This window comes from Cryptomeria japonica, chromosome 1 (assembly GCF_030272615.1).
Source record: "Cryptomeria japonica chromosome 1, Sugi_1.0, whole genome shotgun sequence".
Taxonomy (NCBI): Eukaryota; Viridiplantae; Streptophyta; class Pinopsida; order Cupressales; family Cupressaceae; genus Cryptomeria; species Cryptomeria japonica.
Window position 1 is genome coordinate 597256271 of NC_081405.1, and position 144179 is coordinate 597400449.

The 144179-nt window shown below is 37.0% G+C and overlaps 2 protein-coding genes across 5 annotated transcripts; both read right to left on the reverse strand.

Annotated features, from left to right (window-relative positions):
- Window positions 1-6502: 6502 nt before the first annotated feature.
- On the reverse strand, window positions 6503-111851 carry LOC131027842 (ATP-dependent Clp protease proteolytic subunit 6, chloroplastic). Its single transcript, XM_057957944.2, has 7 exons — window positions 111436-111851; window positions 98096-98291; window positions 97662-97727; window positions 47727-47867; window positions 47529-47582; window positions 22135-22227; window positions 6503-6914 (listed from the first exon to the last, which is right to left on the reverse strand). The coding sequence occupies exons 1-7, from the start codon at window positions 111714-111716 to the stop codon at window positions 6867-6869; spliced, it is 879 nt and encodes a 292-aa protein (XP_057813927.2). The 5' UTR covers window positions 111717-111851; the 3' UTR covers window positions 6503-6866.
- Window positions 111852-121215: 9364 nt separating this feature from the next.
- LOC131027821 (pentatricopeptide repeat-containing protein At2g13600) lies at window positions 121216-125456 on the reverse strand. Of its 4 annotated transcripts, XR_009102543.2 has the most exons (4): window positions 124471-125456; window positions 122637-124144; window positions 122469-122532; window positions 121216-122366 (listed from the first exon to the last, which is right to left on the reverse strand). XR_009102543.2 is itself a non-coding variant. In XM_057957923.2 (2 exons), exons 1-2 carry the CDS (start codon window positions 125222-125224, stop codon window positions 122979-122981), a joined length of 1920 nt encoding a protein of 639 aa, XP_057813906.2. In that variant the 5' UTR covers window positions 125225-125456; the 3' UTR covers window positions 121218-122978. The 4 variants fall into 4 exon arrangements, 1 of the variants encoding a protein (XP_057813906.2); XR_009102542.2 differs by having other exon boundaries at window positions 122469-124144; XR_009102541.2 differs by having other exon boundaries at window positions 121217-122532.
- Between the last annotated feature and the right edge of the window lie 18723 nt (window positions 125457-144179).

Consider the following 144179-nt stretch of genomic DNA (forward strand, 5'->3'; position numbering starts at 1 on the left):
TTTGGGATAAGGATTATCCTCCCAAATTTGTTCAGTGATATATGTGCATCTTATACACCTCTATACATATTTAACTATATTTCTTATTTCTATTTTGTACCTTTGCTTATTGTTTTGCACTCTAGCCTTTTATTATCTTTTTGTTTGTTGTATTTTACACTTTGATTCCACCTTCTCTATCTCGTTTTGTGCTTTCCCTACTTGACTTGCATGCATTTTACTTTGTTGACTTGTTGATTCTATATATTTTTCTTTTGACCCATTGCCTTTGCATGTAATGTTTGGTTATGTAAATTCTTAGGAATTAGGGACTGTCAACTCACAAAATCAATTGCAAGAAACGTCTTTCTAATAAAAAACTCTAAAAATCCTTTATAACTTATATTGATGATAATTGATACTGCCCAACTTATAAAAATGACATATTATGTTCTTCTTATAAATGTTTATCCTTAAGATATACAATCAATACCACTTATAATATGATGATCTCGATCACTATATGATATACCACTTGTAAATGAATATCTTTTGATAATCTTAATCACTGTATGTTAATCAAGAATTCAGATTTGCAATAAAGTGGATAATCATTGCTATCTTTAATATAGACTGGGGGGATTATGCAATGATGATCTCTTGCTAAACTGCAATCTACACTTATGGAGTTAACTCTGCTATTTATGATATACCAATGTGATTCGTGCTATAAGTCTCCTTCCAAATGCTTGTCATTGTTTCTAATATATTTATGTGAGATATGTTATAAGCCTTTTCAATATTGCTTATAGCCGTTCTTGATATGGCAATATGAAATATGCTTTTAAGTCTACTTTCTATCGCTTATAGTGATGATATAACTTATTGTTTCTGATCTAGACTTTATAAGTACACAAAGGTTTTCAATATCGCTTATAGCAATAAGGTAATTGTTGTTTTTGATTTGGCCTTAGAAGCCTGCAATGTATGGTGTTGTTCATGATGATATCGATATTGATAGCCTTAAATGTATGCCACTGATTTTGTGCCAATAAGACAATTGCTCTAAGAGAGCGATCCAAATATGAATAAAACGAAGTAAATGAGAATGATTCGATGACGATGATGATGATTGGAAGGTATCAATCCCCTTTAAGTATCTTATGATACCGAATGGTTGCATCTCTTACTAGGGAAGGGACACAACCTTTTTTCTTAATTCCATCTTTCCATTACTTATACAAATCATGCTATTGTTCTTAATCACAACCTTTTGTTAAGGATTTATCAATCATCTAGAGATCGTACCTTTCTAACTAATCGCTGCCTTAGTGTATTTTTGGTAAAGATAGTATGTTAGTTTTGCTTGCTGAGTGCTACTTTATGGTTTGATATAACCATTCATTGCAGAGTGATTTGTTGATCAAGTCTAATTAATCCTTCCAAATTGATAATAATTGATAAATACTATCGCTCTATCATGTTACTTCTGCATGATGATATCGATATTGATTGCCTTCATATATGGTCGATACAATAGATGTCTATTGTATTGACTATAGAGATCGCTCTGAATATAGAGGTTCTCCTTGCTTAAAGTAATCATGAATATTTGCTATGATATGTATGTATCTACATGGTATCAATATTATGATCTCTGATTATTGCTAGGTCAATGTCATATCTTCAGTATGCATCATGCTTTCTTCTATATTATTTTGTCTTGAATTCTTCAACCCCTACTTATATGAAAACGTGGATAGCAATTGAGCATATCAAATTTCTTGGTCTCAAAACCATCTTAATATTGCATCTCATTGTCAGCTACACTTGATGCTAGATAGGAAAGTTGTTAAATCTTATAAATAAGATATTTTCCTCGATAGGGTATATTTATTGGAATATGCAAAACTATCTACTTGCTTATGTACAAATTGTCTATTTATATTTACTAACTACTAGAAAGTGTTAAAGGTTTGCCTCACATATATGTTTTTTTTTTCTAACTTGTTGGTAGGTAAAGGATGGGAACATCACATTGCATGCCTTCTAATGTTTATCACTTCAATTTTATCTTTTTCTTTGTTTTCTAAATTTATGATTCTTATGCATGCTTATGCTTGTTTTTAACCATGAAAACGTGCTTAAAATCGCATCCCTTGTGATTTCTACCTTATACATGTGATCTTTATCATGCATGGATTACATACTTATGGTACATTGAGACTCATGAGCCTCCTCATGCCACTTTCATATGCTTTGCCTGCTCTTATGGGCCTGTTCTTATCGACCTTACATCTTTGTCTTGTTGTTTTGCAACTTAACTACTATATCATCCGATTGTATTGGGGCACATCATGCTTCACCCATAGCCATATCATGCTTCTAGAGGTATTTTTTTAGATTAGGGTCACCCTACCTTATCATTAGTTATCAGATTACAATAGAGGGAATTATACAATCCATATTCCATCTTATCATTACATGCTTGATCATGCACCTAGATCTATCTCACTATTGAGACCTATTAACTTACCTTGACCATCATGCTATTGTGGTCATATACTTTTTATATTGCTATATGTTCTTCCGCAAGTGTCTCTAGCCATCATCAAATGCATCACCATTTTTATTTGCCCATGCTAGTTGCAACCTTATACCTTGATGTGTATCTCCATTCCATATGATTTCATGTTTATCATCCTATGTGTCTTGCTTGTTAAATGATATATTCATGACGTGTAGTTATATGCTTAAATGCTTATCTTAAATTTACTTTGCATGTCATGTTTTTCCCCTCCGCCAATTTAAAGGAGAGATATCCTATCACTAGTGCTCATTTATTTGTAGATAATTATAGGTATCAATACAAAGACACATTACTATATCCAAACAAAGCTTGATTACATGACATGGTAGTGGCTAATATGCTATATTTTCATTACAAAACATGGCAATATTTGGTATGCCACACCACTTTTCACAAGGGGATTTTCTTAACCCTATTATTTGTTCAATTTTCTAGACATTGAAGCAATATTGTAAAATGTGATTATTTCATAGGCAACTCATTGTACACTTTTTCTTTGCTTTGCAAGTTCCAATGGAGCACAAATGCCTTGTTATTTCACATTATCATCTTATGTTTTACTTGTCGCACGATATATTCACGACTAATTACTTTACACGAGTTGTCCTTACATGCTTAGCTTATATTCACTGCATGTGAGTGAAAACTTTAAGAAAATCCCTATTAAAAAATTGTATAAGATCTTGGCAAACATTTAACTTTTTCAAAAAATAATAATAATTTTTACTAGCGAATCTTTCCTTTTTCTAAAGAAAAAAATTAATTTTATTGACGAATTTTTTTATATCAATTTTTTTAAAGAAATTATTGGTGACTTGGAAAATAATAAGAGTATGCATTAATTACTATTGTAAATCCTTTCATTTAAAAAAATATTTTTTTATAAAAATTTAAAGGCTCGAAGGTGGAAATCATTAATGAGTTGAAGGGGTAGGCTCTACTCTATTTAATTTCTACCATTAACTTAAAATAATGTAATAGTCGTCTTTGTATTTTGTGCTAAAAAATATGTACCAAAAATTTCTTTTAGACCATTGATTCTTATTGAGGTCAATAATTCAAAAGCAATTTCAAACCCCATGAGCAGTACAACTTGTAGGTACAATTTACCTCATGGAATACAATGAAGGTCATTAGATTATATTTTAAATAAATGGTGGCAACTAAATATTGTTGATATAACACTTAAGTGACTAATAATTATGATATATTATTGGTGAATTAATTTAGATTTCTACAATAAATTATAGAATTTTGGCGAATTTGATCCAATCATATATCAAATATTGTGGCAAATCTTTCAGTTAAAAAAATTAGTAAAATAAATTCACTGGCAATTTAAATAACACTAAAATAAAAATTTGTAAAAATGTGGCGATTCGGGTCAACTTAAAAGTTGAATTTATTAGCCAAATTTGATTCCTGAATTTCATAAAATAGCCAATTGGCGAATATTAGCCACTAAAAATTTCACTACTGCATGTGCTATTTTCCCCCTCCACCAATTTAAAGGGACACATTCTATGGCTAACACTCACAAATTGAGCTTTTAGACAAATATATGTACTAATATAAAGACTCATTATTGTTTCTAAACAAAGCTTGATTACATGACCTAGCATATTTGATCACATGGCATGTCAATGCTCAATATGCCACACTACTATTCACAGAAGGGGGTTTTCCTAACCCTATTATTTTTTCACAAGCTATTCATTGCACACTTCTCCTTTGCTTTGTAGGTTCCTATGAAGCACATAGGACATAAATGAAGACACAACAAGATATCTAATTAAGTGCATTATTTTACAAAACCCAATATTCTTTTCATGTGTAAATATTTATTTACATGCATGATTGTGAGTGCTCATTTACTTTGAAAAACATGTTCATGGTAGAGTTCACATGTGCCTTAGAGTAGAGGCAAAATGTGAGTAAAATTTGCATATAAATACTATTCCCATTTAGTTTTGGGCCCGTTTTGAGAAAATGTCTTAGTATAATTATATAGCAACATGACACTTTTTTCTTAGTTTGGCTCCTTCCCCAACCACTATACATATTTATTCAGCATCACTAACACACATTTCTATACAATTGTCCTTATCCCAAACTTATTTGTACTTATTTATATCATTCATTTGCCATGATTTTTGCACATCCATTCCTGATTTTGAGTTTCCTTAGCTTGGGTTATTTCCATGTGTGGGAGTGACATTGCATGACATAGATTTAATCCAAATTTAAAGGTTTCGAAATGGTTGACTCCCACCCTTTCCTCATAGTTGTTGGAAGCCAACTCGATACATGTTTATGTACCAATTCATTATGTCTTGACATTTAACGACATTTATTTGAGCATTTAAACATATCTTATTACCATTCAAAATACTAGAATATACAAAGTGCATTCAATTGGAACATTTTAATTCAAAGCTTCATAAGGAACAATACTTTGCACCTAAATCACTTTGCATACTTAACTCTTGTTCATCAATCTTTAGCACAATTTTAAAGACGATCCAATCAAGAGGGTCCACCTAAAAAGAATTGACCTTTGCAATGTAGTGATTTCCCCAAGATATTTGTAACACTAATAATCCTTGTAAACAACTAATGAGCACAGCTTATAGTCAATCAGATGTCAAGAGTTTGCACCATGCCAAAGTAGGATTGCATATCAAGGAATAGATCATAGATCCACGTAGTGTGGAACTTATCCATATATATGTGTAATCACCCACCTAAGAGGTGAAATTCTACACAAAAAGATCCCAAACAACGAACATACTAGATTACCTAATTTTCAGCACCTAGCTGAATAAAATCTACATTGCATAAGTCTATCTCCGTCAATTTTCCACAAGCTACGTACCTGATTAACATTTCAATTTACACTCTTTATCATTCCCAACTATCATTTAATTTAATCTAAGTTGTACGCATTTGCTGAATTAGCCTAAGTTAAACCCATGAAAAGTGCGTTTTACTCTACGCCATGACAATAACAGATCTATAGTTAAAATTTAAAATTTTTCCCTTAACTTCCAAAGACAATTTGTGGAAATTAAAATGTCTATTTGGCTTTTAATTGAATTTTTTACAATTGTCAATAATTGATTTAGTTCTTTAGATTTAACTACAAGTTAATTCCAAAAAGCAAATTTATATATGATCATCGCTCACTATTAACGGAGTTCCTAAAGGCCGGCTGGCACTCAATCGACTGGCCTATCAATGCCAATCTCAGATATGGATGCTCGAAGAGAAATCCCTCTCCTCGACCACTAAAGATGCAGGTGTGATTGGAGGTCATGAATGGAAGAACTTTTGAAGTCGAGTGGCCACAGCAGAAAGAAAGACAATATTAATTCCGGGGTTTCTAGCCATTTATCTTCCAGGGGTCTGGCCGAACCCCAGCGAATGGTTATTGTGGCGGGTTCCATTCCGCTCACCAGGAACTTTTATAAAAATAAAAGAAAACAACTAAAAGTGTATTAAGTTTACAAAATGGAATCATGGTTATTATAACTAAAAATTGAAAACAACAGATACTAGTGGATTACAAAATAACTTTAGTTAAAAAATACAATGAAGAACAGCACCTACAGGAGCAATAGCACAGTGAATGTATCTGTAAAAACTGAAGGAGAAAACAAATCAATGCAATGTCTCTGCCAATACATCCAGGGATAATAGGACAGTAAATGCATAATTGGAGTCTTACAGTACAAATCACCACCAATAAACATTCCACTGCTTTGGAAGCAACTTGGAGGGAGGGATGACAAAATACGGTAATATCATACAGTATGGTTTAAGAAAAAGTGTAGTCAATGCAATATCTGCTAAGAGCTTTATATGCAAGGATAACGTTACAAAATATACTACATTAAAATTTTAAATCCAGACTATTTCGAGACAAACATCCCATCATTAAAAGCACCTTGTAACGTTCAATAAATTCCGTATGCATTTATATCCCATTTACGTTTTATTTCGGAACATCAAATTTTACAGGCTGGTACATATCAAATAATGCAAACCAATGAACTGCTCGTGGGTTAAAATCAGTAAAAAGATTTAGAATACTGTTGCCTAGTGCTCTAAAATAACTGAATTGCATTAACTGTACAGATTACTGAGGAATCTATAAAAATTTAGGATTACACTCGAATTACAAAAATAAAAGATCATTGCAAGCTACCAAGATGAAGAGCCACAATAGCTTGTGTAGCGAGAATCTTATTTGTCGATGAAATTTCCATTTCCCAAAATTACGAAGGCTAGGAAGATATTAGTACTCTGTCTCCACTAACCCGTCAATCAATCCAAAATCCATTGCCTGTTAAATCATAACATAGAAATATGAAGATCTTCAAACACATTTAAATTAACATGAAAAATCAACTGAAATGCATACAAATCAAATTTTGAATTGCCAGAGAATCTGATGCAGCGAAAGCTTAAACTCTTCTTTCTCTTATCTCAGATCAAACAGATCAATAGCTTAAATTCATTAAAAGGAAACCAGAAATGATCATGCCTCTGGAATTAAAAACAGTCATCCATATGATACGTCCTTCACAAACCAAAAATAATCTTTTGCCAACTGGAACATAGTCCAGATTTGTAAAAACAGACATTGAAGATTTGATAACAAGCTATCAAGATTTGTAAAAACGGACATTGAAGATTTGATAACAAGCTATCAACAATAATATGGAATCATGCATATAAAAATAAGACAGCAAACTGTATCCTATATCATCACACCAAAAATCAGAAAATGCTTACAACCCCAACTCAGAGCGGCGCTCTCTCCTCAAAACCAAAAACTTCCACCAAAAACCATCACTAAAAAATCTGCCTCCACTCCCACAAAAGGGAAAGAAAAACCCAAAATTAAAATCTGTCCAAAATTGACAGTTACAAACCAAAAATAGTCAGAGCCAACAAGGAAATAAAAACACAAGTAGACAGAAAGTGGGCCCAATAATTAATCTACGGTTACATTATCTTCCTTGCCTTTTTGAAAAGCTGAACCTCCTGGTTCAAAAGTGCATGACAACATGCCACCAATATGTGGGAACAGACCTATCAGTAGACCTGTGACCCAGGTAGTCTCTTGGGATTCCTTGACACAAATTTGAACCATTACCAAAATTCTTGTGGAGAGGAATCCAGTGTTGATTCCACCATTCAGTTGGAGCAACAAGACTATGCAAATTTCTTAAAGTAGAATGCTAAGACAAATCACTAATAGACCTGAACTCTTTTCCTTCATTCAAATCACACTTCACATCGCTGCTGTCATACAGACTTAAATAGTCACTCTTCACCAATTTTTTTCACATCCAAGGCAGATTTTTTATGATCATGCTCATATCTCTACAATTCATTATTGCCTTTAATTACATCGTAATCAACTGAAATTTCATCATCTGCCTTTTGAGGTTCACCAATAATTGTATTAGTTGAATTTCATTGCAGCTCTGCCTTAAATTTTGGTTGAAATTCACTCTCGAAATAACTTGTGTTTATTGCTCTGAATTTTTCCTTTGATTCCCTTCCTGGCTGGTTTTCACTTCTCTTCAAGCTCAAATCTAGCTTCTATTAGTAGAGACAAAGATACCACTTCAGATGCTCCTTCCTCTTTCCACAGTTTTAAGATAGTTTTCCTCCCTTCATGCTGAACCTCATATGTATTCTCCTTTCGTGGATTACATTCCAATCATATTGCCATGTGTAAATGTATATTCAATTTACAATTTAAAGAACATGTTATATATATATATGCAATGTAATGTATTATTATTTCTTTGTTGATTCACAATATAATATTTCTGATTTTGCTTTGCTGCAGATGGAGAGAGAACATTAATGAATTTCTATGCATCTCCCACAATGTTCCATTGGTGTATATATACCAATGAAGGGGGACCGATCAAGAGATACCTTGATCGGTCATGTCCTTTGGACATGATCGACCAAGATATCCCTTGGTCGGTGCCTCTTCTTAACCGATCCTAATCGGTTTCATTTGCAAGATATCATTCGGTTGGTAATATAAACAATGTGCAATCACCGATGGTTAATAACCGATAATGAATCAGTGGCAATGCATGATGCAACCGATTGTAATCGGTAATAAACAAGTTTGTTATGACAGATAAACAAATGCATTAACCCGATTATAATCGATGATAAACAATTGTGTTAAGTCCGATAACTAAATGTGTTAATCCGATTATAATCGGTGGCAATCAAAATATGTTATAGCCCGATAATCATTTCTTTATGAAGCCCGATAATCATATGCAAATCTGGACTATCAAATGATAGCCCGATAATGGATCGGGGTTAGAACAAAAAACCCCGATTCATTATCGGTACTATCAGATGATAGTAAGTACATAAATTAGTTTCATAAATGAAGGAAGTTATAACAGAATTAAGGAGAGCATTTATAAATATCAGATAAAGGAATAGTAAGAGATGTCTTATCTTGCCGAAGCTATTATGCATCAACACTCGCTCTTAGCTTGGGAAGATAAATATTAGATAAAGCATCCAGCATCACATTTCTCTTGATAACCAGAATTCCTTACATAGTTTATAATCTCAATCTCCAAGGGTTCACATCACCTAAACATATGACATGAAGTATCATCAAAGCATATGATACAAGAAACCATATCACCTAAGCACGTAACATGGAATATCACCTAAACATGTGATACAAGAGATTCATCACCTTGTGATGACAAGATATCACCTAAACACGTGATATCAGTATTGCCTAAACATGCAATACTTAAGGATAAACACATGAGAATAGTTAAATTCTCAACTTATCCAAGTTGTGGTATGTGCACTAACATTTTATCCAAATGTTTTACCACAACACAATCATGGCACATCCATGGCATACCAGAGATCCAACATGATAACTGGTTTGAACATCATAAGATCGTCACCTTATAATGTCTACATACAAGTATTCATTATCTGAGAGATTGTCACCTCTTAGACATGAACACAGGGGGTTAAACCCATAAAAGTCCTAACATGACAAAGAAGTTTACACATTAAACATCTTATTGATATGCAAGTACAGATTACAAAGCAAATTACCTTTCTATCATACCTAAACCTTTTCTGAAGTGATCAACCTTCACTCTGGAAAGTGGTTTGGTTAGAATATCTGCAGTATGATCTCCTGTACAAACATATTCCAATTGGATCAGATTTTTGTCTACCATATCTCGCACATAATGGTATGGAATCTCATTGGATCTGTCATGGAACACTGGATTTATTGAAAGTTTTGTGCAGCTTTGGTTGTCACAATGGATAACAGTAGGTTTCATAGGTTCACCAAACAATCCCACAAGCATCTTCCTGAGCCACACTGCCTCTCAGGCAGCCATGGAAGCTACAATGTATTCAGCCTCAGTGGAACTCTGAGCTACAGAAGACCGCTTTCTGCTGATCCAAGATATCATGGCAAAACCTAAACTGAAGCAGCATCCTGAGGTGCTTTTCCTATCAGTCACACTTCCAGCCCAATCTGAATTTGTGAATCCGTGTAGATTTAGATCAACTTTCTCATATTTGAGGCCAAGGTTTAAGGTGCCTTGTAAATATCTCATAATGTGTTTTACTGCAACTAGGTGTATCTCCTTTGGCTCACACATAAACTGACTCAAAGCATTAACTGCATAACAGATATCTGGTCTTGTGTTTACCAGATACATCAGGAACCCAATCATTTGCCTGTATTGAGCAAGATCAGTGGGTTGTGACTCTGCTGCTGCTTCCTTAAGTTTATGAAGATTGGTTTCCATTGGAGAGGTCATGGGTCTGCAGTTTAGCATTCCAAATCTCTTCAAAATGTCCAAGGTATACTTGCCTTGGTTTAGTATAATGTTATCAGAATTCTGCCATACTTCCAAGCCTAGGAAGTAATGAAAGAGTCCCAAGTCCTTCATATCAAATTCTTTAGATAGATCTTTCTTGCATTGATCTATAAGGTGATCTTCTCCAGGCCCTGGGAGCCTGTTTAAGCCCATAGAGAGCTTTCTTGAGTCTACACACATGAGACTCTACATCATGAATTTCAAACCCTTCAAGTTGCTCTAGGTATACTTCTTCTGAGATCTCACCATTAAGGAATGTTGTCTTAACATCCATTTGATGTGCTTTCCATCCCTTTGCTGCTGCAATGGTTAGTACAGCTCTTACTGAGGTATATCTGGCTACAGGTGCAAATGTCTCTTCATAATCTATTCCTTCCTTTTGAGAGAGCCCTCTAGCTACAAATCTGGCCTTATGCTATTAAATATTGCCATTTGCAGCATGTTTGATCTTAAAAAGCCATTTAGAAGAAACAACAGATTTTCTAGTTGGCCTAGGAACAATCTCCCAAACATCATTCTTCATTATGGATTGATACTCCTCAGACATAGCATCCTTCCATACTTGATGCTTAAGTGCATCTGATACATTGTTGGGTTCAGTTTTAGAAAGATCATTCATAAGTGCAACATAGCTAGTGAATTTGTTAGGCCTTTTGCTTTCTCTAAAGGTTCCTGAAGGAGCAGCAAACCTCTGAGCTTCTTCTACAGTTTTGGTGGCCCATAGTGGTCTTTTCTTGAGATTTTCTCTAAGTGGGTTTTGAGTCTCATCTTCAGTTTCCTCAAGATTCTCCCTCTGAAGCTCAGGAGCAGGATCTTCATCTATGTTAGGGGTAGGGATATAGGCTTCAGGTTCTATTGAGCTTTGGGCTCTTTTGAAAGCTAAGTCTTCTTCAAAGATTACATCCCTACTCAGTTCAATATTCCTTGGACCAAATATATAGATTTTGTAGGCCTCGGAAGTTTCACTATATCCTACAAGTATTCCCCTTTTTCCAGAAGGCTCTAGTTTTAGTCTTTTCTCTTTAGGTATATGAATATAGACATGACACCCAAATATCCTAAGGTGGCTGATATCTGGCTTTATTTTAGTAAAGACTTCCTCAGGAGTTTTGTCTTCAAGGTGGGAGTGAGGACATCTATTTTGTATATATACAACAGTGCTTGTTGCTTCTGCCCAAAGATTGGTATTTAGATTCTGATCAAGAATCATGGCTTTGGCAGCTTCTACAATTGTCCTATTTTTCCTTTCAGCTACCCCATTTTGTTGAGGGTTATAAGGTATTGTAAGCTCCCTCTTAATCCCAGTGTTTTTACAAAAATCTTTAAACAAATCTGAGGTGTATTCCCCCCATTGTCAATTCTTAAGGTTTTAATTTTGTTTCCTGAGTAGTTTTCTGTTAGTGATTTAAATTCTTTAAACCTATTGAGGATCTCTTCTAATTCTTTACACTTCAGAAAGTAGATCCAAGTTTTCCTAGAGTAGTCATCAACAAATATTACATAATACAAAAATCCCCCTAGAGAGGGTACGAACATAGGTCCACATACATCAGAATGAACTAACTCTAAAACTTTGCTTGTTTTCCTAGTACTATTTTGGAAGGCAACCTTAGTATTTTTACCTAGGGCACATCCCTTGCATGCCCCTGAATGATATTGCTTTAACTTGGGTAGACCTGTGACAAGGTTCCCCATTGATGATAAAGCTCTAAAATTCAGGTGGCCTAGTCTTCTATGCCAAACTTCATTAGCATCTGTGGCTTCATGGATCAGGGCTAAGTTGGGCTTTGTGCATACCTCGTACAAATAGCCTTGTCTTTGACCAATGGTTTTAGCTTTCTTGATAGAAAAATTCCTTGGCCAAACCAACACTCTGTTGTCCATGAAGGTCACTCTGTATCCATTATCCTCTAGTGCTGATATAGAGACTAGATTTCTCTTGATGCCAGGTACATATAGTACTCCTTTGAGTTGAAATGATATGCCTGTCTTCAGTTTGATGGTGCAGGTTCCAATTCCTCTGACTGGATGTGTGGAGTCATCTCCGATGGTCACTTCCTCATCATTCTCCTCTATCATGGAGTCTAGCACTTCTCTAAACCCTGTAATGTGTTTGGATGAGCCACTGTCGATCACCCATGAGTTAACCTTGTTTGAAGCTTGGTTTGTCAGTGCTGAGTAGAGTACATAATTCTCAAAATCATCTTCTCCTTTAGTTTTTCCTGCCTTGGCAAATGTAGCTTGTTGTTTGGCTCTTTCCAAACACTTAGCAACATAGTGTCCGAACTTGTCACACCTATAACATTGAATATGTGACAGATCCTTCTTTGAAGTGTTCTTGCCTTGACGACCTTTCCTCTTCCTAAACTACTTCTTGTTTTTCTTGTTAGAGTTTGTGTTTAGGACTTGCTGGTCTTCATCTATATTCTTTTGTTTTATTCCTTTCTTATTCAACCTTGATTCCTCTTGGAGACAGTCATCTCTTAATCTTTCAAACTTTGGATATTAGGACCTTGCACTGATGCCTTGGACGAATGTGTCCCACACACTAGGTAACACATCTAGAGCAATGAGTGTTAACTCTTTGCTTTGGATCTCATATCCAAGGGTTGCTAGTTCATCCCTTAGAGTTGATATCCGCATGAAGTAAGCATTGACTGACTCCCCTTTGTTCATGGCTATATGATTGATCTCTCGTTTTAAGGCCAGAGTTCGACTTGCATTTGATATCTCAAATGTGTTTTCAAGTGCTTTGAAAATTCTATAGGCCGTTTCATGTTTCTTTATGATGGGCATTATGTTATTTCTCACCCCATCAACTATTATCTTAATAGCCTTTTCATTTCCCTCTATCCATGCTGCTTTGTCAGGTTCATTCTCAGGTTGTGCATTTTCAGTTTGAACAAATGAATCCACTTTATTTTCTCTTAGGATCATTTTGATTCTGAATTTCCATGCTGAGAAGTTATCTCCTCCTTCAAGTCTATCCTCAAATTTGATAGCGCTTGCCATTAGAGAAATGTGATGTTGGGTATAAGCTAGTTCTTAAATTTTCCACAAAATTGAACAGCCTCAGGTTCGATTAACTATAGCTCTGATACCATGTAAATGTATATTCAATTTGCAATTTAAAGAACATGTTTTATATATATGCAATGTAATGTATTATTATTTCTTTGTTGATTCACGATATAATATTTCTGATTTTGCTTTGCTGCAGATGGAGAGAGAACATTAATGAATTTCTATGCATCTCCCACAATGTTCCATCGGTGTATATATACCAATGAAGGGGGACCGATCAAGAGATACCTTGATCGGTCATGTTCTTTGGACATGATCGACCAAGATATCCTTTGGTCGGTGCCTCTTCTTAACTGATCCTAATCGGTTTCATTTGCAAGATATCATTCGGTCGGTAATATTAACAATGTGCAATCACCGATGGTTAATAACCGATAATGAATCGGTGGCAATGCATGATGCAACCGATTGTAATCGGTAACAAACAAGTTTGTTATGACAGATAAACAAATGCATTAACCCGAGTATAATCGATGATAAACAATTGTGTTAAGTCCGATAACTAAATGTGTTAATCCGATTCGGTGGCAATCAAAATATGTTATAGCCCGATAATCATTTCTTTATGAAGCCCGATAATCATATGCAAATCTGGACTATCAAATGATAGCCTGATAATATATCGGGGTTAGAACAAAAAACCCCAATTCATTATCGGTACTATCAGATGATAGTAAGTACATAAATTAGTTTCATAAATGAAGGAAGTTATAACAGAATTAAGGAGAGCATTTATAAATATCAGATAAAGGAATAGTAAGAGATGTCTTATCTTGCCGAAGCTATTATGCATCAACACCATGGCCTACCCAATAACAAATGACACACACCCATGGGTACTACATCACAGAGCACTTCATCCACATATGGACCAATTTTGAAAGCAACAAGACAAGACTTACCAACAAGCACACTATGACTCTTCTTTTACCAAGAAATCTTGTAGGGGTAAGCCTTTGGAATGCAAGAAAGCTGTAATTTATCAACAATTTCTGTACTTACTAGATTGTTAGTAGATCCACCATCTATGATCACCTTGCACACTTTGTCCTTACATTTGCATTTTGTTCGGAAAACACTCTTCCTCTTCCAATCAACTTCAGGGGTTTCTTTATCTTCAAATATTAAGGTTCTTCTCAACAACAAGTTCTAAACTGACTCAGCTTCGACTTCACCTAACCAGGGTTTTTCTTCTTCTTGGGCTACCATCACCATTTTGGGGTTTAGAAGGCAATCTATAGCCTTGTGGGCTTCATCACAAATAAAACACTTCAAGGGCCTTTGCATTGTCTACCTCTAAAGCTTTGCCTTCCTCTAAAGTCAACCTTCACGTTCTTGCCTTCTTTTAGCTCCTCGCTCATTATGGGTTCTAAGGTAGTATCTTTCCCTTTGCTTTCATAGCTTTCACCTCTTTTACTCATCATTTTGGTTTTCAATTTAGTTTCTCCTCAGCTTTCAAGGCATATTCATATGCCTCATCTACAGTAGGAACTTTCACCAATGCAAGTTCATCTTGAAGTTGAAATTTGAATCTATTCACATACCAGGCTGCCGCTTGTCCTTCACTCTCTTGGATGTCTATTTGAATTTGAAGCCTCATAAACTGTTTAGTATAAGTCTGCATTGATTGATCCATTTGCTTTAAATTCTGAAATTCTTTAAACAATTTTTGTTGGTAATCTGAGGGCAAAAATTGGCCTTTCAGATGTTTTAGCATCTTAGGCCAAAGTCGAATTTTATCTTTCTGTTGTCTTCTTCTCGAACTTTGCACATTTTCCTACCATAGGGCTGCATTCATCTTCGTCTTTGTCTTCCATCTCAAAGTACTTTTCCAATTCTTGGACCCAATCTAAAAATGCATCTGGGTTGAGATCACCTTTAAAATCAGAAACATCAACTTAGAACTCTGTTTTGCCAATGCCTCAATAAGCCTCTCCATAGGATCTGATATCCTAGTAGCATTCACCAAGTTTCTTCTAGGGCCGGCATTCCTCCTGCCTCTTCACCCCCAATTGATGTGGACTCCCCTCTGCGCCATCCCAGATTGCTCTAATACAAAAACCGATGCAGCAAAAGCTTAAACTCTTCTCTTTATCTTGTCTCAGATCAAACAGATCATAACTTAAATTCATAGAAAGGAAACCAGAAATGATCATGCCTTTGGAATTAAAAATTGTCATCCATAAAATACATCCTTCACAAACCAAAAATAATCTTTTGCTAACTGGAACATAGTCCAGATTTGTAAAAACAGACATTGAAGATTTGATAACAAGCTATCAACAATAATATGAAATCATACATATAAAAATAAGAGAGAAAACAGAATCCTGTATCATCACACCAGAAATCAGAAATGCTTACAACCTCAACTCAGAGCAGTGCTCTCTCCTCGAAAACAAAAACTTCCACCGAAAACAACCACTCAAAAATCTGCCTCCACTCCCACAAAAGGGAAAGCAAAACCCAAATTAGAATCAGTCCAAAACGGACAGTGACAAGCCAAAAATAGGCAGAGCCAACAAGGAAATAAAAAGTAGACAGGAAGTGGGTCCAATAATTAATCTACGGTTACATTAGTATCAAAATCATGGCAGTTACCATATTGTCACAAAGTAAATTCATAATAATAATTAAAAGATTATTAATAATAAAGATTTTAATAATCAAGAACAATAATAGTAAGGAAAATCCACATATAAATGAGGCCTTTCACGGTGGCTATAAGATAGGAAATATGGTCGCAAAGCATATATGTTGTAATCTTGCATCTAAAACTGCAAAAATTCATACAATTTTTATGATGGGAAAATACATAGCTATTCTAAGAAAAGCAGTCTTTTGTTTATCAAGAGTTCAATACATCATTATAAACTCAGGCTTGAATGCCATAAAATCAAAACAATAGGTCTTGGTCTTTGTAAAAAAATATCGCAATGCCTACACTTGTTTTGCATGTGTCATTATGAATGGCTCCCTCAAAAGGAGATTGTGAGATGTAATGAATTTGATTTTATGTCATGTTACCATTCTACAAAAAAAATCCATTATATTGTGGTTCATACTATCTTAAAATATGTCCTTAGTTTCTAGTACAAGGATACAGCATATATTCTACATAATAACCTCATATTTAAGACATCTTTCCGGATAGGACATTGAAAAAAATGTGTTGTAGCCCAAACCACGCCTTCATTTGGCTATAGAACCATTGAGTGCAATTTCATAATATTGGAAGACAATCTCAGGATGGATACAACAAAGGATCTCCATATCAGAACGCAAAGGAAGACGATGAAATTGTTTGATGTCATAACCATGATATCATAATTTTGATGGTACCCAAGGTGATTGTCAATTTGACTGAAGTTTGGAAAGTAAGACATAGCCTGACCCAAAGTAAGAAACAAGTACCCAAACGCTGGAGGTGGGGTGTTAAAAAAGGTGGCTGATGTGGCAATCTAGCTGACTAGAGTGGAAGTCAGCATGCACAGTGAATGTTGTTGGGATGCATCATGCAACAGATGTGCAACACAAGTTGATATGACCAGGTGGGGGTTCACTTGTCTCCACAATTTGCAGGATCAATTTCTTTGCTTTCAGCTGCAATGCTGTGGAAAGACTGAACACTTCTAAGGTTTCTAGACCACATAAATGTTTTTGCTACATATTTAGAAAGATGAAAAACAGTTGACTCTCATTGCATCCATCATTTTTACATTCATTCTATTATTGGAAGTACAAGAATAGAGGCCTTTTGAGTTGTACAGGCATGCCGTAAGTGCGAGGAGTGAATTTGTGACTTTTTCAAGACACTGAAATGTGACATTCAAGATACTCACCATGAATATGTATGCCCATATTGCCTTGCTACCATGACCCACCACATTTCACTAAGCTATGCTAGATGGACCTGTTGAGACATGGACCAACTAGGACTTGAACCTAGGACCTTCCATACGCTGCTGGAGTGCTCTACCACTGAGCTACTAGCCCCTCTTGGACTAGTCCATCGTCGGTCCGGGTGTGGCTTAGTTCCAACACCAACACCCCCCCTTAAGCCACACTTCTCGTGTGCTTGGGGATCCTAGCCTGGACCTGGCTCTGATACCATGTTGAGACATGGACCAACTAGGACTCGAACCTAGGACCTTCCATACGCTGCTGGAGTGCTCTACCACTGAGCTACTGACCCCTCTTGGACCAGTCCATCGTTGGTCCGGGTGTGGCTTAGTTCCAACACCAACAGGACCAACTAGTCTAGATGCCTAAGGTCACCTGGGCTAAGGTATTGTAAAGGGGGTTTATCTACTATCTAAGCTGGTACAAGAAAATAAAGTTAACTAATCATACAAAGAAATCCATTGTTAGTGTGCCCCAAGCAAAAGGCTTATCTATACAAGTGGAAAATTTATTTTTCTTGTTGCTATGTCAAAAGGGAGAGCAAGAAGGGGCTGACATATAGACATTACATGGGCTGCAATGTGCATACTCATCAAGATCAGCAAGAAATAGGTAAGATTGTTGAACAATTTTTTGAGTTGTTTTCTGGGTCTAAAGGGCTGCCCCCTAGGCAAGCCATTGAGCATGAATTGTGGTTATTGCCCAATTGCCCTTTGCCAGCCATAGAGCTGTACCGTCAGAGTACATTAGATGCTAATGAAGTCAAATTGCAGCTTAAGGCATCAATTGAACAAGGTGTTAAGGCCAAGCACATCATCTTGAGGTTCTCCGATTGTTGTAGTACCAAAGAAATAGGGTACATGGCATATGTGTGTTAATACTGGGCACTAGGGAAAAATTACAATAAAAAATAGGTAACTGTTGCCCCAGACAGCTGACTTGATGCACTACAACATCAAGTTTTATTTAAAATCAAGCTATCAACAAATGCGTACCAAGGATGACATTTGGTAAAAAGTGTTTAAAACCAAGCAAGGTCTCAATGTGTGGCTTGGTCTACCATTTGGTTTGAGCAATGCTCCAGTAACTTTCACGCAGTTCATGAATAAGGTATCAAGGTCACTTTAGAGTTTAGACTCTTGCATTAATGGGCACTTAGATGATATCTTGCTTTTAGATGACACAAGAAGAAAATGCTAACCATCTCAACCAAGTGCTTCAATTTTTTGAAGGAAAACAAATTGTTTTTGATTGTTAAGAAGTGTGAATTTGCAAGGGTATTACTCATCTACCTCAGACGTGGTAGAAAATGGCAAGATTGAGATTGATAAAAGGTTGAAGCTATAGCGAATCAGTCAAAGCCCACTTCTATTTTGGAGACTAGGAACTTCATTGGGGCATTCCAAGACCTTCATAAGTTTCTAAAATATTTCTCATATGTTGCTGCTCCTTGGCATGATATCACAGGGGCTGGCAAGACCTTTCATTGGGGTTCAAAACAGCAGCATGCATTTAATGACTTAATCACAAAATCAGCAATGCACTCATGCTTTCCTATCATCCATCTACCATTTGAGGTTGAAACTGATGCTGGTGACTATGCCATGGTATTTGTTGTGCTGAAAGGAGGAAGACCAGTATGTTATCATTCTGAATTGTTCAAAGGGATTATCTTTAACTATAGCACATATGAGAAGGAGTTGTGTGCTTTGGTGTCCAAAGAGAAAAAGTGGAAGCACTATCTAATGGGTAAAAAAACAGTGTCTCTCATGGATTATCAACCATTGCAATAGTTGCATGCTCAAATAAACCTCCAACAATCTCATCAATTCAACTGGATGGGATTCTTGCAACAATTTCATCTTTTGATGTACAAGCAGATTTATATTCTTCAATATGATGAAAAATGCAGATTTATATTCTTCAGCCTTAGTCATAAGTTTTATCAATTGACAAACTCATTTTGAATCTTTTCCTTGGCCAACTCTATTGAAAACACAAACCTAGGGACTTAGCTTATCACCAACGCTGTTGGGCTATTTCACTAACTAATATTTGGACTTCAACCAACATCCTCTTGTTTAGTCCAAAAACTATTCAGTGTCTTAACTCACCCAAATCAAACAAGAAAAAAACCCCAGTGTAACACTTGAAAACCCTGATCTCCTCATTTTGGGCAGATTTTTCATAAAAGACAATGGAAAAGAACAAGCCAGGTAAGTAGGGGAAAGTGAACTTTTAACAGAAAGAATGATTGTCGAGAGGTTACAGCAACCTTACACTTTTCAGGAGCATGTGAAATTAAATTTTAATTTTTTAGTTTTTGATTTTTTTAATATGGCTTTAAATGTTTGTTCCATTTTTACCCTATATTCTTTAGGGAGTCTTCTATGTGTATACACCTAAAAATAGTCTGAGGATAATTAATTAAATAAGCAATTATTTAATTAATCCCCCTTCCTAATTTAATTGAATTCATTAGCAATTTGATTAAATCCCTTTCATCTACTTATTAATAAATTTAAGGATTTATTTAATAGGTTCATTTCAATATTCCCCTTTGATTAATTAATCCAAATTAATTAATCCCCCCCCCATTTAATTCATTTCTTCTAATCTCCTAATTAATTAAAACAAATCAATTTATGAGTTGTTGAAAATTAATAAGTCTTTTTCCTATTATTTGAATTTTTAAATTCAAATTACCCACATGCTTCTAACCACCTAACCTAACCATCCCTTAACCTAACCCATTCCACCTAACCTTGGGTTTAACTAACCCTATCCTATCTTGCACATCCTAACCTCCTTATCCTAACCTCCTATGGTGTGGATATTCTCTCCTTGAGACACATGGCACTTAGGCCACATGTCTCCTCTCTTAGACACTTGCCCTCTTATGAGCAAGGCTCCTTGACACTTGTCACGACAGAGATGACAAGTGTCCCTCCCTCCAACCTCTTCTCCAACCTCCTCCAAGTTCACCCTTGATATCTTCAGACTCAATCTTGACCGTTGATTCCTGCCACCTCACCCCTGGCCTTGGAAATCCTATAAATATCCCCCATTTTGGAGCACAAAGGATCCCATCTCACATCAATTTAGGCATTGTTACTATAGGCATATCCATTCTAGCATATCATTTGAGCATTGTTATTATAGGCAATTATATCTTAGATCTAGTTTAATTTGATCATTTTCTAGCATAATTGTTGCATCATGTAGCTTAATCAATCTCTTTTCTAGCTTAATTGCATCATCATCATAGCTTAATCATGCATATCATTAGCTTAATTAGACTCTTGGATCAATCTAGCATAATCAATCTCATCTAGCTTGCATATCATCATCATTTCAAATCCTCTGTCTAGGTGTAGTCAAGTCACTGGGATTGCTTATCTAGATTTGAGAGCAAATCCATACTCGCATCTCTTAGGAGGCGATAGGTAGTTTTGTCACGGTTTATCTTTCATTTGCTTTTAATTTCCTAACCATGCTTGTAATGATCTATTGAGTGTTTGTGTTGCAGCTGCAGGTACCCTACTTCACACACACAACACTATGCATTAGCCCTTCCATTCCTATCTAAGTCATTTCTCTTTGATCATCCTTGTAGCTTTCCTTGCCATTCACATCTATGTCATTCCTCTTCCACCATCCTCTTAGCTTTCCCTGCCCTTCCCTGTTGTTCCCATCCCTTGGAAGTTTGGTAAGATAGGTTATTAATGGCTTTGATCTCAAGCACACTAAAGCCTCATCTCTATTATTTGTAATCAAACAAGCAATATTGAAACTTTACTCATTCATTCTATGGAATGCCATTTGCCTCTAATGCTTTCACATTACTGTTGCAACACATAATGCAAAATGCAAATAATTAGTTTTGCAGCCACTAAATCTTACTCACCTTATCAAATAATTGCTCATCCAATTTTGCAGTCCCAAATATAGAATGATTGACGATTTCAATATGAAAATATTCAGTTTCTAATATCTATCATCAATTTTTTTCTTGGTGACCCCACACACCTGTATAGGAAAAAGGTCATACTCTCATCATGTCATCTAATGCTCCCAATTAATTAATTTGATATTTTTAAAATCCCTGTCAGTAACTCAAGATTATTAAAGGTTATTTTCAGATTGGCTTGCATGTGTTCTCCAAATACTTATTACTGTTTGCCTTCAATTCTGCCCTCGAATTTTGATGAGCAACCCAGTTTTGAAGGGAAATTTCTTTCCTAGACATGCCACAGTCTGAGATGAAGCTTTTGTGTGTATAAATAATGAATTTTTAGAGCTGTTTGGCACTAAAGCTTTTCACTCTGGCTGTGAGAACATGCTTGCCTTCAATAAAAATGAAGTCTGACAGAAGAAAATACTATTTTTGGAGCATTTCAACAAACAAAATCCTTATAATCTCTCTAGTGATAAATCTGTTCGAAGCTTCAATATATATACTGATGAAGCTTCTAATACTTCTAAAATTTTGAAGAACAAAAAGAATATTAAGTTAATAGCAGCCTTTCAAAAAATGGAATAAACATAAGAAAGAGTCCCTTTTATCTTTACAACAATTGCCATCTGAATCAATGCTTTCCTGTAGAAGTTCAAATATGTTAAAGCCGATAATTTTTAGTTGAATGCAAATCTCACCTCAGCTGCTGAGAAGAAACGGTCACGATCAGTGTGATATTTTACTATTTCCAAAGGTTGACCAGTAAAAGCAGCATACATCTTGTCGATTTTCTGCACTCAACAATGTAGATAGAGAAATGAGAAAATGGAAAGCAGAAACACCTTATGTTTGAAAACATGCAACAGTTTCTATATTCAAAGTTTCAGAGTAACATGGATACATACAAACTTCAATAAGATGGTGAAATGGCAGTAATAAAGACATACATTGACCACTGTGCACAGCGAGAACCTGAACTTAAAAAGGTAAAGCAGACTATGTTTCCTAAAGCTACAATGGAATATCTTGAATAAATATGCCACAGTGCAGGTCCTTAGCAATTTTTCTCTACCATTAAGTATGCATAAGATCCCACTCATATCTATATAGTAAATCCTTAAGAATTTTATCAAATGGACTAGAGGATTTGGATAAGAAGGTGGTCAAAAACATCATGTCCCAAGACTACATGTCCAGAAAAGGAAATACGGATTTCTACATATCTTTGTTTGACCTTCTAGCTAATATGATTCAAAAATAAAACTTCAAACTGCAAAATATATGTGTCTACAAGGCATCCTTTCTCTTATGTCCTGCACGTTTAAATATGTCTAGGTTTGTTTAGTGACTAGTCACATTTTTGTTAAATTGTGGTCCTTGCAGTCAAATTTAACTAATATGGGATTTATTCTCTAATCAATATGATACCGAGATTCCTTTATACAGCACAACATCATATAAGAAAGCATATGCTTCTCAGCCTATTCTGCAGTTTTAGATATCTGATACCGTTTAGTCTTCAAGAATTACATCTTGGTGACTTCTACAAACCCATGCATTGCTACAAACTACTGAGTTGATGGAGATGCCAAATTTTCTGACTACTGTGGATATTAACACAGACTGCAGCACACCATTTAGACATTTTACCAATTATAGGGCTGGTCCAAGACCATGGCAGACTCAGTATGCTGCCTCATGACCAAGTTTATATGACCCTCAAGCTTGTCACCAAGTTGGATGGCAGGAGACTGTTTTCTTTTCTTCTACGTTATTAAGAAGCACCCTTGTGGCTCCAAGTTAAAGCCCATGACCAAAGGCAATCCTCAAAACCATCAATGATGATTACAAAGTTATGGACAATTCTTGGTCAGATGGAAAATTCAAAATACAATTAGGTTTCCTAAGTTGAGCATCTACTGATATATTTCTTTGTGCATTTTCATGCTGGAATTGTAATTATACACACTTTTACTGCTGGTTATTTGCATGTTGTTGGATATTTTTGCTAAGTGCTGTTTTCTCAGGTGCAACATTCTATTTAAGACTCATCATAATAAATAAATTCTTTTAAAGGATGGACTGAATGAGTATAATTTGATTATATAAGTCAGAAAAAGAGAGAGAAGTCAAAAGAGTGGAGAAGTTATTAGAATGTACACATCACGTCAACCAGCCAAGGAGATAAATCAAGGCTCCAGCTGTACCAACACCTCCATATAAAGAGAGATGTAAGAACCACATAAAAAAATCAAACTGATAATGATGCTAATCCAAAGCCTGCCAAACCTGAACAAAAACATTATTTACTCTCCAGTTGGCTCTTGCAGGATTCTTTCCTCATTCAATGTGCACTCCTCTCATCTTTCATCAAAGCCCAACCACTTCAACACATCTCATCAAGCGCTCATTCTTTCCTCATCCAATGTGCACTCCTCTCATCTTTCATCAAAGCCCAGCCACTTCAACATTGTTAATGCATTAGTAGCTTCTGCAAGATAAGATTTTCCTAACTCGTTAATCTCCTCTATTCTGTTTTGGTTTACTCTTCTATGCTATTAGATTATCTGATTTATGCTTTCCAAACTGAATATGTTTATCAGACTGTAACTTTGATCTTGATTATGATATTGATATTGGATAAAGATGGATTAGATCGACGACCTGCTTAACATAGTTAAGCATCGATCTAAATGCTATCAGGCTGGTAACCCGATAGCATATTAATGTCGATTCATTATGAATCCGGGTATTAACCCGATAGCATATAATGCTATTAGTTATTGTTAATGTTTATATCGATCCATTATAATCTGCTTTAACACCGATTCATTATCGGGTATGTTTATATCGATCTGTTAACATATACAAATGGCACCGATTAGTTATATCGATAGACAGTCACGACCAAGTGACATCTTGGTCGGACATGTCTAAAAGACATGTCCGATCAAGGTGCCACTTGATCGTGACTGCCTTGCTATATATACATCATTCAAAAGAAAAGGAATGACATTGAAATCGATACATGTTCATCCTTCAGACCTGCAGAAAAGAAAGACGATATTATTATTGTCATAGTAATAATACAAAAAAAAATAAATCGAAAATACACTATCTAACATATAACTTGTTCATTAAATTGGAAATTGCAATAACATTTACATGGTATCAGAGCCAAGTTGATCGAACTTGAGGCTATTCAATTTTGTGAATAATTTAAGAACAAGGTTATATACTACATCACATTTCTCCAATGGCCAGTGCTATCAGATTCGAAGACATACTTGGAGGTGGCGATGATTTTTCAGCCTGGAAGTTAAGAATCCAGATGATCTTAAAGGAGAACAAAGTGGATTCATTTGTTCAAACAAAAAAATGATCAACCTGAAAATAAACCTGACAAAACCACATGGATTGAAGGAAATGAAAAACCATCAAAATAATAGTTGATGGGGTTAGAAACAACATAATGCCCATCATAAGAAAACATCAGACAACCTATAAAATGTTCAAAGCACTTGAAAGCACATTTGAGATATCGAATGCAAGTTGAACTCTGGCATTAAAACAAGAAATAAATCATATCACCATGAACAAGGGGGAGACAATCAACGCCTACTTTATGCGGATATCAACTCTAAGAGATGAACTAGAAACTCTGGTGTTGGCATTATGAGAACCGGCATGAGCCTTATGTAAACTGGCATGAAGACATAATGATATTGTATGTTGTCATTGATGTCAATATGAGACATAGTGTGAACCAGCACATGAGATAAGAGAAGAAAGAGATACCGGCATATGTGTGAACCGGTATATGCCTAAGTGAAGCGGCACATTTGTTCAAAGTGAACCGGCATGCAGTTATGGGAACCGACACATGGAAGCACTGTATGACTACCGGTTGGTAAGGCAGCTTCCACTTCGGGGTTTCCGGTTGGAGTATCTCAAGTCTGAGTGACTCAATCGGTGATCTTTGTGTGATAAGTCAGTAGTATGATGGAGGACAGATCGTGTTGCCACGTAAGCTCTGTGCGCGTGAAGGATCTTGCATGAAGAAGACTATTCCTATCTACCTCGGGAATGTGCGAAGTCTGTCAAATAGTGATAACGCGTGATGGGTTATCAACCGCCATGAAAACGGTGGATAATGGACGATGGAGAATGTCTTGAGATCGACTCAAGACTGGTGCATTCAATGCAGTATGTTTCAACGGTCAAGATCGAACCGTTTGAATTGCTCAACCTAACAGGTTTAGGGTTTAGGGTTTTTGCTACCGACCTGTATGTTCCCTATAAGGTCGATGTTAGGTTTCTATCTAAAGTTGTTGGCAAAAAGTAGTGAGTGTGTATCCAACGAAAGTGATACAAGATTCTTGCCAGACCATAGGAGAAAAGAGATACCTGCAAAGTGTATGTGCAGAAGGAGTAGAGGAGCCTAAACGGATCTGTATTAGTATTAAGTACTGTTAACAGATCATTGTAATACCTGTTGATCTCTAACCACTTCAACAGTTGCAAAATCCCCTAACAGGGTAGCCTTAACTGGCTTGATTCAAAATCCCTTAAATCGGGTGGTCTTAACCGGCTTGCTGTAAATCCCTTAACCGGGTAACTCGAAGCTAATGAGTTCTGAGAAGCTAGAAAAGCTTAGGAGATCCTTTCAGCTATTGAGTTCTTAAAATCCTCTAACAAGGTGACCCTACCGGGTTTAACCCTTAACCGGGTGATCCCTAACAGGATCTGTTCCTACCAGAACCTATTGTAATGTTCTTAACCGGACAAGGCTCCTAATAGAGCCGACTTCTAAAGAGTTCAAAAAGCAGCTTGTGGGTATTCATCCCCACCGTGGTTTTTCCCAATTGGGTTTCCACGTGAAAAATATGTGTGTAATGTGAAATGCTTTTGTCTTGTGATGCTTTGTTTTATCTGTTATGCACATGAAGTTTCTATGTTTTATGCCTGTGTATAAAACATATTGAACTCACTGTTGTGAAGATTTGATGGTTAGGTCTACTAGTTCATGCATGAGAATATTATGATAATGTGGTATTGAGCTAAGAGAAAAGCTTAGTAAGTGACCGGTTCATGATTGATTGAGTTATTCTGGATGCTACCGGTTGCACTCTCTTTTACCGGTATCTCTGTTTATCAGTCATTGAGAGTGGTTGTTGTCAAACCGGTTTTGAACTGTATTTGTGTCTGTACTGATTCACACCCCCTCCCCCCCCCCCCCGTCTCAGTACCGGTTTGGTACTAATGGTTCATCATTGAGTTATCATCTGGATTATGAGATCCAAAGCAAAGAGTTAACACTCATTGCTCTAGATGGGTTGCCTAGTGGATGGAGTACATTCGTCCAAGGCATCAGTGCAAGGTCCAAATATCCTAAGTTTGAAAGATTAAGGGACGATTGTCTCCAAGAAGAATCAAGATTGAACAAGATGGGAATAAAAAAAAAGAACATAGATGAAGACTTTCAAGTCCTAAATACTAACACAAATAAGACAACCAAGAAGAAGCAATTTAGGAAGAGGAAGGGTCATCAAGGCAAGAACACTTCAAAGAGAGACCTATCACATATTCAATGCTATAGGTGCGATAAGTTCGAGCACTTTGTTGCAAAATGTCCAGAGAGAGCCAAACAAGCCACATTTGCCAGAGCAGGAAAATCTAAAAGAGAAGATACCTCCCAGAACTATGTCCTCTACTCAGCACTTACAAGCCATGCATCAAATAAGTCTAACTCCTGGGTGATCAACAACAGTTCATCCAGACACATTACAAGGTTTAGAGAAGTGTTAGACTCCATGACAGAGGATAATGAAGAGGAAGTAACCATCGGAGATGATTCCTCACATCCAGTTAGAAGAATTGGTTCCTGCACCATCAAACTGAAGACAGACATATCATTGCAACTCGAAGGAGTACTGTATGTCCTCGGCATCAAGAGAAATCTAGTCTCCATATCAGCCCTAGAAGAAAACGGATACAGAGTAACCTTCATGGAGAACAAGGTGTTGGCTTGGTCGAAAAATTCTTCCATCAAGAAAGCTAAAGTCATTGGTCAAAGACGAGGCTATTTGTATGAGCTGTGCACAGAGCCCAACATAGCCCTAATTCACGAAGCAACAAATGCAAATGAGGTCTGGCATAGAAGACTAGGCCACCTGAATTATAGAGCTTTGTCATCTATGGGAAACCTTGTCACAGGTTTACCTAAGTTGCAACAATATCATTCAGAAGCATGCAAGGGATGTGCCCTAGGTAAAAATATCAAGGATGCCTTCCATAACAGTACTAGGAAAACAAGCAAAGTATTAGAATTAGTTCATTCTGATGTATGTGGACCTATGTCCGCTCCCTCTCTAGGAGGATGTTTGTATTATGTAATATTTGTTGATGACTACTCTAGGAAAACTTGGATCTACTTTCTGAAGTGTAAAGAATTAGAAGAGATCCTTAGTAGGTTTATAGAGTTTAAATCACTGACAGAGAACTACTCAGGTAATAAAATCAAAACCCTAAGGACTGATAATGGGGGGGAATACACATCAGAATTATTTAGAGATTTTTGTAAAAACTCAGGGATTAAGAGGGAGCTAACAATACCTTATAATCTTCAACAAAATGGGGTAGCTGAGAGGAAAAATAGGACAATTGTAGAAGCTGCCAAAGCCATGATTCTTGATCAGAATCTAAATATCAATCTTTGGGCAGAAGCAACTAACACTGCTGTGTATATCCAAAACAAATGTCCTCACTCACATCTTGAAGATAAAACTCCTGAGGAAGTATTTACCAAACTAAAGCTAGATATCAACCACCTTAGGATATTTGGGTGTCCTATCTATATACATGTACCTAAAGAGAAAAGACTAAAACTAGAACCTTCTGGAAAAAAGGGGGATACTTGTAGGATATAGCGAAACATCCAAAGCCTATAGAATATATATACACGGTCAAAGAAATATTGAACTTAGTAGGGATGTAATCTTTGAAGAAGACTTAGCCTTCAAAAGAGCCCTAAATACAATAGAGCCTGAAATCTATATCCCCACTCCTAACATAGAAGAAGACCCCACTCCTGAGCTTCAGAGGGAGAATCTTGAGGAAACCATAGGTGAAACTTCAAACACACCTAGAGAAAACCTCAAGAAAAAACCTCTATGGGCCACCAAGACTGTAGCAGAAGCTCAGATGTTTGCTGCTCCTTCAGGAACCTTCAGGGAAAGCAAAAGACCTAATAAATTCACTAGCTATGTTGCTCTTATGAATGATCTCTCTAAAACTGAACCAAACAATGTATCAGATGCACTTAAACATCAAGTATGGAAGGATGCCATGTCTGAAGAGTATCAATCCATTATGAAAAATGATGTTTGGGAGATTATTCCTAGGCCAACCAAGAAATTTGTGGTTTCATCTAAATGGTTATTCAAAATCAAACATGCTGCAGACGGCAATATTGAGAAACACAAGGCCAGATTTGTAGCCAGAGGATTCTCACAAAGGGAGGGAATAGACTATGAAGAAACCTTTGCACCCGTTGCCAGATATACATCAGTGAGAGCTGTATTAGCCATTGCAGTAGCAAAAGGATGGAAGGTACACAAAATGGATGTTAAGACAACATTTCTAAATGGTGAGATCTCAAAAGAAGTCTACCTAGAGCAGCTTGAAGGGTTTCAAATTTATGATGCAGAGTCTCATGTGTGCAGACTCAAGAAAGCTCTCTATGGGCTTAAACAGGCCCCCAGGGCCTGGTATGAAAGAATTGACACCTATCTCTCAGGACCAGGCTTCTATAAAAATGATGCAGATCCTAATCTCCACTACAAAAGAAATAAAGATGATATGCTAATGTTGATTTTATATGTTGATGACTTATTAATCACAGGAAATGATCATCTTATAGATCAATGCAAAAAATGATCTATCCAAAGAATTTGATATGAAGGACTTAGGACTCTTTCATTACTTCTTAGGATTGGAAGTATGACAGAATTCTGACAATATTATACTAAACCAAAGAAAGTATACCTTGGACATTTTGAAGAGATTCGGAATGCATAACTGCAGACCTATGACGTCTCCCATGGAAACAAATTTACATAAACTTAGGGAAGCAGCAGCAAAGTCACAATCCACTGATCCTACACTCTACAGACAGATGATTGGGTCCCTGATGTATTTGGTGAATACAAGGCCAGATATCTGTTATGCTGTCAATGCCTTAAGTCAGTTTATGTGTGAGCCTAAGGAAATTCACTTGATTGCAGTGAAACACATTATGAGATACTTACAAGGTACTCTAAACCTTGGTCTCAAATATGAGAAAGTCAATCTAGACCTACACGGATTTACAGACTCAGATTGGGTTGGGAGTGTGACTGACAGGAAAAACACTTCAGGGTGTTGCTTCAGTTTAGGATCAGCCATGATATCTTGGATCAGCAGAAAACAATCTTCTATAGCTTAGAGTTCCATCGAGGCCGAGTACATTGCAGCTTCCATGGCTGCTCGAGAAGCAATATGGCTTAGGAAGTTGCTTGTGGGACTATTTGGTGAACCTATGAAACCCACTGTCATCCATTGTGACAACTAGAGCTCCATAAAGCTTTCTATAAATCCAGTATTTCATGACAGATCCAAGCATATTGAGATTCCATACCATTATGTGTGAGACATGCTAGACAAAAATGTGATCAAATTGGAATATGTTAGCATAGGAGATCAGACTGCAGATATTCTGACCAAACCACTTTCCAGAGTGAAGGTTGATCACTTCAAAAAAGGTTTAGGTATGATAGAAAGGTAATCTGCTTTGTAAATAAGATGTTTAATGTGTAAACTTCTTTTGCCATGTTGGGACATTCTAGGTTTCATCCCCTGTGTTCATATCTAAGAGGTGACAATCTCTCAGATTATGAACACTTGTATGTAGACATCATAAGGTGACAATCTTATGATTCTCTAAACCAGTTATCATGTTGGATCTCTGGTATGTCATGGATGTGCCTTGATGATGTTGTGATAAAATATTTATAAGAAATGTTTGTGCACATATCACAACCTGGATAAGATGAGAATCTAACCATCCTCATATGTTTATCCTTAGTATTGTGTGTTTAGGCAATACTGATATCACGTGTTTAGGTGATATCTTGTCATAATGAAATGATGAATCTTTTATATCACATGGTTAGGTGATACTCTATGTCACATGCTTAGAGTGATACTTTATATTTGTATATTATGTCCTGATGATACTTCATATCATATGTATAGATGATATATATTCTTGGAGACTGACGTTATGAAAAAAAAAGAAAAAAAAGAAATGTGATGTAGGTTACTTTATCTATCTTCCAAAGCTAAGAGGGAGTGTTAATGCATTAGTAGCTTCAACAAGATAAGATTTTCCTAACTCGTTAATCTCCTCTATTCTGTTTTGGTTTACTCATCTATGCTATTAGATTATCTGATTTATGCTTTCCAAACTGAATATGTTTATCAGACTGTAACTTTGATCTTGATTATGATATTGATATTGGATAAAGATGGATTCAACCTGCTTAACATAGTTAAGTGTCGATCTAAATGCTATCGGGCTAGTAACCCGATAGCATATTAATGTCGATTCATTTATAAATCGGCATTAATATACTATCGGGGTATTAACCCGATAGCATATAATGCTATTAGTTATTGTTATTGTTTATATCGATCCATTATAATCTGCTTTAACACCGATTCATTATCGGGTATGTTTATATCGATCCATTATAATCTGTTTTAACACCGATTCATTATCAGGTATGTTTATATCGATCTGTTAACATATACAAATGGCACCGATTAGTTATATCGATAGACAGTCACGACCAAGTGACATCTTGGTCGGACATGTCTAAAAGACATGTCCGATCAAGGTGCCACTTGATCGTGACTGCCTTGCTATATATACATCATTCAAAAGAAAAGGAATGATATTGAAATCGATACATGTTCATCCTTCAGACCTGCAGAAAAGAAAGACAATATTATTATTGTCATAGTAATAATACAAAAAAAAAAAATCGAAAATACACTATCTAACATATAACTTGTTCATTAAATTGGAAATTGCAATAACATTTACAAATATAACTCATTAAGCACTCAATTTAGTTTTCCTGATTCTTCCCTATCTTAGAGATTTCTATAATATGCTGAAATTAGTTTCATATTAATCCTGCAAATGTAATCCAGCAAGGAAATCAAACCATTATCCTATTCAATTGTGTATTGGCATTTATGAAACCAAAATTCAGATTTAGAGAGCCAAACAACAGGTCCATTAATGTGTCCATAAAGGAAAACCTGCAATTTCAGTCTACAGGGGATTGCCATTATTGAAAAACAAGATCATAATGAGCTTTTTAAACCTTTGGTATCCAAGTGATTATTGACCACTCTAAGATGTTAATATTGCTAGTCCTGAATCTTCCGCTTGTATTTTTCATGTTTACTATTTAGAGCCATTTTGTATGTTGGTATTGTTCGACATATAATCTATTTCCGTAAAAATATTATTCTGATATCTCACCAGCCTTCATGTATGTACTTCATCTATCTTATCTTGGTTTTTCCAGCCACCAATATAATTTTCTTTATGCCTAGCTTAACTATAATGCTAATTATGCTACAAGCATAACAATGATAACTACATCATACCTTTATAGCCATTAGTATATGAGTGCTTGATTTTTTTACACACTGCATTAGTATATGAGCTCAGCATTAGAGTGCAAACACCTACCATCTCATATGCTGATTCCTTAGTCAATACTAAAGTGGACTCCTTCTCAATGCTGATTTCAACTTCTTTGAGCAGGCTCAAGACTGTTCTCTGGTGTCAGTGACCATATATAACACATTCAATGACCGGCATAACACAGGCTAACTCGTAGCTTCCCATGCAGGTTTGGTAAGTACATTCACCTCAACACCTATATCTACCAATACATCATGCAAAATGAACCCTTTTAGCTCAAGAGGCAATATAATTTCTGTATCATACTTGAGCTCACTAGTACACATAATCTTGTGCTCTTTGCCTTTGCCTTTCACAAGTTTAATGGTTGTAGATAAAACAGAACCATCTTGAGACACTAACTTTTCCCACAACAACTTGAACTTGGAAAAGAATCCTCCATTATGGAGAAGCTTTAAGATCACAGAGCCTTTACCAATTCAACGTGCTTGATAGGTTGCTCTTCAATGACTTCATGTTGCACCATGTGAAGCATTTGCACAACATCTTGGTAAAGTTAGCGTTGTTCCTCTTATTGTAGTAGCTTGCAAGTGTTCTCCACTTTGGTGATCTTTTCCTTCAATGGTTATTGGAAACTTCTTCAGCATAGAGTGCACACATCAAATTGTTGCTCATTATTTTTGTGTTGCTACACATTGCTCTATGTCAAGTTTAAGACTTAAATAGGTCATTTTGAAGAGGCAGTGGCACAACCCTTATGGACCATCTGTGTGGTTTTCACTTGAGATTCCAAGTGTTGTGGTACAATGCAATCCCTAGTCTTACACTCATATTCACAATAACCACAAAAAGGAAACTTCTCACACTTCCAATAAGTATGCCCTTGCTAAACATAGTTGTCGTAGGTGATTGTGCAAGCTCATCCAACACCTCGTCCTACACCTCTTCTGTGGTCTTATTGACCAAAGCCTCAAACCTAGTGTGGTTATTAGTTCTATTGCATGGGCTACAACTAGGACACAATGCTTGAACTTTGCATGAGTTGGTGTTATGTGTGGCATTATGGTAAACTTCACACTAACAGTTGATAGTGATCTCTCAAAATTTATGTAGAAATGCACAAGAAGTCTCATGTGGCTCTTGGAAAATAGTGCAGTATGAGACATGTGGAGCTAAAGGAAATGGAGTGTAGTATAAAGTCTGAGCCCTCACCATGCAAGCAGCTATATGTCTAGACTTTTGCTTGAGGTGCACAATGGAGCCATAAGAATGTGCCTTTCCCAAAACCCCTACAACCTCTAGTGCCTCTTTTTTGTGTCAACATACACTGTACTAACTCCTTTTGAATATGCACAATTAACCTACCAATAAACCATTCCATCCTGATTATATCATTGACGGCCTACGATATCATTGACACCAATTCTTTGACATGTTGACCATATGCAAAGTCACTCGTCTACTACTTTATTTCCTTCAGCATACTTATATTCTAGGATGTCTCTAGGTAATCAAATTTTGCAAGTCTTGAGGTCAATCAAATCATCTTTTTGGCCATTTGGATTTTAATGCACATGCCAATATTTTGCACGCCCATTCAATGTGGTTGTGAACAATTTGACCTTCTATGCATTATCTATGATTAATGATACCTTTCATATGCCACACAATTTCATATGCGTGCCAATGTTGGGCAGCATCATCATCATCCAAGAAAGGCTTACAATTGTGAGCTTTGGCTCATATATGATCACTAGAGTCTGCATAATGTTAGACTACACCACACTAGCTATTCTATGAAACAATGTTTCTAGAACTGGTGTACTAAAAAAATTTCTTAAAATTAAAAACAATTTAATAAAAAGAAAATATGGTAGTGTCTCACTCCCTTTTCCTCCTAGAGCTCATTACAATGCATGTTTCATAGAAAGGTGCACTTCTTTGTTATAACAAAATTTATATCTAAATGTGTTAGGATACACACAATGTGGTAGACCTCAGTTGCAACATGTGGTTCATCTCCATCAAAGTGCATGTACTCCATCTCAACAGCAAGCGTTTTTATCTTCATAAACAAGCATGCTAGACATTCAATCCAACCCTCCATTGATACTCCTACATGATTTTTATTATCAATGCTTTCATTCACATGCCACCTCTTTTGTGCATAGAGTCACTTTGGGTCTTTCTACCTCAAATCCAGCTACCATATCTTCACACCACCTTTCATACCTTTCTCTACACTTCCTACATGCTTTGCTTCTACTACTTTCCATCTTAATTTATGTGCTTTGTCATGAACTAGCCATGCCCTTACCCACACACCATTGAGTGTAGTGAGAAACCATACTAATGGGAAACATTCAATGGTCTTTTCTACAAGTAGCATCTTCACCCAAAGTGAGATTAGTTTGAAAAATTAACAATTGAGTAGCAACAAAAAACTTACTCAACCCTTCCTTACTAGACATCTATGTCATCACAACAAACTACAACACATTAGAGTTAATTGTATCCTTCCAAAACATATCAATCACACAAATCTAGACAAGATCGACACATTTCAACTAAGAAATCAATGTTGGTGTCCAAATGACTAGGTGTCGTTTTGATTGTCATTGTCAAAGCAACACAAAGAACCGATCAAAGATTTGCTTGGGGAACTCAACCTAGAACTCCTCATAAAAATCAGCACTAACCAACTCCACCATTGACAAATCCTCAATTTGGGATTTTAACTTTAATACAACTCTCAATCTTACAAGTAAGCTACTTTCGGGTCTCATCCCTCATTATCTACCAAAGCATAACTAGTTAACATGTTGAACAACAAAGGGTCTCAACAATGTTAATCATTAGTCAATGTGTGCATTTAAACCATGAATAACACTTTATTGTAGTCTATTTACATGTACTGTCATATGATCACTCTCACCATAAGCACATTAAGGCTCAATAAGCCACATTAGGTCACGCACCCTATAAATACAACTTGTATTACAATATGTGGCAAACTTTATCATGCATGCATAGAAAATGGCAAAATAACATTGTTTTCATATATTCCATCTCTATTCAAATGGTTACATATATGGAGTTTTATAGACACTTTACCCTAACAAATCACTCCAATTCACATGCATGTAGGGAAAATCACATGCATTTACATGGGAAAGAATCAATTATTTGAATTTTACAAAGGTTCAAGAAGCTTGTTTTAAGTCCATACAAGGACTTTACCAACTTGCAGACTAAATGTTCTTTTCTAGGAACCCAAAACCCTTGCACTTGAACAATGTTCCAAGCCATTGTTAAAGAAAGCATTTTTAATATCTATTTAATATACCTTCCATCCAAACCAAGTGAGAATGCAGATAACCAATCAAAAGGTTACCATCTTTATAGTAGGACCAAAGGTCTCTTCATAGTCCACCCCTTCCTCTTGGGAATATCCTTTGGTGACAAGATGAATTTTGTCCTTGTCCAAAGAAGCATTTAATTTACACTTACACTTATGAATCCATTTGCAGCCAATGGAGTTCTTTCTTAGTGGTAATGTCAACAATTCCCAAGTCTTGTTTTTCATCAAGGCATTGCACTCCTTCATGGTAGCTTCATATTCAAGCTTCCTGTTGATGTGTATTTTGTACACGACCAAACACAAAATAAAATACCTAAAGGTACCTTATCCTCTCTTGAGCAAAGCTTCCCGACTGCTGAAGATCTCGCCGAAGGATCAGTCGAGGCAACTCCAAGGTTCTTGTATGTAGGTTCTCTACTCGTGGATAAGCTCTCTATGGTATGATGTGATTTTGCTGGAATCACAAGGGGACTTACACTTGATGACTAAACGTCTTATTCACTTTGAGTATTACTGGAACACAGGATTTCACTAGTCTAGATTTTGAAAAAAAAAAGAAAAAGGATGAGGGCAAGGAAAGGATCTAATTCTGACACTAAGAATGTAGGAGCAATGAATAACCTTTGATGAAATTCTAACTAAGTCTTGTTTTGACATCCCAGGACCATCTCCACAAGGTTAGTGCGATCTTCGGAGGAAAGCTTTATGATGTTCAAATCATCACTACAGGCATAGACACCATCAGGCTGATGCATATCAGTGAAGAAGTGACGATTGAAGTTAAGCTTAAAATGAATGATTCCAGTTGACTACACAAGGCAAGTCTGCAATCAACAAACTGCTAGTAGTATGGATATACGAATTTCACCATCAATCAAACACATTTCTTCCACTCATCTAATAACATGAAATCAAATCTGAGAAGTATAGAGACCATGCAAATTGTTGAATCGACCCATAGATTTCACCATTTCTTCAATGAAGTTTTACAAGTCTTTTACAACAACATCTTGGCAACAATCTTGGCCTTCTCTTTCTATTCTACTCTAATTGCTATTCTATCAACTGACTATTCACCTTCTAACTACTGACTAACTATTGACTAACTATTCTTTATTAGCTAACCCTTAGCCTTTACAAATGAGGAGCCAGGGCTTATATAGTGCCCTCAATACAATTCAATGGCTCAAATCAACTTGAGATCAATGGCCGAGATTTTACAATGAAAACCCTAATTAGGGTTTGTTACAACAACTCAATTCTGGCCAATGAAATAATTGCATTATTTGGACATATGTCTTCTCTAGAATATTCGACCGATGGATAACCGGGGTAGGTACATCGAAGTTTTTGCCATCTCCAATGAGTCAGGTACATTGAATCTGGACACGTTGAGGTGGACCAATCCGACTGGAGGAGTGATGACTGGGATGCCACCTTGTCTGACACTTGCAACTTGGTAGATATTCAATTTGATGATGCTGAGAAGCTAACTTTAGTTAACTCTTCTGAAACTGTTTGCTTCTCCAACAGACCCTTGCTCTGACCTCCTTTGTCTTTGATGTGCAGGATGGATGGTGTACCTTTCCTTGGAATGCTAGACTGGAAGATGTCGTCCCTGATGATGCTAGACTGGAGAAGGTCGTCCTTGTTGATGCTGGATTGGAGAAGGTCGTCCTTGTCTTGGCCTGGTCTTGTGGAGGTCGTCCTTGATCTGGTCTGGTCTTCTTTCATCTGCAAGACAAACCATAAGATGATTAAGGACACATAATATATTTATTCTAACATAGCATTTTATAGCTTAAATCATCAACAATCTTTAATCATTTTAAATGGAGGAGTAGAATGAGAATTTTATACCTTAAATCATCAACAATCCTTAATCATTTTAATCATTTTAAATCATCAACACTCCATCTCCCAAGTCTCATTCTCCTTGGTTTGGGCTAATTTCCATCATTTTTCAACACCAATTAACTTCAAAAGGCAAGAAAATGTCTCCTCGCACCCATCCAAGCCATGAAAACCTAACGTTTGACTAGACTTGCAAGGAAAATTGGTGGTTTTAAGATTTTCGCTCTGGACCCTTTGGAAGGGTCAGGAGCGAATTTCTTATTTTAGGCTTATTCCTCCATCATTTCAAGTTGCATTCACCTCAAAAGGCTAGAAAACACTTCTCCTCTCACGTCCAGCCCAAGTTTGACTTGATTTTGCAAGGGAAAATAGGTGTTTGAAGAATTTTTTCTCTGGACCCTTTGGAAGGGTCAGGAGCGATTTTCATCATTTGGCTCAATTCCTTCAAACTTGATAATTATTGACCATTCAAGGACATGCCTAAAGACACCTCTAATCTTGACCCACACTAGACTTGGCATAAATTTGAGGGAAAAGATAGGTTTTGAGAAAATTCGCTCTGGACCCTTTGGAAGGGTCAGGAGCGATTTTCAAGTTTTCTAGCATGTTCATCCATCATTTCATCTTGAATTCTCCTCACAAGGCAAGGAAACACCTCTCTTCTCTCATCCAACCCAAGTTTGACTTGATTTTGCAAGGAGAAAAGGTGATTAAAGAATTTTCACCCTGGACCCTTTGGAAGGGTCAGGAGCGAATTTCTTCCTCTAGCCCAAAATCATCATTTTTGGAGACAACAATCAATTCAAGGGCAATCTCAAGGGCATCCCTCACATTGGTCTAGGCATGGTTTGGCACAAATTTGAAAGGAATAGGTGGATTTTAGGATTTTCGCTCTGGGCCCTTTGGAAGGGTCAGGAGCGAAAATCTCATTCTTGACTTGATCCTTCATCTTTTCACCTCCAATCTTCTCTAGAAGGTAACTAAACATCATTCTCATGTAAGGATCAAAGTCTTAAGCCCAAGCAAGGTCAAAAAGGTAGGCTTGTAAGGAATTTCGCTCTAGACCCTTTGGAAGGGTCAGGAGCGAAATTCACCTTCTTGGCTAGAATCCTTCATTTTCAAAGCTCTCACACATTTCCAAAGTCCAAACATGTCCACTCTTCTTCTCAGGATGCCTTGCAACTCAAAATTTGGTCAAACTAGGGAGGAAATGAGCCTCAGGAGGATTTTCGCTTTGGACCCTTTGGAAGGGTCAGGAGCGAAAATCACCATTTGGGCTTGATTGTTCATTTTTTAAACTTCAATTTTCTCCTGGAGGCAAATATAGATCGTTTTCCATCAGAGGAGCAAGGTTTCAAGCCCAAACAAGGTAGCAAATGAGGTTTGTAAGGAATTTCGCTCTGGACCCTTTGGAAGGGTCAGGAGCGAAATTCATCTCTTAGGCAAAATCTTGATCATCCAAAACATCCAACTCCCTCTCAAGGCAAAAACATACCCATTCATCCTCCATCATGTCAACACCTAGGCAAAATAAGGAAGAAAACAAGAGTTATAAGGATTTTCGCTCTGGACCCTTTGGAAGGGTCAAGAGCGAAAATCATGTTTTGACCTTGATTCTTGATTTTTCAAACTCTCATCCTCTTTGGGAGGCAAACATAGATACTTCCTCATGCATCTCCATCTTGGTTTTGACTTTGGCTAAGGGAGAAATTAGTGTTTTCAAGAATTTCGCTCTGAACCCTTTGGAAGGGTCAGGAGCGAAATTCACATTCTTGGCTAAAATCTTCACCTCATCCACCTTTACTCACCTCCTAAGGTTAGAACATGCCAAAACACCTCTATTCATGCATAAGGAGCTATGATCTTGACCTAGACAAGGAAGAAATTGAGGTCCATGAAGATTTTCGCTCTGGACCCTTTGGAAGGGTCAGGAGCAAAATCCTCATTTGAGGCTAGCTTTCATCATCTTTGAGGTCCAAAAATTCCTCTTCAAGGCAAATATGTATCAAAAACTACCAAATCATGCCTTAGAAGCTCCTAACTTGGTCAAGCTAAGAAGCAAAATAGAGGAAACATGAATTTCGCTCTGGACCCTTTGGAAGGGTCAGGAGCGAAATTCACCTTTTGAGCCAATTTCTCACATATTTTCTCCTCCTCATACCTTGGACAAACTTCATTAGGCCTCCTTTCCTCATGATCATGCAAATTTCTCCTTTAGGTTGACATATAGCTCCAGTTTTGCGAAAGATAGGGTTTTACATGAATTTCACTCTGGACCCTTTGGAAGGGTTAGGAGCGAAATTCTCATTCTGGGCTCAATTCACCCTCAAACTGGCTTGACTTTGTCCTAGGCTAGATCCTTGATTTATTCCTTCCATATCTTAGCCGAAGTTGCTCAACCACTCTCTGACTTCCTCGGACTCAAAAGGGACACCACTAGCAATACTAGGCCCAAGGAAGACCTTGAGGGAAACCCTAACTCGGAGCATCCACTGACTCATCCTAGCTCTAGCAGACCCTGCAATCCAGCGATCCTCCTAACAGCACTCATCACGCAAAGGCTAACAGACAAAAACCCTAAAAGACCTAGAAAACACACCCCAAAAGGCAAAAAGCAGGGGTCCCCATTTGCAATGGGGCGATGTGTGAATACGGCACAACAGGACCCAATCATCTGTCTGTATTGAGTAGGGTCAGTGGGTTGTGACTCTGCTGCTGCTTCTTTAAGTTTATGTAAATTGGTTTCCATAGGAGAGGTCATAGGCCTACAGTTTAGCATTCTGAATCTCTTCAAAATGTCCAAGGTATACTTTCCTTGGTTTAGTATAATGTTGTCAAAATTCTGCCATACTTCCAATCCTAGGAAGTAATGAAGGAGCCCCAAGTCCTTCATATCAAATTCTTTGGATAGATCTTTCTTGCATTGATCTATAAGGTGATCATTTCCTATGATTAATAAGTCATCAACATATAAAATCAATATTAGCAAATCGCCTTTATTTCTTTTGAAGTAGAGATTAGGATCTGCATCATTCTTAGTGAAGCCTAGTCCTGAGAGATAGGTGTCAATTCTTTCATACCAGGCCCTGGGAGCCTGTTTAAGTCCATAGAGAGCTTTCTTGAGTCTACACACACGAGACTCTGCATCATGAATTTCAAACCCTTCAGGTTGCTCTAGGTAGACTTCTTCTGAGATCTCACCATTTAGAAATGATGTCTTAACATCCATTTGGTGTACCTTCCACCCCTTTGCTACTGCAATGGCTAGTACAACTCTTACTGAAGTATACTTGGCAACAGGTGCAAATGTTTCTTCATAATCTAATCCTTCCCTTTGTGAAAACCCTCTAGCTACAAATCTGGCCTTGTGTTTCTCAATACTGCCATCTGCAGCATGTTTGATTTTGAAAAGCCATTTAGATGAAACAATAGATTTCTTAGTTGGCCTAGGAACAATCTCCCAAACATCATTCTTCATAATGGACTGATACTCTTCAGACATGGCATCCTTCCATACTTGATGTTCAAGTGCATCTGATACATTGTTTGGTTCGGTTTTAGAGAGATCATTCATAAGGGCAACATAGCTAGTGAATTTATTAAGCCTTTTGCTTTCCCTAAAGGTTCCTGAAGGAGCAACAAACTTCTGAGCTTCTGCTACAGTCTTGGTGGCCCATAGTGGTCTTTTCTTGAGGTTTTCTCTAGGTGGACTTTGAGTTTCACCTATTGTTTCCTCAGGATTATCCCTCTAAAGCTCAGGAGTAGGATCTTCATCTATGCTAGGGGTAGGGATATAGACTTCAGGCTCTAGTGAGCTTTGGGCTCTTTTGAAGGCTAAGTCTTCTTCAAAGATCACATCTCTACTTAGTTCAATATTCTTTTGACCAAGTATATAGATCCTGTAGGCCTTGGAGGTTTCAATATATCCTACAAGGATTCCCCTTTTTCTAGAAGGCTCTAATTTTAATCTTTTCTCCCTAGGTACATGAATATAGACAGGGCATCCAAATATCCTAAGGTGGCTGATATTTGGTTTTAATTTAGTAAAGACTTCCTCGGGGGTCTTATCTTCAAGATGGGAGTGAGGACATCTGTTTTGAATATATACAGCAGTGTTAGTTGCTTCTGCCCAAAGATTGACATTTGGATTTTGATCAAGAATCATAGCTTTGGCAGCTTCAACGATAGTCCTATTTTTCCTCTCAACTACCCCATTTTGTTGAGGATTATAAGGTATTGTTAACTCCCTCTTAATCCCTGAATTTTTACAAAAATCTTTAAATAATTCTGATGTGCATTCCCCCCCATTATCAGTTCTTAGGGTTTTAATTTTATATCCTGAGTAGTTCTCTGTTAGTGATTTGAATTCTTTAAACCTATTGAGGATCTCTTCTAATTCTTTACATTTCATAAAGTAGATCCAAGTTTTCTTAGAGTAGTCATCAACAAATATTACATAATACAAAAATCCCACTAAAGAAGGTACGGACATGGGTCCACATACATCAGAATGAACTAACTCTAAAATTTTACTTGTTTTCCTAGTACTATTTTGAAAAGCACCCTTAGTATTTTTACCTAGGGCACATCCTTTGCATGCCCCTGAATGATATTGCTTTAACTTAGGTAGGCCTGTGACAAGGTCTCCCATTGATGATAAAGCTCTAAAATTCAGGTGGCCTAGTCTTCTATGCCATACTTCATTAGCATATGTAGTTTCATGGATTAGGACTAAATTGGGCTCTGTGCATAGCTCATACAAGTAGCCTTGTCTTTGACTAATAGTTTTAGCTTTCTTTTCTTGTTTGAGTTTGTATTTAGAACTTGGAGACCTTCATCTATATTCTTTTGCTTGATCCCTTTCTTATTTTGCCTTGATTCCTCTTGGAGACAATTAGCCTTTAGCCTATCGAATTTTGGAAATTCATCCCTCGCACTGATGCCTTGGACGAATGTTTCCCATATGCTAGGCAACCCATCTAGAGCAATGAGTGTTAATTCTTTGCTTTGGATCTCATATCCAAGAGTTGTCAGTTCATCCCTTAGGGCTGATATTCGCATGAAGTAGGCATTGACTGATTCTCCTTTGATCATGGCTATGTGATTTATTTCTCTTTTTAAAGCCAAGGTTCTACTAGCATTAGATATCTCAAATGCATCTTCAAGTGCTTTGAACATGTTGTAGGTTGTTTCATGTTTCCTTATGATGGGCATAATATTATTTCTCACCCCATCAACTATGATTTTGATGGCCTTTTCATTTCCCTCTCTCCAAGTTGTTTTGTCAGGTTCAGTCTCAGGTTCTGCAGTTTTAGTTTTTGCAAATGATTCGACTTTATTTTCTTTTAGAATCATCTGAATTCTGAACTTCCATGCTGAGAAGTCATCACCTCCTCCAAGTCTATCTTCAAATTTGATAGTGCTAGCCATTAGAAGAATTGTGATGTTGAATATATGCTTGTTTTGAATTTTCCACAAAATTGAACAGCCTCAGGTTCGATTTAACTATAGCTCTGATACCATGTAAATGATGTTCAATTCTCAATTCAATATGCAAGTTATATTCTAGTGTATATTTTCTTGATCTATGTATCATCTATTTATATGATAAATCTGACTATCTTCTTTTGTATGGCAGGTGAGAGGAGCATTTATTGATTTCGATGTCCTTCTCACAAATGCCAATTGATATGTATATGCAAGCTGGGTACGATCAAGCAATGCCTTGATCGGTCATGTCTTTTAGACATGACCAATAACCAATCAAGACATTACTTGATCGTGCTCCTTGGCTTATCGCAGTAATTACAAACGGTGCATGTTTAACAAACCGATACCAATCGGTGAATGCTTAACTTAACAACCGATACCAATCGGTGTATGCTTAACGCAACAACCCGATACCAATCGGTGCGTATTTACCTTGCCACCCGATATCAATTGGTGCATACTTAACCCGATATCAATCAGTGCAAGCTTACATTGTCACCCGATACCAATCGGTGTTTAGTTAATCCGATAATCATTATTGTTCACTGTTAAATATATTAACCGATATAAATCGGCATACATTGGTTAGCCCGATTTATTAATCGGTGAACACAAATAATATAACCGATATTAATCGGGATTCTATGCTATAGGATGATTATCGATAGTTAAGCATTTGATCAAACTAAGTAGATTGATCATATACAAATGAAGAATAGTTATCAAATGAAGGATTAATAGCTTGAAGTTTTTCATCATAATTTATCGATAGGATAAATGATTGAATAAGATACTTCATTTATCTCTCATTCAATCATTTATCTTACCGGAGCTATCATGCATTAACAAAAACGCGTCCAAAAAACAAAAAACTAGTCAGACCCAGACAGTCAACGCAGGCCACCAACGAAAAACAAAAACCCTTTTGCAGAAATCGTAGGAAATGGCCACCCACAAAAAAAGGGAAATTGTCGATGAAAAAAACAGGCTCCAAAACAAACTTAAAAACCCACGAACTACCTGCAAAAAAAATAGACAAGGATGCCCAAATTTTCTAGAAACCCTATCTCGCTGAAAACAAATCTCGAAAACTTAACAATTTTTTTCATTAAAAAATTGATAAAAATTTTTTTGGAAATAAATTCCAGGTAGAGGCTACAAAATTTTTTTATTCAAAAATTCGCCAAACCCTAAAGAAGCCCATTGACCCACTTTGATATTGTGAAAAATTATTTCTCAAATAATCAGATTACTTTATTCAACTATAGAGCCGTTTAAATAGGCGATTACAAACGGAGATGTTTCTAAAAAAGAAACAACCGCTTCTAAAAAATAGAAGCCAAAAATAGGAAACTAAATAAAGGAAAAAATACTCTAATGACCATTAAAATACTAATTAAATACTAATTAAATATTCTAATACATACTCTACCTCATTTAGATCCATTTCTTCTTTTGTTTCTCTTACAAGTTTATCTTCGCTTTCGAAGATATCATCTTTTGTTTTTGATGCCATATTTATTCTATTTGTCTCCACATCACTTTTGCTTGCTTTTTTGCTATCATTTGCATTTGGTGCTTTGTTATCAACATTTTGCTAAGTATTTACTTTCTCTTATTCCCTACTCTTTTTGCCATGTGTGCTTCCAAAATTTACTTCTAGTGGTTAGGCTATCTTCGAAGGAATTTGCTCTAATACCAATTGAAGAGCATACAAATATACTCTGGGGGGGTGAATCAGTATGATGCAACTTTTTACCAAATTAACACTAAAGCAATCACAATATATCATTTACACAACATCAATAATTATGCACATGAGAACACATTGACACACGATACTTACGTGGAAACCCTTGAGAGAAAACAATGACAAAATATTGCTTTTATATAAAAATTTCTTATAACTTTGTAGGCACCAACCCCCACAACTAAGCACCAACTTTGCGAGAGACTCCCTCCTTTGGGAAAAACCAACTTCCAAATCAAAACTAGGTTCCACCTTGATTGTTGCTTCTTCAATGCATGATCAACAATTACAAATTCCTTCACAAAATATGTCTTCTTCAATTATTCACTTCATGATGACATCATTTATCTTCTTTACAAAATTTACATTACATCCTTCTTCTCAAACTCTCTTCACAAGTCTGCTCGAAATATCTTCTCAAATCTGCTCAAACTCAAATCTTTATATATTCTTGCTACCAAATTTGCATACATTCTTCTTCTAATCCTTCGTTGATTTTTGCACACGTTCCTTATATATATATTCTTTACCCCTTTCACAAATCTAATGCAATTATTCCCATATATTTTTCTTCTCAATCTGCATAAGAAATTACATTGAGGAACACACTTTTCACTCTTGAAATCTTTTCCATTAAATCTGCAATCTTACTTTCTCATTATATGTTCATTTTTCTACCGATCTGCATGTGTATTTTATTTATCTTTTCACTCAATGCTTACACACTTACACCACACACTTCATATGTTTTTCACATATCATTTATATCTTCAAATTTCTCAAGAGACACTATGCTTCCCAAGAGATACACCTCACTCAAACAAAGCACACCTTTTCATAAAAATTAGTTGCATCCTTTACAAACTTTATACAAATCACACCTCTTGCTAATATCTCTAATGGATCGCACCACTTAGACTGCTCCTTAACCTCTTATTTGAATTGCTCCTTTTGAAAACTGCACCCTTTCATATATTAGTCAAATCGTGTGTTATATTTAATCATAGATTCTCATATTGGATCACTGCATATTAATCTACTCTTTAATTGCTTCCTTTCCAAATTTAATTCAAAAACTCTTAGCTTTCTGTTCATTAATTAATCACTGCCTTTAAGTTGCTTGCTTTATATAATCAAACTCATCGTTTTCTTTAAGTCTTCTTTAATTGCTATGCATTTGGTGCAAGCTTAACATCTATGTATATTTTGCATGCAACACCCTTCATTCAAATGTTTTATACTCTTGAGTAAAAATGTCTAAACAACTCCTAGAGGTTCATCTCATTTATTCCTAAGGTAGTGAGCCATTAGACTCCCAAAACAATGTCTACTCTAACCATTGGGATAGCAAACAAGACAATCAAGCATGTACTCTCCAATGATGAGTTTAATATTGTGGTATTTTCTCACATAATTGAATGTAACTCCATCTATAATCATAAACTAAAATTTTAGGGTTGGACAATGAAATAGTTCAATTGTGTTGTCAACTTATTGTTGATTAAGTTATGAGTACAACCTAAGTCAATCAATATTGTTACCTTATCTTGTTTAAGGAAACCCAATATCTTAAGGTTTTAAGGAGTGCAAATACCTGCTAGTGCATGGCAAGATATGGCTGAACATCTTCTGAGTTTTCTACAACCACTATTGCCTCTTCATCATAGGTGCCCTCAATGTAGAACAATTTCTTCTTAACACATTTATGTCTTCTACTCTGTTTTCCATCATAGTTAAAATATAGCTCTTTGGCCCTTCTTTCTTCAATATGTTGAGGTGCCAATATGAAGGATGAAATCTTGTCAAGGGTAGAAGTTGGTATAGGAGATATCATGACACCTCAACAAGATGAAGGATGAAATCTGTTTTCCATAAATTTCCCTGATTTGTAGACTTGAGAGATGAATTGGTGGAAACCCTAATTTTGCAGCAATTCCTTCAATTCTACTCCAAATGATCTGAAATCTAGTTTTTACGAGATTCAATATCTCCTTGATCCACCCTCCAATTTAAAAAAAAAAATCATTGTTATACATCCCCAACAGCAAATTTGGTGGAAGCCCTAATTTTGTAATAACTCCAAATATGTTCCAAATGAGCTCAAATCTAGATTGAAGCATCTTCAATATGTCTTTGATCAGCCCTCCCGAAAAATGATTAAATCACCAAATTGAAAGAGATATGTGCTTTACAATTTGACCTCCTAAATTGAGAAAAAATGTCTTGTTTCTTGCCTCCAAATGCCAAGATCATGCTCTAATACCACTTGTGATAAAATAACTTGCACAAAAGAAGAATATCATAGGAAATATTCTACAAATACTTGTTTTACTTGAGAATAATAAGCCACTTTGAGGGGGCAAACCTCTGAAAATCTCCAATAAGAATAGAATACACAATATGATGATAACAAGTTATCCTTTATCTCCTATATATACCATACTTATGCCATGGATGCCACCTAAGCCAACATAACTACCTATATAAGACTATTTTAATGATCATATAACTTAACAGTTATGGCAGCCACATGCCAACTCATATCTCTATGCACACTATAGGATCAAGGGCATAGCAATCAATTCACTTTGATTATATAAAATCATTATAATCTAAAGTCATTGAAGAAATACACAACAAAGAGGCTCATCAAACAATCCAAAGGATTGTACATCTCTCCAAATGGGAAACAACCTCACAACAAATAAGCCAGCTACACACAATAATGTGTTTATGAAAGCACGAGCATAACAATGCTAACTATGTCATGACTTTGTAACTGTCATTATAATAGTACTTAATTAATCAAATAAAAAAGACCATAGGTAAAATAGGTAGGCATGCATGAGTTAAGAAGCAAGGATTGACCACTCACATCATGATTTGAAGCTAGTTCCTCCACCTGTGGCCTTACTTTTATTATGTCACCCTGGCAGAAAAAAAGGATATCAGAACAGGCTCCTTTGAAATTCAAGGCCATCCAACAAAATAGACAGGGGTTTCTGCATGGAAGATATATGATAGTAAATGAAATAAGACTTGTGCATAAACAGTTCATGCTACCAAATTATACCTCGAAACCTCCCTGAGGTTGATGTATCATGATCCGACAGTTTGGCATCCCAAAGCGCATTCCCTTCTCTCCACCAGCAAGAATCAGCGCACTGTGGCTGGCAGCAACCCCAAAACAAACTGTACCAACTTTTGGCTTTATCTGCAAAAATATGAACCTATCATTAGAAATATATCAACTGAAAGAGATGGTAAATTCAGAAAGTAGAATTATCATACTTTAATACTTATCGAGGAGTTCCTGGATATGCTATTACTTTGGACCATGGCCACATGATACAAAAAGAAAACACAAAATATAATAAAGTACATCCCAAAATAAATTTATTTTATTACAAAAAGCTAGTCTTTACCCTGAACTGACTTCTATATTTATCTTTTCGCATTTTATTTTAGATTCAGATGCATGGATTTAGATTCAAATTTGTAGCTTCATATTTTGAAACTTACTTCAGGATTGTACTGCAAAACTTGAATGACTGGGTTTACCAAAAAGATAAACTATTTGGCATTGGATTTCAAAAACCTTGATTAGCTAAAGAAATGCACTTTCTAAGTCATTGCTGCATAGTGATACATGTATACAATTAATATCTCTTTAAAATAAATATCAACATAGTTTTAGCTTTGAGATTTTAGGCACAACAAAATACAACTAAAATATTAGTTTGTTCAATTTGAGTACTACAAAATTCAATTAACCTGCTCTACTATGGAGCCCTAGGCTTATCATTTAAAACAAAATATATATTAAACTCATGCTCCATGCATATCATGTTTTTGGAGAGCAAAATTGGCCACAATAGTTTCACAAGAAAAATTACAGATTGAAAGTACATTCTCAATCTGAATATGAATTCTACATGGAAATGATAAGAGATGGCATCAAACGTTAACTTTTGTGTGGTCAATGGAACTTGGAGTTTAACATATTGACTATAATGTTGTGTTGTAAACACACACGCCCCATTGCAAATGGGGAACCCCACTTTTTGCTTCTTAGGTTAGTCGTTTTGTTTAGTTGTATTTAGCTTAGCAATAATTTGTGGTCTTTAGCCTTTGTTTGTGAGAAGGGTTTTCATCTTGTCAATCCAAGAAAAAAGTGTTGATTGACCCTTTAAATGTCTTAGAATGTTACATCTTGTCCTTAGGGTGTTGTCGAGTTAGGGATTCAAGTTTCAAGTCCAAATCCATGAATAGGTGTCAAGATTGAGAATTGAGAGCAAAAATGTTACCAAGTTGTAAAATGTTGTCAAAACTATCAAAATTGCAAAAAATGTTGCAAAATGTTGTCAAAGTGTCAAGGAAAAGTTGTCAGGGCAAGTTGTTACGGTATTGAGATTTTGGAGATGATAAGTGTGAATGAGAATGAAAATTCAATGACGTGTCAAAGTTGGATTTTCCAACCTTTACAGGAAGGGAAAATAAGGAAATTTTGTAAAATTCCATGGATGATGTGTGAAACTCGAGTGAATCCCTTGTTTGAAATATGGAAATTGAAATTCAAAATGCTTAATCCGAAGTTCAAGTTTGGAATTTCCTTTCAGGATCATGTTTTCCTAAGAAAAATTCATGGATTTTCTTGACAAGTTCATCATAACACACATTTGTCCTTGCATAAGTGGAGAATGAGCTCACCCTTTCACTTTTGTCCTTGAGTAAGATGGATTGGCACTCATGTTTGTCTCTAGCCTCACCTCATATGCGCCCTAGGTTGTCCTTAACCACATCTCAAATCTGCCCTTCATTTGTCCATGCTCAACATGGAATTTCACCCTAGTCCTTGGGTGGCTTTGACTTGCACTTATCCTAGTCCTTAAGCATTGGGGAAATGCATTCTACTTGTGCACGAACAATTCACACAAGCACCCTCAAGTCTAGAAAAATCCTTGCATAGTTCTCAAAGCCGCCTTCACTTAATCCCTATTCACCTTGCACATGCACCCAACATAGAGATACACCAGGTCCATGGGCACACTTCATATGCACCTTAGATTGTCCTTGGACACCATGAAAACGCGCCCTTCTCTTTCTCCCTATATCACTTGAAAACCTGCCTAGGTAACTCCTTGAACATACCTAAAACCCACCTTGCATTATCCTTCTTCACATGCAAATATTACCAAGGGAATGTTAAAGTATCATGGTCAGCTCAACATGAGGAAATTTAAATTTGAAATGCTATTAAATCCTCCTTAGGTCAGCTCCATCAAGGGTTTTAATTCAAGGTTTGGAGTGCTATATGAGAGGGATTAAATTTCCACAATCCAATGTATCATTCAAAGCAGATTTAAGTGTGAATCAGACCTAAAAGCAGGGCAGAGCATAATTAATTAAATGTAAGTGTAAATTGTGTTTTTGAAGCTGAGCGCTCACCCTACCTTTATACCTCTTCAAGGAAGGAAAAACACCTGAAGCTTTGCTGGCCAACTTGAGGAAAAGTTAAAATGTTAAAAGGTGAAAATGAGAATTGAGGCCAGCCAACTTGATATGAAGCTATACAGATTGAAAATCAACAAAATCTTCCTTAGGCCTTATCAAAGGGGTGTGTAATGCCAGGGTGGAGCAAATATAAGGGTGAAGTCAAAATTCGTTTGCACACCAATTCCAAACAAATACAAAGCAGACTCTAGGTGTGAATCAGGAGCAGAGACAAACAAATTCCATCAGATCAGAAGTAAATCACCGTAGATTAAAGTGAATGTCCAGCAGATTGATGCGAGTTTGGATAAGGAAATTAAATATAAGTCATGGTGTTGAGAGAGAAAGAGAAAGGGAGTGAACTATGGGGGAAAATCATTAATTCATATGCAGATCAAACCATTTATATGCACTTACAGACCTGAAACCTTCAAATTCAAGATTGAGTGCCATTTTCAAATTGGGAAGAGTTTCAAGAAAAATGATTAGTACAGTGTTAATGTTATTTCATTCATTAATTAAGAGTGTGTAGGATTGAGTTTTATTATCACATTCTCCTTGATTCATAATGTTTCCTTTTTCAAGTTTGATGCAAGGTGACGTGAAGATTCAACCACATGGAGTCAAGGTGTTCAAGTTCAAGGAAGCAGATGACAGACAACAATGCATAGAGGGAAAGCAATCACATTTCAAAAAGAGGAATCAAGGCTCAAGTTCGAGAAAAGATGAAGATATAACTTGAAGGACAATATTTTCAAAAGGCATCAAGAAGAATTCAAGAATACCAAAGAAAGACAAGCTCAAGACATGATGAACATGAAGGCCCTACAAGGACATCAAGAATTCAAGAGGATCACAGGGAAGACTCTACAACGACCTTTGGAAATCCAAGATCAAAGGAAGGAACACCATAATGCAAAGGAGGAAAGCCGCATGGAATATACTACAGCAAAAAGAGGATCAATGCAAGATGTCAAGATGCACAAGCATAAGACCATTACAACATCAAGTCAAGAACTACATCAAGGAAATAAAAGTCAAGAAAATTCAAGAGAGGAATTTCAAGATTCCATGGATGAGAATGGAAAGGTGAAATAGGGACATCACAAGGTGGATTCCCAAATATGAAACTGAAATGCGATCAAGGAGGAAAGATAGTTTTAGAAGTGTTAATCAAAGTTAGAAACTTGATCAAGATGATGCAATTTGGGAATATGAACCATCACAATCAATCAAGTAAGGTGATGATGTTGAGTATCAACCATCACATTTCAGCTTTGAGATTTTAGGCACAACGAAACCCTAGGAAAATTTTCAATCTACAAAAAAAACTGCAGGTTTCAGGCCCGAAAATCTCCAGAACTCTAGAAAAAATAAGAACTGCTGCCTAGCACAAAGAAATTCGCCCACGAACCAGAAACCCTCGAAATCCTCAAAAAGCCTTCAAAAAAGCAAAATCGTTTTTTATAAAAAAACAATTAAAAAAAATCTAGAAAATATTCCAGAAAGAAGGCCATGAATTTTTATTAAAAAATTCTACAAACTTTAAAGAATCCCATCGAGCTGCTCTGATACCATGAAAAATAAATTGAATAAATAATTCAATAATCGGATTATGTATATATAGAGATTACAAGACGACGTTCTAAATTAAGAACAAGTCGTTTAAAGTGAACTACTAAAAAGCTAAATACTAAATAAAGCTTAAAAGCTAATTAACTAAAAATAAAAAGCTAAATGCTAAATAAAACTTAAAAGCTAATTAACTAAAAAACTAAATGACCATTAAACATGGAACTAAATATAGGTGACTAAAATATAATTAAATATTCTAATAAATTAAAGATTTTATTATTTATTCTCATAATATCTTCCCATTTGCTTTCTTCTATCTTCATCCTTCCCCAAATGGCAGCTCTGTCGTGCACTCAATCAAGTCCGCCTATCTAACCAAAATCTTTTCAATCTTAGCCATCCAATTAATTCCATTTTTTCTATAAATTGAGCTCTCATTGCTCATTTTTAACAACCACGTTTCGAGTATCCTTACGTTGTCATTTTCAATTTACTTTTGCTATCATCTCGCTTGCATAACACTTGCTTTGTAGGTGAGATCCACAATAATTTGAAGGAGAAAGAAGAACAATGGAGGTCAATGAAGCGAACACATGCATATGGTTTGCGTTATTTCGAATGTTTTGTCTTCATTCCTTTATTGAATGTGTTAGGAGTATTTTCATAGCATTTAGGCTTTCGTGGTTGGCTTAATTTATGCTTTGATGTTATACCTGATTTCCTACCTGTTGACGTGTATTTTATACACAATCATACACAGAATAAAATACCCAAAGGCATCTTATCCTCTCTTGAATAAAGTCGCTAACTGCTGAAGATATCGCAAGAAGGATCAGTTAGGATGACTCCAATGTTCTTGTAAGTAGGGTCTCTGCGTGTGGATAAGCACCAGTGGTCGTTGTGATTTGCTGTGTCCTCAAGGGGCCTTACGTTGCCGAAGATTTTGCTAAACTAAACAAGCTTTTCAAAAAAATATCAAAAGGATAGGGTTTGCAAGAGGTCTAATCTAGTCTAACCCTAAGAATGACTTGATGTGGACAAGACTTGGTGAGATTCTATCAACTTCAATTTTGCCAGAAATTAACAACTCAATTGAAATTGATGCGATCTTCTAAGGTAACAAATGATTTTTCAATACATCAGAGATCAAAGACACTACCATGAAGGTACATATCCAAGATGCAATAATGATTGAAGATTTAAGTGATTCAAATATCTCCAGTTGACCACGCAAGGCGTTCCTACAATCAGCAAGAAGCTAGTGGTTTGGAAAACGAATCCTACCAAAGATCAAGTCCAACACTTTGTCCTTTGAATTAACACACTACTTCGATTGAGAATGATTCAAGGAAAATGAACAACCATGAAGATAACCAAAAGAATTGCAATAAAACACCATAACTTCAATATTTCATTGATCTCAAAGCCATCATGTACAACAATTGCTTGAATTCCTTTCTCAAAGCTCAATCTTGCTACAAAAGTAAATTGCTTCTAAACTCTAATCTCTCTAATACATCAATAATCTAATCTTCTTCTCACATCTAATTCTGAAAATGAAATGAAATGAGGGTATAAATAGCATCCTCAATTACAATGAATGGTCCAGATCGAAAAGCAGATCAATGGTCAAGATCATGACACCTAAACCCTAATTAGGGTTTTATTACAAAAGTTCCCCTTTTATTGCACAACATTAAATGCATAGCCAATTATAAATTTGGCACGAAAATCTAGGAGACATAGACCAATGACAATTAAGGTGCCATGTCATCTATAACAACCTCTCATCTAGAATCTTATTCCCTTTCCAATGCTCCTTTTTAGCATATGTAATGAATCTTGATACGATTCCCTCGATCTCAGCAATTGGAATCTCGGGAAGATTCTTCATTCTTTCTTCCAAGTGGATGACCTGATCAAATGCATCTAGAAGAGCTGCGTCCCATGTAAGTTCAAGTTCCTTAGTCTTTTCAATCAGGAGCATGGTAGCAAACATCTGGTCCTGTTGCTCATCTGTGATATTGGCGTCCTTGCAAAAGATGACCTTGATCCTATCCTCCAATTCCTGCAAATCCACATCTGTCTCAACTTCGATCCTCCTGCCAAGAATGGTACGTAGTACCTCAAATACTCTGTCCTGGATCGGGTTGATCACCTCCTCAACATGACTGCATCTAGTACTGATGTCCTCAAAGAGAACTTCCTTCATCTGGAGTAAGGTTGACCACTAAAGTAAACTGTGAGGTCCTCCATCCATAATCTTTTCCTGCGCTAAGACCTTCCTCGATGTTTGTTTAATTACTTTCAAGACAGGAATGATAACATCCTTGGTATGAGCAAAAGCGGCCACTGTTATCATCAAGTTATGGATGATCTCAAGAACCTGAATAGCTCGGTGAATGGTCTGCATCATCCTTGTTGCAAATTCCACGGCAACTGTATGAGATTTGTCCATCCAAGTACTCATACGCTGGACCATACTCCTGAATCTCTCTGCCTCACCAATTGATTGAAGGGGAAGTGCCTGTATGGGTGATCTTGCTGGATCCTGACGTCCTAAAGGCTGATTGAGATGGCTGAAATATGTTCTCCATGCACTGACCTCTCTCTCAAGCTTCCTATTCTTCTCCATTTCTTCTCTAAGCTTGTCCTTCAATGCCTCAAAGGAATCTGTGGCATCATCTAATGTCTACTCGGCTGTGGATGGACCTAGCTCAAATGTCTCTATATCATATTCCTCTGCTAAGATCTCACCTTCATACTTGTCTACTGCCGGTGTAGCTATCTGTAATTTTCTGGATCCAGTCTCATCTCTAATCATCTTGGACATCTTGGTAGCCTTTCTCTTCTCTGTCACTTCCTGGGAATGTCCAACAAGGCTCTCTAAATCAATCACATTGTCTTCGTCCTCGATCACAATCACCTTCATTAATCTTTCCTTCAACCAATCTGGGATGGCTGATCTTGTCTCTTTGACCTGTATTTCCTTATGCAATATTTCTTCTTCTCTGTGAGGAGATGTTACTTCGTCATTATTCTTGTCTTCATGTAACTCATAATCTTGGAGAGATCCACTTGGCGACCCTTGAGGTACCTGTCCTTCTTTATCATTCTGAACCATCGACTCCATAGACTCTTCCACTTCAAGTGTCCTTTTCTCTTGTCGAGAAGATGTACCGGATGAACGATCTCGGCTGGCCTCTTGTTTCTTCTTGGAAGATTCTCTCTTTCCAGGTCTCTCTTTCCTCTTCGAGCCTCTTGGATGGAGATCGCCTTCACTTGCACTTCGAAGGTTGCCTTCATTTGCATTTCTGGGATTAGGATTACCTTCGCTTACACTAGCTCCACCTTCGGCTGGTTTCTCTTCCAAAGTGAAAGTCATAGCTATGCCTTGCTCTCTCAACTTCTGATGCTGCACATCAACCCATCTGCGAGTACAAGACAAGACTGGAGCCATCAAAGCATCTAGATCCGCGACCTCGGGCTCATTCCAATCTAACCTTATTGATTTGCTTTCTCGATCATAGGATGACTGGAGATGTCTGCCACTGTCCTGAGCTTGGTCGGCCACTCTGTAAATCTTGCATTTCCTGATGAAATCCAAAGGCAATCTAGAATGCATCTTTCTTTTCACTTCAAGATCGTCTAAGAGATTCATCATAAAATCTTCAATCTGAAACTCATGCTTAAACTTCCTACCGACTGTCTCCTCTATATATCCATGTGGATCAAAGCTTTCCCTCAAAGCAAAGAATGAAAAAGAATACAAAGCTAACTCCTTCTCTGCGTCATCCATGGCTAAAGCATTAGGACATACCTCAACTGAATTGCCCAATACGATAGGTACCGGAACTCCATTTCCATGTCTGTGTCTGAATGCCTTCGCATAAGCTGCCAACTGTCTTGTTACCTCAAGTAACACTATTCTGTCTGTCGGATATCTCGGCAACATGTATGGAGGTGAAGGACATCCATGAACTCTGATATAAGTAAACTTCGGAAATTGGATAAACCAAGCACCGTACCTCTTTACTAGTTCCTGTGCATCCTGAGATAATCTGTTGTGAATCCCGCCTTGCAAAGTCCTTGTGATGTTCATAGTGAAGGTATCATTAACTAACTTGTAGTTGCTTCCTAGCGGATGATGCAAGTGAACATAGGAATCACAAACTTTGACCTCGCCGGGTCCTCTTCCAATCACTCTGTGAGGTAGTCCTGCGTACTCGAAGCTCCTGATCAAGGCATAGATGACGTATGAACTCATGTGGAAGGACTTGGTAGCTTTGAGTCTCCTCAACTGTACGTCCAAGCAATGGCTAATCATTCTAGCCCAATGAATTGTTCCTTTACCCTGAACTATCACCTGGATGAAGTAGAACATCCATTTTTCAAAGTAAAAAGCTTGAGGTGCACCTGTGACTCGGTTGAGCATTGTAATCAAATCTCTGTACTCCTCCTGGAAATCAATCCTGTGTGGTGTGTTCGATACCTTGCTCAGGCGAGGACGACTCTTGAGTAACCAGTTCTTGTTAATGATGCTTAGGCAAGCATCTGGATCATCTTCGTACATGGACCTAGCTCCTTCTATGCTCTTGTAGATCATATCTCTGTGCTCTGGAAGATGGAAAGCCTCACTTATAGCTTCCTCTGAAAGATACGCCAAAGTGTTTCCTTCCTTGGACACGATCGTTCTGGATTGAGGATCATAATGACGAGCACACTCGATCATCAACTCATGACACTGTACTGCTGGAGGGAAGCCGGCCGCCTTAATGATGCCACTTTCAATTATCCTCCGGGCGACAGGTGATGGCTTGCCAATGTAAAGGACCTCTCGAAATTTCTTTGTACTGAAGTTGCCCAAGTTGGTATCTCCAATGTTGCTCCATTTAGACACGATCTTGGTCTCCACCTCTTCGGTCTTTTGATCTTCCTTCATGAGAGCAGGACGACTGGTGGATGCTCCCGCCTTCGGGGTCGCCATACCTACACAACATTTCATAATAAGAACTAGATTTTGCAATGCATAACATAGATTAGATTAAAGATTAATTTTAGGAAACTTCATGATAAGTCTTTGAGTTATCATTTCCTAAAAACGATTGAGCTACTGGAATAAAATTCAAAATTCAAAATTTGAAGCTATGACGATCAAAATTCAAAATTTAAAACAAGGGACCACATCGCCATACCTTGCTTGAGAGTTAACTCTAAAATGCAAAAAAAAGAAAATTCGCCTAGGCAACAATCGAAATTTGGTGACTTCAACGTGATCTCTCTCAAGCTATCAACTTCGCCACCTTTGGGATGCCTTTGACGTGATCTTTTAATATCTTTGGCGAGTTCGCCTTACTTTAACTTCAAGTTCGCACTCCCTTGATGATGTTTGCGCCTTCCTTGGAATGGAAATTCGCTCCACTTAAATACCAATCGCACTTCTCCAAAATCGCATATGGAAGATGATAAAATGATAATGTGAAAATGAAAATTTCACCCTCCTTTTATAAGCGCTCACCTCTCATTTACCTCTAGGCCGACTTTGCCAAAATAAAGAAATTAAAATGATTTTTTAAATAAATAACAAGGCCGACTTTTGTAAAATAAACAAATAAACACCAAGCGCCCCATTTTATTATTTAAAATAATAATTAATTAATTAAATGCCATCGTTTTTTAATTAATTCGATTTTTAAATAGGCAAAAATTAATTAATTAATGCTTATGCGCAATTTTTAAATGCTATCAATTGATTTATCGATTTTTTCCTAGCATTTAATAAAATTTTAAAAATTGTTTTAGCGCCAAAAATTGGGAGAAGGGAGAGATACAAACCCCATCGCTCTGGTCCCTGGGAGAGGGACAGGAGCGAACTTCATTTTGGCCTTGATTCTTGTGCTTTCGACGTTCAAAACCATCATCTTCACGTTGAAACTGGCATATTTGCAAGGAATTTCGAACTTGATTAACTTGGTTTCGTAAATGAATGCCTCTTGTAGCCATCATCGCCCTAGTCCCTGGCTGAGGGACAGGAGCGATCTTGGTGTTTTCTCCTTGATCTTAGCTTCTATGATCGCCAAATTTCATCATGAGGAAGAAACAACGTTATCCTTTCGTTTCATGCTTGTTCTACTTGTCGTTAACAAGGCACCTTGATGCTTGGAGGATTATCGCCCTGGTCCCTGACTGAGGGACAGGAGCGAACCTTGTATCTTAGCCTAAATTTGTCGCTTTGTAACCTTTGTTACTTGTTCATTGCCTTCCAAACGATATCCTTAATCTTGTGTATCCTTGCCTTGTCAAGATTTTGAAGGAAAATGAATGATCTTGTGAAAATCGCCCTGGTCCCTGACTGAGGGACAGGAGCGATGTTGTCTCCTTGGCTCAGTTGATCACCTTTTGACGTTTGATTTCCTTGCATATCATCTTCTTAAGACACCTTAGACCCCGCGCAACCTTGTACAACCTTGACTTGGCGTGATTTTTGAAGGATTTGGCCAATCTAATGGATATCGCCCTGGTCCCTGACTGAGGGACAGGAGCGAATTTGAGTATTCTGGGCTCATCCTTGCTTGTATCGACTTACAATCACTTTCACCATGTAGAATGAGGTCCTTTGATCCCTCCTGGACACTTAAAACTTGATAAACCTTCAAAACTTAGGCCCTCAAAGAAATTTCGCTCTGGTCCCTGACTGAGGGACAGGAGCGAATTTGGGCATTTGGTGCAATTCTTTCAATTTTAGCGACCTTTGATACTTCGTTCTTCGTCAAGACGCTTCAAAACGTCCTTGCCTCCATGCATCCTGGCTGGGAGTGGTTTGAACTTGAGTGGAAGGCAAGATAATCATCATTTCGCCCTGGTCCCTGGCTGAGGGACAGGAGCGAATTTTCATGTGCAAGCTCAATTACACTTTGCCAACCCCAAAATTTATCTTCAACGATCTTGTTGTGCATCCCTTCATCCATCCATGGCTTGGAATTCATTCAAACTTGACGAGAAATTGACCTAAGGCAAAAATCGCTCTGGTCCCTGACTAAGGGACAGGAGCGCCTAGGTCAATTTGAGTCTCCTATTGATGTCTTGTAATCTTCAATTTGTATTCAACGGGTTCATTTCACCCTCCTTTCTTGCCTTCAAACTCAAAACTTGCTTGCTTTTGCCTGAACTTTGCCCTATGAAGAATTTCGCTCTGGTCCCTGGGAGAGGGACGGGAGCTACACTGAATTTCGCCCTGGTCCCTGACTGAGGGACAGGAGCGATTTTTGCATTTTTGGTCTATTTTCCTTCACGAGGGTACTTCAAGTTATATTCAATTGATAAAAAATATCTCCTTTGATCTCTTCAAATCCTCAAGTTGTTTAAATCCTGCAAGGACAAGGCAATGTTTGGTTTTGAGCTCCGGTCCTCCACTGAGGGACAGGAGCGATTTTCACTCCTGGGGCATTTCCGTGCTCATGAAATTCTTCAAATTATATTCAACGGAAAGATCATGCCTCCCTTTACTACTTCCACTCGAAAAATCATCTTGATCCTGCAGGGATAGTAAGATTTTTGAAAACGAGCTCCGGTCCTTCACTGAGGGATAGGAGCGATTTTGCTCCTACAGGCCAAAATATCATGATTTCGGGATTTTGATCACTTCACAAGGCAAAAACAAGTCATTTCCAATGCCCGGGATCAAATATCAAAATTTTCAAAATTTGGTCAAAATCACTCAATTGGACAAAATTCGCAATTTCATCATTCACACTCAGACAAATTTAGACTCTTCATTCAAAATTCCAATTGAAAATAGACCAACTCACTTAACCTCTGGCGAATTCACTTCATCCAAAATTGCATCCTGCGAGAGGAAGCTCAAAAAAAAACTCTCAAAATTGACTGGACTTTGGCCTGAAAGCGACAAAACAGAAACCCTAAGGCTTGACCCTAAATCCAGACAACTGACAAACTACCAAAACCCTAAAAAGCAGAGAAAAAGAACGGGCAACACGAGCAAAAAGAGGGGGTCCCCATTTTAATGGGGCGATGTGTGAAATGGTCACAACACTACCTCACACTTATTTTTCACTATATAAAACTACTTATTCAGTGGGATGTATATGCATTACTAGAAATTAAATTTGCATCTTCCACTTGTCTAGTGGTGAGCGAGGGGGCACATCCACTTATTCAATGGGAAAGCTTATACAGATACTGAGAATAAAGCAAGCTCCTTCCACTTATCCAGTGGTGGGCGATTTTAATGAAACCACTTGTTCAATGGAGTGAGTATCAATAATAAACTTGAGCAAATCACTGGTAGTACTACCATCTAGTGTTACCAAATGGGAAGCTCAGTGGTATTGACCATCTGAAGCAAGAAAATGTTAGTTCATATGCAATATTACCACTGATTAACTGCTGATAAAGAAAGCATTGCTGATAAATTGCTGATATGAGAACTAAACTGCTGAAACACACCCCAAGGTACCTCAAATTATGAATAAACTTCCAAGCTTGTAAATACCAAGAATATACCTCAATGATAATGACTGAGATTGCTGGTACGGGTCTGATATGCACTGGAAGATAAGCTGCAACAGGGTCGGGCAGCAATCAAATGCTCAAAAGACTTCATCACTTCACACCAAACACACCAAAATGATCACAAGCTATGTCAACACCTAAACAAATGCTCCAACACACACCAAATCTCGCTGAAAACATGAAACATAAATCTGGAAACCGATATCAGTCATTGCAGAACTGAAATACTTTGGTACAACAGGTTCAGAGGGCTGAATAGGTACAGAGGGCTGTACGGCTCCCTTGAAGACATTCAAACTTCAGAAGTGCAACCCCAAATAGGTAGACCTAATCACTAGAGATCAAGGCACCTCCAACCAGCACTAAAAATTTTCAAAAAAGCAGTGTTTGGTTCATGGCAGTCTTATGCCCCACTTCACAAGTAACTCCAGAAATGGTATGGCCTCCTTAATCATTCATTCCTCTTTTTTGGCATTGTACGGCCTGCAAGGAGGATACCAATGCAACCAAACAGCAAGTATGCCCTTATACCTGCATTCAAGACTGTATGGCCTGGTATGCATAAGTTTACAACCAGGCATGAGTAATATGGTACAGCCAGCAGTATCTTTTCCCAGTCGTCCTCAAAGAAACTCAAATAACTCTGTCAAACTTCAACATCACCTTCACAAATTTGATCAAACCAGCAACTCAGAAGACATAAAATGTACCCATTAATGAAAACCATAAAGTGTAACCTCGAATTGCAGCAATGGTACTTCTTGAAGAAAATCACACCAATCTAGCCAGGGGGTTTTCATCCCCAAAACTAGAAATCTTGAAAGGGTTTTTGTCCTCAGAAGATTAAAACAATGCGAGACACGCAATGGATTTCAAAGAATTGATTTTATTAACAGAATGAGCAAGACGCTCATAAATAATACAAGGATATTTACAAGAATAGCAAGTTTCTAATAAGAAACTGCTAAGAAGATCGAAGACGATCTAACTAAAATAGAATATACACTATTGAGCATTAATACTAAAATTAACATTATTTTAATATTCTATTACCCTCCCTTAATGCTCAATCTATTAACTACACCTATAGACCCCCTGAATTTTACAAATTTATCAGGACCAAGGGGCTTGGTGAAGATGTCTGCTGGCTGCTTCGAGGTAGGAACATACAGCAACTGGATGGATCCGTCTTCAACTAGCTGTCGAATATAGTGACAATGAGTTTCCACATGCTTGGTTCTTTCATGGAAGACTGGATTCTTGGCGAGTTTGAGCACTCCCTGATTATCACAGAACAAGGGAGTAGGACCTGCCTGTGAGACATGCATATCCGCAAGCATTCGTCGAAGCCAAACCGCCTCACAAGATGCCTTAACTGCTCCCCGATACTCTGCTTCTGTCGAGGAGAGAGCCACTGCCTGCTGCTTCTTACTAGTCCATGTGACAGCACCAGATCCCAAACTAAACACATACCCTGCTGTAGACTTACGGTCATCAACCGAACCTGCCCAGCCAGAATCTGTGTAACCACTGAGTATAGGATCAGAACTCTGAGTGTACAGAAGTCCATAATCATGAAGTGTGAAATGTAGCTCACTGCAAAACTGATGTCAGGTCTAATGGCAGTAAGATAGATGAGGCTGCCCACTAGTTGCCTGAACAGAGATTCATCCACAACTGGTGAGGATGACTGAGCTGAAAGTTTGAGCCCGGGTTCCATAGGAGTAGAGGCAGGTTTGCAATCCTGCATTCTGAATCTGTCCACAAGACTTCTGGCATACTTGGACTGAGAGAGAAAGATACTGTTCTCAGTTTGCCAGACTTCAACTCCTAAGCAGTAATGTAGAAGTCCCAAATCTGTCATATCAAAGGTGCAGCACAAATCCTGTTTGATCCCAGTGATCAAATGTGCTGAACTGCCAGTAATGATTAAGTCATCCACATAGACAACCACAAACAGAATATCATTACTAGAATGCTTGATATACAAGTTTGCATCAGATGGACTCCGCTGAAAGTTATGATCTATCAAGTACTTATCAATTTTCATGTACCAAGCCCGAGGAGCTTGTTTCAGACCATAGAGTGCTTTGACTAATCTACAGACCTTCTGTTCTTGACCAGCAACCTTGAATCCTGGGGGTTGCGTCATGTAGACTTCTTCCTGTAAGTCACCATTCAAAAAAGCACTCTTGACGTCCATCTGATGGACTTTCCAACTGAACTGGGCTGCCAAGGCAAGAACGAGCCGTATGGTACTCATTTTGGATGTAGGAGCAAAAGTCTCCTCGTAGTCAATGCCTTCTTTCTGTGAGAACCCACGAGCAACAAGACGAGCCTTATACTTGTCTAGGGTTCCATCAGCTTTGTATTTTACTTTGTACACCCATTTGCAGCTAATGGGCTTCTTCCCTGAAGGAAGATCAGAAAGGGCCCAAGTGTGATTCTTCTGAAGACTCTAGAACTCAGCTTCCATAGCCTGTTCCCACTAAGGTATACCTTTAGCCTCTGAGTATGTCTGAGGCTCAAAAACACTGTGTATGTTAGCCATGAGAGCAAAATTGACTGTATGTTGTTGTTTGCTCTTATTACGGGAGGTTCTACCCTCAATGAGCTCAGTATCCCTGAGATCACCAATGGTCTTGGCCCACCATTTAGGCCGGAGAGTAGAAGTGCGAACATCTGGAGGAGCTGGAAGAGGCTCAGGATCAGGAACAGGAGCAGCAAGAGGAGGATTATTCTCCGGAGGGAACTTAGGTAGTGCATCATCGAAAATAGATTCTGCATCATCCCTCCCATCAAGCGAACCTAATGGAATAAGAACACTGTGAGGCTGATCCTCAGAACTCTGCTCAGAAGAAGGGGACTGAAAGAATCCTCTGTCTTCATCAAATACAACATCACGACTGAAGATAAGATGTTCAGTGTCTATATCTATCAGTCTGTAGGCCTTATGGTGATCACTGTATCCTATCATCATGAGTTTCTGACTTTTGGAATCCAACTTGGAGCGCTTAGCATCTGGAATCCAAACATAGGCAACAGAGCCAAAAACCTTCAGGTGGCTGATCTGAGGCTTCCGACCAGACCAAACCTCTTCTGGAGTCTTCCCCTTAACAGCCTGAGTAGGAGAACGGTTAAGAAGGTAGACAGCAGTAAACACTGCTTCAGCCCAATACTTATTCGGAACACTCCTGTGTTGTAACATAGAGCGAGCCATCTCAACAACCGTACGATTGCGACGCTCGACAACACTGTTTTGCTGGGGGGTGTAGGGTGTAGTCAATTGGCGTTTGATGCCATGGGTATCACAGAAGTTGGAGAATGCAGAAGAACAAAATTCCCCCCCGTTATCTGTCCTAAGAGTAATGATACTATGTCCAGACTCTTTTTCAACAAAGGACTTAAACTTCTGAAAGATACTAAATACATCTGATTTATGTTTAAGAAAGTACACCCACATCTTTCTACTAAAATCATCTACAATAAGCAAAAAGTATTTGCAACCAGTAACAAAAGATGTATTCATAGGACCACAAATATCAGCATGAAGTAATTGAAGTACCTTAGATGCACGCCAAGACTTTCCATGTGTGAAGGAAGTCCGATGCTATTTGCCAGCTTGACAGGCGCCACATACTCCAAGATGCTGAGTTTGAATATCAGGTAACCCTGAAACAAGTCCTTCCCGAGATAGCTGAGAGAGATACTGAATGTTGAGATGTCCATATCTCTGATGCCACAAAGTGCTGAGAGGAGAAACATGAGCTGCCAGAGCCACTTCAGGAGAATCACCAGTGTCAAGAAGCCTATATAGGCCATGATCCTCTAGACCAACAACAACAGTAAGACGAGTCTCCCGATCAATGATGGAACACTTGTGAGCACTGAACACCACATCTAGTTGAGGAGAATTCCTCATAATCTGGCTGACAAAGAGTAGATTAAGTTCCATTCCAGGAACATAGTACACATTCAGAAAAAGGAGAGTCTTGCCACCAGACTGTATCTGAACAGTGCCTCTGCCAACAACGGTATACTCCTCACCTCCGCCAAATACAACGGAATCACTGAAAGGTGAGAAGTCTGTAAACCAGTCACGCCGATGAGAAAAGTGACGTGATGCACCAGAGTCGATGTACCAAGCAGAAGACCTGGCATGATCTGAAGACCTCTTAGCCATAAAGGCATAAAAGGCAGACTCCTTCTGCTCGGAATGTTCAGCAACATGCGCCTTCTGGTGTGACCCTCCCTGCTTCTTTTGTTCAGAAGCGAGCCTCTGACGGCAATCTTTCTTCATATGGCCGTACTTGTGACAGTAATTGCACTGCACATTCTTCTTCTTAGCTCCATCTTGTGTCTGAGAAGAGCCTTTCTGCTGAGAAGACTGAGAGGACTGAAATTTGCCTTTATCCTTCTGAAAGGATTGAGCTGTGAAGGCATTTTCCGAGGAGGCTGATGTAGTACCACTACCAAACTGTTGTTTCCAGCGATCCTGCTGTAGAAGTTTGGTGCACAATTCTAAAAACTTCAGATCAACATTAGTGGAAGTAATATTGAGGGTCTCAATGAAGTGTTCATACGATTTCGGAAGACTTTTCAGAGTGATTACTACCATGTCTTCTTCCTCCATAGTCCGACCAATAGCTTCGAGCTGATCTCGAATGTCCTTAATCCTCGTAAGGTGTTCCTGTAAGGACATACGTTCGTCCATCATAATGGAGAACAGCTGATTCTTTAGAAAGAACGCTCGGCTCTTGTCGGATGTCTCATGCAATTCCTTCAGATGCTTCCAGATGTCAGAAGCTATCTTGCCGGAAGGAATCTGCGGTAATTGATCATCAATCACTGAGAGTTTGAGAAGCATGGCTGCCTCCCGATTGCGTTCATCAAACTTATCTTGATCTGCACCAGGTGTACCAGGACTGAGCTCTTTTCCCAAAACAAGCTGGTCAAGACGCCTATATTCAAAAATGGTCAACATACGCTGTTTCCAGATGTTGTAATTGTGACTATTAAAGCGTTGACTGCCTTCTAACATCAAATTGGTGAGAGAAGCCATTAGCACGTTTCCCAAAAAAAATTCCGGTTGACCCAAAAAAATCCAACGACAACCCACAAATTCGTGCGAATAACCCAGAAGGGATCTGCTGTCAAAATCTGGATCCGCAGGCTCGAAAATCGAGACACCCAGAAAAAACGGACGACCTAGATTGGTGTTCGAAAAACCCACCAAGAATCTGCAAGAAAAATTGATTTTCGATAAAAATTGAAAGGTTAACACCTGAATCGAAAATTGCAGAAGGTTGTGGGCGCCATGGATTTCACAGAAAAAAAAAATCGTCGCCGAAGGTGCAGGTCGCGGGTTGTAGGGCGCGGGTTGCAGGTGGCGATGCCGGAGGTGGCGACGCCGAAGTCTGCAGACGCGCGCGACGCCGGAGGCGATGACGCCGAAGTCTGTTGCAGGTCGTGACGCCGGAGGTCTGCACGACGCCCGTGACGCCGAAGGTCTGCACGACGCCCGCGACACCGAACACAGGTTGCAGGTCGCGAAAAACAGGAGCTAGGCCACAAAAAAAAAACTTTGAAGGATTTTTAAACACCAGAAAAAATTTCGAAAATTTCCACTAATTAGAAATTAGAATTAAAAAATTTTCGAAAAAATTTCTCCTATAGCTCTGATATCATAAAACAATGCGAGACACGCAATGGATTTCAAAGAATTGATTTTATTAACAGAATGAGCAAGACGCTCATAAATAATACAAGGATATTTACAAGAATAGCAAGTTTCTAATAAGAAACTGCTGAGAAGATCGAAGACGATCTAACTAAAATAGAATATACACTATTGAGCATTAATACTAAAATTAACATTATTTTAATATTCTATTAAAGATCGTGGAAGAACCCAAGCTCATTCTGTCAGTGTAGCAATATCATTCATCAACATAAGGAAAAAATGAGCCCCAACACCTCATATAACCTTTTTGAAGGGAAACTGCAATTTAAAATTATAATAATTAATTTTCACTTCAATGACCTAATTTGAAATATTAAATATCTTTTCATGTGCAAAGACTCCACCTTTCCTCCGAAGCATCCACTTTTGAGGGATACGTAGAAAACTTTATAAAAATATAACACTTAAGCAGATACTTCATTAATTCAACAATAGAAACTTAAGTGCATATTTTAAACATTTCACTTGAGTTGTGAAAAGCACTACGACGACATCAAAATCCAACTTTGACCACACCATGACAAAACTAAAGTAGTAGGATGATGATCAGAGCCAATTGAGTGACCTACTAAAAATAGACGCACTCTGCAAGAAGTTTGGAGAACACATCAAACATCAAAAAACACTTTGAAAATGTCACGAGGATCTAGACTACTAACTGAGCTCATTAACAAAAGTAGCAACCCAGAAATACTAAACTTGTGCTCTCTAAGAACTTTGGTTCCCTTAACAATTAGCCTACGGGAACTCAAGAAAATAGGCTAACTGTCACCAAACAGGCTTGAGAAGGGGACATTACAACATGTAACTATCATTAGATGTCCATTTCAGATAATCACAACCACAAGCTTAGTAAGATCAAAATAAAAAAATAGTCCACAAATATTTGATCTATTTACACACTTCCTGGCAGTTTTAGTGCCAATAACATTTGGGATGACTTTTGATCAAAGAAGATTTGGGTCACTAGATTCCATTGCACCTTCGATGTTCCTCAACAACCATTGTAGTTTACTCAACAGGTTCATCCTCTAACCCAACACCCACATTAAATTGCAATTCCTAACTCAACTTAACTGCAGTTGTCAGGGAATTGTGAACAATCGCCAAGCAGATTTAAAATAGTTCGGTTCAACCAACACTACATCTCCCTTCCCTGTATATCTTTGGAATAATGTACATTGCATTCTTTGTGACTACAGGAGAAGACAAGCATCAGACATCTTTTTCCACAAATATTGCACAAAACTAGCATAATACAACCTTGGTGTTACAGTTCTACACATGTTGTCAATTGCCTTCTTTGCTTCCACGTACATTTGCACTTTGCATATTTTGAAGCTCTTATCACTCATAAGCCATTTCCACACATAACCCTATTAAATTTGTTTAATTGGGTTGTTCATCAAGTCTTCTCTAGAGCTCCTAATTAGTGGTGTTCGAGGATGCACACTTCATCTAATTCTCAAGATTGTATTGTGATATATCTAAAACTTTCTCTATTTGTATGCCAACTCATCCAAGCTCTAAACACAAGAAGTTAAGGCTCAAGACTCACGACCCTTCATCATAACTTCCTACAACTCTTTAGATGGGAGACAAATTGTCAACAATGCCAAATTTAGAGGTGTTCCAAAAAATGATAGAGGACGCATTGTAAAGGCAAAAGGAAGAATCGGAAGAAAACCATGCACAAGAAAGAGCACATATTGTTATTTGATTCTCACTACTCTTCAAGCAAGTACAAACTCCTGCCGATTCAAGTCAACCACATGGTAGTTACACACCATAAAAGGTATCAGTCAACCAAGTCACCCTTATGTTTTAAGGAAAAATAAATGCAAATGCCACATATAACCAGCTTAACCTACTTTGTTTGTGCTATGTGGTTAATCATTTCTCTAACCAAGAAAAGATTGCGTTTGCTCCCCAAGAAGTTTCTCTCAGTAAAGAATTGGTGGGATAATCATGTAACCTAAGGATGACTTTGACACACTTGTAGACACATGGAATGGTTTTGTAGCAGCAACCTACTACCATGTTGGAAACTATGATGACTAGTACATCATGTTAGTAGTTCCTGCCATAGGCAGGAATACTTATGCATTCACCCAAATCTATTAATATCAAAGCATCAACCAATGACAACCAAGAATTAAAATAGTTTGACCAATTTTTCTAATGTCTATATTTTTTCAATTTATTTTCAGAATATACAAATTGTTTTATCTGTTATTCTATTGGATAATAGTACTCTATAGTAGTCTACAGTCTTATTAGTATGATGTAAGCATTTGGCTATTTATTGAATTTTTTTTGGCATTTTCATACAATATTATTGTATAATAGTATTTTACAAAACTGCCACTATTACATAATAGTAACTATTTTGTAATATTTCTTTTGATAATGCAATAATTGATAAGCCATTTCATTTTTTTTATGCCTAGTCATTTGATTTTAATAATAACTTTAAAAATGTATAAAATTATAAATATCAAATATATTATAAAGTTAAATGTGTAGCTATAATTAATCCATATAATGATGAAGTAATAATTTCTTATATAATATTGTATAAAAAATAAAATTATTAGATAATAATATAATAATTAATATATAATGTAATATAAATTATACATATTAATAAAACAATTATAATGTATAACCATTAATCATAAATAATATAAGAATTCTTATAAGTAATAATAAATGTTATTAATAATTAATATTATAATAACCAATTATTATATATTTATTAGTAATATAATATATATTAATTATTGCATATATAATTATGCATGATGATAGTTATCATAATTATTATTATGTTTATTAATTAAAAATAATAGTTATATAGCTATTATAATTATATATCAATTAATTTTAATTTATTGATTAAAAATTATTTTGCATAGAGCTTTAATTTGAATTTGACACACTTTTCACAAAACCTCTACAACACAAATCTATTTTTTTAACACATCATAGATAGTGACAAGAACCATATACAACGCATTTTTGTTAAATATATTTCTTATATATTTTTATTTAGTGTATTTTGAAAATCTAATCATATTAATTTAGTTATGCATCATCTTATAGTGCAAAATATAACAAAATAATTCCAAATTATTATCAATATTTTACAAAAAGGGTACAAATTTATTAATCACAAAACGAAAATGGCCAACGACCCAATAAAGAAGAGCCAATTGCTTGAACATACAAGATAAATCAAAGGCAAATGGCCTCTATCCGCAACATTCCAACCCTACAATCACACCCATTTCGCTAGGCAATCTACAACTCTATTCTACTCTGGGAAATGTGAGAAAAGGTAAAGAGTCAAAACACCTACTTAGGCTAAAAATTGACCTACTAAACACAGCTAAATTTTAATATTATTACTAGAATTGACCATAGTTCCAATTTTAATGCAAAAACATAATGGCAAGAACCTGATGCAAATGCATCTCTTGTTTCAATTGTGCTAAGGTCAAGACTAATCAATGCTAAAATATAGAACACTTATCATACTTTAGTGTCCAAATTGGGTACTTGGGATTCCGAAAAAAAAACATGTCTTGTAAGTATAGGTCAGTCTTGAGACCATATATCCAATTAGGTATGGATTTCCTACAAATCTCTTCAATCAAAGAAGCCTACAAATTTGGTAGGAAATTTGAAGCAAAGGGCAAAATCAAGACCAAGGCAAAAGATCGTTTCAAACAAAAGCCCAATCTAAGCCTTCCAAGCAGAATTCCAAACTAATGAATGTCTCCTAGTGCCATACACAAAAGAAAAAATAGCCTTCAAATGGCTATAGAAAGCAAGTGGTGTTCAATTCATAATTCTAGTAGTCATTTCACTAAAGAATGTCATACTAAGAAAACTCCACTTGCACAACTTCATGTGATTGGTACAAGCACTATAGCACTAAACAAAGGTAAGCAAGTCATGGAATCTAAACCTAATGCTATGGCCAATATCACAAACATATCTACTTCCCTTACAAGCATAGAGGAAGCAAAAATATTGTTTCATTCTCAAATATGAATTTATAGTCAGCTAATAGAACTCATCATTAACAACAAAAGTCAAAAGAATTTGATTTCTCTTTAAGCAGTTCTAAGATTGAACTTGCCACTAAAGCCTAATCCACAACCATACTCTGGTTCTATGTAAGATTTGACAAACATGTCACTAGTGTATAACATCGAACCTTTACAAGATGCAATCCTTTGTGATGTCACTCTATTAGAGGTATGTGATGTTTTACCTAGGCAATTGTATCTTTATCATTGACATGTAGTTTATGAAGCAAATGCAAGAAATGTAGTCATAGGTGTTGGTGATAAGAAATACCACATACCAAAAGTAGTCCTTAAGCTATGACTCATTAGTGCTAAACAATGTAAAGTGTTATTCAATTATAGTAAGAAGTTTGTGCTTTTGATGATGAGGCTTGAACATAAAACAACCTTGCAACACCAATTCATATCATAGTTCCTCCAAAAAAAATAAATCAATTTGGAATTACAACTTGATAGAATGGAAGGATATATTTCAATTACCAATGGGAGTGATTACAAACTATGCAATAAGGCATTCCATTGATTTGATTTTGAGACTACCTCTACCTCATGCCTCTTTAAAAAGTGAATCAGTTCTCAAGAATGAAGAAGTCAAGCAACAAATCCAATAACTTGTGGATAAAAAACACATTGGATCAAACTCATTGCCTTGTAGCAACCCAATTGTGCTTGCATAAAAGGACGACACATGGAGGTTGTGTCAAGTACAATGCTCTCAACAAGATCATAGTTTAGAACTACTACCTTAGACACTCTTCCAATGATTGAGGATTCGCTAGACCAGCTCTATGGCACAAAGTTCATCACCAAGGTTGTTCTTAATTTTGGGTATCATCATATCCCCATTGAACCTATGAACATGTAGAAGACAGCCTTCAAGGCAAGAGATGGTTTGTTTGAATGGCTAGTCATGCCCCATGGCTTAAACAACACACCACTGCTTTCATGCAAATGATTAATGGTATTCTTATACCATTCACCACTTCACTTGTTGTAGTGTACCTCAATGACATCCTAATCTTCATCACAACATGGGATGTACATCTACACCATACAGAGCAAATGTTTGAGACTTTGGGGAAACATAGGTTGTATGCAAATATGGAGAAATGTTTATTCGTAAAGCAAGATATGCAATATCTCAAACACATTGTAGAAGCACAAGGAGTGGATGTGGACCCGACCAAGATTCAAGTCATCCAAGAAATCATATAAGAATGGCCACAACCAAAGAATTTCATAGAGCTCCACAACTTCTTGAGATTAGCAATCTTCTATAGGAGATTTGTGCTTAATTCTTCTCATGTGACTTGGTTGTTGAACCAAGTTAACAAAGAGAGCACTAAGAAATTTCTAGTCAAATGCACCACACAAAGCATTTGAAGAAATGAAACACAATCTCTATTTTGCATTAGTACTTGCATTACTAGATCTTTGACAACCATTTGAGATTGAGACTGGTGCACCTTAATACACTTTGAACAGTCCTCACACAACATGGTAACCTAGTTGCTTACCATAGTAAAATATTCACTGCATTAGCAAGGAACTACCTAACATATGATCACAAGCTTTTTGCTATTATTCAAGCATGTAACCATTGTAAGCATTATATCTCAGGCAAGGAGATTGTGATCCACATATATCATCACAGATAGTCTTCTTATCTTCAAAAAGAGTTTGAGCCATCTACTAGTTTAAGCTATCCTTTATGCATGTAGACATCATGTGGACATGAAGTTAGCACAAGGTTAGAATTCTATCCATCTAACACGAATTTTACAAATTTATATCAAAATCTGCTTTGCCTAATCCAAATTTTTACTTGCAAGATGGACTCCTATACCACCTTGGACACTTGTGTATTCTACAAGAGATAGAAAGATAGAAACAAATATGGGAGCTCATTTCAGCAAGGTTACAAGGCACTCTGGAGTTGAAAAGACTCTTGCAAAGTCACAAAATTACTTCATTTGGCCACATCTCAAGTCCAATGCTGCCAAATACATTAAGGTCTTGTCCTGCACGTGCAATTACCAAACTAGTCAACAAGAAGCAATGTTTGTACACATCTCCATCAGTTCCAAAGGGACCATAGGAATGATTGTACACATCTCAAGTTATCTTGCTACCAAGGATGGTAATGATTGTATTTTTGCAGTAGTTGATGGACTCTCAAAGATGGCAATTATGTTTCATCGTAACAAAGCAATCTCAACTCTGGGAACAAATTAATTTAAATTGTAATTTCAGCATGTCTAGAACAAATTTGGTATTTGTTATGACGTATTCACACATCGCCCCTTTGCAAATGGGGAACCCTGCTTTTTTGCTTTCTAGGGTTTGTTTTCTAGGTCTTTTAGGGTTTTGTCTGTTAGCCTTTGCAAGATGAGTGCTGTCGAGGGGATCGTTGGATTACAGGCTTTGCTTGAGCCAAGGTGAGTCCACAGGGCCCCAGAATTAGGGTTTCTTTGAGAGTCTTCCTTAGGGCCTGGTTTTGCTCTCGTTGCTAAATGTGTCTTGCTTGGTGAGTGAGCATCCTCCTTGAAGGTCTGAGTTAGGTCGAGTTGATGAGTGATGAAGTCTGGAATGTCATCCTGATCTTCAAATGCCTTGAAATTTGGCTAAGTCTGGAATGTCCTGATCCTGAAATTTGACTAAGTATCTTCAAATGCCTTGAAATTTGGCTAAGTCTGGAATGTCCTGATCCTGAAATTTGACTAAGTCTGGAAAACTGAAGAATCCTCCAAAAACTAGATTTTGCAATATAACTCCTGGAGGTCCGAAACCACTCTGAAACATCCTGAAAGTATATATGGAATATAACTTAGAGTATAAGAAAGAAGAAAGATATAAGGAAATGTCACTTATACTTAAATGTTCCATAAAATTATCCTGACGGAGAGTCCAAAATGTCAAATTTCGCTCCTGACCCTTCCAAAGGGTCCATAGTGAAATTCTCCATAAGACATTCTACTTTGACCAAAACCTAGAACTAATGCATTCCTAGGCTTGAATGAAGGCAAAAGCACTTGTTTGAATGAAGAAATGCGAAAAAATGAAGTCAGGATCATGGCCTAAGGTGATTTTTGCTCCTGACCCTTCCAAAGGGTCCAGAGCGAAATTCACTATGATCCTCATTTGCTACCTTGAATGGGCTTAAAACCTGGTTCCTCAAGTGGAAAACAATCTATATTTGCCTCTAGGAGAAGATTGAAGTTTGAAAAATGAGCAATTAAAGCCTAAATCAAGATTTTCGCTCCTGACCCTTCTAAAGGGTCTAGAGCGAAAATCAACCTCAGACTCATTTCTTGCCTTATTTGACCAAATTTTGATTTGCAAGGCATTTTGAAGGGAAGAGTAGACATGTTTGGATGTTGGAAATGTTTTGGAAAAAATGAAGGATTTTAGCCCAAAAGATGAATTTCGCTCCTGACCCTTCCAAAGGGTCCAGAGCGAAATTCCTTGCAAGCCTACCTTTTGACCTTTCTTAGGCTTAAAACCTTGTTCCTAGGGCAAAGAAAGGTGAGATTCTACCTTGCAATGAAGTTTCAAGTTGAAAGAATGATGATTTTTGGTCAAGAATGAGATTTTCGCTCCTGACCCTTCCAAAGGGTCCAGAGCGAATTTTCTCAAAACTTATCTTTTCCCTCAAATTTATGCCAAGACTAGTGTGGGTCAAGATTAGAGGTGTCTTTAGGCATGTCCTTGAATGGTCAATAATTATCAAGTTTGAAGGAATTGAGCCAAATGATGAAAATCGCTCCTAACCCTTCCAAAGGGTCCGGAGCGAATTTTCTCTAAATCACCTTTTTTCCCAATTTTGTGCCAAGCCAAGTGCTAACTAGGGCGAGTTTTGATGGGAGAGGTCCTCAAGAATGACTTTGACTTAGCAATGATTATCAAACTTGAAGGAATTGAGCCAAAAAAGTGATTTTCGCTCCTGACCCTTCCAAAGGGTCTAGAGAGAAAATCCTAAAACCTACCCATTCCTTTCAAATTTATGCTAAGACAAGGTTTGACTAAGGTAAGAAATGCCCTTGAGACTACCTTTGACTTGATGTTGGTTTCCAAAAGTGATGATTTTTGGCCAAAGGAGGATTTTCGCTCCTGACCCTTCCAAAGGGTCCAGGGCGAAAATCCTAAAATCTCCTATTCTGCCTTGCAAAGCGAAATCAAACTTAGATTGGGTGAAAGAAGAAAGATATTTCCTGGCTTGGTGAGGTAGATTGAAGTTGGAACAATAAAAAATGAGCTACAAGAGGAGAAAATCGCTCCTGACCCTTCCAAAGGGTCCAGAGCGAAATTCTTAAAACTTCCATTTTTGCCCCAAATTTACATCAAGCTTGGTGTTGGTTGAGAATGAGGACATCCTTGGGCATGTATCTAAGCAAGTATGATCACAAGGTGAGAAGAATTTGAGCCAAGAATGCAAAATTCGCCCCTGACCCTTCCAAAGGGTCCAGGGCGAAATTCTTATGGAGCCTGTCCTTGGAAAGGATTTTAAGCAAACTTCATTTTGATATCTTCTTGTTGATGATTTAAGGTAGGAAATGCTATGTTGAAATGAATTTATTATGTGTCCTTAATCATCTTTTTGTTTGTCTTGCAGTTAAAAGGCGACCTTCTCCAGCCCAGCATCATCAAGGACGACCTTCTCCAGCCCAGCCTCATCAAGGACGACCTCTTCCAGTCCAACATTTGAAGGAAAGACAAGGTGGCATCCCAGTCATCACTCCTCCAGTCGAGTTGGTCCACTTCAGCATGTCCAGATTCAATGTACATGACTCATCAAAGATGGCACTAACTTCGATGTACCTACCCCGGCTATCCATTGGTCGAATATTCTAGAGAAGACATGTGTCCAAATAATGCAATTATTTCATTGGTCAGAATTAAGTTTGTTGTAACAAACCCTAATTAGGGTTTCATTGTAAAATCTTGGCCATTGATCTCAAATTGATCTAAGCCATTGAATTGTATTGTGGGCACTATATAAGCCCTGGCTCCTCATTTGTAAAGGATAATAGTTAGTCAATGGTTAGCTAATAGAGAATAGTAAGTAAATAGTTGATAGTCGGTGAATAAGTAGTAGAATAGCAAATAGAATAGCAATTAGAGAAGACTAGGAGGAGAAGATAAGACATTGTTGCCTTAATTGTAAAGACTTCTTTTTCATTGAAGAAATGGGGAAATATGTCGTTTCGTTGCAATATGCATGGTCTCTTGTTGAATCTTCATTATAGATGATAGATAATTAAATTGAATGAAAGAAATTGTTGAATGCACCTATGTGGAATCCGTCTAATCCATACCACTAGCCTCTTACTGATTGTAAGTGCGCCCTGCGTGGTCAACTGGCATAAAATGAGCTTAATCTCAAGTCGTTGCACATCTATTGTTAATGAGCTTAATCTCAAGTCGTTGCACGTCTATTGTTCATGCATTAACTTGAATGATGATCAGTATCTGATGGTGTCCGATTTGAATATATTTGAAGCATCCCCCAGAAGATCGCACTGAGTTGGTGTTGAATTGTTCAACCTGATGGTGAGACCCAACCCAGTACGATTCCACCTAGTCGTTCATCCATCTTCTCGCATTCTAGGTAGTAGAGTAGACTTCCTGAACCCTGCATCTTTTGTCATTTGTTTGTCTTCCAGTTAGTTAATAGGACTTGTGATTCCAGCAAATCAAACGTTCAGGTCATCGAATGTAAATCCCCTTGTGATTCCAGCAAAATCAGATCATACCGCGAGAAGCTTATCCACATGTAGAGAACCTACATACAAGAACCTTGGAGTTGCCTCAACTGATCCTTTGGCGAGATCTTCAGCAGTCGGGAAACTTTACTCAAGAGAGGATAAGGTACCCTAGGTATTTTATTCTGTGTTCGCATGTGCATAAAAAACACATCAATAGTATTGCAAAAACTATCTTGTCAAATAGAGACACAAGGTTCTCGAGCAATTTTTGGAAAGCACTCGGGTCTATTCTAGATACAAAGTTGAACAAGTCTACCGCATTCCATTTGTAGACTAATGGACGAGTAGAAGTGGTAAACAAGATGATAGTGCATCTTCTCAAAGTGGACAATTCAAAGTAGCAACACACTTGGGATGAAAGCCTGCCTTTCATTCAACATAGCTATAGTAGATGTAAGAACCTCAAAAGGCCCTCAACTGAGACAACTAACGTTTTGCTGAACCTGTTGCGTTTCAAGTGTGTTCTTTGCAAATAATGACAGCAAATAGAATTTTGACAATCTTAAGCACAAAAAGCAACTAATGGTATTTGCTGGAAATCAATTTATATTCAACAACATTGATCAAACCCTCATTACATCCGTTCATCATTTATTTAATACTCAAATAAAAATAACAAGAAGCTAGAGAAGAACTGATAAATACCAGTATATTCTATTAAAACCCTTATTTTCCTATTGCTGGTCATGCACAGATTTTATGACAGCAAGCTGCAATTTATTTTAAGCTGACCCGAAATACTCGCATGTTAGCCCGATGGAAAGACATTGGCAAGGCGTCCCTTCTGGCATTTGTTTCGGAATTTTTGGACTCCTCCTCAACAAAAATCGTACCCTTTCAAGGAAGAAAGGTATGGCAGATCAGCAAGTTGTACATGCACAAAACCCCCATCTGTCACACACTTATTCCTGCCTCTGTTCTGACTCTGCGGCTGCAATCAATCTTTTGCATAAAAATTAATAAACCCCTTTCCAATCTGTCCAATCTTGGTTTCTGGATAAAACCAACTAAAAAAGCAAGATCAGCTGATATTTCACAACCTCTGATGCTGTTTCACAAGAATCCCACGTTTTCCTGTACCGATACATCTGATCACTGCAGAAGAATCTTCTGCTGAAACCCTAGGCCAAAACTCCTCTCAGAGCTCCAAAACAAAAATATCAAAACTTAGCATAATGAAAAGAAGACCTAAAATCTTCTTTAATCTTCTCCATTTAGGGTTGGCACAATTCCCAAGAAAGGTGCGACTTGGCTTTTAATGATGTTTTAACTTTTATTATTTATTTTTGACTATTGAAGTGTCAAAAATAAATCATCTTCCATTTAATATAAAAATTGGCCCCATCTGATGAGAAATAGACCCTCACTTAAGTTATAACTTAAAGTGACTTTTTTTAAAACATTAAAACATTAAAGTTCGCCATTTAATATTTAATTAAAAATCATTAAATATTAATATCTCTCTAAGTATTCATCAGAAATGCCTGCCGTCTGAACTAGAGATTGCCAAACCATAATCTGTCCTTGCCCAACCTACTGGCTATAAATAGCAGGACTGCTAAAAATAGAAAGTATCTCAAACAGAGTCCTGGAGACCTCAAACGAAGACCAGACCTGGAGTGCTTGCTCTGAAGGTGGTGAATCAAACTCTGCAGGACCCTCTACCCAACCTCATCAGCCTACGAGGGTCAGTGATAGGCTAATCTACTCAACTGACAGATGTCAACTAGAAGGGGACATCACAGTCTGCCCCTCCCGAAATTGCTTGTCCTCAAGCAATCTCAACTCCAGATGCTGTAAAATCTCCTCGCTCTCCCAAGTAGCATCCTCTACCGACAAATCCTTCCATTTCACCAGGTATTCTATGATAGTTCGTCTCCTGAAATTCCTCTCCCTGAACTCAATGATAGCCTCAGGTACGAGTATCAACTTTCCCTCATCATCCAGGGGTGGTAAGACCGTGGAAGGAACAATACGATGTCCCAACGACTTTTTGAGACGTGACACATGAAACACATTGTGTACTCTGCTATCTGCCGGTAAATCCAACTCATAAGCCACCTCACCTATACGCCTGGTTACTCTGAAAGGGCCATAATATCGAGGCTTGAGCTTCTCTGCTCCACTCCTCCTGAGAGTAGACTGTCGATAAGGCTGCAACATCAAATACACCATGTCTCCTACCTCAAATGACCTCTCTGTCCTCTTCTGATCAGCATATTGTTTTTGCTGATTTTGTGCCTTGGCTATATTTTCCTTAAGAGTCTTCACAATCTCCTGACTCTCCTGTATCATGTCTCCCGCACTAGGCACCCTACTGTCACTCAGCAATAAGTCAATGAAACTGGGAGGTTCATACCCGTACAGTGCTGTAAATGGAGTCATCTGAATGGACATGTGGTGAGTGGTATTGTAACAGTACTCACAGAGGTAAATCCACTTCACCCACGCCTTTTGCTGCCCTGAAATATAGTTCCTGAGGTATCCCTCCACCCATTTGTTAACTATCTCAGTCTGGCCATTAGTCTGAGGGTGGTAACTGGTGCTCGGTGTAAGATCGCTCCCACAGAGTCTGAATAGCTCCTACCAAAAGTGGCTCAAAAACCGCGTGTCCCTATCACTGACAATAGTTTGAGGCAACCCATGTAATCTGAATACCTCTCTAAAGAATAACTCTGCTACCTGAATAGTTGAATAAGTGGTGGTGATCGAATAGAAGTGAGCATACTTCGTCAAACGATCCACAACCACAAATATGCAATCACATCCCTGCGCTCTCGGTAACCCTGTGATGAAATCCATAGACAAACATTCCCACTTCCTGTCAAGAATTGGAAGTGGCTGAAGTAAACTAGCAGGGTATGTATGCTCCTGTTTATTCTGCTGACAAACAGGGCACTCTCTAACATACTGTAGAACATCCGCCTTGAGCCCTTTCCACGTGAAGCGCTCACGCACCTGTCTATAGGTTTTGAAAAACTCAGGATGTCCTGCTATCGGTTCATCATGACAGAACCGCAGTACCCTACTCCTCAACTCCAATCCTAGGATCAAGTACACTCTCCTCTTGTAAATGATCAATTCATTTACAATTGTATACCTGCTGTCCACTACTGACCCCTCTATCACACCTACAGCCCAGCTATCTTTGGCGTACTCTGCCACTATAATATGCTGCCAATCCTCTGCTATCTGGACCATAGAATTTAGGTGGGGACGACGTGACAAGGCATCTGCAACTACATTCAGTGTGCCTTTGATATAGGAAATATCAAAGTTGTAAGCCTGAAGTTTGCTGACCCACTTTTGCTGCCTGTCATTTAAGTCACGCTGCCCAAGGAAATGTCTCAAACTATTGTGGTCAATCTTAATGCAGAACTTGCTGCCCACTAAGTACTATCTAAACTTGGCCAATGCATGCATTATGGCCAACATTTCCTTATCATAAATGCTGTAAATTCTCTCAGGTCCACGGAGTTTCCTACTCTCATAAGCAATAGGGTGCTTGTCCTGCATAAGCACCGCCCCAATGCCCTCACCAGAGGCATCACATTGTAAGTCAAATGACTTCGAGAAGTCAAGTGTAGCAAGTACTGGACATGAAGTCATGAGCTCCTTGAACCTCTCAAAACACTCCTGGGCCTCAGGAGTCCATAAGAAGGCACCCTTTTTCATCAAGTCTGTCAAAGGTGCTGCATGGCGCGAATAACCGTTACAAAACGGCGGTAGAAACCACATAGGCCCAAGAACCCACGCAACTGAGTGAGATTCACTGGAGTAGGCCAATCTACAATAGCACAGATCTTCTCGGGATCCATCTGCACTCCCTCTGCACTGATAATATGGCCCAAGTACAATAACTCAATCATTCCAAGGTCACATTTGGATTCCTTGGCATACAAGGACTCGCTGCTCAGAAAGCTCAAAATTGTATCTAGGTTACTGAGGTGCTCCTCCCAAGTACGACTATAAACTAGTATATCATCAAAGAACACCAATACTGATTTCCTCAACTAATGTCTGAAGACTTTGTTCATTGTGGACTGGAAAGTAGCAGGAGCATTGGTTAGCCCAAATGGCATAACCACAAACTCAAAATGTCCATAATGACAACGAAAAGCAGTCTTCTCAATATCCTGCTCACGAACACTGATCTGGTGATAGCTTGATCTTAAATCAATCTTTGAAAAATAACAAGCCCCATGTAATTCATCTATGAGCTCATCAATACACGGGATGGGATATCTATTTTTGATCGTCCGCTTATTAAGGACCTTGTAATCAATACACATCCGCAATGTGCCATCCTTCTTCTTCACCAAAACAACTGAAGAAGCAAAGGGGGATTGACTAGGCCGAATATGTCCCATGGCCAGAAGCTCCTGTATGGTTTTCTCTATTTCATCTTTCAGGCGCTTCGGATGTCTATATGGAGTAATCATTACTGGCTTCGCTCCCTCCTCTAGCTCAATGATGTGCTCAAAACCCCTATTTGGTGGCCTCCTTGATGGTATGTCACTGAACACCTTGCTATGTTTGGTTCTCAATATCTGAATGTCTGGATGATATTCAACTTTTTGAGCATCCTGTTGTATGGGCATAATCATACACTCTGCTGCCCACTCAATCTGATCATGGCGTACAAGCCTCTCCATCCGCTTGAGTGTAATCATTCTGAAATTGCTGTCCTTAATCACTTTCAGCACATGTGTTTTCTCATCAATGGTGAAAGACATCTCCATCTCCTGCAAGTCAAGTGTAAACTTGCCTAGTTCATGCAACCACTTCATACCAAGGACCAAATCTGTGTCTCCCATCTGGACCACATAGAAATCAGTCTTGAATTCATAATTGTTTACACGTAATGGGAGTTGTGTGATCATCCTATTACACTTTAAAGTGTAAACATCTGCCACCCTCACACGAATGCCCTCAAACTCCTCTGTTTGAATTCCTCTCTTCTCCACCAACCTGGCATCAATAAAGTTATGTGTGGCTCCGGTATCCAGCAGTGTAATAACTTTCTGACCAGCAAGTACTCCTCTCATTCTAAAAGACCCTTCTTTCTGAATACTTGTGAGAAGTGCCTCCTTAAGGTGCTCATCACCTTCTGCATCCATTTTGTCGAGTCTCGGAGGACCCTGTGTGTCATCTTCAGCCTCTAAATTCTCATAACCAGCAGGCTGACCTTCATGATCAGATTCAGAATCTTCATAATATGCCCACATTACTCTGTTTGCCTTGCCCTTAGGCCTCAAAGGACAGTCATGGTTGGCATCATATGGACCTTTGCAATAAAAACAGAGTTTCTTTTGCCTTAAATCGTTAAGTGTCTCCCGATCTAAGGGAGGGGCTGCTGGCTTTGGCTTGTAATCATTTCTAAAGTCTGATTTTTCTTTCCCTTTGCTGAAATTCCTATTATCTTTGAAAGATGTTGATCCTTTTGTCCCAAATTTATTTTGAGTGGCTGTCACATGCATACTCCATGCCTTTTTAATGGCGAGTAGAAGTGTTGGGGGATCAAATGCCTTTACCCAGCCTCTCAAAGGCTCCATGAGTCCCTCTATAAACAACACTACTAATCGCTGATTTGACATGTTATTTAACATGCATGACAGCTTCAAAAACTCTGAAACATACACCTCCAAGTTCCCTGTTTGTTTCAGCTGTGCTAACTCCCGGAAGTATGACTCAGGGTCTTTCTTATCAAACCTCTCAACTAACAAATCAGCGAACTCCTGGTAGGTGGTAATCTCATCATGTTGGAGAGTGATGAGTCCATTATGCGACCACTCATGTGTAGTACGGTCCAAGTGTAAGGTTGCAAACTTAATTGCATCCCTTTCAATCATGGGTCTCAGTGTGAAGTATGTATCCAGTTTATGGATCCAAGATCTAGCTGTAACTGCACCGTCATAATAAGGTAGGGTGAGCTTGCTTGTGGCAAACTCAAGATCTCTATGTTGGGAACGAGGCCTCCTCTCTTGCCCGTTTCTCTCTACCTCCCGTTTTTGCCTCATGAACTGATCAAAATTCAGATTCTGCCTCACATCAGGTGGAAGAAGACTCCACTCATCATGTACCGTCATAACATTATCAACAAAGACAGGTTCTGCCTCAGCTCTGGCAACATCCTCAGGTTCTTCTGCCAAAAAATTAGGCCTTGAAGGCCTGTCAACTATGCGTGTAGCTACCCTGTGAGGTCTAGGAATATTGGCTACACTCCTATTGTCCTCTGGTTCTTGATTGTTTCGGTTTGGAGGATTCATACGCTCCATCATGGTGGTGAGTGCCTGTAAAGCCTGAGCAACCTGTTGCTGCCCAGTGGCCATAGTCCTAAAGAATTCTCTTGTCTCCTCATCCTCAGCTCTGTGACCTCTGGTTGGACTGCCTGTATGCCTTTCACCCATGGTATCTGACTGCCTGTTAAAACTTTGTTCTCCTTCACGAAAGGCTTTGCTGCATGTGTAATAACTGTGTGAACCCGTTTCCTGCGACTGCATGTAATTGCTAAACCCTTAGGATGGCAGGATTTAGCTCTGATACCATTGTAAGAACCTCAAAAGGCCCTCAACTGAGACAACTAACGTTATGCTGAACCTGTTGCGTTTCAAGTGTGTTCTTTGCAAATAATGACAGCAAATAGAATTTTGACAATCTTAAGCACAAAAAGCAACTAATGGTATTTGCTGGAAATCAATTTATATTCAACAACACTGATCAAACCCTCATTACATCCGTTCATCATTTATTTAATAATCATATAAAAATAACAAGAAGCTAGAGAAGAACTGATAAATACCAGTATATTCTGTTAAAACCCTTATTTTCCTATTGCTGGTCATGCACAGATTTTATGACAGCAAGCTGCAATTTATTTTAAGCTGACCCGAAATACTCGCATGTTAGCCCGATGGAAAGACATTGGCAAGGCGTCCCTTCTAGCATTTGTTTTGGAATTTTTGGACTTCTCCTCAGCAAAAATTGTACCCTTTCAAGGAAGAAAGGTACGGCAGATCAGCAAGCTGTACATGCCTCTGTTCTGACTCTGCGGCTGCAATCAATCTTTTGCATAAAAATTAATAAACCCCTTTCCAATCTGTCCAATCTTGATTTCTGGATAAAACCAACTGAAAGAGCAAGATCAGCTGATATTTCACAACCTCTGATGCTGTTGCACAAGAATCCCATGTTTTCCTGTATCGATACCTCTGATCACTGCAGAAGAATCTTCTGCTGAAACCCAAGGCCAAAACTCCTCTCAGAGCTCCAAAACAAAAATATCAAAACTTAGCATAATGAAAAGAAGACCTAAAATCTTCTTTAATCTTCTCCATTTAGGGTTGGCACGATTCCCAAGAAAGGTGCGACTTGGCCTTTAATGATGTTTTAACTTTTATTATTTATTTTTGACTATTGAAGTGTCAAAAATAAATCATCTTCCATTTAATATAAAAACTGGCCCCATCTGATGAGAAATAGACCCTCACTTAAGTTATAACTTAAAGTGACTTTTTTTAAAACATTAAAACATTAAAGTTCGCCATTTAATATTTAATTAAAAATAATTAAATATTAATATCTCTCTAAGTATTCATCAGAAATGCCTGCCGTCTGAACTAGAGACTGCCAAACCATAATCTGTCCTTGCCCAACCTACTGGCTATAAATAGCAGGACTGCTAAAAATAGAAAGTATCTCAAATGGAGTCCTGGAGACCTCAACGAAGACCAGACCTGGAGTGCTTGCTCTGAAGGTGGTGAATCAAACTCTGGAAGACCCTCTACCCAACCTCATCAGCCTACGAGGGTCAGTGATAGGCTAATCTACTCAGCTGACAGATGTCAACTAGAAGGGGACATCACAGTAGAGCTCTACACAGCTCTATAGCACATAGGGTTTCTAGCTATAGCTTACCTATTTTGCCATCAACAACATCAACTCCAACTCAAAGGAAGTTGACAAAGTTGTTCAATTTGTTGAACACATTCTGCAATAAGCTAATGCGAAGTACAAGCAATGCCATGACAAGCATAAAGCACCACACAACTTTTAGGTTGGTAATCAAGTCTAGTTACACCTGCAAACGGAAAGACTGACATGACCTAACTTAAAGTTTCATCCTCTTTGATACATGCCTGTTGACGTGTATTTTGTACACTATCAAACACAGAATAAAATACCCAAGGGTACCTTATCCTCTCTTGAATAAAGCCTCCGAATGCTGAAGATGTCGCGAAAAGGTTCAATCGAGATGACTTCAAGGTTCTTGTACGTAGGGTCTCTACGTGTGAATAAGCTCTCTATGGTATGATGTGATTTGCTGGAATCACAAGGGGACTTACACTTGATGACTGAACTTCTGATTTGCTTTGAATATTGCTGGAACACAGGCTCTTACTAGCTTTGATTTGGAAAAAAAAAAAGGAAAAAAGATGAGGGCGAGGAAAGAATCTAATCCTAATACTAAGGAATGTAGGAGCAATGATTGATCTTTGATGAAATTCTAACTAAGTCTTGTTTTGACATCCTAGGACCATCTCCACAAGGTTAGTGCGATCTTCGAAGGAAAGCTTTATGATGTTCAAATCATCACTGCAGGCATAGACACCATCAGGTTGATGCATATCAATGAAGAAGCGACAATTGAAGTTAAGCTTAAGCTGAATGATTCCAATTGACTACACAAGGCAAGTCTGCAATCAACAAACTGCTAGTAGTATGGATATACGAATTCCACCATCAATCAAGCACATTTCTTCCACTCATCTAATAACATGAAATCAAATACGAGAAGTATAGAGACCATGCAAATTGTCGAATCGACCGATAAATTTTACCATTTCTTCAATGAAGTTACAAGTTTTTTACAACAACATCTTGGCAACAATCTTTGCCTTCTCTCTCTACTCTACTCTAAGTGCTATTCTATCAACTAGCTAATCACCTTCTAACTACTCTCTATCTGTCTTCTAACTGCTTCCAACTATTCCCTTTACAAAATGAAGAGTCGGGGCTTATATAGTGCCCACAATACAATTCGATGGCTAAGATCAATTTGAGATCAATGGCCAAGATTCAATAATGAAAACCCTAATTAGGGTTTGTTACAACCATTACATAACATTTAATGCTTGACCAATGAAATAATTGTAATGCTTGACCAATGAAATAATTGTATTGCTTGGACACATGTCCTCTCTGGAAAATTCGACCAATGGATAGCTGGGGTAGGTACATTGAAGTTTGTGCTACCTTCTATGAGTTAGGTACATTGAATCTGGACATTGTTGAGGTGGACCAATCCGACTGGAGGAGTGATGACTAGGATGCCAACTCGTCTGACACTTGTAGCTTGGTAGATATTCAACTTGATGTTGTTGAGAAGCTAGCTTTAATTAATTCATCTGGAACTATCTACTTCTTCAACGAACCCTTTGCTTCGACTTCTTTTGTCTCTGATGTGCAGGATGTTGATGTACCTCGCCCTGGAATGCTGGATTGGAGAAGTCGCCCTTGTTGATGTTTGATCGAAGAAAGCCATCCTTGTCAATGCTAGACTGGAGGAAGTCGCCCTTGTCCTTGCTTGATCATCCTTGCTTGATTTTCCTTGAGAAGAGCCTTCTGACTTGTAGATCTTTCGAGCTTGGGAGTCGCCATCTTGATACCTACACAACATTTCAAAATTAGTAATATATCTTGAAATCTAAAAATTAAACTTTAAAAGGAAGATTCAAGATTTTAATTAGGAAACTTCATGATAAATCTTGAGTTATCATTTCCTAATTAACCATGCAATACTTAGACTTTTCTAAAAAATGTCTACAAAAATCAAACCTTGAATAAGGGTGTCAAGATGATTTTGCCATACCTCCTCTTGAGAATTAAACTCTAAGAAATGATGCAAAAATAGATGAAATTCGCTAGGCAAAATGTAGATCAAAGCCTTCCTTTAGCAAAATGCGCCTCCTTTAGTCTTCTCAAGCATCAATTCCACCACCTTTAGTCTTCAACACTTAAGATAATTCGCTCCAACTAAACCAGATTTCGCACCTCCTTCCTTGCTCCTCAAATCGCACTTGAAGTAATGAATGAATGATGATTAAAATTGCTCAAAATACCCCCATTATATAGGGCGCTCACCATTTCATTTACCCATGAGGCCGACCTAGCAAATAAAAGGTGAAATAATAAATAAAACCTCAAAAGGAGTAGGCCGACTTGTCAAATAAAGGCAAAATAATGCCTTGTGCGCTCAACTTTTAATTTTTAATTTCACAAAAATTAATTTTAAATGCCTTTATAATAGAAATTCAATTTTTTGAGGCCCAAAATTAATTTATTAAATGCCAATTTAATTAATTTTTTCAAATATTCCAAAGTTAGCAATTTGGCATCTAATGCGATTTGGAGGATGTCAACGTTGGGATATGGCAAAAATAAAGAATGCACATGTTAAGCGCTTTGGTCCCTTGGAGAGGGACAGGAGCACTTTTTCATTTTTAGGCTAGGATTCTCAATTTTTTGAAGTCAAACCTTTGTTCACCATGTTTTAGAAGATCCTTCCCATCTCATACAACTTTGCCTTAGCATAATCTCGGAGGGAATTTGTTGTTTTCATAAAAAGCGCTCTGGTCCTTCAGTGAGGGACGGGAGCACTTTTGAGTCCATTGCATGAATTCTTGATCACATTAATCTTCAATTTACCCTCAAGGCGTAGAATATCACCTTTCACTCCATCTCGAGCCTTGGTAATAAAAATATCATTTCAAAATGCAAGGTAAATGGTCATATTTGGAAATTGCGCCCTGGTCCCTTGGTGAGGGACGGGAGCACTTTTGCCAGTTGTCGTCAAAATTTGCAACTTTCACATCTCAATTCCACTTTAAGGTATTTTAAACACTTTTTCAAACTTGCGCCTTGGCCTCAATTTGCCCAAAATTGGTGAGAAAGGCTAGATAACATGTTAAGTGCTCTGGTCCTTCAGTGAGGGACAGGAGCACTTTTTCAACTTCAAGCTTATCCGTCCTTTGCTAGCTTCCCAAATTATCTTCAATGGGCTAATCATGTCCTCTTCCATTCATTTCAATCACCAACTTGCCTTGTCTTTGCAAGAAATTTACACTTTCTTGGAAAATCGCTTTGGGCCCTTGGAGAGGGACGGGAGCACTTTTTGGAAAATCGCTCGTCCCTTGGAGAGGGATGGGAGCACTTTTTGCATCTTGGTGTATTTCTTTGTTCTTTTAAACCTTCAATCGCGTCCAAGGCATAAAACATCCTTCGTCCTTCCCATCCAAGTCAAGTTTTGCCATAAAATATCAAACAAAGAGGAGAAACTTGAAAAAGTGCCATGGTCCTTCAGTGAGGGACGGGAGCACTTTTTGTCATTTGGGTTGATTTACTCCTTCATGAACCGCTTAAATTATATTCAATGGACAAAACATGCTTCCCTTAACTTCTTCAAATCGTAAAATCACTTTAATCTTGCAAAAATAGTGCAATTTTGAAATTCAAGCTCCGGTCCTTCAGTGAGGGATGGGAGCACTTTTTGCCTTCTAAGCCAAAATGTCTCACTTTTCACCTCGAAATTCCTTTGCTAGGGAAGATTTCATCTTACTTCACGCTATGAATAAAAGTTAATGTCCAAAAGAGGTCTAAAATTGTGCATATAAAGAAAAGCGCTCTGGTCCTTCAGTGAGGGACGGGAGCACTTTTTACCTTCTAGGCAAAAACTTCATCATTTCATTGTTTTCAATCAAGTCTGGATGCTTTATCATGTTCATTTCGTCCTTCACCATGCCTTTGATGTTTCGATTTGACCAAACAAGGCCAGGAATGGCTCAAATAAGTCTTTTTGCCCTGGTCCTTTAGTGAAGGACAGGAGCACTTTGCCTTGGTCCCTTGGAGAGGGACAGGAGCACTTTTGATGATTCAGACAAAATCCTTCACTTTTCCAAGCTAAAACCTCTTCAGGCGGGTGGAGAAAATCACTTGTTTTCCATTCATATCCAACACTTGGCCTATTTTCACTACGAGATGAGGGAATTCAAAATTTCGCCCTGGTCCCTTGGAGAGGGATAGGAGCACTTTTTCCTTTAACCTTCAAAATTCACCATTTTCATGTCTTCAAAATCTTCAAAAACACCAAGTCACGTCCAATTATCATTCCGGAAGACCCTGCACAAAACAAAATAGAAAAGTCAGTGACAAATATGCATTAGATGACATTTGTGCTCTGGTCCCTTGGTGAGGGACGGGAGCACTTTTGTCCTTTCTGGCTAAAATATTCAAAATTTAAGTCTCCAAACATTTCACAAGGCAGAGTTAGGTCATCATCAAGGTCAGGAATCAATTAGCAAGCCCTCGCAAAATAAGAAATTGCACTTAGAATGAAATTTGCCCTGGGCCTCCAGTGAAGGACAGGAGCACTTTCTCTGTTTCAGGCATCATCTTGCCTCCGAAAATTGATCAAAATTTACCTAGGCAAGAATATACAATTTCATCTTCAAAATGCTAACACTTAGACAAAATTTGAATTTTACCCCAAAAAACCCTGACTAGACCTAACCTGAGACATATTTGACTTCCCAACAGACTTACCTTACTTCAATAATCAACCCTCGGGAGGACGCTTAATAACTTTCAAAATTTGACTGGACTCAGCTTGAAAAATATCAGGAAGAAACCCTTAAGGTTTAGCCCTAGCCCAGATAGACAACTCACTCACTCAAAACCCTAAAAACAGAGAGAAAATCCGGCAAAACAAAAGCAAAAAAAAAAAAAAGAGGGGGTCCCCATTTGCAATGGGGTGATGTGTGAAAACGTCACAACAATGCCCTATACCATCACCAAGCAAGTAGGGGATAACTCTTTCGAGCTTAATCTTCCATCTCAACTTGGGTTGCATCCAATCTTCAACATAGAGATTTCACACCATTATTTTCCACCTAGATACAACAATGTTGTAAAGAATTTTCAGCAAACAAAGATTAATCCAAAATCTGGCTTCTCCAAAATTGACTCAAATCCTTGATGCCAAGGTGTTGACGTGTATTTTGTACACAATCAAACACAGAATAAAATACCTAAAGGTACCTTATCCTCTCTTGAGTAAAGCCTCTGATTGCTGAAGATATCGCGAAAAAGGATCAATCAGGATGACTTCAAGGTTCTTGTATGTAGGGTCTCTACGTGTGGATAAGCTCTTTGTGGTATGATGTGATTTGCTGGAATCAACTTACATTTGATGCCTGAACTTCTGATTTGCTTTGAATATTGTTGGACACAGGATTTTACTAACTTTGACTTGAAAAAAAGGAAAAAAGAGGAGGGTGAGGAAAGAATCTAATCCTAATACTAAGGAATGTAGGAGCAATGATTGATCTTTGATGAAATTCTAACTAGGTCTTGTTTTGACATCGCAGGACCATCTCCACAAGGCTAGTGCGATCTTCGAAGGAAAGCTTTATGATGTTCAAATCATCACTGCAGGCATAGACACCATCAGGTTGATGCATATCAATGAAGAAGCGACAATTGAAGTTAAGCTTAAGCTGAATGATTCCAGTTGACTACACAAGGCAAGTCTGCAATCAACAAACTGCTAGTAGTATGGATATACGAATTTCACCATCAATCAAGCACATTTCTTCCACTCATCTAATAACATGAAATCAAATACGGGAAGTATAAAGACCATGCAAATTGTCGAATCGACCCATAAATTTCACCATTTCTTCAATGAAGTTACAAGTCTTTTACAACAACATCTTGGCAACAACCTTTGCCTTCTCTCTCTACTCTACTCTAATTACTATTCTATTTCTATCTTCTAACTATTTTCAACTCTCTAACTATTATCTAACTATTGCTTTTACAAAATGAAGAGTCGGGGTTTATATAGTGCCCTCAATACAATTCGATGGCTTAGATCAATTCGAGATCAATGGCCAAGATTCAACAATGAAAACCCTAATTAGGGTTTGTTACAACCATTACATAACATTTAATGCTTGACCAATGATAAAATTGTATTGCTTGGACACATGTCCTCTCTGAAAAAATCGACCAATGGATAGCCAGGGTAGGTACATCGGAGTTCGTGCCACCTTCCATGAGTTAGGTACATTGAATCTGGAAATGCTGAGGTGGACCACACTGACTGGAGAAGTGATGACTAGGATGCCACCTTGTCTGACACTCGTAACTTGGTAAATATTCAACTTGATGTTGTTGAGAAGCTAGCTTTAATTAATTCATCTGGAACTATCTGCTTCTTCAACGAACCCTTGTTCTAACTTCTTGTGTCCTGGATGTGCAGGATGATTGATGTACCTCGCCTTGGAATGCTGGATTGGAAGAGGTCGCCCTTGATGACGTTAGTCCAAAGAAGGCCGTCCTTGTCGATGCTAGGCTGGAGGAGGTCGCCCTTGTCCTTGCTAGGCTGGATCGAAGAAGGTCGTCCTTGTCCTTGCTTGACCGTCCTTGATCTGGCTCGATTGTCCTTGATGAGAGCCTTTCGACTTGTAGATCTTTCGAGCTTGGAGTCGCCATCTTGATACCTACACAACATTTCAAAATTAGTAATATATCTTGAAATCTAAAAATTAATCTTTAAAAGGAAGATTCAAGACTTTAATTAGAAAACTTCATGATAAAACTTGAGTTATCATTTCCTAATTTAGGATTTTCAAAGCAAAATTTAAATCTTCAAAAAAAAATGGTGCCAGGGTGATTACGCCATACCTCCACTTGGGAATTAATTCTAAAAAATGATGCAAAAATAGGAGAATTCGCTAGGCAAAATGTAGATCAAGACTCCCTTTAGCAAAATGCGCCCCCTTTAGCTTGGAAAAGAACTCCATCTTCCACTAGCTTCTTCAAGATCTGGAAATTCGCCTTCAAATGTCTTCAAAAATCTGGAAATTATCCTCCAATCTAGCAAGAAATACGCCTCTCCAATAGCCTTCAAGATGAATTTCGCCTTCCTTAGCCTCCACACTTGGTAGAAATTTGCTCCACACAAGCTAGATTTCGCACCTCCTTCCTTGCTTCTCCAAATCGCACTTGAAACAATGATTGAATGATTTGAATAATGAAACAACACCCCCAATATATAGAGCGCTCACCATTTTATTTCCATGGGCCGACTTGGAAAAAATAGGCCAAAAGATAAATAAAAATTAATAAAAGAAGAGGCCGACTTGATAAAAACATTAAATAATACCCCAAGCGCTCCAATTTTATTTTATTTTTTAAAATAATAATAATTAATTTTAAATGCCTTTATAATTAAAAAAATTCGATTTTTTTAGGCTCAAAATTAATTATTAAATACCATGCGCTTTTATTAAATGCCAAAAATATTTCAAGGTTTTATCGAATCTGGCATTTAATGTAATTTGAAGGATATTTGGCGCCCAATCATGAAAAATAATGGCTATTAACAAGATCGCTCTGGTCCCTTGGTGAGGGACAGGAGCTATTTTGCAAATCCAAGCTTATCCGTCCTTTGTTAGCCTTCCAAATTATATTCAATGGATAAATCATGTTTTCCTTGGTCTCTTCAAATCATAAAATTGTCTTGATCCTGCAAGAACAGTGCAAATTTGAAATTCAAGCTCCGGTCCTTCAGTGAGGGACGGGAGCACTTTTGCAATTACAAGCCAATTCGTCCTTTGCTAGCTTCGAAAATTATCTTCAACGGATCGATTGTGTCTTCCTCCATCCACCTCAAATGCGAAACTTGCTTTCCTTTTGCCAAAAACTTGCCTTGAGGGAAAATCGCTCTGGTCCCTTGGAGAGGGACAGGAGCGCCCTAGCCAGTCACCTTGGTCCCTTGGAGAGGGACAGGGGCGAATTTGTTACTTAGGCCGATTTTCTTCATTGTGGCGTGCTTAAGTTATATTCAACGAGCAAAACATACTTCCCTTGACCTCCTCAAATCGTGAAACCACTTAAATCTTGCAAGGATAATGCGAAATTGGAATTCAAGCTCCGGTCCTTCAGTGAGGGACAGGAGCGATTTTTGCTCTCAGGGCCAAATCTTTTTAATTTTCACTTCAAATTTCCTTCGCTGAGGAAAATATCATCTCTTTACACGCCATGAATAAAAGTTCGAGTCCAAACAAGGTCTAAAAATGTGCATATGAATAAAATCGCTCTGGTCCCTTGGTGAGGGATAGGAGCGAATTTACCTTTCTAGACAAATACTCCATCATTTCATCGTCCTTAATCAAGTCTGGATGCTCTATCACGTTCATTTTGTCCTCCATCATGCCTTTGATGTCTCAATTTGTCCAAACAAGGTCAGGAATGACTCCACTAAGCTTTTTCGCCTTGGACCCTTGGTGAGGGACATGAGCGATTCGCCTTGGACCCTTGGAGAGGGACAGGAGCGTTTTTCGCTCTGGATCCTCAGTGAAGGTCAGGAGCGAAATTTGACTTTTCGAACTCTCTATCAGGACAATTTTAATGTAATATAACATTTAAGTATAAGTGACATTTTCTTATACTTTAAGTTATATTCCATATATACTTTCAGGATGTTTGAGAGTGGTTTCAGACCTCCAGGAGTTATATTGCAAAATCTAGTTTTTTGAGGTTTTTCAGTTTCCAGACTTAGTCAAATTCAGGATCAGGACATTCCAGACTTAGCCAAATTTCAGGACATTCCAGACTTAGCCAAATTTCAAGACATAGACATCACTCAAGCCGGACTTGCTATCCATGTGATCCCCTCGGCGACACTCAAAATGCAAAGGCTAACTGACAAAACCCTAAAAAACCTAAAAAGACAAACCCTAAAAAGCAAAAAAAAGCAGGGGTCCCCATTTGCAATGGGGCGATGTGTGAAAACGTCACAACACAAGGTCAAAAGGATACATCAACAAGAGATCTATCTTTCCAAGTTGTCAAAGCATGTCAAGTTCCTTCCAAAGGAAAATAGTTCACAAAGTTGCAAGTTGCCAATTTGAGCTTAATCTTCCTTCTTACCGTGGGTTTCATCCAATCTTCAATATAGAGCTCTTGCACCATTACTTTTCACCTCTGTTGGATATGACAAATGCTGCAAAGACTCTTCTACAAACAGAGATCAATCCAGAATGCAGCATTCCCACAAAATTTGATCATGTAATTGATGCCAAGGTCAGATAAACATATCAACAAGAGACCCCTTTCTTCTAGATCACCAAAGCAGGTCAAGTTCCTTCCAAAAGAAAATAGTTTACAAAGATGCAGGTTGCCAATTTGTTTGCATAGTTTTTACCACAATTGCATACAATGGAGACCATTGCTCAAGGATGTGCAACTAATCCAAACGAATCTAGGTCTCTAGACTCCACTACAAACCTTTGGTGTTGCTTGACAGCCCCAATAGTTTCATCAACAAGTTCCTCATCCTACTCAACACCCATGCGTCCAACCACAAGTCCTAACTTGACTTCCATGGTGGTCAAGCAATTGTGAACAATTGTAACGGGGATATGAAATAGTTTAATTCCATCAATACCCCATCTCCCTCCCTTGTATATCTCTATATAAAAATGTACACTGCATTCTTTGTAATTAGAAGAGAAGAAAGGCATCACACATCAGTTCTCACAAATATTGTACAGAACAAGAATAATACAACTTTGCCATGATAGTTCTACAAATGTTGTCAATTGTCTTCCTTGTTTCCCTATTCATTTTCGCTTTACCTATTTGAACCTTTATCATTCATCTGCATATAACCCTATTAAATCCATCTAACTGGGATTATCCACCAGGTCTTGCCCTGGGCCCCAAATCAACTTTTCCTATTAGAATTCCAATTAGCATCATAGTGAGCAACTTCCAAGCATTTTCTACTCCAAAAATGGCTTACAAGCATCATACCATAAATATTTATAATGAGTAGCAGCATTTATGACAGCAGAAGTTTAGCAGTTACAACTGCCAACTACCATAAATTTCCAGTCAAAAGAATTGAATTCTGCCCAATGCTTCTACAGCACCCAAAGATATAGAGAAATCAGATCCCATATCCAAAGCATTTAAAACAGTCCACATGCAAATCTACAGAGTCTACATTATTATTGCTAATCAAATTATGTAAAGTAGTCAAAAGTATCTTAAAAGCAGTCAAGAGTTATTGAGCATGCCTTCATTGGTATAATGATATTTCATACAGCATTAAACAACCAAGCTAGATGAACAGAGCAGATCACAGGTCTAATTCCTGCTTGCTGACATCAGTCTCTCGTGCTGATTTCGCTGTGCAGATTTCAATTTAATGCCCTCTGTCGTCTGGACTCATTGCATATCTCCCAGTGCATTTATTAATAGAATGATCACCGATGATGAGATAAGGTATTTATTCTTGTTTGATGCATTGATGTGGATGCTAGTCAGTGAAGCCAACAAATTAAATTTACTAGATTTTTCTCCCATGTGTGCGGTTTTACTCTCTATTCTATTTCTTAAATTTCTTGTTCAGTTGTGCTTTTAGAATAATTCCAGTCATATTTGTCAGTTATCCTGAAAGCAAATCTGTAGTTTGATGCCTTGTGTATGACGTAGCCATCCTACTTTAAGGATCAATTACACTATTATATACATGCTGAAACACGTTGTCCACAATGCCCATATCATAGTTTAAAAACTCAGCGAGGACCCACAAGTACTCGTCAGACTCATGAGTTCTTGCCATGAAATGTTGCCCACAAGTTATCACTACAATTACTTGGCTCCGAGTTTTTGAAAAAACACATTTGCTGAAAAAACCACCGAAACTCGCCCTTTGCCACCATGATAATTTTCCCAACATCAGTAAAAGAGGTACATAATTTTTTTTCCATTTTCTTTTGGACACTGACAACTAAAGGGACCTTAGTCAACGCAGATGACTGAACAATTAGGGTTTTTTCAGGTTGTGCTGTTGCGCACAGGGGTATGTTTTTATCTATTTGTTTATTTTAGCTGGTTTAATCTCTTTTTTCATCTTTAAAATAAAAAATGGCAAAACAATGCAGGTATGCCTCTATGCACTTATTAAGACGCATCATTGTTAGTAACACTACAGCTATTGTTACATATGTTCTAAATAATGCTCTCCATTCTACAAACATGAAAATGAGTTTTAAGATAAAAACTACATTTATCATGATCATTCATATGTGCCTGGTATGAAGGTAGCTTCAGATTGTAGCCTTGTAAATTAAAATTTTCATGCTCATAGATTTGGGAACTTGACTTGCTATGGTTAAACCTTTAATCATATATTGTGATGAGTTGTGGCTTCAGATTTTCTTGTATACTCTGTCTAATAGCACCTTTGCACTTGATCTTCTATTTACAAATTTAAGATGTCTTCATACAATATCCAGAAAAGTATTGTGCACTATGACTTAACTCCTTTTTTGGTCTATAAGTGGTGTATTGAACTCTAATTTTGATCTACATATGAAGGAAATCAGTAATAATTTCCATAAATTCAGTAATAAATTTTTTTTTTTAAATGTTTAACACATATTTGTAAAAGTTGATGTGTTTTTTAATGTTCAATAAGTTTGCCAAGTTATTGCCAGGTTTATTCCTGAGTTTTTGCAGAGTCCCGAGTTTTTAAAAATTCTGGGTCAGCCGAGTAATTGGCAAGTCAGTTTTAAAGCTATGGCCCATATAACAAATTCATACTCCTATGCTATTGTCAACATGTGACTCTTCTTTACTCCACAAGACCAATAGTGCAACAAAGAGTAAGATAATTCGACTTATGTGAAATTGAATCTGACTTCTATTTTCTGTTATGAACAACTGTTATCCTTATAATCAACTGAACATATCAATTAAAGACTCTTTTGAGTACTTTTGTATGTGTAGTAATTGCTTCCAATGAAAGTAAACATGCATGGGAAGACAGCCAAACACAACAAATTACCAGGAGAAATCAAACGTTAGAAAACCCAAAAAGAGTAAAGCGATGCCTTCTCATATCCACTATTAATTTGCAAGTTCTTACAAGCTAGTTGCTTAATTTGAGCCTTCACGTGCATTGTCGTTTTTGCTTGTACAGATAAAAAGCTCTCCTAGCTTGCAATGTCGATTGTCTGTTTATTCAACAATGCATGCTTATCTATTGCTCCCTGTTGTTCGGATAAATGCATATTACAAGCTTCTCAACTACTACAGAAGTTACTTTGGCCTTGGATGTTAGGTGTGATTCTAGGGGGAGTGCCTTATTCAGCCCTCCCATTCATAGGCACTCCCCAATGAGCACGATCAAATCTTGTATCAGTCCTTTCACAAGATCAATGATGACCAGAAAGTGATTCTGCTCAATGAGACTTTCCTATCTCTCCATTACTCCTCAACTTATGCTCTTTAGGGTTCTTGTCCCCCCTAGTTGACTATTTGCAGTGGTTTCTTGACCACGTGTTGGCAGTCCCAACTGTTTTATATTTCAGTATTTGGCTCTTCCCCTTTGTGGGCCTTCTCTAGGTTTCTCTTCCTAGTACTTTCTATTGTAAACAATTGTACTCTTGAGCTCCTTTTTATAATCCATGGACATTAATATAATCTATCTCTTTCTTTCTTTCTACACGAAAAATTCCATTAGATAACTCCTAGCTATGATTTGATGCACTTGAATGCCTTTGCTTGAGCCGCAAGGGGCATATTCATGTTAAGGGATGAGCAAATGAATCTGAAAATCATTCCAAATGCCTTCCAAAAGAGATGGAAGAACCAGGTTAACATAGCCTTAGATGCTCAGTTATAATTTATTGTAGTTTCATACCAAATTGAACTCATCTAGACACATTTGATCCATGATGCACAGTGTCCTACTCATCCACAACCATATATAAGGGTTTGTAAACATTTTAAAATGTCAATCAAGATATGTTTTTCAAATAATATGGTCCCTGGATGTCTGAATCATCTCTGAGCCCCTGTGCACTTATTTACTTTGCTCCACATCTGACTTTGTATCTTCGTCTTTCCCATTTATATCGTAGTGAGGTTAAAAGCACATCTCAAGCTCTTCTTTAGTCGCATGAAATAAAAATATAGCCAATCTTATCAATTAACTAAATTTGATAAAAAAAATTATCAAACCACATCATTAATACCCATTCAATTTGATAGCAAATCATAAAGGGATTGGAAATAGGAATTCTAACAACTATCATTACAGTATTCTTATCAACCTTAAATGTTAGTAGTAAATAGTAACTACCTTGCTCAGCCACCACTACACCTTTTGTCTGCTCTTCCAAGGTCTACATCCTTGAGATCCACTGGTTACTGGTGAATGTCATATAAAGCTCCATTCCATCCATTTATATGAATTTTACATTTAAAGATCTTTTAGAGGTTCTCAATTCTGTAGTCTAGGTTCTGTGGATTTTATTGTTTAGGAGCATTTGATAGATTACAGCCATCCTTGTGTACAAAGCTCACTTCATCCTACTAGGTAAGAATGGCTCCAGAACTACGCCACGCAAGCGAAGAATTTGGTGCCTGGTGATTTACTACACTATCTAACAGGGTCCAAAATGCACATCTCAAGAATATATAACCATACAATTCCATTTGAAGAATATAATCAACAATGTAATTAGACTAGAAGACTATTCTAGGTAATTATGTGTTTGAGAAAAATACCCATTTAAAAAATAAAGAAAAGAAAACTCTTTTTAACAACCAAAAAGAAAATTGCTCTAAATACAGTGTACACACTAAAGAATGATCATGTTCAAAAAAATTTCACATAGAAAGTATAACCTGTGTTTCATATGATTATCAAACTGCAACCTTACCCATGACATGCAGTCATAAATAGCCATCACAGAGTATATGCTTCCACCAGGTGAGTTTATGAACACCTGAAATCCATATCAGAAGGCAAAGTAGATCAATCAAAAAGGAAAAACTGAAAAGCTAAGAGCAGGCATTCTTATATGATTTGATCCTTCTCCTACAATAAGTTTTCAGTCTAGCACATCAATAATAAATCAGCTCTAAGTCATACTTGCAAATCTTAAGTTGCATATATTTATGGGTATTAATCTTTTAAAAACTATTTAGCCCTCCTGATTAGATTCATATCAGCAATATTCCCAAAATGAAAGTGAAGTAGATAGGGAAGTTAATTCAATTGTACCACAGTACTTGATCAATATGTATGGGCATTTTCAACATTACATGCCACACACGGAGAGATTGGAAATCAAGGCAAGCATGAGAGACATACCATAATATCATCATATGGATTAACAGTAGCAAGAGTCATAAGCTGTGATATAACACGTTCAGCAACTTGAGGATTTATAGGTTGACCAATGAATATGACCCGATTACGCAATAATACTGATCCAAGATCAATGAAACCTCCTGGTGTCATTATGGCTGGCATTATTGGTGGATTCTCCTGACTTGTGGCCCTGATGCTGTTATAGCCACATGCAACACAAAGGTGCAAGTTCAAATTTGTACTTTCATAACATCCAAAGACGGAATATATACTAAATATCCATAGTAGTAAAGGTCAAATGGAATCAAACTCAAAATTATGAAACTTGTATTGCAAATAAACCTAAGCTAATGATATACAAAACATTTATTCTTTTTGTAAATTTGATTCATAATATTTTCACCTTGTAGAGGCTGTTTTAACAGATTAAAGCAATAAAATATACCACCAATACTGATTACTTTATAGAGCATGATATTATTAAACAATGCTTCAAAGAATCAAAAATTTCAGGGGCTTCTCATTGCAAGGCCAGGGACATATAACTTCATCCAGCACTAGTGAAAGGCATATTATAAAGAATATGAATGGAACAAGGGTAAATAGACCTGGACGACTCAGCAAATTTTATATTTTCATTACAATTTTCAACTGCACATGACATGTACAAAATATACCATATAATATTAAATAACTTAAGCCAAAATGCATCCAATAGTTGCTCTAGAGTCTAAAGCCATGCAAAAACCAACAGAGATATATACTGCTATTTCATGATGAATCTAAGATATCTAGACTCTAGAGTCCCAAACATAAATAAGCAGTAATACCATGATGGATGCTGTCAAAGGTGTGACATGGAAATCTATGGTACACAATGGTAAATTGATTATATTTTCAAGGAAAGAAACTGCAGAAGACAATTGATGGATGCAAAAATTGGTATTGTCTCGCACTGTCCATGCAATAAAAAGCAGCTGTATTTCTTACCATTTTAAAAGTCATGACAAAGAATACTGATTTATACACTCTTCGGGCCTGTTTTGTCCATGTACATGCAATTTCTAAGAAACTTCTTGATGTGACTAAAGCTTTCATGTTGTAATGAACATCAGGATCAATGAGAAATTTTCTGAGAGAGTACAAGAACATTATTAGTGTTTCCTATGGAAGCAGCCCCTGGAAAAAAAACCTGTTTCTGGGGACAGGGTTGTCACAGAGGTAGCAAGACAGGCACCAAACATCCTCCCACTGTCCACCCAGGTACCAATCTACTCAAGATAGAGATTTGTCTCTGATGCAATCAATAGGAAGTCTTTTTCTCATGTTGTTCACATAAATGATGAATTGCAACTTCTTTACCGTTTTTGTAATTAAGTTATTAATTATTTAGCAGTTGCTCCCCCACCATCCGATATTTTGGGGGAAAAATTGCTATCCCTGCCCCCATTCCCTCTCGTCCCAGAGACTCCGTAGAACACCGACCATAATATAGGGTACCATATTAAATTGAAGGGATAATAACTTAGTCCCTACGTAAAAAAAAATGTTTATGTAAATTAGAAATGAAAATATTACCTTTAATGGATGGTAACTCTCCTATAAACAGTCGGTGAGCTTTTTAAAAACTTTACTGAGATAAGACACCCCCCTTGGAGAAGGAGGGCTGTCTAGATGCACATAGTTTAAAGGACCATGACCAATAACATTTTGTCCAATCACTAAATAGAATGCCAATTGATAACAGCAGCTAACAATCAATTCACTTCAAAATGACCACCAATGACACCAAATAAGAGTAGTTATATTTGCATAATAATCAAATACCTTCCAAAATTGCTCACTTCCTATAGCAAGTTGGCAACAAACTAGGTATCAGTATCCTAACTTGTTTTTCTTGTGGCATCTTAGCTGGTTGAACTTTATAGTCCTGTCAACCAATTTTGGTCATTCGTGGGCATTAAATCTTTTTCCTTGGATCTTCCATGTCCTACCATAAGTATAAATGCAAAATAGGGCATTCTTGCTGAAAATTCTTTTAGCAAAACTGTACAGGACAAGATAATCTCATGGGAAAAAAATGTATCACAAATCCAAAGGGCTCGGTCAAAATAGTTCTCAGCGACAGAATCCAATCTCATTGAATTCAAATAAGACAATTTTGATGTTATCTAACAATACAAATATATCACAAAGTAAATAAGCACATCCAAAGGACTCAGTCAAAATGGTTCACAGCATCATTATCCAGTCTAATTAGATGAAACAATTTTGATGCTGGTTGACAATGCACACAATATGAATGAAAAGGATAAGAGCCAAGAAGCTCCTAGTTGCAAGGCAGTGAAGCAGAACTTCATAGAAAGATATACCCTATTTCAATAAAAATCACATAAATATTAAAAGCAATGCAGTAACCTTTCAATATTCAAAAAGTGTTTGCATTGACTTGCCCAAAGTAATTTCCTACACTAAAGAGAGTTCTCAACATACAATGCATTTGCTAATTAGCCACCATAATTAGTGGGAACCTACACACCAAACTATAACTGTAACACAAACACTCAATATTTACAACATACAATAAGCACAACAACCCTAACTCAAATATCATAAACTAAATATGCCCATGATTTCCTCCCTTCTTTAGGAATAAATTGTCCCCCAATTTTCCTCGTAAATGAGGAAATGAAGCTTAAGAATAAACTAGGAGAAACAATTTCACTTAATTATGGTTAAAAACAGGCCTAAACTTAGTAGGGGACATTACAAAGAACTCAAAAACAACTCAGCAAACCAGAAAGTATGGGTCAAACTATCGCACCCAATCCGAAACTCAATGGTGTTATCAGGTTACTCATTCTCTGTCATTAGTTTATTGATCAATTGTGTATCAAATCTAAATTCATAGTAATTTTTTTTGGTCAAATCAAATGTTGTCATGTCAAATTCCAGTATTTGCTTGTCCCTCATTCTTATGTTTAAAAAATAAAACAAAAATTTTAAGTTTGAAAATATTTAAAAAATAAAATAAAATAAAAAATCAGAAAACCCAAAGGAAGGAAGGCACACTTTCCAGAATCTTTCGTCCTTTTTAAAAGTGTTAACCAAAGATATGAATTGCACCTACAACAAGAGTTTGACATCAGCAAACCAAATGAGATTACACCTTAAACAAGACAAAAAGTACTTCCTAGTCAGAATAAATGACAACTCCACAAACTATTGCCCAGCACGTGTGTCACAACTAAGGAAAAGAAAGGATAGCGCACACATTATAAATTTTTTCCAAAATAAAAAATATAGTAGCTAACATAAGAAAATTATGCCTATGTAAGAAAAGATATAGTGGCACTGGTTTTACAAGTCCATGTAACCTCAAGTCATGCCTTCTGAAGACAAATAGGGGAGAAGCCGCGCTTATGTGGAAGTACATGGCAGCAGATTACACAAAATATGATGCTAAGTATCAAAAGATTCATGCCCAAAATGAGGCTATTCAAATGTGAGTTTAGCTAAGGAAAGGACAAATGATCTATTAGTCAGCAAAGTAACATTCAAACTTAAAAAGTTGCACCTAAAGATGTGGGAAACAAGACATTCTAATCAGTGCCAATGAATTAGCAAAGCAAAAGCAGATTGCTTCCTTCCACAACAGCAACAAAGAATAACAGAAATCTTCTTTCTTCATAACTCCCTTCTTTTATCAGCCTTCAAAGCAAAAAACAACAAAATAAGTACACAAGACATCAAAATCAGCAGTTCTGATATCAAGCAAAAGATTAATTCTCAAGAAAAATCAGTTAAAGGTCACAATTTGAGAAGATTTTCAAGGGTAATAGAACATTCAAAGCTGTAATTTTCATCAAGGTTCAATGCAAATTGACAAAAGAGTATTTTCAGATTCAAAGTGCCAAGTTATTGTTAAGAGTTTCAAGATCTCAAAAGCTTCGCCATGATCAGATTTGTCAATTTCATCATCTAGAGCCACCTTCTACAAAGTCTATTTTTAGCTCACGCTAAAAATAATGTCACTATTTTAGCCATCATCATTTTCAAAGAGAAGAGCATATTCTAGGATAAGCTATTTTTAGCAAAAAAATTCTATTTATAGCTTAGTGGCCTCTATTTATACCTAGAGTTGGCTACTGTTATATAGTCTATCTCATCATGTGAATAACATGAGAATTAAAAAAATAAATTGTATTCATCCATTTGTTTTGACAACTACATGTTGTAATATTAAAATTAGCTAGAGTTGAAATCAAGTCAATTTTGCACTTTGGTGGTCAATGATAATTCTCATGCTTACATATTGCTGAAATTGCTATACACCAAGTATTTTGTTTTTATGGTTATCCATAATTTGTTATTACACAATGAAATTTATTATGCCTATTTTTCTTATGAATATTTATTGAGATGTCCCATTATGTGTGATGACGGTTAAATTGATTTGGCAAATTTGCAAGCTTTGTATTGTTGGTTAGCTCAAATTTGTAGATAGTGGTAAGTTGTATTGTGGTCTGCATTTAATTTACCACAATATTTGTGTTTATGTTTTATCCTATTCAAATCTATATGTATACTAGCAATTTTTAGTCTCTAATTTAACTGAACAACACAAGCATGAAGCAGTAGAGATTTCTTTCAGTCAAGAAACCCGAAAGCCTTTTATAGTGCCAATGTGTTGAACTGCCTTGTGCTCTAGCTCAAGAAAACAAAAAGATAGGTTTTGTTTAGTTATTTGTACTCAAAACCACCCCCGAAAACACTATAAAGTTTGTAAACAGGCAAGCACATATTGTTTAGTTTAGGTTAGTTCTTAGTTAAAAGGGGGCTTCCCCTTCTAGTTCAAAGAGCAATCCAACACACATCTATTCCATTTTGTGTTACACTGAAAGGTGTGAACTAAAACGCAACACAAACAAACAAAAACATATCAAAGCTTAGAGTATTCAAAGATAGATCATTCAGAATTGTTTGAAGCACATACTGCATTATTTAAAAATCTTTGGTACATCAAATTTTTGATTGATTAACAAGAGCTGCTGTGAGCTGAGCTAAGACTTTGCCAAGTTAAGCAGTATGTTGAATCTTTGATAAGTATCTGTTGTGACGTATTCACACATCGCCCCATTGCAAATGGGGACCCCTACCTTTTGCTTTCTAGGGTTAGTTTTCTTGGTCTTCTAGGTTCTTGTCTATTGACCTTTTGCATTTGAAGGGTCGCTAGGGGGCTCATTAGGATAGAAGGCTCTGCTTGAGTCAGGTGGATCTACTCAAGAGGGTCAGGTCAATTGAGTGATTAGGGGTAATTTAGATCATTCCTAGGGTGTTTTTTGTGTACTATATGGTCGCACTTCAAGTTGCTAAATCAAACCTTGGTTGAATGCATAATGTCCTCCTAGGTCCCATCCCTTACATCAAGGGCAGAGCGAATTCGCCTTGACAAGTCTGGAATGTCATCTTGATCCTCAAATGTCCTGAAATTTGGCTAAGTCTGGAATGTCATCCTGATCCTCAAATGTCCTGAAATTTGACTAAGTCTGGAAAATTGAAGAATCCTCCAAAAACTAGATTTTGCATTATAACTCTTGGAGGTCCGAAACCACTCTCAAACATCCTAACAATATATATGGAATATAACTTAAAGTATTTCTTATAATTAAATGTTATATTCCATATATGATTCCTGACAGAGAGGCTAAAATGTCAAATTTCGCTCCCGACCCTTCCAAAGGGTCCAGAGCGAAATTTCACAAAGGACCTAAGATTTCACCTAAGTCATTGGTTGGCTGGATTGATTTGCAAGGATATGGAAGGAAATGCATCAAAAGGTTCAGTCTAAGGCAAAGTCAAGTCAAGGTGAATTAAGCCTAGAATAGGAATTTCGCTCTGGACCCTTTGGAAGATACTCTACATTGCCCAAAACTATGAATTAATCCATGTCCCAGGTCTTATTGAAGGCAATTCACTTGTTTGGATGAAGAAATGTGGGAGATGAAGTCAAAATTTGAGCCTAAGGGTGAATTTCGCTCCTGACCCTTCCAAAGGGTCTAGAGCAAAATTCTTGTAGGACCCTATTTCTTCACAAAATCTTGAACTAAATGCCAATTCAAGGAGCAAATTCACTTGATCATGATAGGAGGAGGGCTGAGAAGTTATGTCCAAAGCATGGAAAGGAGACAGGAAGTGAGAAATGAGCCTAAAATGAAAATTTTGCTCCTGACCCTTCCAAAGGGTCTAGAGCGAAATTCACATATCCTCTATGTTGCTACTTGTTATGGCCAAGTTTTTGACTTCTAAGGCATGGATGGAAGGACTTTGATGTGTTCTAGCCTTTGAAAGGTGGATTGAGGCGATGGAATAGTGAAAATCAACCCAAAATAGGAATTTCGCGCCTGACCCTTCCAAAGGGTCTAGAGCGAAATCCTCAATTTGACATTCTATTTTGCCTAAGACATTGAAAAGTGAGGATTTTGAGCTAAGTGGATGGCAAATAGACTTGATTGTGGTGAGGAAAGGTGAGTTTGATCAAGTTTGAAGGTGGATTGAAGGGAAGAAGTGTGAAATCAACCTAGAACAAGAATTTCGCTCCTGACCCTTCCAAAGGGTCTAGAGCGAAATTCTCCATAAGCACTATTTTCTTCCTTGTTTTGACCAAAAGCCTTGTTCCTTGGACATAATGGGGGCAAATTGACATGTTTTTGCCTTTTGAAGTGATAGAAAATAAAGAAGATAAAGGATTTTGTCCAAGATTATGAATTTCGCTCTTGACCCTTCCAAAGGGTCCAGAGCAAAATTCTTGAAAACACCTATTTTCTCTTTAGATGAGGTCCAAACCTTGGTTCCTATGACGTGGATGGAAGTGGAGTGATGTATTCTTGCCTTTTGAGGTAGATTGGAGTTGAAGAAATGAAGAATCAAGCCTAAATCTTGAATTTCGCTCCTGACCCTTCCAAAGGGTCCAGAGCGAAATTCTCAAAATCTCTTTTTTCCTACGTTACCCCAAGTTTCCGGGACGGGGGGATGGCGGGACGAGTTTCCAGGACGGCAATTTTTTTTGCCAAATTTGGGGACGGGGGGGGGGGGGGCGGCTATATAAAATATAGGGAAAATTTAAAATATATAGGAAAATTCTAAATGTTCATATGAAAACATGGATAAAGCATGTATCTATACATTATATTCATATGAAAACATGGATATAGCATGTGTATGATACTATGAAAACATTTTAGAATGCAAACATCGAACATACAGCATTATCAATAGACTCAATACTCAATATGCACTCATAATTCAGAATTTCAATTCATTCACATTGTCAATATGCATATCATAATAGATATTAAAAAAATAACATGCAAAATGCCCAAAGGCCACACTGCTGCCATATTGTTTCATTGTCAATTGCGATATGGAAATCAAAATAGTACTAAGTAAATACTAAAAAGCAAAGTATAATATTTATTATTTAATATTTTATTATTTAATTTATTTTCTATTTATAAATTTATAAATTTATAATATGAATTAATTTAAAATTATAAATATTTGATATGAATTAATAAATTTAATGTTGCCTTTTAATTTTTGATAGAGGGCCCATGTTAGAAAAATAATAAAATATAGATAGTCGTATTTTGATTTCATAACTATTCAAATTCAATAATAAAAAAATTGATAGTCGTTTTTTAAATTTTTTCAATATAGAGGGCCCATGTTAGAAAAATTTAAAAAAAATTGAAAATACGACTTTATTTTTTAATATTTTTCCCTAGCTCTAGATGTGGGGGACGTCTAGCCGTCCCCAATCCGTCCCCAACCGTCCCCCCGTTTCGGGGACGTCCGGCCGTCCCCAAGTCCCCGAAACATCCCCGGGACTGGGACGGGGGTTTTCAGGTAGGGGACGCGTCCCCGGGTTTCGGTAGCTTTTTTCTTCAAATTTTGTGTCAAGACAAACGTTGACCAAGGTGATTTGGACTTAAAGATGTCCCTAGGCATGCATTTGAATAACTAGTGGCCACCAAAAGTCAAGATTTTGAGCTAAATCTTGAATTTCGCTCCTGACCCTTCCAAAGGGTCCAGAGCGAAATTCTAAATAGGTCTTGTCCCTGGCCATGGTTTTGAGCGAATTTCTCCTTTCAGGCCTTTTTTGGGGTCAAGCAAGTGTTGTCTTCATGAGAGAGGAATCCAAGGGTGAGAATCATGGCAAAGCAAGGTAAGAAGAAGGTGGAGTTCAACCTAAAACAGGAATTTCGCTCCTAACCCTTCCAAAGGGTCCAGAGCAAATTTCTTCATAAGACACTATTCTTTGCTCCAATCTACAAGCTAGTGCATTCCCAAACAATTTTGAAGCTCAAAGACTTGTTCTTAATGACTTAAGGGATGAAGAATGAAGCTAAGTGAAGGAAAACAAGCAAATCATGAATTTCGCTCCTGACCCTTCCAAAGGGTCCAGAGCGAAATTCTCAAAATCATCTAGTTTGCTCATGTTTGAGACCAAAAGATAGATTCCTAGGCCTTGGTGGAGAGAAGACTAGCATATACGTGCCTTGGGAAGCAATTTGGAGTAAGGAATTGATGGAATTTAGACCTAATCATAAAAATCACTCCTGACCCTTCCAAAAGGTCCAGAGCGAAAGTCTTATAGGGCTTGTCCCTAGAGAGGATCCTAAGCAAATTCCATTTCGATGCCTTCTTATTAATAATTTTAGATAAAAAGTCTTGTGACCAGGATAAATATATCATGTGTGTTTAATGATCTTTTGGTTTGTTTTGCAGATGGAAGAAGGTCAGGTCAGGACAAGGATGACCTATTCCAGTCCCATCATCATCAAGGACATTCCAAATGCATAAAGGACTCAAGGTGTTTTGAAGCGTTGGAAGACTACATGTGTTCGAGGAGTTGCAAGCTATCTCCAAAAGCTTCACTTCGCCACACAAAGGAACCACATGATGACAGAGAAGAATGACCTTACCAACACTTCAAGGCGAGCCATGCTACTAGAGCAAGAAAAACTTGACAATAAGGAAGCCTCATCAAGCACATAGAGAATCAAGGAGTGCATCATTCATCACATCAAGGACGAAGGAAGATCAATCAAGGTCAGTTCAAGGGTACAGTGAAGAAGCAGATAGTTTCAGAAGAGTTAATCAAAGATAAGCTTCTCATCAAATATCAAGAGATACAAGCAAGTACCAGACAAGGTGGTGTCTCAGTCACTATTCCTCTAGTCTGATAGGTCCACTTCAGCATGTCCAGATTCAATCTACCTGACTCACCAGTGATGGCACAAACTTCGAAGCACCTACCCCTGTTTCCTATTGGTTCTCAAATATTAAATGTAATTATTTCATTGGCTAAAGGAGTTTGTTGTAACAAACCCTAATTAGGGTTTTTCATCTTGAAATCCTAGCCATTGATTCTAAGTCAATCAGAGCCATCAATTTGTAAAGGGCTCTCTATATAAAGCCCTGGCTCTTCATTTGTAAAGGTTGATAGTTAGGAGTTAGTAGCTAGAATAGTGAATAGAATAGCAATAGAGTAGATTAGGAGAAGGCAAGAAATTGTTGCCTAAATTGTAAATGAACTCCATTTTCATTGAAGATATGGTGAAATATGTCGTTTCTTTGCAATATGCATGGTCTCTTGTTGAATCTTCAATTTAGATGGTAAATAATTAGATTGAATGAAGGAAGTTATTAAATGCACTTGTGTGGAATCAGCCTAGTCCAAACCACTAGCCTCTTGCTGACTGTAAGTGCGCCTTGCGTGGTCAACTGGCATAGAATGAACTTAATTTCAAGTCATTACATGTCTATTGTTCATGCATTATCTTGAATGGTGATCAGTGTTTGATGGTGTATGATTTGAATCTATTTGAAGTATCCCTTAGAAGATCGCATTGAGTTGGTGTCGGGTTGTTCAATCTAATGGTGAGACCCAGCCCAGTAGGACTCCACCTAGTCATTCATCCATCTTCTTACATTCTAGATTAGACTTTCTAAGCCTTTCATCTTTTGATATTTCTTTATCTTCCAAGCTTCCAGCTAGTAGATAGGATTCAAGTTCCAGCAGATTAAATGCTCAGGCAGTTGAATGTAAGTCTCCTTGTGATTCCAACAAAATCACATCATACCGCAAGAGCTTATCCACAAGTAGAGAACCTACATACAAGAACCTTGGAGTTGCCTCGAATGATCCTTCGGCGAAATCTTCAACATTCGGGGAAACTTTGTTCAAGAGAGGATAACATACCTTGGTATTTTATTCTATGTTCGCATGTGCATGAAAAACACATCAACAGTATCCCAAAGCTTCAACTGAGGTGAAATTAACATTTTCTAAGTTAAGCAAAATTTCAACGCTTGTGTTAACTATCAAGTTTGAACAAATCTCAAAGAGTTTGACTAAGTCTTGTTGACTGCTTTGGAAAGTGGTCAACCCCAGGAAACTGACTGTGCAATAAATCCAGAAAAAGAGATGAATTGAGAAAACTTGACCTTGAGCTGATGCTAAGGATATCCAGAAGAGGAGGCATACGTTATTGATCATGCAAAGTCATTTTGAAGATGAGGACGTACTCATGATACATAGTCACAAATTTCCTAAATCTAAAGACATTCTTTATGAGACTTACGGGAATTGCAGTCCCATAAGCCAAACAGAATGTGATTAGCTACTAAAAGAACCAATATTTTATTCTAAAAGTGGGTTTCCATATCTGAAGAGTCCATTAGTAATTCATGATACCCAAAATCAAGATCAACTTTGCCAGAGTATTGTGCACCAAGAAGTTGATTGAGCAAGCATTTGATTTGCAAATGAGGAAACTAATCTTGAAATTAATTATATTGGATTCTTTTTAATCTGTACATACTCACCATTCAGTGTCATTTTTAGTGATGAATGTATCTAATCATTGTGAATGCCCACTTGAATAAGCAATAATGATCCTAGATCAAGATCAAAGGAATATTTTATAGTCATGGGTAGACCGTTAATCAACTCTTCTTATTGGAATGGATTCTCATTATGCCCTAGTGGCATGCAATTGTTACTTCTAACCTTCAAGTAAGAACAATAGCATTGAAAAGCTAAGATCAATGTCCCAACCATGCATTTCATAAGGTTGTGACAGATAGATGGAACCATTTGTAAGCCATTATTACTTATTGGAAAGCAGCAGTGTGGCTTAAGAAGTGGCAATTCCTAAAAAAGCTCATGTTAGTCATAACTCTTCCACTAATGCCATGTTTTGGAGACATGCCAGTTATCAGGTTCATACTCCAAGTCTACCTAAGACTGCATCAATCAATGATTCAAATTTAGTAAATTATCATGCTCGATGCCAAGTGTTCCTTATTGATGCAGTTATCAAGTGCACAACTCTAGAGTGAATCTTAAAAAATCGAATTCATGCACAGATCTATTCAAAAGATCACTGTCAGAGTATCCTTACTTCAAATAACTTTTGTTGAGCTCTGGTCAACTTGGCAGGCATGCCTCTTCCTTCTCACCCTAAGTTAGTCCAACTTGTTAAAACTGGAAGAGTAGTTAGCTTTCAATGAAGCCTGTGGTTATCTTCTATGTTAAAGAAATATAGGTTAGTAAAGAAGGGTGTACAATGTAGTTGGAGGGTGCACATTGACTCAGCAGTATGATAAAAAGTTGTGCTAGTTGTCGTTATTAAGAATGTTAAAATCATTGTTCCAAGGGGCTGTAAGAAAAAGAAAAAGAAGATATACTTGTAAAGCGTGTTAAGGAAAAATATGTGTCTTATCATTTGATAAGGCAGGAACAGCAATATGCTGATTGCAGTTAATAGATGATAAGGGAGGTAGAGCTCACTCCATAAACAGAGGGTCATTACCAATTCTTATTTGGATAAAGCAATACAAAAAACAAGTCCTGGCTGCACTTGGAAAATAACTCTGATTTATAAAATATTAAAATTAAAGAACCAATCTTTAATTGTACTGGCTGCACTTGGAAAATAACTCTGATTTATAACATATTAAAATTAAAGAACCAATCTTTAATTGTGCACTCTGACTAGAGTTAACAACTTAATATTAACAGTTACCATAAAGGCTTTGGGTTTATATATTTGGTAGTTTTGGAAAAGCCTAAATTTTTCCATAAAATCTATGCACAAGATTTTTGTTAACATCGAAATTCATTATCAAGACGAGAAATGAATTTGAAATACAAGTTAAAACTCCTTGTATAAAAAGCTCTCTAGAATCACGTGGAGTTTTCACAGCAGAGTCCTGGTCCCAAATCCCCAAAAGATATGTCCATTTACTACAATTGAGCAATATACTGTACTCAATTCCTGGTGCAGTAAGTCCTGAGTGAATACAATTAAATGGATACCTCTTGATTGTGGCATCTATGGTGAGCCTGAATTTCCATTATGATTAAGAAATGCACAAGTTTTAAAAATTTATACTAAATATGAAAATTGTCAGAATGGGATGGACCTCAAGTAGTAAAAACGAACAGATTTCAAAGTATAGCCCCAGATTTAAGCCCCTGGGAGGCATGATAATCTGTTAAAATTAGAAAAAATATGGCATCTCACATAGTGGGTGTAATGTACAAAATGGACCAGGTCAAGGTTGGACACGGGTTCATTTTAATGAACGAAATACCCCTCAATTATGACATCTACGCTGAAGGTTGCAGGAGCGATGTATCCCAATGGATGAGACCAAGGTTGGACATTGGTTAAGTTACTCCCAGAAAGGGAGACTTTACCAGATCAAAAAATGGGATTACCTAAACATTCAAATCATTTCAGTAAGCATCAAATTCTCCTAATTCACCAAATAAAAAAAACTGATTACCTAAAAAATTGAAATCATTTCAGCAAGCATCAAAATCTCCTAATTTACCAAATCAAGAAAATATGATTACCTAAAAATTTGACATCATTCCAGCATGCATCAAATTTTCTACAAATCCAATATTCGAAATGCCTCAATTTGATCCAATGCAATAAGCTCAAGAAAATGCATTAAAATTGGGTAGACTACTGACATTTAATTCACTATAAATTAGGTAAAATAAAACATCCCAACTCATTTTTTAAAATGGAAGATAAGCTTAAATAAATACTAAACCCAATTCACTGGGCACAGCGTACTCCCGGATGTATTTGACGGAAAAAAACACCTCATATTTAAGCCTAACGTTACGAAACAAAGGGAACTTACCATTTTTTAATTCGTTGTTTTAAAAAGGATCGTGCAAACTAACAAAAATTTATTGCAGCATTATTCCAGTGTTTCCTTTGAACAATAACTTGAGCAGCAAACCTACTTACCCTAAGTTCCCTGAAATTGAAGAAGTTCCCCATGGCGCAGATAAGGTGAGGTCGCCATTAATAGCCGGCAACTGGAATGGAGAACTCGAAGTTGCCCGAACATTCAAATGCCTTTGCTGTTGCTTATTATTATCCTTGGCTTGAAAATGCAAAGAATGTTTTTGTCTTGAAGACCGTTTTGTTAATGGAGTAAATTTAGGGTTATAATTATTTGCAGGTATGGAGTTTCGTGATAAAGAATTGTAGGAATAGATGGAATAAGTACAAAGTGAAGCAGCCATTTGCTTGTTTTTCTTCGATGCAATACGAAGGGGCTGCTCCCTGTCAATACTTGGTTTCTTGCATATATTTACTGTGCATATCCTGCCTTCGGTTTTAGTGGCATTTTCAATTGGTAGGATTAGATAGGCCTAAATGTTAAATATTTACTAACAGATTTTGGTTAAATGCTGAATATTTATAAAACTTGAATATCCGGTAATATAATTCATTGATTTACTAATAAGCACATTAAGGGCAGAATATTTATAAAACTTGAATATCCGGTAATATAATTCATTTGATTTACTAATAAGCACATTAAAGTTAACGGTCATATGTGAGTGTCAACTAATTTTTAAATGAATTTTAGTTTTGAGTTGATTTTATGGTAGAGAATTTGTATTCTTGAAAGAGAAGTCATAAATTCAAATTATGTAGACACTCAAATATGTATGTCTCATTTGTAGTATAATTAGGTGTCTCCTACGTGAAGTATAGGATAGTCCCATATTACTAGAAGTCCTCTATAGACTCAAAAACACATTAGTGTCATAGACTATAAAAAGATCCATTTTCATTTTCATTTGAAGATTGCACGTTGATTTAGACATAATGACAATGAATTCCATATAATTAGTAAACAACAATTATTTGAAGAGCCTAATATTTAACAGTGTGTGGTAATTTTTAAAATTAATATATTTTATATATTATTATGTATGTATGTCATCATTATGGAGATTAGAATAAAAATAAATATTGGGAATGGATTTTTGGGGTTTGATTTTGATAGAAAGTTTAGAGTTAATTATGGTCTAGTAAGAGAAAGTATTCTTCTAATGGATGTAGGAGAAGCTTATTATTCATAAATTATTTTTTGGTGTTAGTATTAATAATAAAGTTTAATTGATAATTCTATTGAAATTACTTTGGTTTTATCTTTTGGAGTTCAAAGATTGATTGTAGAAGAAGACATTCAAGCGATCATCTCAGGAATCACTAAGGGATCCATAATGAATTAGAAATTGAATAATAGATTATATGAGACCTGCAATGTTTGCAAAGAAGATGAAGTTTTTCTTTGTTCACTATTTTAATGCAACAAATGTTAATTTTCTAATGATTGGAAAAATTGACCAGATTTTTTTCTTACCTTTGGTGAGTAATAGGCCAAATTCGTAGGAGCGTCTAATCCCAATCATTCATGGGGATTACTTTCCTAAATGATTATATTTATTTCTATTTTTGGATGCCCTATGTTTAGAGTCGGTATACCTTTTTAATGTTTTAATTTTTTCTTTATTGGGAGGCTTAAAGAAAGGGATTTGTGGAAGTGGTTCAATTGAGATGTAGTGTGTGATTTACTATGATTGCACTTTCACCTATCCCTAAGTCTGTAAAGGGATATGTTAGCTAGAGCAAGTAGAATTAGTTGGTGCTATTATTTGGTAGCATCTAAACAGTGTATTTTCAATCTCTTTAATTAGGTTTATTTCTCAAGTGTTGCTAGAGGAAGAATAAATTTGTTGCAACATGAAGGAAAATGAAGGGATTTCTTATATGGTGCATAGTTTCAAATAAGGGCCTATAGAATACCTTCACCATTTCTAACATGGGTAATCTTGATTTTATTAAGAAAATTTAGGGGCAAGATAGCATTTCTAATACTAGCATTTTCATCATAGTAAACTTCACAAATAAACTAAATTTGAAGGTGCTCATAAATTTGGGATTGGATTTTTGAAACAAAGCATTTCAAGAAAATTTGTTTTTGTCATAACTTTTGATCAGTAGCTCAAAATCGAACACCATTTTTTCGCAAAAGTTAATGTTTCAACATTTACCATCCAATGGACCTTGATGCATTATAAAAAGCACTGAGTTATAGAGTGCCAAAAATTGGGGGTCCCTTACTATTCAATCAAAGGGAGGTGTCTTGAATCGTGTCATTGTGCACTTCTATGAGTTCTGCCATTTAACACTTCCATATTTCCTTTTCAACGTTTCTTTCTACGCATAAAGCTTGCAACCAAATATACTAAACATGGAGTTCAACAAATCCATTAAGCGTTTAACACCCTTCAACTATCATGAATGGAAACTGTGCATTTCTCTTATGTTGAGAAAACAAGGGTTATACAAGGTAACTATGGGTACAAAGAACCCAGTGTGAAAATAGATAAAGAAAATTGGTTTAATAAATGTGACTAAGTCTTTGGCTTACTATGTCTAAATTTGTCACCCAAACTTTTATTCCATGTAGAAGATTTGAAAACATCAATGAAATTTGGCTAGCCCTTGAGCAAATCTTTGGGAAGGTCGATGAATTAAGGAATCGTGAGTTAGAAAATGAACTTTTAAGTTTAAGTCCAAGAGACTTTGACACACTTTTAGAGGACTATTTCACAAAATTCAAATCACTACGGTTGCAACTCAAAGAATGTGGCATAGATAAGAAAGAGGATCAACTCATCCTTTCCATTCTTTCAAGACTAAGTCCTAAATATTTTATTTTTGCATCTACCTTTTATTTCACTAAGAGAGCTCTTGGAGATGCATGGAAAATGCCAACATTGGATAATTTCTTACATACTTAAAAGGGGAGAAAGATAATTTAATCCAAATAGGCACCTTGAAACCCACTAAACTTCAAGTCCTCATTACAAGAAAACGGAAACAAAAGGCTCTAAACAAAGGGGAGAACTAGAAATACCAACAAGATAAGGAAATCAAGGAAGACAAGAAATCCACCAATCAAATTGATAATTTTACAAATCAAGGTAAAACCAAGAAAGGAAAAGTAAAATGTGCCTTTTGCAAGAAATCGGGACATAATGAAAACATATGTATGCATAAAAGGATTCATCACCTAACCCGTGTTCTTAAGCAACATGGGATTTTCAAATCCAGCATAGATTCTCCATCAAGTTAAGAATCTTGTAAGGAAATGGATGGATCTAAGGGTCATGCAATCACAACTTTTAGTATGGGTTGTTCATCTCCATCATCAACTATTGCATCGAAATCCAAATATGATTCACTAAGAGCATCAAGAGGTTCTTCACAATAGGATAAAACATGGATCATTTGAGCGCCATCTCATGAGTGAGCTACATGGTCTCTCCTTTCTCTCTCCTATGGAGAGAATATTTCTCTCATATTTTGTATCCTCTATTTTTTGGAGGGTACTTTTTTCCACAAGGGCTTTCTACCTTTCTTCACTTTATGAGAGACTTTATTGTACATATGTACCTAACATGGCTTGTAGTCAGAACCCATCATCATCATCTTTGTATACTTTACTCACTAAGTTACACTTAAGGGGGTGTTGGTGTAAATAGAGTCACTACATAACTAGTTAGTAGTTAACCACTTCCTAGGGTGACCTATTCACATTGGCTTAAGTTTACTTAGAGTTTGTTTTGAGTTTTGTCTCACCTCATATGGTTGAGACATGTGTACTCACCTAATGAGGCACTTATTGCAAACACTTATACCACTTGCCTACACATTTATCAAGTGTGCTCACAAGTGTCACGTATATGTAGGGGTAGTGAGTCATCATTCCCTACCTTCTCACTTCACTTGCTTTCCTATATAAGTAAGCCTTATATGTACATACAAATCAATTACTATGTAATACCATTCTTGGGTTGTTTTTGCTCATTTTTTTTTGTGGAATTAATTCTTTGGTTTTAGCTTGAAGGTCTTGAGAACATCAACAAAAGTTAGAGTGGAATGCAATTAGATGAGATAGAAATAAATTTATATTATGTTTTTTTTTTTTAAAATTAGTGGCATGTGAATGCATGTTTATATTAGATTTAATTGTAATGGTAATGATTGTCAATGTGTTAATGAGGAATATCCTATTTGTATTCAAACCATGTGTAAGAAAAGGAGTCAATTTTAAATTTTTCATTTTTTAAATTGGTAGTTTGTGAAATTAGAAAATAAAAATATATAGAAATGAGTTAAAAAGAAATAGAATTAGTTTATTTTGCAATCTTTTCATGGGATAAAAATTGTTCCCAAAATTCCTCCGTCTTGTAAAATCTTAAAATTTGAATTGGGAATGCATTTAAGGGCCAAATTACATGGGATTCGAAGTATTGTGATAGGAATGGGTGTGTGCATGTGCATGGGATTGGAATTTCTATTATTTCTTGCATGTGTGAAGTTTTTGATGATTCAAATTTTGACAAAATTTAAGGTAAGTTATTCATTGCTACTCTGTGTCTATTATTTTTTCTTTCAATTTGCCTGTAGATGATTAGTGGAATATTAGATGCTCCCAACATTCTCAAAGTGATTTTAGATGTTTTGAAATGCAGGAAAGGGAGTTTCTCTATTTATTTTTTATTTAGAACCAAAGGTTATTTTTAGTTTTTCAAATTTAGACATTTTTATTTTGGATAAATTTTCAAGCTATTTTAATGCAATTTGTATGTAATTTATGATATTATGAAATGACATTTTGAGAAAATTTGAATTCTAGAAGTGATTTTCGATGTTTTGGAATGGGGGAAAGGAGGTCTCCTGCATGGAATTTTGTGAGTATCGTATGAATTATGTTTTTTAGTTTTTGAAAAAAATATGCTATGATTTTTTGCATTGTTTTGTGTGCCATATTCAGATTTTTGGTAATGTGATGAACCTAGGATTAAGTGTTAGAGAGGAGTATGGGAGTGACTCCCCCAACCCAAAGTGATATGATAAAGACAATCATAGTTAGGGAGTCATTTAATCAAGTGATAACTAATGAAACATGGGTAATTGATTAACCAAGATAATGGATGCATATTCTCATGACTTGAGTGCTTGTATAGAATAAGGATGCTAGTGGAAGACATTCCCACTTGTGGAGAATCAAACTTGTAATATTGAGTGAACCCTTGTCTATATGAAAGGACTACTCTGTTCTATGTGATGTCATCTCTTCAAGAATACGTGATGACACTCTCTACTCCCTCTCTAGTATCTAGTCTTGTATCCTTGAGTTCTTTTAGATGTTTTGATCTATCAGTGCTTGAGCCCAATCTGATTGGTTGCATTATGCCATTGGTGATCATGCCTAATGATGATGTTTCTCTCCTACATTGGTGAGTGTAACAAATGTGAGTGTTTGGTTTTTTTGTCATTTCTATTCATGCCTAATGGGGGATTGTACTTGCCCTTGATGTTATTGGTATTTACTTTGCATGATGTGTATGAGTGTGTATACTTTGTGTATGACGCGTGTGTAAGCCTCTCCTTATGTGTTTGGTGTGAGCGTGCTTATGGTCGGTGTGACCATCTCCTAGCATAGTGGGAGTGGATCTTTTGATTCCACAAGGCTAGTGGCATTGAAACCATTGTTAGAGATGGAGGATCATGGGTGAAGACCATTTAGATATTCGTAATAGTGGTAATAATGTACTTATGTTTCATTTTCTTATTTTAATGTAACATTGATTATCAAGGAGATTTGAAACCCCAACTTGTAATTGTAATAATGAGCCTTGGACCTCTCGTAATGAGATGGATTATAGTTGTAATATAATATGGATGGTAAAGAATTTGATCTCTTGTTTACATGAATTGACATTGGAGATGAGCATGATTGCGTTCATTGATATGCTTTTATGCTTTATGGTGTAAATGGTAAACTGAACTTAGGCACTTTTCAATTTGGGTATAAGATAAATTTGTAAGAACAAGTGTATTTTAGGCTTAAAATGAACCCTTCATGTTGGAGGAGTTAGATCCTATCCTTGAACCTCATAGAAGCATTTTTAAATTTGCAAAAACTTCCTAAGTGTCAAGAGTCTGGCTTGTCAAGCCTTCATCCCAAGGGATTTGCTAACTTTGTGAAAGGGGTAAGACTTATTAATGAACCCGATAATCAATGGGCCTTTAGTAGCCTTTAATTTCTTAAAGGTTGTCAAGCTTTGAACTTGTGCTTTCTCCCTAATGGTTAAGCTTCATCTTAGTAGGAGGAAGGGCTTCACATCAAACCTTGATCCCTGTAGTGTACCTTAAAGGCCCTTTTCACTTTAATTTTATTGAACCCCAAGCACCAAGATTTCATGTTACCAACTCAAGCAAACTTGTGAATGAGGTAAGTTTAAGCCCTGACACTTGATCCTCAATAAGTCCTCTTTCAGACTTTGAAGTTCCCAAGTTTTTTGGGCTTTAGACTTCAAGCTTTCACCTTATCATTTACCTCCTCGCCAAATAATGGGCAAGTTGAAAGCCCAATCTCCAAAACCATGATCTAGTTCATTGGTCTTCGAACTTTAGGCTTTCTCTTTTCTAAGTTCCTTTGTTTTGCAAAAGAGTTGAGGGGAAACACTAAACCCCCGACCACTAAAGACCAATAAGGTCAAGTGGGAGTGAGACCCCTCGATTCAAAAACCTCTTACATAGGTTGGCCTTTGTGTTGAGATTTGTATTTGGCCTTATTAAGTGGAATAGAGGTGATAGTGCCCTCGTCTTGCTCCTTGTTTCAAAAATTGATAGTGTCTTTGTCTAGTTGAGTACTATTGGGCCCTACAAAACCATCGTTGGTGTTGGTTTTAAATATGTATGTCATAAGTGTACTAAAGCATGCTTTGGTATGGATTAGAGGTTTATGATTTTCTCATCCTATCATTGTGTGGTGTATTGAGAGAACATGACCATGGGTTTATACTTGATCATCTTTTAACTAATCTTCCCTCTCTTATAGGTTCGTCATGGGGGTTTTGTCCTGTGATTGTTCAATATTTCACTAGTGCCACCTTGCATATGCAACAGTGAGGTTTCTCTAGTTGTCAATACCTTTGTGTCGTAATGTTCCATATGACACTCATGTGCACATTGTAGTGCAAGTGTGACATGTTGTTGTCATATCTTTAGTTGTTTCAAATAAAAAGTTGTTCTATAGATTTTTTCCTTGGTCCTTCAAATGGGGCATTATATGCAATCTATAAGGAGATAATGGGTGTTCCATTATTTTCACTCCAAAGGTGCCATCTTTAAATCCTAGGAAGGACCAATATGCTTGAAGAGGCCATGGTTGGAGCTAGGTGTGTAAGTTAGGTGGAGAAGGGAAAATGAAACTTAGTGTGAACTAAGAAAGGAAGGTGGTCATCATTATGTTATGAATTGTTCAAGGGATGACCTACTTAGGTCAAGCAATTGTGGGTTAGGAAAGGTGTTGATTGGATTGAAATGATCTCCTTAAAGGCTCATGGGTGTTATCTTATTTTTTGCTATAATTTATTTTATCCACATATGGAACATTGAAGGATAATAGTGTAAAAAGTGATTTTCCCCCCATTATTTTAGCTTCAAGCTCTTGTGTGGTAGGATGATGCAGGTTATTTTAAGGTTTAATTAGGTGGTGATTTTTGTTGGCTTGATCCAGTTTTTGGTATGTATAACAATGCATTAAAACCTTATATTTTATAATTAAGGGTCCCAATAGAACTCGTAACATATTTATGCATTTGTGTATATATATGTATGTACATGTATGCATATATGTATATCTCCATATATGTGTATATGTATGTATGTATATATGTATATATGTATGTGTGTGTCTTTATATATACATATAATACACATATATGTATATATCAACCATAGATTATTGCATTTCATCAATTTGATTCTAAGTTTTTATCTTCATATCTTAATTCAACATCAATTGCTTTTACATCTCATTTCCAAATTATAGTTTCTAGATTTCATCTATATGTACTTTGAGAAAGATGATGCCAAGAAAAGGAGTCCCATTGAGGAGATATTATAGAGTCAAATTTTGTATACTTCACACTTTTTTATCTATATTCTACACTCATTTTGGTGTATATCACCCCTATTAGTGATTAGGATTCATCTTGTTCGTTTTCAAGCTTAAAAACCCACCATTAGTGTGTCAAATCTTGGTATCTAAACTCCCTCTACTATTAAACCATGTTCCTCACTTTATCTACCTAGATACTACTTAAAATTTCAATCTCGAATCCCTCCAAAAGCTCTATGGCTTGTCATAGTGTTTTCTTCTAACAAATGCTTTACTTAGCAATCTATTTATATCCTATTTGACTCTCTTTTTACCTCTATACAATCTTCTTTTTCTCCTTTTAACCTTATACTCTCCCAAATGAGATTGAGTTTTTAATTCCCTCTTATTCTCGCGTACAATTCCTCTATTGATGAAACCTAACTATGAAAATATCCATTATTGAAGATTGGATTTCCATTATCAAGCCCATGGGCACACTAACTGATCCCTTCATCACCTTACTCACCCCTCTAAGGCACTACACACAACAAAATACTAGTGGTAAGCCCACAAGGGTTTTCTAGTGTTAGCTCATATAAACACCATATTTATTCTTGTACATATGAAGCATACATTCCAATGTTTATTACTACGTTGAAGTTGAAATATATCATTTAGGAGACTAAATTAGGTAGTCTCCAAAACATAACACACCATTATGCCCCTTCAATCTTCAATAAGTGACATCTTGAAATAAACCACTCATTTTTTGAATATGCACATAAAGTGGGCATTAAAAAATAGGGTATTCAACTCCTAAAAGTTGTAAATGATTAAAAGAAAAAGACACTAGCACCTATTGTTGGTCACTTATGAACCTTGTGAGTCACTAACATGCTCTACAAGTTAGAAGCACACCTTATATGTCATGAGCATTCCTTACATTAAAAAGATACCTTGGACCCCTCAAACACTTCTACAACCCCCTTCAAACATCTACCTTCACTAAATGATGAAACAAAATTTCTTAACCCTTATCTTATTTCGTTTCCAATAGCATTTTGATTCCCAGCTAAGTATTATTATATTAAGAATAGATCACAACTAGTGGTAAGCCCACAAGGGTTTTCTAGTTTTAGCTCGTATAAACACCATATTTATTCTTGTACATATGAAACATACATTCCAATTTTTATTACTATGTTGAAGTTGAAATATATCATTTAGGAGATTAAATTAGGTAGTCTCCAAAACATAACACACCATTATGCCCCTTCAATCTTCAATAAGTGATATCTTGAAATAAACTACTCATTTTTTGAATATGCACATAAAGTGGGCATAAAAAATTAAGGTACTCGACTCCTAAAAGTTGTAGATGCTTAAAAGAAAAAGACACTAGCACCTATTGTTGGTCACCTATGAACCTTGTGAGTCACTAATGTGCTCTACAAGTTAGAAGCACACCTTATATGTCATGAGCATTCCTTACATTAAAAGGATACCTTGAACCCCTTATTATATTGAGAAAGCTTTCCAAACACTTCTACAACCCCTTCAAACATCGACCTTCACTAAATGATGAAACAAAATTTCTTAACCTTTATCCTCTTTCGTTTCCAATAGCATTTTGATTCCCAACTAAGTATTATTATATTGAGAGTAGATCACATTTACTTGTCATTTTACTCCTATTATTAAAATAGTAAACTAGATAATTGAAGTCCATTAACACATTAACAACCAGAATAATATGCATCTTAGCATAGGTGGTACTTATTTTTGTTTACTTATTTTTCAGCACCCCTTGAACCACATTCTAGATGAGCAAGGCTCCTAGCCTGGCCTTAGCTCTGCTGGTCTGGCTTGGATACCAAATGAAGGTTTTACAGCTGCTGGTCTGGTTCGGATACCAAATGAAGGTTTTATAGAGCAGCAACAAAATAACAAAGATGATCTGCAGACCATCTTCAAGACAATTTAATGCAGAAATTGTGAATGGCTCTCCAACAGGATCACAGGGTTAAAAAAAATTCTGCCACTTTCATTGCTAGAATTTCCCTTAAGGCATTAGATAAGGAAACCGAGTGCCAAAAATCTCATTTCAAAGGTGCTCCCTCTTTAAGTTCAATTACATCATGGTAGAGTATATAGTAAGGGAGTAAATTTAAATTTTTTAAACTCACTTGGCAATTTCACGTAGTGGGGATCTCGTTGCCCCTTTCTCTAAAAAGAAGCATGCTTAAACTCAAAATCGACACAGGCTTAAAAGGATTGAAAAGGATTGAAAAGGCTTGATTACCAAGCCAAGTCAAAGTGTAGAAGCTTAAAGAGGTACAAATTTGATCAATATTTCAGGTGAATGGATTGTAGGACTTCCACGAGGAGGTTTCATATACCAAATTGGCGCTTGGATTGGCCCTGACCTCAAGAGAAAAACCTTTTATCTTTACTTGCTCTCAAAATTTATTGTAATTCTTAATATAACCTCAACTCAACTGAAGAGTTGAACAACTCAGTGAATCAACATTTACGATACGCAAGAATAGCTATAACTGGAAACGTAGTAATTTCATCATGATTCTTGTCATCTCATTTTCCATAGTAAGGTTCATGGAACTGAAAAATTATAATAAGTTTTCTTTTCCTTCTGTGTTAAATGACTGATTGAAGAATCTTGTGCTTCTGTCCCGTATGACGCCCATTTGCATGGGACCAAATTCTGCTCTTTAGCATTGGATAACTTATTGAATCTTGGTGAATCTTGATATATCTTGAATGGGTTAAATTTCTACTTCTACGTGTTCCTGCTATCCTGCCACCTCCTGTTCATCCCCTGCGTTTTCCTTAGATTATTTTAGATCTCTGCATGATTTCGTTCTAACACTTTGAGAACATTTCTCCATGGCATAGTCTGGACGATTTAGTCAATTTAGTATCAGATTTGGAACATGTTATCTCCTTTGAATTGGAAGAAGCCACCACGTAGAACATGGAAAATTTTGGAAATCCTCACCTTGACGATCTGGGAAATATACATGCCTTCATTGAACAATTGTTGATAAGTCTAGAACTAAAGGCTGCCATAGAAAAACAACATAATTCATATTGTTCATGCAACTAATGTGCACCATAAAACTTAATAGATCTCCAGAAAAAAGATGCGGAAGTAGATGAGCATTACCAATTCCTCGAAAATCTTGTTTTAAACTAATAATCGCCAATAATCTCCAATAATCACTGCGAGAACGCTGACCATTCTTGTAACAACTTGTCATTCCCGTAACAATCTCTTGTTCAACAATCTTGGCGATGAAGTTGATTGTTGAGTGGTGATCCCCAAACTTGGAGATTTTTGACAACTCAGCAATGCAAAAACAATGACCAACGTCTCACTACGGTAGAAAACTATATGCTCTTTATCCTCCTCATCAACATCAGTCAAACAAATTTTGAATCGGGGTGATAGCCTGCCACTTTCATTTTCTTGAGTTAATATCTCCAACTCTTTGTAGATGCTCTATATTCACTGGCGTGATCTGTCTTGTACGAGGAAAGCGTGCACCTGTTTATTAACCTCAATCCAGCTACAGCCAGGTGTCTTTTTCACCCCCTTTTCTTTCATCATTTTCCATATCTTCTCGGTGTCATCCCACCTGCCAGCTGCAGCATAGATATTTGAGAGGAGCACATAAGGAGAAGGATTGTGGGGATCCATTTCAAAGAGGAAATCCGCTAGACGTTCTCCTAACTCTACATGATTATAAATTGCACAGGCACCAAGCAAAGATGTCCACAAAGTAGCGTCTGGCTTTATTGGCATCTTATTGATAAAATCTTGAGCTTCATCCAGGCGCCCAGCACGCCCAAGAAGATCAACCATGCAGCAATAGTGCTCCATCATGGGTTGTATGTGATAAAATTTGCTCAAGCAATCGAAATATTGAAAACCCTGTTCCACCAGACCTGCATGAGCACAGGCAGACAAAACACAAAGCATTGTGACGTGATTTGGACTTATGCAAGACTGTTTCATTTCTTCAAAGAGTTTGAGCGCCTCCTTGCCGCGGCCATTAATGGCATATCCAGAAATCATTGATGTCCATGTTGTTACGTCTCGTTCATGCATTTCGTCAAACATTTCCCTGGCCTTCTCTATCCTCCCACATTTTGCATACATATCTATTAGGGAATTCACCATAGCAACATCCAGCTCCAATCCCAATCTAGCTATCTTTTCATGTATATCCATTCCCTTTTCCACGGCAGCTAAGTTAGCACATGCGGAAAGAACAGTGGTGAATGTCTTCTGATCTGGCATCGTACCTACTTGTTCCATTTGTTCGAAAAGTTTCAGGGCCTCCCATGCTTCGCCATTCTGCGCACACCCTTTGATCATCACTGTCCAGGAAAGAACATCTCGTCGCGGCATCTTGTTAAACAGTTTCCTCGCAATCTCCATGCTTCCACAATTTCCATACATGTCTACAAGTGCACTTTCCATAATGACTCCTAACTGAAATTCTCTCCTAATCATGACTCCATGCACCTCCATACCATTCTTTAAAGCTGTCAAATTGGTGCAAGCTGGGAGCACGCTAGCCAAGGTTTTGACATCTGCCTTCAGTCCTGCCCTTTCCATCTGCCGGAAAATCTCCAGGGCTTCCTCTTGCTGCCCATTCTGCGCATAACCTGCAATAGGTGAAAATTTAAGAAACGTTATATCAGAATTTCTATTTAGGTGGGATTTAACCTGAGCGTTTAAAGTAATCTCGGATAACCCCACGCCTTTACACTAATAGCATTTTTTTTTCCTGTCAAAGTAATTATAGAGGGAAAACTCTTGTACCAAAGGATATCTAGACATTTTCCAATTTTTATGGTTTTATTAGGGAAGGGAAGGTAATTCACCTCTAAAGTAATTTTTAGGAAGGGGACGAACGGTGGAGGCTTAAGGCTTTTCGTCCTCTAGTAAAGTATCCTAGTTAAAGTAGCCAACCGGCAAATATTAGCCTAACCTGCAATCATGGCAGTCCAGGAGAAAACATCTAGCTGAGGCATTCCATCAAACAATTCACGAGCTTTCACCATATTTCCACATTTCGCATACATGTCTATGAGGGCAGTCTGGATGATGGTATCGCACTGAAACCCACTGCTTATAATTTGTTCGTGGATTTCCAAACCCCGCTCTTGTGATCCCAAATTCGAGCAGGCTGGCAGCACAGCGGAAAATGTGAATTGGTTGGGTTGAACACCCGAGCTTTGCATTTGGTCAAACAAATCGACCGCCTCCTTGGGTAGTCCCTGCCTGGCATAACCTGCAATCATGACGGTCCACGATCTCACGTTTCGTCGAGGCATTTCGTCAAACACTTTACGAGCATCCCGCAAACTTCCACATTTAACATACATGTTGACAAGCGTGTTGGCCGAGATTCTGTCTGCTGTATATTCCGTTCCATTCTTGTTGGCATGGATGAATTTTGACTGTGATAAAGACCTTTTCTGAATGCATCCCTGCAAGAGAGAGACATAGGCTGAGGAGTCGATTGGGTTGTTTGGGAATTGCAATATACGAAGTGCCTTCTTCAAACGGCCTGGCTGACAGGCTGTTTTGATGTGATGGAGAAGAGTACTGCTACCATTATTGCGTTGAAATTGTTTTTTACAAGTGGTGGTACTTGAACACATTCTAAGCTGCATTTGTAGCATTGGCTCCACAGATAGCATCACGAGCTGTTTATCGTGGCCACTGCAGACTATACCCATTTTATTACAGGCAAATCTTTCACAAGCCAAGTGTTGTTCAGAAACATCCGACCTGATGGTTCTATCCCGTGTTCAGAAAATCATGGTGTTAGAGAATTGGACTACACGATCATTGTGTCAATGGTGAGATGTCAGAAGTAACCCTCCAAACATGCTGATCGATTGGCTGGGAATGTATATTGCTGTTTGCTCTCTTTGTTTTTTTAAGGTATAACCTAAAAATTTGCACCTTGCTATGCAAAGGGTATTCTGTCAGGTGCAAAGGTGAGGAAATGTTGAGGAAATGTTGGTCTATTTTTTTCAATTATCAAATTATGTTGTTTGTTTAACAAAAGTCTTAATGAAGAAGTGATAGCTTCAAATCAATTATGAATTTATTTATAAAGATCCAAACAAGACTAAAACAAACCCTGAAATACAAAGATGATCAAGCTTCATTACTAATATGCTTCGGTTATGTTTGAAATAGGGAGAGATGGATATAGATAGAGGGAAACATAAAGGGGGAAGAGAAGGGGGAGGGGGTAAGGAGACGGAGATAGAGAGGAATATAGAGATAGAGATGGAGACGGAGATGGGGATGAAGAAAGAGGGATATGCAGAGGAGAGGGAGAGATAAAGAAAGAGAGGAGAGAGTGATAGCTTCAAATCAATTATGAATTCACTTATAAGGATCCAAACAAGACTGAAGCAAAATCTGAATTACAAAGATGATCAAGCTTCATTACTAATATGCTTAGGTTATGTTTGAAATAGGGAGAGATGGATATAGATAGAGGGAAAGATAAAGGGGGGAAGAGAAGGGGGAGGGGGTAAGGAGATGGAGATAGAGAGGAATATAGAGATAGAGATGGAGATGGAGATGAAGAAAGAGGGATATGTAGAGGAGAGGGAGAGATAAAGAAAGAGAGGAGAGAGGGATAGATAGAGGTGGAAGAGATAAATATATAGAGGAGGAGAGAACGAGAGAGCGAGAGAGATAGGTAGAGGAGGGGGAGAGAAGTAGAGAGGGAGGGAGAAAAAAAGATGGGCGAGAGAGAGAGGGGGATAGCGCTCTCTCTCTAACACACACACACACACACATAGTTCATGTTCCATTTTATAAATCACTTCTACATGTTAAAGCATCTTTTGTAATAGACAAGATCAATCTCACAAAACACATTTAACAAATAAAACTCCACATTACATCAAACTTATTCTTCAACATTAAACTTGAAAGACTAAATGCTTTCATCCATTTACATTGAATTTCTTAATTCCTAGAATAGTAGTTAGTAGTTAACTTCTCTAATTCATTTTTTCATTGCTCAATTAGTTAGATTAATTCTACGTTTGATAAAATGTATTAAATTGACCTACCTAGCTAAAATGTCACAATTTATAACTTCACTAAGAATAATATATATTATATATACAAACATTTAGCTTATTTAATAAGTAATTACAAAAATCTCTTCATGTTAATTACACAATTTATTGAAGAGAACAATATATCTCCTAAATTTATCCTAAATAATTGATACAAATGTCTAATTTTCATTCAGTTTTATTATAACGATGGCAAATAAAATAATTGCACATATTGTTGTAGCATCATAAATTGTATCTGCATACAATTTTGTCCTTGCGTAGATCTCACCTTGGTGATTTGACTTTTGATGCCCGATACCTATTTTGATTCTACTCACACCATCCATAGACCTACATTTTCATCTCCTTTGTCTTCCCTCCAAGACCGAGTCCTGATTGTCAAGACCAAGGTGCCCAACGCCCTGGTCCTCTTAACTAGGACCCATTTTTGGTCCTCATAATGGTCATCTTAGGTGAGCAGGAAATTTGATCATGTGTTGACCTACTTTAGAAATTCAATTAATTTTTGAGCAGTAAAGTATAAAAGTAGGTTTACCCCTCTCATTTGAAACCTAAGCCATCTAATGATTTCTATTACACTCTAGCAAATTTAAATAAGCAAGCAATCAATCATTCATCAAGTATTGAAAAAGAAGTGAATTCAAGTTTATGATGGCATCCATGATCAACCTTCTTTGAAGACATTCTACAAGCCATACTAAAACCCTTGCATGAGGATCAAACAAAACTTCATCAACTTGTAAATTTCAATTACAAGCATTTTACTTTAGATCTGGGCTTTCTCTCAAAAGGAAAGCATCTTGAAGTAGTTTCCATTTCAATTACTATTCCAATTTCAAGGTTAATTCCTAAACCAAGGTTTGACTTAAGGAAAACCCCTATCCATAACATCTTTCCCTCTCTTTCTGTGTGCAAGAAATAAGTTGAGGAGTTGTACTCAGAGATTCTAACAAATTCAACAACGACTAATAGGTTCAACTTTTGATGAAGCGAAATTCAGAGGACTAGGGTTAATCTGTACTACTTGGCCTCGAAAAATCAGGTCAAACTTCTAGGAACAGGTTCTAAACATCTTCTTTTGCCCAAATCTCATTTTGTGGCTCCATGGGATATTTGTAGCAGTTTTTTTCAACAAGTTAGTTCAATTATGCATTGTTTTACCTTATTTTCACATTTACCTTCCAATTTCAACTAAGAAAGAAGGTAACTAGAAATAACCAATGAATCTAATTAAAATATAAACCCTTTCCATATTTGGATTGTGGCTAGATCTATTGGATTCACCCCTCTTTCACTGTGTTGGCTAATTTGGCTTGTTAGTGGTTTTGTTATCTTAATTGAAACCCTAATTCCAAATTTCCCCCAATACATATTTGTGAAACCAACTTCTTTTATGCTTATTTCTGATTTATCATCTAAGATCGGATTTGTATGCACTTTAACATTAATTTTTGCACTCATAAATCATATTTGCAATTGAACTGCATAAATTTAGATGTTAAATTCACAAAAGCCCTAATTTATTATTCTAAAATTGACTTGTGGGTTGCATAATTTTTCAATTGTGTTTTTAGATTTGATTATTATAACATGTTATGTTCAGACTTGGAGGCATCTAATATTCAATATCACAATTAAAACTACTTAATTAATTGGTTAATCAATCATTTTTACAAATACTTGCATTGTTTAATCATAGGTTTCATTTATTTTCCCTCCTTTGTGCATGAGTTTTGTTACCATTAGTCCTACATACAATATTTTAGTGAGAAGTTGTAGACTTAAGGCTTCCCAAGGTTTAAACATTAAAGATATGGAGCCTCAATAGGATAACTTATTCCATGTGAATTTTGGTGCTTCCTCTAATTCAACAAATGGCATCACTTATCCCCATTCTCCTCATACTCCTCATTATGTGGATGAATCACTAACCAGGGTTACTATTGACCAATTGGAAAAGATTGACAATGAATTTGAGAGTCTTCAACAATGGATGGGTCAACAATACACAGACAATGAGGTAATCCCCTTAATTTAAGGATTAAAAAGTATGGTGCAAAATGATAAGATAGGTGTGGATTTGTTGCATGGCCTTACTCATATTGTTGATACTAATATTATGCCAATCAAAAGTTGTGCTGAAGTCCTTGGTTGCTCTCAACCCACTAGCCAAGTTAATATGGAGGCCTTCTAGGCCTTTCTTGGTGCCAATTAGGATTTGTTTTCTTTGGCACAAATAGCTAGGATGTTTTAAGTAAGTGTTGGGATTAGTTTCATCCTACACAAGTATTTGTAACAAATGTATCTGCAATATTTTTTCTAGTTTAAAAGAGGGAGCCACCCCCTTTGGTAGCATTCAAATGATACAAGTTAATTTTGTATAGGATGTATAAAAAACATTTTTGTAAGTCACCTTTTCAAGGCCAAAACAAGCATATGTATGGCCATCATTATATGACCTAAATAAAAATATTTTTATTTTATTTTATTAAATTAGAAAAATATGTGTATTATAGTAAAGTTTTATGAGGATACCTTTTTTTAATAATTTTTTGAAAAAAAAAATTAATTAATTTTCATTAGCCTTAATTGGTATTTTTGAAAACCCTTTGTGTGCGCCAACACATTTTTCTCTAAAATAATCATAAAATATTCTGATGACATATAATTTAAAAAATAAAAAAATATTAAATATATTAACACCTAATATTACCAAGTTTATAAGTCACTTTCTTGAAAAAAATAATTAATGAATAGAAAAATAATCCATTCATAAAATATATATATTAAAAAATAGACATCATCATCTACAATGGGCTTTAATTTTGTTAAAAAAATAAATAAAAAATTAAAGTAATCAACCATAGTGCTAAATTCAATTTTTCTCTTGTCACTTTTTGCATCATTGTACTTCTAGTTCCAAGGTTGAGGGTAAGGTTTCCAAGCCTAAAACAAAAGAAAACCACATGTTTCAAGTTTCAAATTTTATGAAATGTAGGGTGTGTGCACCAAGATGGTGTGCAAAAGGGTTAGTGCAGGATCATGGGGGGCCAAAAAGTGGTGATGTGAAAAATATAGCCTTCTCCACTCGCCTAAAAATGCGAAAATCCATGTTGAATTTTTGTTTGGCCTGGGTGTGAGTACACATTGGCATGGTAATTACCTAAGCAAATCGGATATCGGATATGGTAATATATAATATATTATTGTGTCGACTTGAATTTCATCCTCAGAATGTTACCTGCAACAAGTTAGTTTCACAAAATACCAATAGAAATGCTACAAAAAATCCAAACTCAACCAATGAAACTACATGAAATACATGTAAAATAAAAATACTATTATTACCTTCATGATTTATGTCTCATTGTGTCATAACTCCACTGTTCTTGGTTGCAGATGGTGTGCTCTCAGACAATGCACTGATAGCTTCCAAGATGGCATATGAAGAATGGACTGATAATTGATAGTTAACAAATGCTATGATATGCAATGCTACATGATTATGCTAAAATGATTATGTTATAATGATAATTGCTATTTGGTTCAAGATTAAAACTCACAGATGTATAATTTTTACAAATGATTTGTTTGAAAATGCACTTGAAGTCTAACTTGAAGATTAACTCTCTCAATTGAAGCTCTTGATTTTATAGACCTTGAGAGGATGTGGCTTAGATCAACGATCATGATCAGATCTGCAAATTTGGATGGCTGTGAGCAAATGTGAAGGTTGAGAAAAAGGGGGAAGGAGAAGACAAGTGTCACTCATCTCACCTTGACTGGGTTGCTGACTGAGAGAATCTAGGGATGGTTGAAGAAGATTTAGGCATGATAGGACAAGTTGACTCAAGTCCTTCCTAAGATGTAGGGGTGTTGGAGAGAATATAGAAGATGGTTATGAAATATGTGTACGTACACAATATTCATTAAGTTTGGAGGTTGAAGATAAATGATGAATTAATATTTAAGAAATATTAATTTCCTTAGCCACATGTTTGATGAGCTGACAAAGGGAAGATGAAGTGGAGATGGAGGGTGAGTTGGAAAAGAAAGATTAAATAATTTAGGAAATTATTTAATATTTGAGACTATAGGATAGGAGAATAACCATTTGATTAGAGGAGAAAATTAAATATTAGATATTTAATTAACTTGATTAGAGGAATAACTAAATATTAGATATTTAATTAATTAGAAGAATATGATAGATGAACTAATTAATAAAATATTAATTAATAGAAAGACACAAAAATGAATTAAATAAATTAATCTTTTCAAATTAACTATTTAATAGAAGAATAATTATTAAATAAATATAAAATATTTATTTAATTTCTCATAGCCATTTTTATGTGTATACATTTTGCCCCTCTTTGAAATGATGTCGAGACAACATTGTTTCAAAGATTAAATCAAGTCTCGATAATGCACTCGGCGAAGATTAAAAATCCTGATTGTGTGCCCCCTTAGGAAATTAATCGTGAAATTGTTGAAAACTTTGGTTGGAACGATTGATCTCATGATAATTGATAAAAGGTTTCGTCAATTAAATTCATTTGTAAAAAACAAATTAAATTGCCCCATTGAATAGCATGAATTACTCTTCAAATAGTAAATATAAAATTAACCAAGGCTAACTTTAACTTCATTGTTATCCTTGTCAGCTTTGTGAAGAAATTTTTCTTGGTGAGGTGGCGAAATGGTGATTCCTGTGGAGAACCATCGATTTGAGTGTGTGCGACGATATCAGTGACCTCCTGAGTATGGGTATCTAGTATGTATCTTATCCCGAGCTTTGTTTTCAACTTGCCATGCAACTTTTAATGTTTTAGGCACGTTTTTTGAATTTTTGAATTTTTTTTTGCGATTTTCGGTATTAGGTTAGCGCTTTTGCATTTTGATTTAGCGCATATGCAATTAGGTTTAGTGCATATGCATAGATTAGCGCTTATGTTCTTTTTGGTAGCACATATGCCAATGATGTTAGCGCTTTTGCATAGGATAGAGCTTTTGAATTGTTTGTTTGTGCTTTTGTAGCTAAAGTTAGCGCTTTTGCTTTGTTTGCTTGTGCTTTTGCATAGGATAGCGCATATGCTCAAAATTGATGTTTTTGATAAGTGCAAAATGCTAAAAATCACTTTGATGATTAGATTTAATTTGTTTGATGCGCATGTATGATGAATAGGGACTTGATTGATTGATTGATTGATTTGATTGAGTTGCTTGATTTGATTGATTTGATTGAGTAGCTCTAAGAAACCGATTTAGTTTCTGATGCAAGAGCTTAGCAAAGTTTTGATGGAACTCAGTGATTCATAGAAAACCATGATTGATAGGTTTTAAAAATGATTTGATAGCTTAATTTGCTTCAATTTGATTTGATAGATAGATAGATAGATAGATAGTGTAAGTTGTTTCAGTTTGATTTGGTAGATTAGCGATTGCTTTGATGTGATAGATAGTTGATAATTGATTGAATTCTCTTGATAAATAGGAGAAACTTGATGTTCTCTAGTGTTGGGAGAAATTACCGGCAGTACGTCATTTAATGCTAGAGCTGACGCAGACTGAGGTTAGACATATAGATGCCTATGGTTTACGCCATCTGTTGTATATGCCTGAGATTACGCATAATAGAGGATTGTTGACGGTGTTATCCAAGAGATGACATAGTGAGCATAACACTTTCCACTTGCCCACGGGTGAGATTAGTGTGATGCTCGAGGATGTCTATAGGATTCTTCACATCCCAGTGACTGGCGAGTTAGTGTAGTATGATTTTCAGGATCGTGTTGGGACAGAGGCTTGCAGAGTCGTGTTTGCTAATGATAGCATCGCTAGAGGAGAGATCCGATGGGAGGATATGGTGATGTATTACGAGACTCTCCCTATGATTCTTACTGGTTTGTTTGGAGGATTTATTTGTCTTGATAGGAGATCACGAGGTTTTGTTGTTGGATGGGGTGAGATTCTCCTGAGTATGATGCATCATTGTACTCGATATGCTTGGGGTGTTTGTATGCTTGCACATTTATATCATGATCTTCATCGGGTGGTGTATGATGAGAGTGCTAGTCTGTATACAGGATGCACTTTATTGCAGATTTGGTGCTGGGAGCACATTGCTATTACTCGACCTATCCATCACAGAGTTTGTGGAGAGAGGCAGCCATATGTGTATTTTTATGCAGGTATCCTTACTCAGCATAAGTTGGGTAAGATGGAGTATTGGCGTTGGGTGCTTGATTCATTGGATAGCATTACTTGGAGACCATATGTTGATTGTGAGCCAGGGATGGATGATGCATGGACATTACCATTTATCATGCAGAGTAGATATCTCATTGGTCAGACTCCTTACATTGTTGACCGATAATTGATTAGTTGCATTCTTAGACAGTTTGGTATCATCCAACCTATGCCTATTGGTGTGACGATATATGCTCGGCGATACAGAGATAGACGAGATTGGGGACCTTCTTTGTCATTTGATATTGCTCACGCAAAGTTTCTTGCTACTCCGAGAGTGGCTTATGATATGAGATTGCACATTCTTGATCTTGGGGTTATTGCAGATTATGCTCAGTATATACTAGCTCATCCATTTCCTCATATTACTGATCCAACAGATCCTCCTCCTAGCTCAGGAGATGAGGATTATGATTCAGATGATCCAGGTGTGAGGAGACGAGAGCTCAGAGTTGCTTAGGAAGCTGGGGGAGGTGGAGATGAGGGTGGGGATGGAGGTGGTGGTGGTGGTAGGAGACTTGGATGGAGGGGAGGTTGATTGAGAGTCTGTGGAGGACCGTTTGGACTGGTTGGCAGGATTGGGAGACCACATCCTATGGGTGGGAGGGATGTTGGACGGATTGGGAGAGAGCATGGCAGGGCAGGTATGAGATCACCGAGAGGGTTGCCATTGACATGAGGAGGCAGGGTGACTAGACTGGATGGGGGTTGCGGGAGAGGCATTGATTTTGGTCAGATTCAACTAGACCCTAGGGTTATTGCAGCTCATGGTGGAGATGATGAGTATCCAAAGGATCATGTTCCCCTTATTAGACGACGGATTGCGAGAGCTACTCAGACGAAGATTCCAGCAGTTAGACAGAGTGGTGGTGAGGAGGGGATTGGGGTTCATGCACCAGAGAAGGATTTGCTAGAGCAGGATGCACTAGAGCATGATATGCCAGAGCAAGAGACCATTGATAGTTTTAGAGCATAGATTGATCAGCTTTGAGCACAGGTGCAAACTCTTATTGTTGAGAGGGATAGAGTTGTTAGGAGACAATAGGATACTCGGGGCCTTCTTGATCATATTCATCAGGTTGGATCAGGTACTCTCTTGGTTGGCACTGTTAGAGCATTAGTTCGGGCTGGGAAGGAGACTTCCCACTGGCGATGACGATATGAGGAGGCAGTTGCAGAGAGCCAGAGAGCAAGTAGTTATCATACCACCTGTAGACACCTAAAATTGTCATGTCTAATTAAATAAATTTATTTATTTATTTAATTACTTTAGCCTAATTCTTCTATTAATTAAAGAAATCTTTATTTATTTAATTAATTCATTTATCCTCTTCTAGCCTTATTTCTCATTTAAATAAATACATTTATTTATTTAAATTATCATTTTCCTAAATTAAATAAATATTTTATTTATTTAATTATCTCACTTCCTCTATTAATTAAATAAATCTTTATTTATTTAATTAATTCATTAACCTTTTCTACCTATGACACATGTCATTCATCTCTTAATTCATACACTACCTACCCCTTTCATTATTTTATTATTTCTTTTACCTACCCTCTGTAAAGCGGAAAAATCGAACCCTAGTCGTTCTCCCCTCCCCAACTCCAAGGAGAGAGAAGGGAGAGTCACTAGGGTTGATGGTTTTCACTTAGGAGGGACTTTACATTCAAAAGAGGGGTTGAAACCCACAAGATCCAATCCCACGCAATGCAAGATTGGATTCTATATGAGTTTCAAGGGTTGTGATAGCAAGGATACCCTCTTTTGTAAAGAATGTAGATAGAAAGATTGAACTAGGAATGCATGTAGAAGCAAGAAAGATTCACTTAAAAACTGAGTTAGGGATATAGGATGAAGCTGCGGACCTGGAATTAGCAATAAAATGTCAAGACGGCACTATCCTGCAAATTTGAGCAAAAGTTGACGGGACGATGGCGCCCGGCGTGCACACGGTCCTCCGAAAAATCCGCAAAACGAAGGGGGATCTGTTCGTCTCTGCACAAGGATTCCAAATCTTTAATTTCAGCTGCGTACCTGCAACCTACACACAGAAAAGTGAAGACGATTGGGGGGTTAGGGATGAGGGGTTTGCCTTTAGGTCAAACCCCGGTTTTGGAATTAACCAAGAAATGAGAATGCTGTAAATGTAAATGTTTGTAATGTAAACAAGTATTGATACCTTGTTGTAAGAATGTTTGTATTCTTACATGCGAAGGTGTAATATATGTAGTATGTAATGTGTTGTAAGTGATCTCCTCTTCAATGGTTGAATCCTTGTCTTGAATGCAACACTTAGCCTTGAATGGAGACTTAGAATGATCAATTGCTTGAAGGAATGCTTGAATGCTTGAATGCTTGAACGTTTGAATATCGTTTCCGCCTTTTTTTTTCCATCTTACCAAAATGGGAGAGGAAATTTAGTTTATATACTTGTCAATTAGGGTTGATAAACTGATTTTCCCGACCTTAGGCCGACCAGGAAACATTATTTTCCAATTTGCAAACATAAAGACCCGAGACCCAAAAGAGACCGGGCCCAAAAATAGGGCTAGGGACCAGGGTGCTGGGCGCCATGGTCCCACCTCCAAGGACAGCAGGGTGCAAGGAGGATCAGGCCAGGGTGCTGAAAAATGCAGTTTTTGATGTCATGAACAAGTTTCGGGGTCTCCATTCAGGTTCCGTGTTGCATCGCCATCATGAAGACCCAAATGCAGTCAAAATTGCAAGTGTCGCAATTTTAGGACGCTACATTTAGCCCCCACTTTAGCGGGAGTATAAGCGTATGCTCATACTTTCGGTAAAGTACAAGGAAACAACATTGAAAGACTTTCACCACGTCAAGAAGGCAAGATATACCAAGCCCCCAGTGGACTAAGGATCTTACGACTTCGATTGACAAAGTAAAAGGGAAGATCACGAGGGAGAACCATGACTGTCAGTAGTAAGGTTCCCTCACTATGAGTCATGCAAGAAAGATATAAAAAATTTTCAGGGCAAAGCTAAATTTGTCAAGAAATTTTCAAGTATCTTGAAAAGATATGAACGGGATGTATGCCCCCCTATGTTAAAGCGATCGCACATGCCTCATCGGGGGTGATTGCTTTAAGGTAGTGATACATATAAGAAATGAGAAGGGAAAGGAGCACGTTATCACAAGGATTTAGCCCCCAAGTGTGAGATAAGCCCAAGGATAATAGACACAAAACACAAAGCACAAGGTGACTTCGCTTTCCTCGGGGTCAGTATGTTGTATGATAATTCATGTATATCATATGTATGTATGCATAATTGTTCTTCATTCCCCAATCAAGGAAGGTCACCTAGAAGAAGGGAACACACGTGTCTTTTGAGTCAACATGAGAGAGACCAAAAGAGATCTCAATGTTTTGCATCGTCCTCAAGTAGACAACACTAAGGACAACAAATAGAAGAATGAGAATAACACATAGAAGAAGTAACAAAAGAGATCAAGAGAGGAGGAGGGAATCTGCTATGCTAATGAAACTAGTCTAGCACGTCATCTACCCCCCGATCTTGCTGATCAATATTTCGGGAAGGTAGGAAACATGCTAGAGGAGGAACATCCAACACAGCAGATGGAGCTATCACAAGATCCAAACAAGGGCTATGTTCATATCCCAAGCCATGGTGTTCTTGTCTAGGAGCTAGGATAAGTGCTTTAGAAAATTCGTTAGATAAATGGTTATCAACATCGACATATTCATATTCACTATCAGAATGAACAGGAGTAACATTTTCATCATGAATAACATTTTCATCTATATCATCATCAAGATTTATAAAAATAGGATTTTTACCTCGCACAGGATCAAGACCATCATGCATCTTATGTTTAGGAGATTTTGGCTCAATCGACGGCTGAGGAGAAAATGGAATAATACTAGCTAAAGGTGTTTTTGGGGATTGCAAAGTTTGAGAAGCAGCTACCTGAGCTCTAAGACGACGCTTTTATTGGCGTTCACGTGCAGAACGATTCCGTCTAGTCTTAGTAGGAAGTTGAGGAGATTGAGGAGGAGGAATGTTCTCATCCTTAGCACTTGGGTGTTTAGGTTGTGGTCTCTTAGGTTGAACAATAGGAGAAGAGGAAGGTCTCTTCTCTCCATAAGAGGAAGGAGGAGGAACTGCTCCATATAAGGGAGGAATATTTGGTTTAGGAAGGAGACCAAGCCCATCATTACGAGGAGGTATAGGTCTACTTTTAGGAATTTTATTAGATATAGGCATAGTCACATCTTCTAATTTTAGGCCTATAACCCACAATTTACTCAAACTCGCTAATAAGGTTCAATTACCCCAAAAGAGGCTACTCATTGTTTAGGAGACCTAAGGAAAATTGGGAGGATTTATTGGAATTTTCCCATACTATTTTTATAAGCCCAAAACTCATTTTCCAACCGGGTTCATGCATTCTTCAAAAACTGTCATTTTGTTGTGTGTTATGCAGTCATGAAATTATAGTCATGAACAATCATTAATAACTCTCAAAATATTAATCACCAGAACAATCTCTTTGGTCAGATTATAGAAATTCTAGTTATAGAACTTTCCACCAAGTTATAGAAAGATCCAACGGTTGAATCCAAAGTTGTGACGCTTTTTGAAAAATAGGGCTAAAAAGGGCTACTAGCCCGTGAGGCCTAATTGACACTTTTTTTGCTCCCACTGGTCAACGATGGCCATTCCAACCACAAAGAAAGATTGGACTGGTGTTTTAGGAGTGAGTACTTAAATATTTTTGTGGTTTTGAGTTCCATGGGGTGTGTTTGAGGACTGTCCACATTTTAAGGCCCAAAAGGAGGGTTTAGTGAGGGTTTGATACTTGTTTTGTTTGATCTGCATTCTCCTGGATGAACCAAGGCCTAAGACTATTCAAGAGGGTCTGCCACACCATATAGAAGCCTTCCCTACCTTTTCTGGATTGACATTTTGCCATACACTTGGCAAACAAGAAGAAGTACAGTCACTAACTCTGTCTTTTCATTGCCTTTACCAGTCAGCAATCTGTTTGTCTTTGGAACCTGCAAGAATGAAGAGATTGGGATGGAGTTACACCTAAATGAGGTCTAACATAGAACAAATACATCTCCCTATTACATTTCCTTAAGATGCAAGGCTTGGATGATGCTCAACAAGCATTCCTTGGGCATTTTGCCAATTACAAATTCATAAAAACAATGAACTCACTGTTTGGTTACAAAAGGAACAAGATTGAAATAAGAACAAGTCAAATAGCCATCTAAGAGGATCCTCAACATCCTTAACCCAATATACAGGCCCTTAACACATCCATTTGCTCACTCAAATCAGTTTTGAGTGCAAACTATGAGTTTAGTCAAGTTACTAGCCAAATGACAAACACTTGCCTAGTAATCACTCATTTGCATCTTCAAACCATTCTTCTGGCCCAAAAAGAAAGTAATGTACATTATATACACAAGGATAAACTTGGTAGAATCCATTGGAGGGATCCCAGAACTAGATCAACCAAGTTGACACATTTTACAACCCCAAACCCTTGGCAGGGCAGCAGGTAGCTAGTTTCCAAATATTTTTGTAAAAACACCTTACAAATGGAAAAGCAATGAAACAATCACATGGGAGGCATTAATACATCCATATTGAACTTCCAAGAAGGTACAATACAGATTGTACAACTACAGTATGGACTGCCCTTGAAAAGGAACAAAAAATAATCATAAAAGCCAAAAAAAACTTGTTTTCTATTGAGTTATTCTTGCAAATACAATCACCAACCTTTCCCAAGGCAAGAAGAGGCCTTATATAGTTTCTCAAGTTGGTTTTCATGCCCATGTATGGACAAGAGACTTTTTAAAATACATTTTTCAAGAAAATGACCTTTTGTTGACAACTTTCTTGAGCAAAATGACAACTTTTCTTGCTCACAAAGGCATTTTTGACATCCCAACATTATCAACTTGCCTAAACCATTTATACATGCTTAAAAACACTAAAAAAACATGTTTCAATGCTCTTGAAACCATTAGGAGGCCTTTTTGGCACTTTTCCACATTTTTGCCAAAAAATGTCAACTCAAGGCCTGAAATGCAAGATTTGATCTCTCAAGCCCAAAATGAGATCAAAACCACTACAAATGACTCAAAACAACCTAAAACAACAAAAACAACCTACAAAAATACTTTACAGATATATAAGCATGAAATACCCAAAAATGAAGTTTTGACTCAACTGGGTGCTCCTGCACCAGTATCACTTTCCACAGGTCCTATTTTTATTGGTAGCACAACAGTTCCTTTAGAAGAACGTTCTGCTTCATCATAAGCCTTGATGGTTTTTTTCTTTTTCGGGTCTACTGCATTTTATTGAATATCCCAAATCTTTTATCAAATGTAATGCACAAATTTTTAAGCCAACTCCTCCATCTATGAGTATATGTTTAACACGAGTTTTAATAATGGAGACTTCAACATGTAAGGGAGCATTGTGATGATGTTGTAAGGATGCATCATCATTTTCAGAAAATGATAAGCAATGAGGAGCTATAAGGTTTCCTACCATGTTTTGGAACTAATCTACATCCAAATCTTTTGAAGCTGTTGTTTCTACTAAAGCTTTCTCCAAAATTTCCTTATGCATAGGTGAAACCTTGAGAAGTTCCAGAATTGATATTTGAGCAAGTATTCTTTGTAATTTCTCTACTAAATTGTATTGTTGTGATGTGGATGTTGAGTCTTTTGCTATACCTAGAAAGGTAACCTTTGCTTTGCTTCTCGTAATAACATTGATTGACTCTGAAGATGTATTATCTTTAACAATGATCACATTTACCACATCATCATATGTATAAGTGTAATTCACTTTGGCTTTTCCGTTGTCATCTTTTATTTGGGATGGTTCACCTTTGTCATAATTTGGAAGTGGAGTTTTGAAAGCCAGGTGTGATTCATTTGTCTTATGGATATCCACCGTGATGGTTCCATTATCGATTAGATCTTGGATAAGGTGCTTCAATCTCTGTCAATCATTTGTTAGGTGTCCTTTATTCCAATGGTAATTGCAAAAATGATTGTTATTCCACCAATTTGGCTTGACTGGTGGTTCATAACTTCTTGCTTCTGGTAAAACAATCAATTTGTTGGCAAGCAAAGTTTTTAGAGCTGATTCCAAAGGTTCTCCAATGTTTGTGAATTTCCTCCAAGGGTTGGAGAAGAAGGACTTGGCATTATTGTTTTTTGGATTGTTATTGCTTGGGATTTGACTTGATAGATTGAAAATTGGTTGTTGTTGTTTTGTAGTACTATTATCCTCATTTCCTTCATTGTTGACATTCCTATTCTTTGACCAGAACTTGGGTTTGTCATTGTTGTTGTTGTTGTTGTTGTTGTTATTGTATGAATTATTGTAAAGTTTTAACTCGCCTTTCTTTACCATTGCGTTCTCTATTTTCAGACCATTCTTGATCATTTTGGCAAAAGAGGGAGGACATTGCATTCTTAGTCCATAACTCATTTCACTGATAAGATTATCAATGAATATGTCCATCTTTTCTTGATCAGGTAAATCTCGGGGATACCTATTAAACATGTGTTTCCATCGTTGTAAGAAGATCATAAAAGATTCACCATTCTTTTGTTTAACATTGTAGAGATCCATCATCGTTATCTCATTCCTTATATTGTAGGAGTATTGTGAAATAAATCTATTCACAAGTTCTTCAAAAGATTTTATTCCAGATGGTAATCTTGAAAACCACTCCATTGATTGTCCATTTAAACTCCTAGAAAAAAGATGCATAAGGTAAGTTTTATCATGAGCGAATTCCATGCTCATAGTACAAAACTCCCTAATGTGATCCTGAGGATCAGATTTTCTATTGTATTTGTCATATTTAGGAATCTCACAATGTTATGGAAATGGTATCATATTCAGATTCTTATCGAACGGATATGGGCATATATCTTCTAATGAATACTTTTTGGAGCTTGTTCCATTTTGCATGTCTTGTATCTATTGTTGTAAAGTTTGCATTTGTTGAATAAGGTTTGACAATGGATTATCCACATGGTTTCTCCTTGTTTCTTCGTGAGTTCTTTTATCACCACGCTCTTTTCTTATGTCATCCCTTTCTTTCCTTGTTTCTTCATGACTTTCTTTGTTCATATCTTTGTTATTTGGATCATCTGTGTTTTGGGTGTTACTTGCCTCTACATCTTGTTTCAAGCTTTCTATGTTAAAGTCTTGTTGTAGTTTAGCCCTAGATTTTGCCAACATTAAGAGATATTTCTCTTTTTGCTTTGCCAACAATTTTTCCATTAGTCTATCAAATTTGAAATCTTTCTCGAGGTCTCTAATGGTGCTATTGACTGCTTCTTTGTTAACAACGGTAAACCCAAAAGTTTGAAATACAAGATTATCTTCTTCCTCCATTTGTTGTTGTTTTCTAAGTTGTTCGTATTGGGCTCTAGTCCAAACTGGCATGTGATTATTTCAAAGTTGTTGAAATTTTTAAAGGACAAAGTCAATAGGTGATTATTGGTTTAGTAAGATATGCTTTGTTGACTTTACCGCTATTGTTTGTTCGTTGTGATAAAGCGTCTCTTTGTTGAAAAGCACATTTTTACAAAATTTCACCGTCAAACTCTGTACCGCAGCCACATAAGTAGTGATGAAAACGGTGTAGGAATGTCTTATGTTTTAATAAGATCTTGCGATTGATATACAAGAATCTTATTCTTTTCTGAGTAGCTTTATAATTGGGTTTTCTTTTCTTAAGGTGATACTTAAAAGTCATATAAGCATTTGACAATTTACAAGTTTATTTGATTCCAATGTTGGTGTAATTCTAGTTTTGATATAACCTAGGTTCAAAATAGGAAAGATATATCCAAGATTATGAACCTAGTATAGATTGATCAAGCTTCGTGATAGAGGATTTGATTATCCTGATGAGAGACTTGATAATGATGTTGATTTTTTTGCACTTGAGATGTTTGAATCAATAGCTTGTTGAATGTTGATGTTTATAGAACTTCTTAGGAATAACCTATGGGATTAATGACCTAGTTGTTTGAGCTAGTTTGACAATACGTGATGGTTTAGAGACAAACCTACTTCAAGAATTATTTTGATACTGACGTTTTGACACTCTGGTTTTGATCTGGTGTTTCAAGTGTTGGAAAGATTTTGTATTACCCCTTTTGATCAAACTTTTTCAGTAATTTGTTGGGTTTTTGCTCATGCGTAGATGATAATTTTCTTCATTTTTTTGACCATTTGGAACATGTACCAGACATAGAAGACACAATGTCTAATAAACAAAATGCACAAACAAGTACAAATCTTATGGCAGGCTGAGACAATAGTTGTTGAATCTCACATGGGGTTTCCCCTGAGGCTACGCTATTCAAAATGGATATTTAGGTGCTTGACCCCACTGGCTCCACCCTCGACACTCACTTCTTCGGGGCAGCCAAGCACCAGTTTCCATGAAAACTCCCCATGGCAAAGTTTATATCTCTACTAGGAACCGTATGTGTGTGAGCCACTTCAGAGGTCCGACCTCCTGTGCCAAAAACTAGAAGGATTTTGTCAACTAGTACAAGTGGTTTTTAGTAAAGGCTTCCGGTCATGTGGCCATACATGCGACACTTTTAGCTCTATAAATACAGAAGGTTCCCAGCCTATAGAGGTTATGCTCCATAGGGTTTATGGGGAAACATAGTGTCGGTATGAACTTATCAACACATGTTGTTTGGGACTTTCGTCACAAACATGATTTATTTATAGTGGATTGGAAGGACTCGGTATTAGCCCGTTTCCAATTTATTTCATTCCCCTCTCACTGACCCCCTCAAGGCAGCTCGGGAAGGCAGGCCCTCTAAAGGATTTAATTGCTTGAAAGTAAAGAAAGCATAAAAGAGTGGGTTTGGCTTTTTGGTCACCCAATTAAGGGGAGAGCATATACCTACCACTTTCGAGACATAGAATATAAGTGTTCTTTTTAACCTTTTCAAAGCATTTGTTGGCTAAGTCCTATTTGGAGATGTTGCTCCAACAAGCATGGTGTTTATTTTAGCCTTTTTAGAAGTCTATGTGCAACTATTTTATAGAAGTTACTAAAAATGCAAGTTGCATGCTATCAGTTTATCCTCTTAGTTAGACTAAATGAACAAGACATGATATATTACTTCCCAAAATAAGGCCTTTAATTAACTAGATGAAGAAATGCATAAAATTTTCCTTAAACACCATCCTGCACATGCATGTTAGTAGTTTGAAATATCTAATTTCTTGGACATTCGAGCCTGCAAGAAAATTTTGTTAGTTGGAAACAAAAGTGCTATTCTAACATATGCACTATCTTTTTCCTCAAATGTGCTAATCTTTAGAGCAAAAGCGCTAACCTAAACTACAAAAGCGCTACTTTGCAGATACAAAAGCATGATTTCCTTAATAAATGCACTAATCTAGAGGACAAAAGCGCTAACCTAGAAGACAAAAGTGCTAACCGACGATGCTAATGTGCAGATTTTCAGACAAAAGCACTAACCTGCATGGCATATGCGCTAACCTATGAGCAAAAGCATTGTCAAAATTCACACATGCGTGCATCTGCATTACAAATGCGTTAATTTACTTTTTGTGAGATTTTTAAAAGTTTATGCGAGGTCCATGAGCCCCACAGTGGGCACCGAAATGTGTCGACTTGAATTTCATCCTCAGAATGTTACCTGCAACAAGTTAGTTTCACAAAATACCAATATAAATGCTACAGGAAATCCAAACTCAACCAATGAAACTACATGAAATACATGTAAAATAAAAATACTATTATTACCTTCATGATTTATGTCTCATTGTGTCCTAACTCCACTATTCCTGGTTGCAGATGGTGTGCTCTCAGATAATGCACTGATAGCTTCCAAGATGACATATGAAGAATGGACCAATAACTGATAGTTAACAAATGCTATGATATGCAATGCTACATGATTATGCTATAATGATAATTGCTATTTGCTTCAAGATTAAAACTCACGGATGCATAAGTTTTACAAATGATTTGCTTGAAAATGCACTTGAAGTCTCTTGAAGTCTAACTTGAATATTAACTCTCTCAACTGAAGCTCTTGATTTTATAGACCTTGAGAGGATGAGATGATGTGGCTTAGATCAACGGTCATGATCAAATCTGTAGATTTGGATGGCTGTGAGCAAAGGTGAAGGTTGAGAAAAAGGGGGAAGGAGAAGACAAGTGTCACTCATCTCACCTTGACTGTGTTGCTGACTGAGAGAATCTAGGGATGGTTGGAGAAGATTTAG

Excerpts from the sequence above, each read along its gene's own strand:
- LOC131027842 (XM_057957944.2), bottom strand. The coding sequence starts at position 111,716 with ATGGCTGCTTCACTTTGTACTTATTCCATCTATTCCTACAATTCTTTA. Across the intron at positions 98,292-111,435 it reads TCAATTTCAGGGAACTTAGG|CATCAGGGCCACAAGTCAGG; the intron begins GTAAGTAGGTTT and ends TGGCTATAACAG. Across the intron at positions 47,583-47,726 it reads AACCTCAGGGAGGTTTCGAG|GGTGACATAATAAAAGTAAG; the intron begins GTATAATTTGGT and ends TTTTTCTGCCAG.
- LOC131027821 (XM_057957923.2), bottom strand. The coding sequence starts at position 125,224 with ATGGGTATAGTCTGCAGTGGCCACGATAAACAGCTCGTGATGCTATCT. Across the intron at positions 124,145-124,470 it reads CTGGACTGCCATGATTGCAG|GTTATGCGCAGAATGGGCAG; the intron begins GTTAGGCTAATA and ends CACCTATTGCAG.